The 132029-nt window shown below is 46.3% G+C and overlaps 2 protein-coding genes across 2 annotated transcripts; one reads left to right on the top strand and one right to left on the bottom strand.

Annotated features, from left to right (window-relative positions):
- Positions 1–10829: 10829 nt before the first annotated feature.
- RNF228 (ring finger protein 228) lies at positions 10830–11759 on the bottom strand. Its single transcript, XM_087819370.1, has one exon. The coding sequence runs from the start codon at positions 11757–11759 to the stop codon at positions 10830–10832; it is 930 nt and encodes a 309-aa protein (XP_087675496.1).
- A 38894-nt stretch (positions 11760–50653) lies between these two features.
- Positions 50654–123595, top strand: SGPP2 (sphingosine-1-phosphate phosphatase 2). The gene is made up of 5 exons (XM_087819369.1): positions 50654–50872; positions 84367–84525; positions 105117–105296; positions 107848–107937; positions 122655–123595. The coding sequence occupies exons 1-5, from the start codon at positions 50654–50656 to the stop codon at positions 123204–123206; spliced, it is 1200 nt and encodes a 399-aa protein (XP_087675495.1). The 3' UTR covers positions 123207–123595.
- The last annotated feature ends 8434 nt before the right edge of the window (positions 123596–132029 follow it).

Below are 132029 nucleotides of genomic sequence, written 5' to 3'. Positions count from 1 at the left end.
GCCGTCTCCACCGCGAAGCCGGAACGGCCAAGGGAATTTTCCAAATGCAAATAAATCACCATTTGCGCTCTTCTCTCCGTAATTAAGAAGGGCGTTTGGACTAATCTTTATTAATTACTCAGACCTCCGTGCGGCGTTTGCATCAATCACACCCAAATCGAAAGCACTGGGGCCTAATCCCTTCCCAGAGCGCGTGTGGAGAGGAGGCTGAGGCCGGCGTTTCCCCGACGTGCACCTTTCTGGGGTCGGGTTCCCGTCGCCGCGGGAGGGGACGCGGCTTTCTAGGCCCCGCCCGGAGGCAGTGCCCCAGCCCAGAGCCTGCTGCGCGCCCTCCCACGGCTCCCGGAGCCCCGACTCGCTAGGAAATGGGCCCCAGGGGCGCGGATCCCCCGTCGGGGCGCGCGTCCCTTGTACACACAGGGAAACTCACGCAGACTCGCACGTAACCGCCCCCGCCGCAGGCCTACTTACAACCCCAGCCTCCCCCTTCCTGGGAAGGTCCGACGACAAAAGCGGACCCTGCGAGCCCAAGTCAGTTCTGGGCAGCGAGGCGGGGGTGGGCGGTACTCAGTTTACCCCTGGGGCGAGACGACGGGGTTGTGGGGGAAGACCTTAGGGCCAGACCAGGTGGCCGGCCGAGGGGGCGGGCGGACGCGCGCGCTGTGCGGGTGTGTGTGGGGGAGGTAGGGGCTCCAGTGCTTGTCCCAGAAACCCAGGGAAGCTCGAAGCCCCCAGGTCGCGCGTGGAAAAGCTGTCTGGAGATGGACGTCGCCGAGTCCCAGTTCCTTGGGGCAGCCCCGCAGCGCTCCCGTGCACCGACGCCAGGCAGCGCGGGGGAGGGCCTGGGGCGCGTGACTCCCGTTTGGGCCGCTGGACTCCAGGCCCGCGCCCCTCTCACCCCCACCCTCCGGCGCCGCCCCAGCAGACGCCTGTCCTCTTTGCACCTTGGACCTGGACCGTCGGGGCTGAGGCTCTTCCACTCGAGCCGCCTGAAGAGTTTCTGCCCCATGTGAAAAAGGGAGGGGGAGCGACTGAGGGCACAAACTTAGCCCGGCAGTGATTCCCGAGTGCTCAGCGCGGGAGGTAGGAGCTGCGCACACCAGCCCTGATCGTGGACTCGCGGCGCTGGACGGCAAAATCCAACCCCGGGGACGCTACTCCCAGGTGCCTCTCTTGGTGTTGCAGCCCAGTTATTAATGCTGTGTGAAGCCTGGCGTCGGGCCCTCAGTGGATTCCGCCCTTGGCTCTCCGGCCTTTCGGAGGCCCCCCCGCCCCCTGCAGAAAGTGCCCCTTCCCGGCGGTCAGAGTTCTCGCTTTAGGGAGGTGCCCCGATCTTCGGGCCCCTGGCGCACAGCCCCGGGGATCCGACGGCCTGCGGAGAACCGGGACCTGCTGCGCTGCTTTGGTCCCGAGCAGCTCCACCTGCCTTCCGCGGCTCTAGGCGCAGCGCCCTCTTCACTGCGGCTTCCTTCGGGCCTGCGCCGGGCACCCTGGAGCCCCACATTCTCCCCTTCTGCCCTTCACCTCGGAGACTTGTCATTAAACACGCGGGCTCCTTGCTCACGGGTCGCTTCCAGGCCCTGAGACACCTGCGAAGCTGGCCCTCAAACCGCTCCTAGGGGCAGCTTTGATTATTTAATTCTACCGTCTCCTCCTCCACTGCAGGGTGGGCTGGGCGGGTGCTCAGGCTGTGTCCCCAAAGCAGACCGGTGGCCTTTCATTCATTCCACACATACTTACGGAGCTTCTGCTCCAGGCAGTTCCAAGTGATTGAAACACACCAGAGTTTGCCTCCTGGCGGAGCTGATGTTCCAGAAAATAACCTAAAAGAACAGAAATGCAACCTGTCAGGAGACTGGTTGTGGGATGAAGCTCAGCTCTGAGACGTACTTGGTGGGGGGAAAAGCAGAGAGAGAGCAGCTGTGGGAAGCTGGGGGGTGGCGGGCCATTCTGCTTCAGCCAGGGAAGGCGGGCCGGCCAGCCAGGTGGCTCACAGGAGGGCAGGGAGGGTGGGCCCGAGCATTTGGTGCCGGGAAGAAGGGAGGCTGATGGGAGAGAGTGGAGGCCTGTGCTAGTCACAGCACTTTCGTGAGCAACTGCTGTGCTCTCTGAAGTCTGAGGTCTGGCACTGGGGCTGGGCAGCCAAACTTGCAGAGGAGCTGTGCCTGGAAAGAGGCAGCCCTTAGGGCTTGGCATTCCTTGCACCCCCCCCCCCCCCGCCCCTTTCTGAAGATGCATCCTTGGGGCAGTGGAACAGATAACAGAGGACTGAATCTTCCCGGGAACAGGCAGAGGCTTCCTGGAGTCCACCCTCTCTGGCCTCTGGGAGAAAGGCGGACCTCACTATTGGAGGTCAGGGACTTGGGGGACTTCCCTGTCTCCTCCCTTCCTGTGGTCATGGCTCAAAATTCCAGCAAAGGCTCGGCCCCCATTGTCTGCAAATTGCATTTTTATTTAAAAGAAAATGACCCAGCTCCTTGATGTCAAGCCCCCCCTCCCCCTGTCACCTGGACCCGTCACTCCCAGTCCCCAGAGAGGAGGAAAGGCCTTTCAGGCTGGGTGAGCTGGAAACACCCTGTTCCACGCTGTGGGGGCAGGGGCTCCTGTCTCTCCTGAGCGACACCCGGCAGCTGCCACCAACTCAAGGCAAAGGAAGGACTTTTCCAGAGGAGCCCAAGATCCTAGAGGAGCAGTCGCCATCCCCCAGCTGGTGGCCTTGGAGGACAGATCTAAAGAGACCAGCAGGGCCATTCCGGAGAGAGCCGTGTGGACATAGCCCTGCAGCGGGGCTTGAAGAGAGGCCGTGGCTTCCTCAGGACAGCGAGTGGGAATCCTGCTCAGCCACAGGGAGTGCTTCTTACTTGTCACAAAAACGAGCGATACAGCAAAGCCCCACAGGCACAGGAGCTGCTCAGCAGGGGGAGGAACAGAGACGGTGTAGCTGCAGCAGAGGCGCCGAAGACTTGCGAGGAAGGGAGTCCCCAGGGCACCATCTCCAGACCTAAGTTCCCCATCTCCAACGCGGGTGGAGGGGGCTCCAGAAGGCCCAGGCTGCCCTGACGCAAGGGTCACATGAGTCACCCCTGTAACAGACACGGTGCTCTCCGGTCCCTCAGAAGGAGGCCACATTTCCAATGGGGGCTTGTGCTCTACTCCTCTGATTGGTGATTTAGCCCCAACGTCAGAACACAGTGCGGTTCCCTGGGGGAGGCTGACCCAGGAGGCCAGGAGCCCGACCCTGGGCCTTTCAGGAACAAAGTGGCAGTTCACCCCGGGAGCGAGGAATCAAAGCAGCTTTCCGAGCTCAGAGAGAAGGAAGTATCACCAGAATGGAAGGTTTGAGGGACACACAGAAAAGCTCCAGGAAGGAGAGAGGATTGCTCCAAAACTGAAAAGAGAGGGGGGGGGGGGCGAGAATGGCCTGTTCCTGAGGAAACACTGTGCCTAAGATCTTTCAGATAAAATGAAGCCTAAGGGGTGTCAGTGAAGGGATGTTAAATTCTTGCTAATTTTGAACAACCGGGAGAATTGATTGGCCGGCGTTTCTATGCCGAGAAGACCCGAGACAGCATCAGGCGTCGCCTCCAGTTCGGCTGGACGCGTGGTCGGAGGCCGCGGGGTCCGCACAAGGGCCTGAGCGCCCGCCGCCCGCGCCTCCGCTCCGGGGCTTGGAAGGTGTAGCGCCCGGGCTCCCGACGCCCTCCACGCGGGGCCGCCTCGCGCTCGGCTGCCCTGCGGTGTGCAAGGTCCGGGGCAGGTGGCGGGGCGGCCCCGGCTGCAAGAATCCGAGGAATTTACAGACGGAAATGCCAAGGCCCCGAGGTGTCTCCAAGCCCGCGCCCTTCGGGCTCGCGTCCGCAGTGCGGGGCTTGTCAGGACTCCTCCCGCGCCGTCGGAAGCGGAGGGGGAGCCAGCACCCCGGGCGGGGCGGGGTTTCAGAGACGGGAGGGGGGGGTTTGTGGAGAAGCTGCTGTGGGGCCACAGCCGCGGAGAGATGGGGGACTGAAGCCACGCGTCTCCGCGCCCCGTGCCAGCCGCGGGCCCCCCCTTTCCTTCCGATCCCGCGTGTTCGGGGCGTCTCTGATACTTCTCAGAAGAGGTGCGACGCGGAGCTTCGGGGCGGGCGTTGGGAGGGGCCCCTGGGCGCCCGGGGCTGCGCGGACCCCTTTGGGTCGTGAATAACACACCCCGCAGGCCCCGGAGTGCGGGCGCGGCGTCACGGAGCCGAGGCTGGAGACCTGGATCCCGACAAACCCGAGACGAACCAAACGCGCCGCCCCGAGGTGCCGAGCGCCCGGCACGTGCCCGCGGGTGCCCCCCGCAGCCGGCGGGGAGTGGGCTGTGCCCGCGCCCTCACGGCCTCGCCTCCTCCGCGGCCCGCGCCCGCCCTCGCGGGTCCGGGGGCTGCGACGGCGACAGGTTCCCGTCGTGGCCCGGCCGGGGGGAGGCCAGCCTGTCACCTGGGGAGGCCTCGGGTCCCGCGGGACGCGGGCCAGCCCAGGATGCGGGGCTACCCCCCGCGGGCCCCGGAGCCGCCCCTGGGAACCTGCGCGCGGTCCTGGGGCGTGAGCGGGGCGGCAGCCGCCTCGGGGTCCGCGTCCTGACGCAGAGAAACCGAGGCCGCTCTGCCCGTGTCCACCGCCCCGCGGCGGGCTCGGCGCGGACCCACGGACGCGGGACGGCGAGGGGGGGGTGTCCGCGCGGGGCGGCGGGGCCCGGGGTCTGTGGGGAGAACCGGGGGACTCCCCCGGGGGACCTGGCCTCCCCGCCCCGCGCGCCGCCCCGCGCGCAGCCCCAGCCCGCCCGCGGCCGCAGGCCCCGCGTCAGCTGTCGCCCGCGCTGACACCCGCGGCTGTCCCTGGCGAGCTTTGGTTCACTTAACCTCGAGACTTCCTGGTGATCCACGGAATCCACCCTCAGGTCCCCGCGTTGTCACTGAGTTTTCATGACTCGCGGGACTTGGAAAACACTCGCCTGTTTTTCAGGGGTGAGGGGGAGCCCACAAAACGCCTGTAGAGCGGAGAGGAGAGGCTCAGCCCGCACCCCGCCCGTCAGGAAAGATCGCAGCCCTCCCCACGGGGAGGCGACTATTCCCTGAACTTTCTGGAAATGCAAAGTCACCAGGAGAGAGAGAGAGGACAGGGCGGAGACCAGAACAACGATTAAACAGTTACCCAAATTATGGCCACTTCCAAAATCCAAGCACTGACCCAGGAGCTCCCGGTTCCTAAGAACCTGGCGGCGTTTAGTTCATTAAAGTGAGATCGGGGGGAGCCTCGCGTTTCCGTGAACGCGCCGTGAAATAGAACCGCTCTCGGCCCGCTGCTCCGCGGAGCACCTGCGGCGCCTTCGAAACCACCGCGGCCCCGCCCCTCCCCGGGCAGTTAAATCTGTGTCCCAGGGTCCCAGGGGGCCCCAAGGACGCTTCTGCCTTTTTTTTTTTTTTTTTTAAGCTCTCCAGGTAATTCTAACCTGGGGCCGGCGCTTGGAACCTCCGCTCAGGCTGCCGTCAGGAAATAAATTTGCTGGGTCTGAATTTAGTGAGAAATGGGCTCTAGGGACAAATTGCTGGCCTTGCAGAGCTTGGCCCAAAATTTTCTTCCCCAGCAACACAACTGTCTGCTTCTCATTTGGAATTAATCGGTCCCCAAAACTAAAGTGAGGTGCAACTGCTCCCTACCTGTCAAGGGCGACTAGGAAATATTTTGAAATGCACACACATTGGAACCTAAATCATATAAGTGTGTCCTTTCTACACCGCGGAGAGGACTCGCTGTCATGGTGGTAAGAGGTCGCTGAGCCCACCACGCACTGCCATGGCTGTTAAAATAATAGCTGTTGAAATGAAAGTGTTCCGTCCTTGTGCTGATTAGACACATTCTCGCCTGTTTATTTTGCGGTGTAGTTTTGTAAGAGTAGGAGCTAGGAGAACTTTGTTGCCTATTTCTTCTACCCTCTTTTCCCCCCAGTTCAACACTCTCCCCACTTCCATCCCAGGGAGATGGGTATTTCTAAAACCAGAGAGAATCCACTTTTACATGCAAAGACCGTTTATTTTCTAGAGGAAGGGTGCACATTTTTCCTGAGCTCCTAGGAATAGTTTTCGAAGCTGGCCGTTGACTACTTTTACTTCCTGGAACGCATCTTATCATCAGGAATGATTGTAAATTCATCACAAAAACCTGTTTCTCTTAGGCGTAGTTGGGCTTTGCCTAAAGAGCACGGGAGCCTTAAGTTTTTGATGGACGGATAGAAACAATGCCGATGGTATATATTACAAAGTTTTTAATATGGACAATCAAATGAGATAAAGCAAAAGACAGATGAAATCTCACACAATTTCAAATTGTTATCTGACTGTAGTAATTTCTAACACGTTTCAGAAATAGTGACTGCAGTAAATATATATTTATCAAGTTTACACTCTAACATACAATAAAAACATTGTTTCAAAGGAAGAAATATAAATGCAGTTTGTTGCCTATGATATAAATTTAATCATCTTTGTATCATAGCAGAAATTTAAAATACAAATAGTAGCTAACGGGAAACAAATGATTAAAAAGGATCTGAGCTGAGTCATAGAATAACGGGGGGTCTACTCTGTTATGGAGTTTGTAAATTTAGCAAGTCTGTGAAGGATCATTTATTTAAAATGGCAAAGGTTGAAAAATTAACAATACAGAGGGCAACAAATAATGTGAAATGTAACACATCTTGTTCTCCACATCGTGGGAAGTTTCGCTGCAGTGTAAGTTTGTCCTGACCGTACAGGTGCTGCTAGTTTGGGAGAGGATGGTGCAGACATGCTCATAGAGGCAGGAAGCCAAAAGGAGTCATACCTTGAAATCTCACGATGCAGAACATGATGGGAAATGGTGGCCAAATGTCCTTTAGTCTCTCCAGTGGCTCCTGTCACTGAGTATAATGCAATAAAAGTTTCAGCATGATAGTGCTGACTTTCTCAAAACCCAGGTATATTTTTTCACCTTTCACAAATCCTTATAAAGTAAGGAAAAACAACCAAGTCTCCCAGGGTCTCAGGATTTACTGAGTGGCTGTGTGAGTGAAGGGAGCCAGGTTGCTTAACAGTCAGGCGACAGTTTCCCAATCAGCCAACACAACAGAATATTTATTGACCACTTACTATGTGCTGAGGACTGGCTAAGGCTTTGTGAATACAGTGGTTGAGCAGACAAGGTTCTTTCCGTGTTTTTACATTTTGGTTGCAAGAGGTTGAGATAAAGAATGCAACAGATAAATCAAGACCACTACAGACAGTAATGTTAGGAAGAAAATAAAACTTCAGTAGGTAATCCTTTGGGATAGAGTAGTCTGGGGAGGTGATTATCAGACCCTTGGAGATCTGAATGAAAACAAGGCCATACATAGACCCACATAAGGCTTTAGTTTCCCAAGTATTTCACCCATATACTCTCTCATGTGTAGAAATATTTACACCAACCCCACAAGGTAAGCAGGACTGATACTTTCTGTTCCCATTTTATAGATGAGGGTTTTGAGGCTCAAAAAAAGGAGAGAATCAGTATTCAGACTCACATTTCCTGGCTGCAGTGACTGGTCTTTAGACCCCAAACCCAATGTTCTTTCTGGGGGTGGACACTGTTCACCAGATCATATTGCGTTCAGAGGTCAAGTATTTAATCCATCACCTGCAAGATGAGTTTTTTCACTTGAAATTTAGATCCCATAGAAGCATGATAACTCTAACCGGCAGCCCCAGAACCGAGGCAGAACCTGGGCCACGGGGACCATGACTTCTTGAGCAGGTGTGCAGGCTGAGCAGGTCTGGCTTTTTGCAGTGAAATTTCACGAAAATAGTTTTTTTCTATAAATTCTTATTGTTTTAATTAAGACAATGCAGACATAAATAACAAATGTGTGTGCACACATGTATACATGCTTACTTTACTGGTAGTTCACATTCATGAGCTGGAGATGAGTCCAGGATTAAAACAAGCTCCCCAAGAAGATGAGAATGTCCATGGGAAGGGAGAAAAGCACCTCACTGCCACCAGGAGCCCTCCAGACAACTCACTGATCATTTCAACCATTGCTTCCTAAACACCTGCTTTGCCTAAAGTATTGGTGTGCCAGGACCTCCCATACGATGGAAGCAGAAATGATTAAATCACACCTGCAGAATAGGGGGACACCAGAATATCAGAAAGCCACCAGAAACCAGACAAATGTTTTCCATCACCCCATCCTGCCACTTGATTGCTAAAAAGTCAGACATGAGCAATGAAACAAGGTCAGCCAAGAAAAACAATCTCTCCATGTTTAGGTGCTAGGCTATTCATTGTATCAGTTTGATTTTAAAGTATTCTAACTCAAATTTCTCATTACGAGAAACTTACATGTGCAACCCACGAAAGAAGCAAAATGTGGCTTGCGTGGTGACTAAGGCAATTTAAAGACATCTATCTCATTTATGAGGAATAATTTAGTTTGTGTCCTTGGTGGACCCTCCTCTGTGGAACGTAAACCAACTCTGTAAGAAGCAAGCTGGTCCCCAAATAACTTTAGGTAGACTTCCAGGAGGCCAAACGAAGGAAATGGAATAACAAATATGTGTGCACATGTGTACACATGGTTACATCCACAAAGCCAAGTTCTGTTGCTCATGTATACACATACACACACACATATACATGTGCAGATGCACTTGTACGACTAAACAGTTGTGAATGCAAACAGAATCTCAGCCCCTAGAGGTAAACAAAGAATAAGAGAAAGTGACTATAGAAGTAACACAGGTTACTCATTGGAGGTACAAATTAAAACCAATCCCTGACATGCAATTCTCAGTATTAGGAACCTGAAAATATTTCGCAGAAATTGAGAACAAAATCAGACAAGAGTCTAGTAGATGTTATGGTAATGGATGGGTAAGCCACCTTTCCCTCCAGAATATAACATCTCCCTGGGCCTTCAGGGGTCCTGTCAAAACCCAGAAACAGCCCCATGAAATGCCCACCCTGGTGGTGTGCATTCCACGAGTTCTCCATCAGCCCCGTTTGGAATGTGAAATTAGGATTTGTAGGAGGATATGTATTTCAGGAAGAGAAAGGCCATCAAAATAACTTGGAGCAACTTCCCCATAAAATAAATTTCGTAAAAATAGGTTGTGGGGTTTTTTTTCTATAAATGCTTCTTGCTTTAATTAAGACAACGCAGACATAAAACACATCATATTGCAATTCCCAAATCCCAGCCATACCACTCATCAGTGGCCAGCGAGCGACTGCTCTCTGTATACAAATGTCCACTGAAGTTCAGGGACTAGGACGGTGTCAGATACCATGCAGACAGCTTGCACAAATACACGAGGAACAGCGCCACACCCTCAGCAGCTCCTGCGATGTTTCCGTATGAAAACCTCACCTTATTCCAAATTTCAAAAGATGGCATGAAGAATGTTTTCCCATGAAATACATTTGGAACAGCTAGGTCTTTCTCTTCAAAAGACATTGAACCCACCTACAACACACAGTGCAGTTCATCTGCTTAGTTACAAAATCACATAGATAGGTGTTCTTTTTTATTTAGTGTGACTGGATGGGAACATTTCGGTGATCTCCAGTATCAAATAGCTAAATTCAAAATAATATGTTTCCGTTAAGTGTAATATATGTTTGTAATCAAAGGAAGAAAGGCCTGTCAGTTTACTCTTCGGGCACTATTTTCTATTTTGTCAGAGAGCTGAAAGTCATTAGTAGTTTCTCAGTACAAAGTCTTGAATCAGTTACCAGCACACCTTTTGTTTCCGCTGATTTCGAAATGTATTTGGACTGGAGGTACGGAAGAAATGTTACTGCTCATCAAACATCTTTCTTGGAAATGTATCGCACAAAAATTCTAGATTTATATGTTGTTAAATAAATTAAATGAAATGAAGGAAAAAGGCGAGGAAAGCCTGCAGCTTATATTCGGCGTGAATAGCTTTCAGCATCTTCCAGGTGGGGGCAACAGTCAGTCAGTTTTGAGAAGAGACGGGAGAACAGGCTCCTGAAGTTCCCTGAGTCCAGTTACAGAGGAGGAGATGCCTTCCCGGCCGCCCCGCCGTGAAAACCGCCACAATTCCCAGGAGCCCAGCTTCCAGGACTCTGCGGGCTCTGCGGGGCCGGGGATGGCGAGATGCGCCGCTCGGGGCGCTCCGCCGGACAGCCCGCACCCCGGAGCGCGCACGGTTGCGGGCCGCGGGTGCGCCCGGGCGCCCGCATCCTGCCCGCGCGGTGCCCGCGGGGAGCAAACGGCACTCCCGGCGTCCAGCGCACTCTCCCCGGGCCCCGAGAAAGCGGGGGAACCTGTCTCTCGGGCTCACGTCTCACCCATTCTCCCGCCGGGCAACCGCGTCCACAGCCCCCGCCGCGCGCGCACTTGCAGCCTTAAAGCAACTCCAGTCGCCGCAGCCCGAAAACCGGCGCTCGTGGGGCGGCGGGGGCCTCACTCCCCTTCCCACCTCGCTCTGCAAATCCTCGGGCCCCGGGAGGGAACGCTGAGCGCTCCGGGAGGGTGACGGTGCCGCAGGAAGCGGAGCTGGACCTCCCACAGTCCGGGAGAGACTCCCCACCAGCACCCCCGCCTCCCCCACGCCTCTCCCTGGCCCGGCGCGGAGGGGGGCGTGGAAAGCCCGAGAGGCGGACAACCGAAGCCCCGCAGTGGCCGGGTGGCGAGTGGGTGCGCGTCCGGCGGCCGAGGGGAGAAGCCGGAGGAGCTCTAGCGCACCGAGCAAGAGGCCCCCTCCTCTCGGGCCTCGCAGGGCTGAAGGCGCGTGCGGGCGGGAGACCCCGCAAGGGGCCTCGCTACGTGTCGGTGCCCCGCGCGCCGCCCGCCCGCGTCCTCGGGCCGCCGCCCGCAGCCGAGCCCGCGGCCGCGCCCTCGGGCCGGTACTTGAGCCAGCAGATGAGCCAGGTGATGACCACCGAGAAGAGGGCCAGGATGCTGGCCACCGACAGGCAGATGGGCCCCACGGGCGAGGGCGCCCCGCCGCCGTAGTGGTTGACGAAGATGAGGCCGGTGAAGAGCAGCACCACCATGGAGAGGAAGGAGAAGACGACGCACACGCAGCCGGCGGTGAGCGCGGCGCGCTTGCAGTTCTGGCAGCTCTCGTAGGCGCCCGGGGCGCGCAGGCCGGCGCGAGCGCGTGGCCCGCGGGCGGCGTCCTCCCTGGGCGGCGGCGGGGCCGAGGCCGAGGCCGGGGCGGGGGCCGGGGCGGGCGGCGGGGCCGCGGCGGGCGACGGGCGGCGAGCGGGCAGCGGCGGGAGGCGGTCCTGGGGCAGCGGGTCGTGCGCGGCGCGCAGGGCCAGCGGGAAGGCCTCGGCGAGCTTGGTGTTGTTGGGCAGGCCGTGCACGCGGCTGTCGGGCAGCGGCGTGCGGTGGCGGCACACGGGGCACGCGATGGCGCCGGGCGGGCCGTGCCAGGGCGGCGGGCGCGGCGCGCGCTCGGGCGCGGCGGCGGCGCGGAGCAGCAGCTGGCTCAGGCACTCCTGGCAGAAGGTGTGCAGGCAGGCCAGCAGCTTGGGCGCGCGCCGGTCCGCGTCGAAGTAGTTGTAGCAGATTTTGCACTCGTAGTCCTCGAGCGGAGGGAGCCCGGGCAGCGTCCCCGCGGCGCTGCGGCGCCCCGCGTCCCCGTGGTCCCGGGCTCCGGCCGCGGCGGGCCCGGCTCCCGTCGAGCTCCCGGGGCTGCCGGTCGGGCTCCGCTGGCCGCCGCGGTCTCTCGCCGGCGCCGCCATGGCACGATCCGCCCCTCATCGGGGGCAAGGTGAGGCGCCGTCCTCCCGCCCCGCCGCGCCCGCTCGGGGCGAGGGGGAGGCGCCTGGGCCTCGCGCCCCTGCCCGCGGCCGCCCGGTGGGGGGGGCGCCGGCCGGGGGCGCAGCGGCGACCGCCTCCGCCCCGCTCCCCGGGGACGCGGGTGCCCCGAGCCCGCGCGGCGCCGGGGGCCTCGCTGCCATCCCCCGGGCCCGGCCGGGCAGCTCTCCCCGCTGCCTCGGGTGTCGGTTTCTGCTGGAATCGCGAGCTCAGGGCGGCTGGAGGGCGGGGCGGGGCGGGGAACGGGGTTTGGGGTGCGGCGGCTGAAGGCCGCGGAGCCCGTGCAGCACCCCGCCCCCTCAGAGCCACCCTCGGGCAGCGGTGGGGGCCTTCCGCCTCTGCCCCCCCCGGACCCGGTCACCGCGGCTGAGCCCCTGGGTCACCCCGGCTGAGCCCCTGGGTCCTGGGTGCGCCCCGGCGGCGCCCCGTCTCCCCGCGGCAGCCGGGCTCACCGGGGATGTACCGCGGGCCCGCGCGGGGCGGGGGCGCGGCGGCGGCGGGGGCGAGACCGCGGTGACCTCATCCTGCGTCCGAGGGCGCGGCCGGCCGCCGAGCGCGCTCGCCCTTCCCCGCACAGCCCGCGCCGCCCCGCCGCCTGGGGGAGCGTGGGGCTGGCCCTTTCCGCTCACCAGGGGGAGGAAACTTTGGAGCTTGAACAGTACCTTTTTTTTTTTTTTTCATCCAGAAATACTGCTTCCTGAGACTTCAGGAGGCACAGACTCAGGCAGGTCGTGGCGCAGACCCAGGGGACGGCTACGAGGAAATGCTATTGTCTCAAGTCCAGCCTAAACCTAGCCCCTGGCACCCCCCCCCCCCTTCACTTACAGTTTCAACACAGCTTCAGAGCTGAAAACTCCGTCCCTGACACGGGCAGACCTTCCTGACTTTATTAACACTGGCAGTTCCTCCAGGCGGGTCACAAAGGGCAGCACCTCTTGAAGGAACGCGGGAGAAGACAGGAGTGGCGGGCTGGGGACCCTCCGAGGGGTGCCGTTCGGGTGTTCCTAACCAGAAAGTTCTGCGCCCCTGGTCTCCAGGTTGGGCCTCACCTTATGAGGAGAGACACCCCCTTCCCAGCGAGGGAGGGAGAGAGGGGTGGGTGTCTGGGGCCTCCTGAGTGCGATGTTCTCACTTTCTCTGGGTTCTTTGCAGAAGACAGCAGGACGTCCCGGGGCGTGGGTGGGAGGGGAGAGTGAATGGGGAACAAGCTGACTGAGGGAAAAGAAGGAAACCAAGAAACCACCAATGTACAGGCAAGAGGAGGGATTGCCACAAATAACTATGACGTTTAAAAATACACCTATTTGTTACTCTCGGTGAATAGTGAGTGTGGCAGATGGCTTACGTTTGAGGGACTCTGGGTGAAGCCCGTTAACAACCATGAGCTTTTCATTTCCTAGTTTCAGATTTTATAAATGGAATGTAGGGAAACACGTTTTAATTTTTTTTTATATTTCCTTAAAGGATATCATTTTGTGATGGGGGCTGTTATGAGCAGAAGGCAGGACGATGGGTCATTGGAAGAAGGCCCTAGACTGGCCTTGGAATGTTATGCACAAGCCTGCCTGGAGTGAGGGCCCTTGGGTGCCTGCCCTGCCCTTTCCCTCCTTGATGGTAAACAGCCTGCACCGATTTAATCTGGGCCCTTCTCCTTCAAGCTTGGATTAGCCCTGTGCTGAGGGACTAGTGCGCCTTGAATATTTTGCCTTCCCACCCACCCATTTCCTAGGACCTGTGTAACCTCCGTGCTGAAGGGGACTGAAAAAGAGTTCTGAAGGTCTACATGTCTGCATATGGCATGCATTTGGGCAAATGTTTAAGATTTCCAAGTTTCGCTCTATTATGCATTATCACCATTGAATGGAAGAATTGAACTTGGGGCTATCCTCAGGGTCTCCCAGCCTCAGTACTATTGACATTTTGAGCTGGATAATAAATATTTGTTGTAGGTGCTGTTCTGTGCATTGTCAGATGTTTAGCAACATCCCTGGCCTCTCTCTACCTACTTGATGTTAGCAGCAACTCTCCCCACTGATGACAACCAAAAGTGTCTCCTGGAGACAAAAATCACCCCTGTTGAGAATCACAGGTCTACACCATAGTCACCAATTTGTTTAAAGTGAAACCAAAAGCATCAACACCTCCCAGCTCTTAGCTAGTGCAAGCAAAGAGGGCGTTACCAGATTTAACTACCAGCCTTTCTTCTGTAGCTCCTGGTTCCTTAGATACCACCGCATCATTGTTGAGAGGTCCAGGTACAGTTTTTGTCAATAATACATTCTGCTGACAGGGTCATAAGCAATTTCCAGAATTTCGTTAACGAGGCTGGAATTTACTCTCTGTTGTTTGCATAGTTTGTTTTAGGGGAAACCAGTTATTTTATATCCTAGGACCAGTCACTCATTTTTGAACTCATAAAGGTGTCACGTGGGGTTCCCGTCAGTGTAATGAAGAGCGTAAGTTTGCATAACACAGGCCACGGGCATCTACCCTAATGGATTGGGATGCCCAGTGCTCAGTGTCCCCTGCAGCAGTAAGTAGTGAAGTATTCCTACATGTCACTCATGTAGGAATTAGGTTTTCACTATAGTGAAAGATGTGTTGAAAGAGATCTTAAATCAGAAATAAGGAACTCAGTATTCACATCAGGATTTGACCTGGCTTTGCATGAATCCAGCTCATGCCTTAGATATATTAGATACTCAGTGTTTGCAGATTTTTTTTCTTTTTGAGAACCCAAGTACATGGGAGACAGTGATGGTCTTGGGTCATCTCTCGGATACATTCTCTTCATCCAGCATCTAAAGAGGGAGAATGTTTTAGTTTTAGGGTTGACTGTCCTGAATCCAAATGCTAGGTCTGCTCCTCACCCTCTGTGTAGCATTAGATGTGCTACTTCACTTCTCTGTGCCTCAGTTTTCCAGACTGTAAAATGGGGATGAGTAGTTCCCCCGTAAGTCTGTAATAAGGATTGAACAAGTTGTACACATAACACATCCAGAGAGTCCCGACCCCTGTTAACACTCATTCCTATTTACGTCAGGGGTTTCTATTTCTGATTTCAGTAATCCTCAAAAGGCCCAGAGGGTTCACGTAAACCAGGCAAGGTGAGCCAGCCAGCAGTAACAGCGTGGTGCAGCTCGTCCATTACTTTAGAGACAGAGCTACAGGGAGCCTGTCAGACCAGGAGACCTGACCTATGCATCTAACCGCACACTATTGATCTGCCCGCTGCAATAAAGCCCCGTATAAAATATGAGGACAGAGTGCGATCTCACTGGTAATATTGGAAGAGTAGCTGCGTGGGCTGATCATGCCACTCAGAAGCGAGTAGTAAATGAGTCAGCCAAACAGGTGACATTTTAAATAGTTACAGGCCTGATTCAATTCACCGTTGATTGAGGGCCTGTTTGGAAGGCATTACTGCTGCCCGGTAAGATACCTGGCCTCCAGAAGCCGAGAGTTTAAGAGGGTTTAAAAAACACGTGTGCAAAACTCAGAGGCAGAATGAGGCAAGTTTGTGGTCAGGGATGAGGCCTGGTGGGAGTAAAGAGAGAGAAGTTGTTTGTGCTGCGGGGAGTTTCTGCAGACTCATGGTCAGGGAATTGGGGATTTAGGAAGTTAGAGGGAGACATTCAAGGCCGCAGCAGCAGGGAAGGCAGGTGTGCTGAGGGCATGGCCGGAGACCTGCTTCAGAGAGAGCATGCGGCGTGTAGACGCTGTCCGGGGAAGCCTGGGATGCCACGCTAACTGAGCGGGGCTTCGTTCTGCAGAGGGCCCCAAGCGTCCCACCTCTGTGCATGACTGGAGTGCCCGCAGTGGATAGAGCTTCAGAGTGCTGGGTTGGCTGGAGCTGGGATTGGCTCTCCAGAGGCAGACATATCCATTAAGAGGTTACTTTAGGAGCTAGATCTCATTGCCACGTACTGCAGAGATAAAACTTTTAAAAGGATTAATGTGCTCCATTTATGGCAATAAGTTCTCTCTCGTGCGTGGGCTAGTGGTTCAGAACAAACACTCTGCTTCCAGACCGCCTGTGCCATTTACTAGCTACGCAGAGCTGGACAAGGTCCTTCATCTTTCTGTGCCTTGGTTTTCTCTTCTGTAAAATGGGAGAGTCCTATCTACTTCATAAGGTTGTTGTGTAGTTAAAATGAGCCTCCATATATTAAGCTTCCAACAGTGCCTGGTATATGGTAAGTGCCTTAAAAATATTTAAAAATAATAATAAAACCTACCAAACAAGCCCAAATTGCTTATTCTAGGGAAATTATTTCTTTAATGAAAAATAAAAATAATTCAGAACAAAAACTACCTTGACCAGGTGATCAAAGTTAGCATCAATTGTGACAAGTCAGGTTGATTGCACTTACCCTTGAGAGGATGTGTTGAGAATGGCACTGTCTGTAATATTTCTCTCAAACCCCATAATCCCAGTCTTATCATGGGAAAAACATCAGACAAATTCCAATAGAAGGACGTTCTACAAAATACCCCTCAAAACTTTCAAGGTCATCAAGAAACAGGGAAAGTCTGTGAAACTGTCACAGCCAAGAGGAGCCTAAGGAGACAGGACAACTAGATGTGATGTGAGGTGATAACTGATGGGGTCCTGGAGCAACACCAACCAAAGGACATTAGGTAAAAACTAAGGAAATCGGAAGAGAGAGTTGACTAGTAAATAGCCATATATCAGTATTGGTTCATCAGTCATGATAAATGTGGCTTATGAATGTAAGATGTTCTTAATGGGAAACTGGGTGTAGAGCATATCAGAACTCTGTGCTGTGTTTGCAACTTTTCTGTAAATCTAAAATGATTCTAAAATAAAAAGGTTATTTTTAAAAATGTGGTCAATTTATGGGGAATTGCAATCGCAAAGGCCGCTTAAATTCCTTGGGGTTAAGATGCATCTGCTCACTGTGCATTTGTATCACTTCAAGTGCAATCCATTAAGCAGGTTGTAAAAACCTTTCAAGGAAACATTTGACTTTGCATTAGAGCATCTAATTACAATGTAAGAGAATAGTCATTTTTTTAATTTTACAGAAATAGTGTAACTACCTTAAAGTATATTCAGAAAAGAGAACTTAAAAATTACCCTGTAACCCAGCACTCCAGCATGGCTATTGCCATCACCAATTTATTCTTACGAGCATATGTTTTTAGTTATAATCAGGCATATACCTTGTCGCACTTTAATTTGAATATTCATTGAAATTGCCATTATGGTGACTCCTATCTGCCAGTGTTTTCGAGGTTGACTATATAAAAGACAGTGGACAAAACAGACATTATGCGTGACCTCACGAGCTTGTATGTGTATTTTTGTGTGGTGTAGACAATAAATAAATGAATATGTAACATGATAGCCAGTGGAAGGTGCCCTGAAGCACCTTGTAGTAGACTAGGAGGACAGGAAGCGCTGGGTACCGAAGGGGTAGTTTGCTGTTCTCAATAAGGTGGCCAGGAAGGTCCGTCTGCTAAAGCGACATTTGAACAAAGACCTTTACACTGGAAGGGAAAATTGACTGAATTGTTGGCAGAAATACATTTGTGCTTTTGCTGTTACTCCAGAAGATGGGGCGGGCTCATCAATCAGGAGCATAAAACGCTGCACCTGCCATCAGCGAAAGTCTTGTTTCTCGTTACGTGTTTTCACTGTGATCCACCATTCAGGAGGCACCACGGAAAGAGCCCTAGGGAGCAGCAGGTGAGCCGGATAATCTGGGGAAAGATAACTGTTCAACCAAAACCAACGTATTTTTCCATCTTCAGATGGGTGCGAGCTTGTGCTCACACTCACACACGGTGTTCCTCGGAGCTGCTGCTGTGCTCTTACGGCTCCAAGGAAGCGGGAGGGTGGGTACAACCTTCAAACACAGAAGGCCTGGTGAGCGCAGGTAGGCCAGCCCCATCTGGAAGGGGGCTGTGAGAAGGCAGGCAGGAGAGTAAGGTGTCAGACAGGTGTGTCCTGGCTGCAGACAGGTGAGGTGGGGCCCAAGAACTTGTCCATTAGGCGATATGAAGGAATTCTCGTTGATTTTGCTTGTTATAATAGCAGATTAATCTCTTCCCTCCCTCCCTGCCCTTCCCTCTCAGATTCGTCAGTGTGTCTCATGTTTCTGCGTCTCTGGATCTGTTTGGTTCATAAGTTTATTTTGTTCATTCGATTCTACATGTAGGTGAGATCATGTGATACTTGTCTTTCTCTGACTGGCTTAGCATAATACTCTCCAGGTCATCCATGCTGTCCCAAAGGGCGAGAGGTCCCTCTCTCTCAGCGGCATAGCATTCCATGGTATAAAGGTACCACAGCTTTTAACAAAAGTTTTTACGTTCCATGCAGTCCCATCTGTCTATTTTTGATTTGGTTGCCTATGATTTTGGTGTCATAGTCAGGAAGTCATTGCCAAGTCCAATGTCATGAAGATTTCCTCCTTTATTTTCCTCTAGAAGTTCTGTAGTTTTAGGTCCCATGTCTAAGGCTTTAATCCATTTTGACTTGATTCTTGTATATGGTACAAGGGTCCAGTTTTATTCTATTATACGTATCCAGCTTTCCCAGCACCATTTGTTGAAGGCACTGTCCTTTCCCCATCGAGCAGTCTTGGCACTGTCGGAGATCATGTGATTGTGTACGTGGGACTTATTTCTGGGCTCTGTGTTCTGTTCTGTCGGTCCAGCCATCTGTCTATATGCCAGTGCCACACTGTTTGACTACCGTAGCTTTGTAATATGTTTGGAAATCAGGAAGTGTGTGTTTTTCAACTTTGTTCGTTTCCAAAGTTGTTTTGGCGATTTGGGGTCCCTTCAGATGCCATATGAGCTTTAGGATGAATTTTTCCATTTCTTCAAAAATTTGCATTGGGGTTTTTTTAGGGATTGCATTGATTAGTCGCTGTTCTTTGATAAATGCATTGGGGAATCTAAAATATAGTAGTGAAAGCTACCGAGGCAGCAGGCAGAAGCTTGATAGCTAGAAGCTTGTATACTTTTTCTCAACCTCTTTGTAATATAAAACTATGACAGCAGAACATTGTACAAGTAAATATATTTGTCTTAGTCTGTCTTTTTCTCAGGTCTATACAGATAGTTTAAATGGTCCCTAGTAGAAAGGAATGAGAGAATCTGTTGATTTCTTTGAGCATAGTGGCCTTAATAATAATAGTTATTATCATAGTACCATATAGTTTGTTTAGTTTTTATATATAAAGTGTTTTATATATAAAACACTTACTTTATGTTATCTAATTTTATTTTAGTCCAAAGCAGCATTTATCAAAGTTATGGTTCCTGGAATATTAGTTCCTCAAAAAAGGGTTTTGTGATCAAATACTTTGGAAAACATTACAAACTACATTTTGTATTCTGCACTTGGAGATTCATTAGTAAAAGCTCCAAGAAGTCTTGGTGCAAACATGTAAAGAAACCAGTTCAATGTTGTATAAACCAGTATTTACCAAACTTTTACAGCTGCATTTTTTAAATCTATTTTTTAAACCTCTTTTTAGTAAACCAATATATAACTAAAGGCACTTGGAGCAGAGAATTTAAATGAAAAGTGTTTAAATGTTGCATTGTAAGTACTGAGGTGGTTCAAAGTGGTACAGGAAATAGGATGCATGGGGCAAGGGAGCACATCTATCAACATGGGAATTGATTTCTCCCATAATTACTATTAGGGGCAAGAGCTGGGAGTGAGAGTCGGCATGCATGGAAACCTGGGTGTGTTTTTAATAAAGAAACTGGGCAATTTCTTCCATATGCTGTTTGCATCATCTACATGAAACCGATTTGCAGCAATGCCCTTGCCGAGAAGGAACAAATGGATTCTGAGGTTACCCTGAGCCAAGCCAGGCTGGCTCTGTTAGACGAGGTCTGCTTAATTGCCTCTTCACATGCCGATGATGTTGTAGTATTTACAATAGAGGGAAATAAGAGAGAAGTCACCTTTCACCTAGTATGCTTAATCCTAATTGATTGCTTATATATTAAATGGCCACGATATATTCTGTCTCCTAATTTCTTTTGAAGGATGTTCTTCCAAAACCCTATCAGAGTTCAGAAACCTTTAAATGCTGTATTATTTATCTGTCTGGACACACAGATTCCCTCAGAGTCATTGCTGGCTCATTCCTACAGAGTCGTTAAATCCATCAACAGCAATTCGCTGACTTAATAATATGCAGACTTGGTTTTCAGGAGCCTGAGGCAGCTGGAAAGGGTAGAACCCTGAGGTCTGGTCACATCTACCGGCATGCAGGGATGGGGTGCTCACTTCAAACGGGCAGATCTAGAGGCCTGAAGCTCACAGTTTTGGAGGCCCTTTTTAAGAAAAATAGTTTAAATTATTAGATAGGAAATGAAATACTCATTTAGAATTATAAATCACTATAACAAAACATTCAAAGCTTACAAACTCTGGAAAGATCTCAAAAATCTAGAAAATAATAGTTTTATAATTAGCTAACCAATATACCACTCAATAAAAGTATTGTCCGTATATGTCGGATTGCCTATTCTTGCACCATAATTTGTCCTACTTTCTACTAAGAGATCAGAAGGGTGAATCAGACTTTCCTCTAGTGTAGTGGATCAACTAATGTTTTTTATTATTGATAATGTGGAAAGCTTTCTTTTGTCTTAACAAGTTGTTATTGGTATTGGCTTGTACATTTTTAGGATTGCTATCAATTTTACGAGAACGTCTCTCAAGCGTCTTTAATATATGAGCCATATGAGCTCAAGGCATTTCAGGGGTTGGTTTGTTGCAGGAACTAATCCTGAATACTGTATGAGTTGACACCACACTGACCCCCTTTTGTCAGTGCCCCTAATGCTGTGGCATATGCTGAGGGTCATGTCAGGGCCTGTGCCTTCATTCCACAAGGTGGAATGAGTCAGGATAGTGAGTGGTAGGGTCATTTCTAAAAATTGTTCTTACTCTGGGGCAGCCGGTAGTAACTAAACTACACACGGAAGAGTCTGTGAACCATATAAATAGTCCCGCTAAACCAAACTGTGTGTAACCCCATCAACTTCCTTAGTCATGGTCCCATGATGCCCATGGTTACTTCCATGTCACCCAGCCCAGGGGAAGTATGACTGAGAAGTGGACGTGGAAAGAGACAGTGGTCTCAACCATTTGTGGCTGAAATGTTGTACTCATAAATTTTCCAAGAACATGGATGGCCATGGACTCACTCACATGGTTGAGGATCCTTAGAACTTAACACTTTATGACTTTCATGGTAGATCCACTTCTCAGCTGTCTCCCACCCAAGCTGTTTTCCACCAGAACTCTGCTGCTGCTTTAGGAAGGATGCATGCTTGCTTCTGGAACTTAAGGACCGGACCTGCAGAAAGGGGAATGCAGCACATAGGAGAAATGCACATGGCTGTATTCTGGCCGGCCAATTTGTTCAATTCAGTAGAACAATTTGACATTATGTGGATCATTGACTTTGAAATCTGGCAGTAGGTTAAAAAGTACGCATTCCTTGGCCACACACCTAGAAATTCTGATTCTGTGGACCTAGGGTGAGGCCCAGGAATCCCCAGTCTTCAAGCTTCCTAATTGACTGTGATGTGCTGCCAAGTTAGGGAACCACTGGTGCAGACAAAATTATATTTGTATGAATGCCTATGCCCACTACAGCTCCAGGACAGGATAAAAGGTGAGCTTCCAAAGAGGCTTTTGATGTGGTGTGAGCAGGAGCAGTGACTCCCCCATCAAATCAACTGGACCAGCACTTAGTAGGTTGTGAGAGGATTTATATTAGAGGATTTATATTAGATTTGGGTTTAGGCAGAGAAAGAGGCTTATCGGCTCCTGTGGTTGAAACGTCCATTTCAGGCATGGCTGAATCAACGTTTAAAATAGCCTTACACAGAGCCCTTTCCATGGAGAAAATAACTTTCTATAACTTCCGACAGAAGTCTTGGAGAAGAGTTTTATTGCCTTGGCTGGTTCAAGTGACCGTTTCTGACCCTGTCACTATACTCAGATTGGCTCATTGGCCAGACCTGGGGCACACCACCACCCACCACAGGCACACAGGGATTAGGTGAGCCTCCTTGACCCATGTGACCTGAGAAAGGGAAGGGTGGTTCCCCGAGGGACAATCAGAGTTAAGGCAGAAACAACTCACAAATGGGTGATTAGCCCAGTGACCTCTGGAGCCACTTCCAGCTGATGGTGGACTTGCTTTCTCCTTGCTGAATTTTCTGCCCTGCCCTTCCTCTGGCGTCATGAGTATCACACCCTGCCCCTGACAATTAGGGCCATGGGGGGGGGGAGGGGTGGCTATGGAACCTGTCCAGTGATCTGTTGTTTGGGTGAGGTTCCTGCAAGTGGTGTTGTAACAGTAAAAAATCAGGTTGTAAATTAGATGGGGCTAAGTAGAGAGGTACACTTGAAACTTAAGCAAGGTCAGCCAAAGAACCTGCAAGCCTGGAGAAGGTATTAGAGCCAGATCTATACTAGATAATATCCGCCAATGAAATCGTCTTTACAAGAGAAAAGAAAATCTCAGTGATGTAAGATACTGTGATATAAGATTCTGTACCTGAACTATGACCTTTAGAGTTAAAATCCTATCAGACCAGAAAAACAGAACCTGCCAGTTGCTTTTGTGATGTAGAGCTCAACTCACTCAACAAATGCAACATGGACTTAGGAATGATGCAGTACTGTTTCAGACCAACATTCATACCCAATGGGAGGTGGAGAACTAAGGCCATTATATAGGTAATGAAGACAGGTCTTTCTTTACTGGAGATTTAGAAAACTAGAAAGACAGTCTTTAGACTGGAATGGTTAAAAATGCTCTATGGAGACAAGAGGGTGCACTAAAGGACAGCTACTATGATCTCATGTCATAAGGCCAAGGGAGCCATCGTTTATAGTAGTGTAGAAATGGATATGCAGTGATGCAGTGGTTTATTGGTGATGACAAAGTAATATACTCAAAGCATCAAAATATGTAATAATGACAAACAGTCCAAAGGAAAGTACACATTAAAAATTATACATTGGATTTGCTTTTTAAATCGTGAATTTATGTATGTTTTAGAAGAGTGGCTAATAATTTTTAAATGATACAGCAATTCGAGTTGGAGTTTAGAGATGCTCTTTTAAGCTTTGCAAGTCGGGTACAATTCTGTAGGTTACTCTCAGTAGGAATAAAGATCGCAAATTCAACTCTGCCCTGCTGACAATCTAACTGCTAACAGTACTGGGGCTGATATGAGCATTTTCTGGCAAAATGCAGAGCTCTGAATCAATTGCAAGTGTTTAAAAACTTTAAAGTATTTACAAGAAATGTTAACGATGACAAATATCATCTCCTCGTTTTGCCAAGTCTGTATTTTCAAACCAACTGCTAACTAGTCACAGAGTTTGACTGATTGCTAAAACCTTAGCAAACATTTGTATTAACTAGGTTTATATAACACCAGACTTAAAAGTCTGATTTCACTGAGGAGTGCAAAGTAGTCTATGTAGGGCAGTGGCTAAACCCATGAACTATAGTTAGAGACGCCCTGCAGGAATTCTACCTCCACTGCGACATTGTGCAAATGGCTTCTAAACCAGGAGTGCCGAAATTTCTTCATTCTTGTCCAACAGCAGTACCTATTCTTTAGGTGTTATTAGGATTAAATGAAACAATCAAGTACTTAACAACTGCCTGACCTGTAATATAGAATATTTCAGTTTGTTTAACACTTTCATGGCTGTTATTTCAATATGGCACTAATTTAGTAGATACAGTTTGGGAGCATAAATACAAAGGACTTTAAATAGAACCTACCAAATATCACATAATTAAACATTACATAACAAAATATTACATAAAAATATTACATAATACAGCATCATGATGAAACAGATGGCACAATATGTTACCCTAAGTTCACTTTGCAAATTTCTATCTATGGACGTTTTGGGGAAATAAGTGAGTTCAATGGATTTTTAATCTTCAATAAATGTTCTAACTCCAAGGAGAATGATGCTGAATTTATTCATTTATTGATCAATTTACTTAAGCATAGATTCATTCATGCATTCAATGATCACATTCTCTTTCTCGAATCTGAACTGAGAGGCCCAGAGGGAAATCTGAATCAGTGAGAAGCTAAAAGGTCATTTTTGTTAAGGCTGAGACAGCTAAATTTGGCCAAGTTGGAAACAAAAGCTGGGGGAAGAGGGTCTGAGTGACAGTGAGAGTCGAGGCCAGCGAGAAACAGGCCGAGGCATGGGCAGATGCGGTGAGCAAGGACTGACACGCGGGGAGGAGGCCTTGGGTCAGGACTGTCTGTTCCTAGACACGTACTGTTATGAACCTTAGAATCTGGGAGACTTCCTGATGCCTTCAATTATTTCACCTCTCACCCCATTTTACCCATCCTAGTTTGAATGTCTTAAAAAGCCTGGTACATAGTAGATGCTAAAAAAAATGTTTCCTTTGGATCTAATGACTTGACTGGGCTCTCTGTTGACTCAGGTGAAACCTTCCCTAGAGGCTGGTGGGAGTCAAGGCATCATGCCAGAATCGGTGTCTCTTACTCTTGTGAGTTAGAGGATCCACAGAAATAATAACAAGCAGAATTTTGGGAGGAGGTGCTGGCAAGGGTCTTGATCCTTGGTGTCTTTAGCTCACTGGTGACTTTATTGCCACCATGTTTGCTGGTTGACAAATGGACATGGTGACCACAGCAGCAACATTCAGCTACGCACAGAAGGGAGGAATCAGAAGTAGGAATAGTCTTTATTGACATGTCACTATTTCTCTAAATAACGTGATGACTTAGTGACATGATATCTATTTACGGTTTGAGGGACAAAGGCTCTGAGATGCCAAGTGATGGTCCAGGAAGATTGCATGAGACAATATTCCTATTTTCCGCTTGGCTTTCTTTCTGTATTGTGTCAGTTACATGGTGTCATTTGACCTCTCTACTATGACATACCATGGTTGAGTGCGCTATGTTGAATTAACATAGTCATGCTTCCTTATTTACTATTAATATGACTTTTTCAAAAGTCCTGGACACTGTAAACAGAAACTGCTTTAAGCTAATGCACAGGAATGTCAGCTCAGAACTGCAGGGGTTAGTTAATAGGGGCCGAAATTCCACACGGCTAATGAAGTATGATATTTAAGGGTTGAAGCAAATTCTCTGTGAGGTTTCAGCGCTGAGCTCTAGGAAATAAATATTTTATACATTTACAAGTTATGATTAACCATCCAAATATTATTTATTGCCTTCTAATACTTAGCTCTTTATGTATCCTTCAATAATTACTATTATTTACTAAATATTATTAAGGGGTAAAGTACTATATGTGATAAGTAGTATTATAAAGTCTTTATTTATACATATCATATAGAGCTTTATTATATGGTAAAACAAATATTAACTATGCAAATTTCATATACAGTTTCATTGCATTATAATATATAATTATTTACCCTTATATAATTACTAGTATTTAGTAGTATTAGTATTTTGTACTAGTAGTACTAGCACTTAGTAATCATTTACTAAATAATAATTATTATTTAGGTATAAAGCATGCTACACGTAATAATGTATAAATTAAGTCACTTTATACATATATTATCTAGTACATTATTATAAATAATAGTGTAGCACTGCATTCATCTCTTAATAATAATATCCCTAAATATAGCCCTAATATACTTAAATAAAACTCTAATACATTTATAATAAGAAAGTGCTATATAATAATTATTTCAGAATAGTTGGAAAAAAGAGAAAATGGAAAATAAGTACAAAAATTTCATATTACACAGCTTGCAAAGACATTTTCTTCTATTGCCCTTTACCTTTTTATTCTATACAAAAGTTGTGTTATAGTTGCTGTCATTTTCCTTTGTTGTGATCATAAGCATGTAGATTGCCAGTTGCAGCTCCATCCTCCATAACATTAGATTCTTTTGCTCTAATAATTGACAATCTGAAGTTGAAAAGTTGTCTTGCTTAAGTTGCATTTCCATACTACCAATGGGATGGTGCCTATTTTAAGTGTTCGTTGATGTTTGCATTTTCTTGTCTGTGAATTCTCTGTTTCATATGATGCAGTTATTTTGCTCTAACCTACCATTTGCTTTTCAACGTAATTTATTACATCTCTCTTCAAATAATTTGTAAAAGTAAATATAAAATTTTGTCGTTTAGGAGTTTATTTCAGGTGGAGAGTAAATTATGGCAACAGCATTTATTCAATTAATCATGCATTGCCCTGAATTGAAATGCCAACTTGGCTATATATGAAACCACCATATATCTTTGAATTTGCTCCTGTCATCTCTATTTTATTGCATTGTTCTGTGACATCTCTACTAGAAGTCATAATGTGGGTGTTCTATATTGGAGTAAATAAGTAATAAAGAGATTGTTCTAGCTTGTTGACTATGAATACACGGTTCTTAAATTCTTCCAGTATCACCCCCTAGACACTAAAATATGAAATGTTTTAAGCTAATTAATAGGAGTACCATTTTATCACAGTAACATTGTAAGGAAGTTTAATATTTGACAATGCAAAGTGGTACCCAAGCCCATAGACTCACAATGTTTTACACCATTTGCAACAAAGGAAAATTCATTTTTTACACTGGACAGAATGTAAAAGCAATCTTTATGCCTATGCTTCACTCCCATTTTTCAGGCAGAAATGAATGGCTATTTCTTGAAAATGGCAAAATTGCTGCAAAAATGTAGAATTTTCTATGCAAACAAATAAAAGATGTACTTTAATTGGCTCAGAAGTGAATGTAACAGCAAAGCTGCTATTGTTTAGTGTGAATGAGAGGCTGAAATTGTGAAGTGCTCTTTGGTAAAATGCAAATGTCATCTTTGAGATTCAGTGGGTTCTGTCTTTTGATTTGGCTGACGAGTGATGAAGAACTCCTGTTCACAAACATAGTTCACAAACACAGTTCACAAACGTAGTAATGGAATCAGAGCTTCCCTCGCATGCTTTGCCAGACAAGGGCAGGCTTGAGTCAGGAAACACCAGCTCTGTCCAGGACTCTTTAGAGTTAATCTATGTAGCATCCATTCCGTTCTGAGGTCATTTTTGGCAGAGTCTGCATGCTTGATGTCAGCAAGTTAAGGATCATGAACACACATTTTATTTCAAGATCACTGGAGCAGAAACAATCATCAAAAGAATTCTGCAGGATTCCAGGTGTCTACAGAGTTCTGCCTGCAGGAAACATTTTTTAAAAATTTGCTCTCTACTTCAGCCTAAAGAAACATTTTTTTCTAGCATTGAAGTTAATTTGATTGCCTCCTCCTATCTCCTTTTCCAGGGAAGCAGTGCAGATAGCAGAGAGGCTCAGCAGCTTTCCTAATAGTGCGTGAGTCTTTGAATGGAAAGAATGACCTCATTGATTTGATCAAAAGTACTACCAGTAAGTCAAGCCATGAATAAACTCATCCATGTCCAATTGGCCTAAGTAAATGTTCCTTTACTCTCAACATTTCCTGTCTCTCCCCTCTATTTTTTTTTTTCCTGGAGGTCATTCAGTGTTCAAGACCTGCCTTCGAGAAAGCCAGCAAATTTTTGCCTATAGGAAAAGTACATTATTTTCTACTGCCCTTTCTAGTTTAAAACAAACTTACACCTTGAAAAAGTGATTTGAGGTCCTGAGTCTGATGAAGCTGACAATGTCTTTCATGGAGATGATCAGCAGACTTATCACAGGAAGACTGGCAGCTTCCATCACCATTGATGTTAGCGTAGGTTGAAAGCCATGAAGCACACACATTTCTTCTCCAAACCTGCAAGGATAGCTGTTCTGCCAGGCACCACGGGGCTCCATCCCTACAGAGAATATTAAGGTTGTTCTTCCCATGGAAGTTTTACTTTGGAAATTCCACTCTAACATTATCAGTGCTCTTTGCATGTTCAAAGGGGATAACAAACAGGGATTCTTTGATGATGTCAGTACAACACAAAGAGATCAAACTAAAGGCATAGCTGACAATCCCTCTGGATTTGTCTAATTACTTCATGAAATTTATTTAACTTTTTCACCTATCCCTAGTATTTTCTCCAAACTTAAATTTAGGTGTTAAAGATTTAATAAGATGCAGGTTAAACCTTTTGGTAAAAATAGGAGATGCTTTGAACTTACTGAATTATATCAGGAGGCACCTAATGCCATTTTGTCTCACTATTAGTGATGTTGGTTAAAGTACAGTGGCAGCTGTCAGACATCTGTTATGTAGATTCGTTTTTCCCTTTTCAATTAGCAGTTAATCTGTGGGGTAATACTTTGGTAGCATGAAAATGTCCTATCAACTCTTAAAAACAGCTTTATTGCCATATAATTGCCAGATAATAAATTGCATATGTTTAAAGTGTAATTTAACGTGTTTGGCAAGTTTTGAAATGTGTATGCAACTGTGAAATCATCAGCACAATAAAGGTAATCAACATAGTCATTACCCCCACCCAAATTTCCCCTTGCCCTCCCCTCCCCCATCATTAATAAAAACACAGATCCACTTTCTATCACTGTAGATTAATTTGCATTTTCTAGAATTTCAAATAAATGGAATCCTACAGTATGTACTTTTTTTATCTGGATTCTTTCATTCAGCATAATTATTCTGATATATATCCTTGTTGTACATGTATCAATAGTTTATTCTTTCTTATTGTTGAATAGATTCCATTGTATGGATATTGTACCATTTCTTTGTCCATCCACATTTGATGGACATTTGGGATATTACCAATAAAGCTGTTAGAATATTAATGTACAAGTTTCTGTATGGACATGTGCTTTCATATCTCTTGGATTAATACCCGGCTGGTAGGTATATGATTAACTTTTGAGAAACCACCAAACTGCTGTCCAAAGTGGTTGTACCATTTTATGTTCTTGCCAGCAGTGATGAGAGTTGCAGTTATTCCACATCCTTGTCAGCTCTTGGTATGGTCAATTTTTATTTTTATTTTTATTTTTGCTGTTCCAATTGGTGTGTAGTTGTATCTCCTAATGGTTTCAATTTGCATTTCCCTGATGACTAGTGATGTTGAGTATCTTTCTATGTGCTTATTTGCCACCTGTATATTTTCTTTTTTAAAGTGTCTTCAAATCTTTTGCCCATTTTTTGTTCAAAATTTTTTCTTATTATTGAGTTTTGAGTTCTTTATACATTCTTGTTATAAGACCTTTATCACATATGTGGCTTGCAAATGTTTTCTCCCAGTATGTGGCTTGTCTCTTACTTTTCTTAACAGTGCCTTTCAATAAGCAAAAGTTCTTAATTTTGATTATATGCAATTTGTCAATTTTTAATTTTGTCAATTATGTTTTTATACCTCAGAAGTCTTTGCCTAATTCAATCTCATGAAGTTTTTCTCTTGTTTCTTTTTAGAAATGTTATTGTTTTAGGTTTTACATTTTGACTTGTGATTATTTGGGTTTAATTTTTATATATGGTGTGAGGTATGGATCACAATTGATTTTTTTGCATATGCATATCAAGTTGTTCTGGCATCATTTATTGAAAAGATTATTCTTTCTCAACTAAATTGCCTTTGCATCTTTGTTGAAAATCAATTGACCTTATATGTGTAGGTCTATTTCTGGACTTTCCATTCTGTTCTATTGATCTATTTGTCTATCTTGGTAACAATACCACACTCTTGATTACTGCAGCTTTTAAGTGCTGAAGTTATATAGTGTAAGTCATCCAACTTTGTTCTTTTTTTTTTTTTTTAATTGCTCTTGCTATTCTAGGTCCTTTGCTTTTCCATATGAATTTTAGAATCAACTTGTCAATTTCAACCAAAAAAGCCTACTGGGACTTTGAGATAGCATTGAATCCATAAATCAAGTGGGTATCAGAATTGACATTATAACGATATGTCTTCTGATTCATCAACGCAATATACCTCTCCATTTATTTAGGTCTTCTTCAGTTTCTTTCAGGAATGTTTCATAGTTTTCAATATACAGGTTTTACACATTTTTCTCCTATGTATTCTTAAGTATTTAATATTTTTAATGCTATTGTAAATGATATTGTTTTTTAATTTTAATTTTTGATTATTTCTAGTATATAAGAACGTCAGCTTGTTTTTGCATATTGAACTGGGACCCTACAACCTTGCTTAATTTATTGGTTCTAACTGCTTTTCTATAGATTCTTCAGCATTATCTGTGCAAATGATCACGTTATCTGAGAATAACATCAGTTTTATGTCTTCCTTTCTAATCCGTATATCTTTTATTTCTTTTCTTCTCTATTGCACTATCTGCAACCTCCAGTACAATATTAAATAGAAGCAGTGAGAACTTGTTCCTGGTGGGAAGTGTTCAAGTCTTTTATCATTAAATGTTATGTCAGCTGTTGATTTCCCATAGCTTTGCTTTATCAGGTTGAGAAGGTCCCCCCTTCTCCCAATTTGCTGGTTACTCTTTTTTTGAAACATTGATTTTCAAATGCTAAACCAACTTTGCATTCCTGGGATGAACCTCACTTGGTCGTGATGTATTATCCTTTATATACTGTTGGAGATGATTTAAAGAACCCTTTGAAGGCTCCTCAGAGACTCCCAAAAGGTGCCTGGAATTGTGGTTAGGAATTCGCTTTAGGTGAGGGCTGTTGTTCTCACCTGGCTGAACACTGATATCATCTGGAAGCTCTAAAACAACACTGACACCAAGATCCTGCCTCAAGACATATTAAGTCAGAATGATGTTTAAATCCTCCCAGATGATTCTAAAGTGCAGGTAGGACTGAGAACCACCAGTCTCTTAGCATCTTAATGCATTAGAACAATGCAAGCCTGCACTGAGAATAGAAACACCTAAATTGTGTGATCGCTTCTATTTCCATCTCACTGATGCCAGGGACAGAGAAATAGCCAGGGCACTTCTGTGTCTGAGCCATTGCTGAAAAAACTGGAAGGAAAGTAAAAGTCAGTGTGTGCAAACTGAACTGCTTTTTTGCTTGGAGTAAATCCAGTGACCGAGTCCTCTAAATTATTTACTAAAGAATCAATGAAACTTTATCAGGAAGTATTTGTTTGAGCTGTTGGCCAACTGACAGAGTTAATGCACTGTTTGGATAATTTCAGCATTGCTGTCTCTAATCTTTGTCACCATGTCCCCAGGTTTGCCAACTGCTATCACTGCTGTTTTGAAATAACTTGGAGGTGGAACTCAAGGCAATTGTTTCACTGTCCTTTTATTTTGTTGCACAAAATAATTTTCCAAATCAATCACATCACTGTGGGTCTAGATATAATGGCCTGAAATCTGAAACAACAGAACTGCCACTGTGGTAAGAACTGCTGCTGGAGTGAGAAAGGGCTTTCTCATTTCATTTGGCAGACTTCCAGGGACTCATCTGTTCTCTCAGTCAAGTTGCAGCCAAAGCTTGATATTTCAAAATTCAACTATAATTGACTGAAAATATTTTCTTAAGAGCCTGTTGACTAAAGATGCCCTAGCATGTTTTGTCCTTCCAACTTTTTAATATATAAATTTTCAACCCTGGCCAGCATGGCTCCACTTAGAGTGTCAGCCTGAGCACCAAAGGGTTGTGGGTTCAATTCCAGGTCAAGGGCACATACCTGGGTTGCAGGTTCAATCCCTGGACCCTGTTGGGGCGCTTGTGGGAGGCAACCGATCGCTGGGCCTCTCTCACATTGATGTTTCTCTCTCTCTCTCCCTCCCCCTCCCTTCCTCCCTTTCTCCCTTTCACTCTCTAAAAATCAATGGAAAAATATCCTCAGGTGAAGATTAACAACAACAAAAACATACATATATGTATATATATGTTTTCAAACATACAGAAAAGTTGAAAAAAATGAGCATTTTGCCATGTGTGTTAAGCTTGGTCAAGGCTTCCATAATGAAGCACCACAGACAGGGTGTAGCTTAAACAGTAGAAATTTATTTTCTCACAATTCTGGAAGCTGGAAGTTCAAGATCAAGATGTGTACAGGGTTAGTTTCTTCTGAGGCCTCCCTCCTGTATGCAATAATAATAATAAAGACAGAAAGGAAATTTATAATTATTTACTCCAGTGATCTTTCTTTTTGTTTCTGCTCAAGTTATCTCTACATGATTTCATCTTCTCTTTGCTTCTTGTATTTTTTAGTTTCTTTTTTGTTGAGTATATACTTTTATAGTTAGAAACAAAATAGCAAACAAAGTTAATAAGAACATTTAGAAGTTGAAAAAAGAAAGTATGGTGTCCTTATACACTTTTTTGTATGCATTCTATGTAATATATCAAAATTAGATTGAATTTTATATTGTATTATATAAACCTCCAAAAAGTACACAGAAGTAGCCTTATCCCAAACCCTCCTGAATGCATCACAGGACTTCAGCAGCTACCATCAATTTGCCATGTCTCTCTCTCCCCCCCTCTCTCTTCCATGTTTTTAAAGCAAATTCCAGACATCACGTTAGTTTAGTCCTAAATGCTATAGCATGAATCTCAAAAAAGGAAGGGTACATTTTCTTACCTAACTGCATTTCATGGTCACACATAATAAAACTAACAATAATTCCTAATGCCATCTAAGTAATACTCAGGCCATAATCAATTTTTCCCCATTTGCTAGGAAACATCTTTTAAAAAATTGGCTTGTACATATCAATATCCAAACAAGTTCCAGTCATTGTATTTGACTGTTTATAATCTAATGTCTGTCTTAACTGTTATCTGTCAGTCTCTCCCCACTTCTATTTGTTTTTCTGGGCCATTAACTTCTTGAGAACCCTGGTCAAATGTCCTGTGGGATAGCCCGCATTGTGGATTTGGCTGAACACATATTTTAAAAAAGAAAAAAAAAAAGGCATTGCAATTGTCATCTATCATATTGGCCTGCCTAAACATGGAGCCCCCACCAGTTATCACTATGAGCAAAAACCCAATACTAAGATTTTTTTAGAGAGACATTGATTTAATGAACAACACATTACGTGAATATAATAAATTTCATTCCCTTTGCTGAATAAGTGCTGTTTGGGTTGGCAAAGAAGTTACGTTTATGGAGTATTTAGCCTTTTAAAGAACATTTGAAATAGTGCTTTAAGGATTGTGACTAAGAAAAATATTCCCCACTGTGCTCCTTGTAAGCGAATGCCATTGTATGAATGGAAAACTGGCTATGAGAAGTCGGCAAAGAATAAAAGCAGACTTTGAAATCTGAGAATATGTATTTTTGGACTCTATTTTCATTTATGTTATGTGGTTGGATTGCCAGAAAAAAAAAATACAGGACACCCCAGCTAAATTCAAATTCTGGATAAAGAAAGAATAAGTTTTCTAGTATGAGTACTTCCCTTGCAATATTTGGGACATACTTATACTAAAAAATGACTTGTTATCTGAAGTGCACATGTAACTGGGCGTCCGGTACTTTTACTTGCTAAGTGTGGCAGCCTGCGGACACCTTTGCTACAGTGGGGCAGGAAAGACTCAAGGAGGGGCTGGAACGCTGCAGGAGAGAGTGTCACATGAGGTCGCTGCCTGACACAGTGGGGAAAATGAACGTCACACCTAAAGCTAGAGAAACCATCCTATTTCTCCACAAAAGTGAGTACCATGAACATACGAGTAGCAAGAGGGCATTTTGTTTTTCCAGAAAATACAATTCTGAATCTTCTAACTTTCAAATGAGTAATTTCAAAACCCCCAAATTCTACCCCTTTATGGATGAAAGTCCACGATGACAGTCAGTGACCTGGAAAACTCTAAGCAAAGCTTTCATATGACTCCTCAGTCATCAGATATGAGTTAATCATTTCAAGGCCAATGGAGTTTGCATTTGGGCCGGAAGATTCTGTATCTCTTAAACAGTACAGATTGATACCATTAGTTTGTGAACCATGAAATTGGTAACTCCTCTCTGATATTTTTGATCTAGCATTTAAACCTGACTTCACTCTTTCGATTCAAGCGTGAATACGTCCATGATTAGAAAAAGAGAAAGACACTGGAGGGGGGAAACCACAGGAAGATAAATGCCATTCAGAAAAGTGCATGAAGCCAGTGAAGACCGTGGAGATGAGAGCAGGGTGAGTTGGGGTTCCTTGGAACCCGCACCTGGTCACGAGGCCAAGAGAGTCGTCGGGGCCAAGATCAGAGAGCCACTCCAGCAAACATATGGCTGCAAATTAGATTATCTTTTCAATGCAAAAATAAAATATTCCTGGAGTCAATTAGAGCTGGACCAAGTCCTGACTCTTGTAATTGAATAGGGGAAATGATTTGGGGCTGCAGTTTATGTTGACAAAGAAATAGAACATGGGATGCAGGCTCTTTTACTTAAAATAAAGTTCTTTTGTATTTCATTCAAATACATACACAAATTTTTAGTCTTGATGTAGCAGGTCCTCCTAAGGCCAGGAAATGACAAAAATGACCCTTTAAGAATAAATTTTTTTCCCAGTTAAAACTTAAGGAACATCCATTTTCATATTACTGCCTACACGATTATATCCAGTGCTTAAACGTAGATTATTTTCTAGACCACTAAAAGTGAGGTAGGATATTCTGTCAAATCGTCTGATTACTGACAAATCATTGATGTTGAAAAGGCTTTGATATAACTGACAAGTATTCATGAAAACATGTGGGCGCCTAGGTACTCTCTCTACCTTCCTACCATAGAAGCCCATTCCTTATGTCCCAGGTAGGGCATTTACTTATCTGAGGGCATCTATTTATGTCCAGTAGAGAGCTTTAGAAATTGCCTCAGTCCTTCCTGGCCAAAGGCCTAGCCTGCTGGGGATAGACCCCATTTCCAGAAGTTACTTTTGGTTTTGGGATGCCCTTCTGCTCCAGGCTTTTTGTACCAAGCAGACCACCATACTGCTAGGAGGTGTCACTTGACTCCCCTCTACTTGTCATGCTCCTAAGCAGAGCTCTTACAAACACAAGCCAGAGTTTCTTTGTTGGAAATGACCTTCTGTTAGAGCCGGGACTGTGTCAACGGTAACCTTGATACCAGGAACTTTGCAGAAGCCAGTGTGGAGACTGGGAGAGGGAGGAAGATAGAACCCCAACCAAATACAGAAGGGTGCAAAATGTCTGGAGAATTTAGAGAGAAACAGGATAAAAGCAGAAGTAATTGAAAGTGAAGCATTTACCAATAAGAAATAATCCAAGTTAAGCACCACTCTGGAAAGCAGCCTTCCAAGGACCAGGATCCTGCCTTCCAGTCCTAACTAACCAATGCTCTCCCTGTGCTCTGCAGCAACTTCCTGTATCATCTGTTTCTACAAATTTTCTATCATTGCCTCAACTTTATGCAAGCAATAAAAAAGGGGAGACAAAGAAAAGCAAATTAGTAAGGTGAGCTTGGAAAAGCAAAAGGTAGTAGCTAGGTGACATATAAAACACTGGCCTAAGTTCTTCTTTGAATTGTGCAGTTAAGATCACAGAAGAATATGGGAAATGAGCTATTTACAATGGACAATAAAATTAGCGTTATTGCCTGGCTGGTGTGGCTCAGTGGCTGAGCATCAGCCTATCATCCAAAAGATCCTGGTTCGAGTCCGGTCAGGGCACAGGCCCGGGTTGCGGGCTTGATCCCCAGTCGGGGGCCTGCAGGAGGCAGCTGATCAATGACTCATTACTGTTTCTCCCTCTCCCTCTCCCTGTCCCTTCCTCTCTCTGAAATCAATAAAGACATTAAAAATAATAATAAAAATAAAATCATTTTAAAAGATCAGTATGCTTTCCTATCACAGAGCAGTTAAGTAGCATATTCCAAAAGTTTCTTTGGGAGGATTTGGCTTTATTTTTCCTCTGATGAGAAGCAGATCTGTAGTTCCTACCAGTCTGAGATAATTAGGTTTATTTATGTCCATTTGTATTATAAACATGAGTCACTTCAAACTGATTCAGCATCTTTTATTTAGGTTGGCTTTTGAGGTCCTTAATAATAACTAAAAGAGAGCCAACTGATACGGGCTCCAGCTGCCAAAAATTATATTTAAAAGTACAGTTTCCTTGCTTGCTTCTCTGTGACAGGACTTGGGGACGTCTCTTTCTGCAGAACATTTTCCAGGAGTCATTTGAAAGCTATGTTAAGATCATCCAGCCCAAGTCAGACCTGAAAGTGTACAAGGCTTCTTCTCAGTTTACTTGGTCTTAGGGTCAGCTTCACAGAACTTCAGGGAGGGTTCATTCTTACAAGTAAGGCTCATATCCTACCCAGTCAAACTAAAGAATGCAGGAGACCAGCACCCCATTGACACCTGAAAAGTATGTGCTCTTTTAATTAAATAAATGAATAAAGAAATATTTTGCTTAGCAAATAAAAGAATATTAACTAGACAGCTTTTTATATTTTTGTAAACACATTGAACTATGGAGAAATAAATAAAAGGGTTTTAAATAAGGCAAAATATATTTTATTACTATATTATTGAAACTGAGAAAATTGGTTTGCAGACTTTATAATATAAAATGTAGTATATTTATCTTAGTTAAAGCTGGAAAGTTGTATAAATACAACTAAAAAGTTGTATTTATAGCTTGTTTTCATTTTTTAAAACACTGTTACAACTTGGATATTTCCCTGGTGTTCTGGAAAGTGACTCTGCCCTCTGGGATCACTGCCCTGCACGCAGGGTCATCCTTCCTTTTCCGTGAAGGGTAATATATATGTTTGTAGCTTAGGAGTTTCCTGCCTGTAGAATTTGAGGAGTGTGACAGCCTTTCACGTTGTCCCCTCTCTGTCCCTTTCACTTCACATTGGCAGTGTTTCTGATGCTGTAACATTTTCATGCACATTGCACGTCTCTTTCATTTGTCGCAAAGATTCATTTAGTTAGACAAGAGGTCCTTCCACACATCCTTCCTGGATAATCCAAAATCGATCCCTGGCTCTGCAGAGCCAGTCCTGTAACCACCAAGTGGATGCCCACCGTCCCTCCCATTTTCTAATGCTTCTGACATCACCACGTCACTGGGTATGGCAGGGTCTCCCGGCCTCGGCAGTATTGACATTTTGGGCTATAGGATTCCTGGTAGTGGGGGCCATTCTGTGTGTTGTAGGATGTTTAGGAGGAGCCCTCTGCCAGTTGTGATGTGATAACCAAAATTATCTCCAGACGTCCTGTCGGGGAGGAAGAAACTTTACCCTCTAAGTTCTTTTGTCTGGTCTAATTATTAAATCTACATAAAGACAGATTCCGTTAATAAGAGAAAATAACCAGATTTAATTACATACACACAGATAGCTGGGGTAGAAAATCAGTAAGTGTTAGGACCATCCAATGCTTATGCTCAGCTATTTTAATAAAAAGTTCTTTTTTTTTTTTACAAAATTCTTTACAAAGCATCTTAGTAGAAACACACACTAGCATTAATCTTCTACTTCATCTCTAGCAATCACAGAGGCTTGGAAACTCAGGTTAATTATGCTGGTGTGAAACTGATTGTCATGCTTCAAGTCCAGTTTATATCAGAACAATTAATTACTGAATTAATTTCTCTAATATGAATAAGCTCAAGTGTCATATTCCATATCATCAGATTATAGTTTGGAAAAAAATTATTGTTTTTATAAAGACATTTCACAAGAATGAAGCTGGTGAACAAAAGACTAAATATTTGAAGATGATATATAAGTATCCAAAGTACTTTAAAATAGATGCAGCACATTAAAGTGGGTGAAGCTCCTGAGAATCTTGTGTAAGTTATATTAAATCATAGTGTTACCATTTCCACGAAATAAAAAAAGATTGCAACACTCATTTGGAAACTATTACACATCTGTTTTCATCACTTCTGCATTTTAAATGAGAGCTACTCTCTTGCCCAGATTTAGTTCAAGGTATCGATCAATACTTACTTCAGTAGTTCTTAGAAGTTTCCTCTGAATATATTTTCTACCAATTAAAACATTTTCTCCCTTTTAAAAGCACAAATCAATATATACTTTTTTAGGATCTGTTATTTCTGTTTTTGTGGTTCACTTAATGCATTTATGGAAAGGAGTACATTATGTTTTTTTAAAAAAAAGATAGAGCCCTGGCCGGTGTGTCTCGGTGGTTAGGGCTTCAGTCCTCAAACTGAAGGGCCATGGGTTTGATTCCTGGCCAAGGGCACGTACCTGAGTTGCAGGTTGGATCCCCGGCTCTGGTCAGGGCCCATGCACGAGACAACCAATCGATGTGTCTCTCTCACATTGATGTGTGTCTCTCTTTCTCTCCCCAGCTCTCCTCCCCTCCCTTCCCCTCTCTCTAGAAATCGATGGAAAAATTATCCTCGGGTTAGGTTTAACAAAAAATAGAACAAAAAAGGTAGAGACTTTTCATTTCGTCGTTAAAGCAATTCTCACTGTAATTATTATTTGCATGCCTGTGTCCCTTTCCCTTCCAACCCTCTTCATCATCATCCTCCTCCTTGTAAACCTTGGGCCATGCCTTAATAGGTACTCAATAAATATTTGTTGAATTAAAGATACAATGCCCTTTCCAACTGTGAGGCACCATCTGTTGCCTGCTCAACATCCATTCTTGCCTCCAACACTCCTGTGAGGACAACCTTGATTTGTTCAGGTGGTGACAAGGATCTCTACCCCAAAGCCAGGGAGTGATGGTGATCTCATCCCCCGTGGCCAGTATTGCTCCAAGGGTGGCCACATAATCCAGTTCTGGCCATGGAGATGTGAGTGAGTCCTCTGAGTAGGGCTTTCCGAAAATATTATGCTTTCCCAACACAAAAGATCTGCCTCAGCTGGCAGAACTCTTTGGCCATCCCTTTTTCCCCACGAGAGAGCATGGGCTGCCTGGAGGTGCAGCAGTTGCCATGCAATCATGACACATGGGGACTATAAGACAGCAAATGACAATAATCTCAGCAAAATGGCAGAGATTCAGACAGAAGAGATGTATGCCTGCGTTCGGAACAGCCACACTAGCTCTGAGAAAAACTGCTTGTGCTGCTCGATACTCAGTAGTAGCTGAGTATCCACTACTTGCAGCCAAAAGCACTCCTTACCAACACCACCTTTAAATATATATAATTAAAGGAAATATAAGTACTTTGCTATAAGGAAAGGAATTTCTGGCTTTCCCTACTCTCTCATTTTCTATATTCCACTAGTTGCTGACTTTGTTGACTTTCCCTTCCTAATATGTCTTACTCAGTTTCCTTTCTGTATTAGTTTTCTATTACTGCAGAAAAATTAGCACTAACTTAGCACAAAACAGCATTAATTTGTTGTCTCACAGCTCCCGTGGGTCAGGAGTCTGGGCGCGGCCGAGCTAAGTTCTCTGCTTAGGGTTTCCCAAGGTGGAAATGAAGATGTCAGCTGAGCTGCATTCCTTCCAGGCCCTCCGGGTCCTCTTTTAAGCTCCCGTGGCTGTAGCAGAATTCAGTGCCTTGTACTCGTAGGGCTGAGAAGCCGTTTGCAGGTTGGTCAACAGCCAGGGGCTACTTTCAGCTCCCAGGGGCCACCCACATTCCTCGTCTCCCTCATCTTCAAGTCAGCTTTGGAGAACTTCTCACACATCAGATCCCTCTCCTCCAAATACCCGATTTCCTCTGTCTCTCTCCTCTAGACCCTGAATTAAAGGGTCATGTGCTTAGTTTAGCGACTGTGCTAGTGCTGAATAACTATAACTATAACCGTGTGTGTGTGTGTGTGTGTGTGTGTATTATTGTAATTAATACTTAGGAAAATTTTTATCAGTCTGCCTTCATAGTTAAATTTACTAGTCAGAAGAATCTTTGGCCTTGTGTGGAATAAAATGACTTGCTATCTCCATTTCATCCCCGTGCACCCCGCTGCTGGCCTCCTCTGAGGACCCCTTGGGGGCACTTTGTTACCCCTCCCCTCCCCTTCCCTCCATGTGCCTTCACGTCACTCCCGGACCTCGCCCACAGTGGGTGCCGTTCTATGTTTCTTTGTGCTTAGTCCTCCATCTCTTGTCTGGTATATTCTCCCCTGTCTCTGCTGGTCAGGGTCTTTCCCACCACCGCTGGACCACCTCAAATCCCACCTCCTCCGTAATGTTTCCTTTGATCCCCAGCTGTAAACAGTTTCTACCTCCCTTACTCCCAGTGCCGAGCTTAGGTTACAGTTTGGCTATTACCAGATCCACCTGTATCTCCCCCCACACAATTCATGGGGGACAAGGCCTATGTCCATTTCTCTTTTCGACTTTCTACCCTTAAAGCGTTAAAACAGAGCTTTTCCTTCAGCCAGTGCTAAACCATTCAGCATTAAATCAAATCCCATTGTTTTTTTTTTCTTTATCTGCTCTGACCAACAGGGATCAGAATTATATCATAGAGTTTCTGTAGATCTTGGAGTTGGAATGGCCTTAGAGCAACACTGGGAGAATGAGTTGATGAGTACTTGGGAAATGTTGTTTTTAGACCAAGAATCACTAAATGAGCAGAGCCCCACATCCTGGAGGGAGCTGGAAACCAGCTGGGGAAGTGAGCAGACCACAACCTGATCTTTCTACAGAATGGACTAGTTCAATCCCACATTCCTCACTCTGTGCTCAAAGTTATCTACCAGCCCAGCCGGTGTGGCTCAGCGGTTGAGCATTGGCCTATGATCCAGGAGATCCCAGTTTGGTTCCCTGTCAGGGCACATGGCCAGGTTGGGGGCTCAATCCTCCATTCAGGGCATGCAGGAGGCAGCCGATCGATGATGACTCTCATCATTGATGTTCCAACTCTCTCCCTCTCCCTTCCTCTCTCTGAAATCAATAAAGGTATATTTAAAAAAATAAAATAATAAAAATAAATAAAAGTTATCTACCAGTCCAGCACAAAATGTTGGCCTTTCCAATAATTTCATAGGTGACTGCTGGGTAAGGGGATTAAATGGGACTTCTCCCCAACAGCAGTTTAATGGGAGAAAAACTATATTTTGTCCTAAAGTACATGATTGATCAATAGTTATACTACTAGTGAGTTCACAATGCTAGTTAATAATGGATTAAAGTTATGTTTTATAGCAAGCGATTTAACCTTTGCAAATCTCAGTTTTCTCAGCTGTCAAATAGGGCAATAGTAACTTGTCCAAATGACCCAGTTGCTGTGACCATTAGAGATAATGTTCATAAAGTGCCAACTCATACCATCTGCTCTCCTGGGCCTGAGGCCATCGGACTGGCTGGGTCTCCAGTTTGCTGACTCACTGTATAGATTTTGGAACTTGCCAGGCTCCATAATCACATGAGCCAATTTCTGTAATAAGTCTTGTGACATATATGGGTTTTGAAGATCCCTGGGAGATGTATGTGCAGATGTAGATGTAGATTCTACCATTGGTTCTGTTTCCATGGAGAACCCTGACTCTCAGTATTATTTGAAGTAGGAAGAGACAGAGATCAGAAGCTCATTACCGCTTGAAAAGCATGGGAGTCATAGTGAGGAAATCCAGCAGTGGCACTTAGGTAATCAGGAAATGAAGGAATGACAGGATCCTGTGCTGAGTCATAAGAAGCAGGTGAGTCACAGCAGGCTGCCCAGAGCTGCCGGCCAGACCTCAGGTCAGCCTCTCCGGGAGCATCCACCATAAGCTGCCGGTGCTGGCAGGGCAACGTGGCTTCTGCTTTGCTCACAGTTTCAAACCCACACCAGCATCTCTCATGGGAGGAATCTACCCTGATCTCTACCAGTAAGAGTGAGTTTGGGAAATACAGTCATTAGGCCTCCAGACCCTGCAATAAAGGGAGAGCTTAGAAGTATTATTTTTTAAAATCAGAGAAAAGAAATGAATCTAATCTATGAGGAAAAGTCCTGTTGATTTGAACAACAATAGCAACAAAATTGTCCACCTTCTTCCGACCAGCCAAGGCCCTCACGTTGAGCTGTGATGGGCCCTGGCAAGTGATGTGGGGACTCCTGCCTGTTGACTCTCTGAAGTGTCCAGCACTTTGAAAACCCAGCACTTCCATTCAGTGGCACTACTACTTCCTCCCAAAAATCCCTAAGTCGTGGGTGACATTTACTAATCCTGGATCAGTGGCACTGAGCCAGATGCAGCCATGCTATTCCCTGACTCTACCCACCAAAGTGAATGCTAACCAAGCCTAGAAAAAGAAATTGAAGATGTAAGCCAGGCCAGAGAGGAGATTTTGCATTCAGTAAAGCAAGGGGACACATTCCCAGCTCTTAGGAATTCAAAGCTCACTCGTGTGAAAGTAATCTGCAAAATCACTAACGTAACTCTAGCACTCTTTCTAGTGTGCAGCAAATCCATAGGCACAATTACCTCATTCATACAAATGGTGCTTATCATGGTTAATAAACTCAGTTCATGACTAGAATGTGGATTTATAAACTCCACAAGTATTTATTTACCAAATAACACACTGATATTTTAATGGGGCATACTATCAACATAAAAAAAAAATAGGCATGGTAAAAGCTGTAGTAATTAGGACTCCAGAACTTCGAGGTAACATAGGAAGTTCAGAGTCAAAGCATTTGACTGTCTGTCCTCTTTGCCTCTCTTGTCACTTGAGCTGATTGTCGAGAAAGTTATCCCCACTGCTCACTGACCACATTGTCAGCAGTAAGCTGAGTTTGATGGTATTCAAACAAAGCTTTTTCTTTTTTAAATCTCACCTCACAGAGCGAATGAGCCAAATGGTGTTGGTTAAGCTATGTTGACAATAATGAAGATATGAAAAAAAACAGGGAGAACTGGAGGAAATTCTATTACGGTTAAAGTAAGGGAGAAACAAGCATCTCCTTGACTTCATGAAATGACCCTTCAAGAAAAGTACGCTATGGAATGATATTCCAGTTCCACAGGTGGCTAACCTTGGCCACAGAGAAGAGAATTGCTCAAGGACTAAGAGACCTAGGTTTGAACCTGACTTTGAAACCCAGGTGACCGGCTCCTGGGAAAGGGCATTGTCAGCAATGAGGAAGACTGTTGGCGATGGGAAAGCATCGCGAGCTAAATTACAAATTAGCATTCTGTGCATTATTCTGGGGAAGTTGGCGTTTGCTATTTACACAAGACGCATATTGCCAGTGTGTAAACATATCCTCGAGAGGACTGCTGTGAACGCCAAGGTGGGTGAAACTTAAATGCCTTCCAGGAAATTCAAACACAGGGTCATTTATGGACAGTCACTATGTTAAGGAGGGTTTGGAGGCCAGTTCAGGACTGGATTTACTGGACAGGTGGCTGTCCTGTCTCCTCCCCTGCATCCTAATTCCATAAGGCCAGAGACCATTTCTTCTTGTATCCAACTAACCTAGGGAGGTGGGATTCCGGTGGACAACACTGCTGCTGCTCAGCATTGGCCTTCCTTGCTTTAAATGCAGTGAATGTAAAGCCAAATGCTTCAGGGGCTAAGCTGGTGATGAAATGTGCCATCGAGGGAAGGATGTAAAATAACACAGAATGAGGAGAGCTGTGGAAACTCCAGAATGATGTCGTCTAGAGAGAGCAGCAGATAGTTAGCTCTTCTGTTGCCACCATTAATCTTGGCCTGGTGATATCAGAATTCCCAGTTGTTCTTTTTTGTTTTTGTTTTGTTTTTTAAATATATCTTTATTGATTTCAGAGAGAAGAAAGGAGAGGGAGAGAGAAATAGAAACATCAATGATGAGAGAGTCATTGATTGAGCCCACAACCCGGGCATGTGCCCTGACTGGGAATTGAACCCCGATCGCCTGGATCCTAGGTCGACGCTCACCCGCTGAGCCACGCCCGGCCGGGCCCCAGTGTTTTAAGAGAGGCTAGAAATTTATATTTTACATAATAATGTCATCTGATATTTAAAGGTTGGCAACGAATTCCATTTTTAAGATCAAGGTGCGGGCCAGACTCTGAGGCCCATGCTCTCTACCTGTTGGATCCAGTACGTCGATGGCTCTGACTCGTGTCTGCAGACGTTCAGGGGCCCCTCTGGGCTTCAGAAACACTGATGGCTGAAGCCAGGGCATAGAGCTGCTCCTGAGAACCTGTATCCGCAGGCGGGTGGGCAGGGCTTCTGTGTAGGGTGGGCTCTGCAGTCCTAGGTGCTCAAGCTGGTTACAGACTGGCCTCTGGCCGTTCTGGGCAGCAGGCATTCATTCTCACAGACCTTTCACAGCTGAAAGGACTTCAGGCCCCTGCCCTCCGCAGGGAGGAACCCTGAGATCGATGGGTTCCACTCCTGGCCACACTGCACCCTTCGCCGCCCACAGCCCTCTCACCACAGCAAGACGACTTACTAGGCCGCCGAACTGGAAACTCAAAACCCTTGGGCCTCGTGTTTTAAAAAAGCGTTACTGTCTATCAGGTGAGTTTGGCGGGGTATTGTTAACTGCGCAAGGAAGACAGGTATTACCTGGTGGCCCACACTATCTCTAGACGTCATTACTCACAGTGATCTCGTTTATATAAATAGCTTAAAAGACTGCATCTCTCCTTGACCAAGTCTGACCAGCTAAAAGAGTTCTAAAAAAATAAATCTTTTTAAGTAGCCCCCTGGGTGAGCTCATGCGGTTAATCTCTGTTGCCCACCAGGTATTCTGTATTGTTTTGAGTTAAACACCTGTATAAGGTTACAGAGCTAATACACATCTGAAAACTTTAAACAGAAGTCAAGAGCACAGAGGAAAACCTGGAAGTGCCTGTTAGCTCCTATCCCAGACCAGGAGTTAGCTGCTAACAAATGGGTATTTTCCCCCCCTGTTCTTTTGCGTGTGCACAAGCACACACACGCGTGTATTTTACTTATTCATTTTATGTTTCTAGCAGTTTTATTGAGATTTAACTATCATACAATAAACACATTTAAAGTATATAACTTGATATGTTTGATAAGATTTTGTAATTTGATAAGACGTAAGTATATACACATGAAATGACAACCACAGGCAAGATAACGTATTCATCACCTCCAAAAGATTCTTTGTGCTCTTGGTTGTTTTTAAAAAATAATTTTTTAATTTTTAATTACAGTTGATATATAATACTTTACTAGTTCCAGGTGTCCAACATAGTGATTAGACATTCATATAACCCACAAAGTGATACCCCGATAAATCTAGTGCCCACCTGGCACCATGCATAGTTATTACAATATTATTGACTATATTCCCTATGCTGTACTTTATGTCCTCATGACTGTTTCGGGACTTCTAATTTGTACTTCTTAATCCCTTCACCTTTTCACCGCTGCCCCTAACCCCCCACCTGGCAACCATCAAAATGTTTTCTGTGTTTATGAGTTGTTTCTGTTTTATTTATTTTGTTTTTTAGATTCCACATATAAGTAAAATCATATGGTATTTCTTTCTCTGCCTGATTTATTTCACTTAGCATAATAGCGTCGAAGTCCTAAGTCCATCCATGTGGCTGCACATGGCAAGTTTCATTCTTTCTTATGGCTGAGTAATATTCCATTGTGAATAGGCACCCCTTCTTCTTTATCCGCTCGTCCATGGATGGGCACTTAGGGTGCTTCCATATCTTGGCTAGTGCAAATAATCCTGCAATGAACATATGCATGCATATATCTTTTCCAGTTAGTGTTTTTGGGCTTCTTCAAATAAATACCCAGACCTGGAATTGCTGGGTCCTTGTCTCTTGTCATTGTTCTAAAGTCTATTTTGTCTGGTATAAGAGTACTGCTACCTCCGCTTGTTTTATTTCAATTTTCATAAAATATCTTTTTCCATTCCTTTATTTTCATTCTATGTGTATCTTTTCGATCTGAAGTGAGTCTCTTGTAGGCAGCATATGTAAGGGTCTTGTTGGCTTATCTGTTTAGCCACCCCACGTCTTTTGATTGGATCATTGAATCCATTTACATTTAAAGTAACTGTTGATAGATATGTAGTTATTGCCATTTTATTATTTATATTTTTTATCTTTCTTTTTCTTCTTTTTAAAGAAGTCCCTTTAACATTTCTTGTAATATTGGCTTGGTTGTGATTAACTCTTTTAGCTTTTTCTTTTCTGAGAGACACATGTATTTTAACATCTTAAACATAAATAGCAACATGCTATACTGATTACCCCATAGTATTCTGGAACTTTTTTGTTTATTAGACAATGCATGTTAGAGGTGAGTATCTATGAAGTTTTCCAACTAACTTGTAGCTTATAGATTATTTATGAAATTGAATATATGCATGAAGCTTAACTAAAAATGCTTCATTTAGATTTGGAAGCTTGTCCAGAGGTAGATGAGGCTATATTTTATTATTTTAAAAAAGATTTTATTATTACTATTTTTTAGAGAGAGGGAAAGGAGAGAGAGAGAGAGAGAGAGAGAGAAACGTTGACAGCTGCCTCCTGCACACCCCCTACCTGGGATCAAGCCTGAAAACCAGCGACCTTTCAGTGCATGGGATGATGCCCATCCAACTGAGCCAGACTGGGCCAGGGCACATGAGGGTTTACAATCTTGATAACTAAGTGGTACAGCCCTACCCAGATCTATATAATGAATACAGTCTTGGAAAGTATTATGTTACCTGAATTTGAAAATTGGTCACATTGTAAAAGTGTCCAGGAAACTGATTATTGGAAAGGACTTAACAGTGAGTGATATTAATAGAGAATATTCTTTAGTAATAAAAGCGATCATTCCTAATAGACCACTTGTGAACAAATACATTTTCTTGTCTTCAGCTGAGGCACTCAGTACATGAGCTTGACCAACCCCAATGCAAGCCTGATGTGGATGGACGAAATGTTCCCTTTTCTTTATTAGATGTCTTGATGTTTTATCAGAGCATAAGCCAAAGAAAGAGGGCTTACTTTTGAAAGTTGGCTGGCATGAGAGAGCTGTCCCCTCCCCCATGCTCTTTTGTTAAGTACAGCTTGCTAAACTCTAAATTTTCCTCACAAAATGGTCAAAGGCCATCAAAAGGCCCTGGAGAAAACTATTTGGTCTCAGATGATTTGATTCAATTGGCTTCAAACCAAGAGGTCCTGGCAGAAAGCAAACTCTTAACCAATACTCATGGTTGGGAGAGCATGCAAACTGGGCCATTCCTTGAAAGCTTGCTGCAGGCAAAACCCCAAACTCCTCTTCCTTCTCACTGTTTTCCCTCTTTCTGTTTCCGTTGACAGGAACATCATCTGCAACTGTTTTATTTTAAATCAAGGTTTTGAGCTAAAATTGTTCTCAGCCTGAAAGGTGGTTTTTGTTGTTGTTTTTTGTCCCCTAAGAATAAAATTTTACTATGTTTCATGATTTATTGAAAATGTCCAGAAAGAAAAAGTGTTTTTCATTAGTTAGAGAACAGAATGGGACCACCTGAACAACACAAGGTGAGTTCTGTACTTAACATTTCAAAGTTTTTGGTAAACTGGGTAGTCCATGGATCCTAGGGTTCTGATCAATTTATCAACAAGTGATACGCCTCTACTCTGCTAAAGCTATTAATCCTCAGGCACTTTACATGCAGAGACGTAAATTAGCATTAATTAAAAAACTGCCAGTAACCAAATTCATATATAGTACTTTGGTGTACAGGATGATGCTCCAACCAACTGAGCCTTACAGGCCAGGGCAAAATTTTAAAAAAATTAAAAATGAATGATTTTTTTTTTTTTTTTTTTTTTTTAGAGAGAGAAGAAGGAAGGGAGAGGGAGAGAGAAACATTGATGTCAGAGTGAAACATGGATGGGCTGCCTCCTGCAGACCCCCTACTAGGGATCGAGCCTGTAACCCGGGGCATGTGTCCTGACCAGGAATGGAACCAGCAACCTTTCCGTGCACAGGACAGTGCCCAACCAACTGAGCCACATTGGCCAGGACTACATGTGAAAAGGTTTAAATGAGTCATTAACTCTAAGAACATTTAAAAATGTAAGATTTTACTTAGTCTGGAACAACATGCACTGATACGGTATTTATTGAGTACTTACTACATGCTGGGAATAACTTTTAATACAAAAGACAGGAGTAAAGAGAAATTCTGGGAATAGAATGTATTTTAGTAATAAAGAGAACAGATATTGGAGCCAGACAGACCTGGGTTAAATCATCCTTCTCCCAGCTATCAGTTGTGTGGCTTTGGGCAAGTTTCCTATCTGTGAGCCTCAGTTTTCTCATCTGTAATATGGGAGTATTTCTTTCTGTTACAGCCTATATGGCCCTATTTGATCTAGCCTCTGCCCACCTCTCCCAAGTCAGTCCCTGCCCTAATCTCTCTAGCCACTCTGGCCTCCACCATGCCTACCTTGGGCCTGACTCAAGGCTCTACACCTGCAGTTGCCTCTGTCTGGAATGCTCTTTCTCCTGATCTTGATAAGGTGAGCTCCTTCTCTTCCTCAGGTCTCTGCACAATATCCCCTTTTCAGAGTAACCTTGTTACCTAAACATGTCACCCCCCTACACCACCTGCCATGCTCTTCTCTCTCCAGAGCACTCCTCACTCCCTGCAAGTACACATTGATTTGATTTCCTATTATCTGTCTCCCTACTAAAATATAAGTTCCATAATTAAGGGGCTTTGTGTGTTTTTTTAACTGAAGTATCCCCAGGCCCTAGAATGGGACCGATACTGTACCTATTGTCGAATACATGGATGGTGAGTGACTACTTCATAGGCCGCTGGGAGGACAGAAGGTGATTTAATTAGTCACGGAGTGAAAGCACTGCGCACACACCTAGCACAGACTGAGTACCTGTGCTGGGCTGAACAGTGTTCCCCCCAAACTCCCGTCCACCCCGAACCTGTGAATGTGGCCTCATTTGGAAGTAAAGTTTTTGCAGATGTTATCCCATTAAGATGAGGTCAGACCCTAATCCAAAGATTGGTATCCTTATAAGAAAAGGGAGATTTGGACAGAGTCACACAAGGAGACCATGGGACAACAGAGGAAGAGCTTGGAGTGATACAGACATGAGCCAAGGACCTCGACACACAACAGCCTTATAAGAAAGGTAAGAAGTGAGGATTGTTGTTTTATCACAGGAAGAAACTGAGGCAACAGTGACTGGGAGCTAGATGTGCCTGCTCCTCCAAGCAGATAAAATGCGTTGTCTGAATATTACAGTTCATCGGCCTTGTGCTGCATGTACCATGTTTTGCTTTGCCTCGTTCCTAGTTGGGAGAAAGGAAAATTGAAGATCAAATTTGGGAGACACATTATTCAAGTGTCTTCATGGGAGAACATGTTTCTTTCCTTTTTTTTTTCTTTAATTCTCACTGAAGGATACAATGTAAGAGAGAGACACTAGAGACACTTAACGCACCCTGACCAGGGCCAGGGATTGAGCTTGCAACCGAGGTAGGTGCCCTTGGCCAGAACTGAACCAGTGACCCTTACTTAGCCCGAAGGCCGAGGCTCTAACCACTGAGAAACCGCCCAGGTTGAGACCACCTTTCTATAACACGGATAAAGAGCAGGTCCTGACCTAGGACAACTCCAGCTTTTAAAAGGAAACCACAGGGTTTGGCCCCAGGGGCTGTAAATGACAGCGACCGTGTGTGGAGGAGCCTTCTGCTTCCAGGACTGGGCATGTGTGTGTGACACAGCCCGATTGTGACGGGGGGCGCTTCTTCTGTAAATTAAATAGGAAATGGTCTCTGCTGAGGGTTCCCTGGCTCCCTCCGCCCCTTGATCTCGCTCTCCAGACGGCTTTGGGAAGGAGAGCGGCGCCCAAGGCCTCAGCAGGCCCTTGAAGCTGCACTCCCCAGGCTCGCTGGACTGCAAGGCCGCCGAGTGATCCAGGCGGTGGCAGGGCTTCGCGGTCCCTCGTCCGTGTAACCGGACGCTGGGGAGGCTTCGGACGGGCCGCAGGAGCCGCGAGGCCTGCAGCGGCCAGCGGGGCCGGAGGGATGGACCTGCGCTTCGGTTGCCGGCCCACCAGCTGCGCCCCACTTGACTGCTGCCTCCCGCTCCCGGTGGGAAAGCGCAGAGGCCCCTTCAGGGGATCCCAGCGCCCTGGAAGGAGGTTCAGGAGGAGAGAACCGCCGTGGCCCCCAGGTCGTTCCCCTCGCTGTCCCGCAGAGACCCCTAAAGCAGGTGGAGGGGAGCTGCGGCGAGATGTCACCCCCCTCGGGGCTAAGGGCCGGTACATAGAGGCGGGGGGGGCGGGGGGCGGGGGGCAAGCGTCCTCTTTCTCAAAGCGGAAAACCGAGAAATAATCGCGTTTTCTCCCTACGTCTAAAAGGGTTTTCCCAGTTGCCAAATCACCCGGCGGGGGCGGGGGCGGGGGCAGGGCGGGGTGACTCAGGGCCCCCGACTCCCCTGGGCTCCTGAGCAGGGTGGAGGAAGGCGGGCGTCGGGCGAGGTGCCGCAGCTCGCGGCGCGCGGGGCGTGCCCGGGGGCTGCGTGGAGGAAGCGGTCAAGGCGCGAGCGCAGGGCGGGCCGCGGGGGGCTGGAGGGGAGACCCTACCCCACCTTGGGCGCAACAGGGAGAGGAAGATGACGCCGGGGTCAGCGGGCCCGCGGCAGGACGGGCTCCCGCATTTCCGCGAGTGCCCAGCCGCGCGCCTGGAGGTGGCACCTCTGCGCCGGTCGGGAGGGGTGCGGGCGCGGCCGTGGGAAGGGGTTGGTGTGGACACCTGTGCTCCCCCGCCCGGGCCCGAGCTGGCAGCCGCTGGGAGCGCCCGAGCCCGCGGGGAAGGGCAGGCGGGCGGACGTGCCCGGCGAGGGGTGGAGGCGGGCACCTGGGCTTCCGTGCGCGGGGCGGGCGCTAGGACCCGAGCGGCGCACCTGTTGGCGGGCGCCCAGCCCCGCCCGCCCTCCGCCCGGGGAGCCCGGCGGCGGTGCCCGGGCGGGGGCCGCGCTCGCAGAGGGCCCGGCGCGGCGGCGGCGGTGGCGGTGGCGGCGCGGCCCGGGCGCACCATGGCCGAGCTGCTGCGGAGCCTGCAGGACGCCCAGCTCGTCGCCCGCTTCCAGCGCCGCTGCGGGCTCTTCCCGGCGCCCGAGGAAGGTCCCGGAGAGAACAGCGCGGGCCCCGCGGAGGGCGCGGCGCCGGCGCCCGGGGTCGCTCACCGCTCGGCCGCCAACGGCAAGGGCGGCGGGGGACCCGCCAACGGGCTGCTCAGAGTCGGGGTCCCGCAGGTAACCGTGGGCAGGTGTGCCTGGGTGTGGCGGGCACGGGGCTGCCCGTGGCCGTGGCCCGGGCGTGCGCCGCGCCCGCGGGCTGAGAGCGCGCCCGCCCCGGGCCACCCGGCCGCGCGCGGCGGCGGGAGGAGGGGCGTCCGGGCGCCGGGATGCGGCCGCCGCAGACTTCAGATGCTGGGGCCCTAAATGCGCTCGGCGGAGACTTTCCTCCCAAATGTGCAAGTTACAGGACTGAAGGACGGAGAGGAGGCGTCCTTGGCGTTTTCACTGGGGCGCCCCTGGGGAGCAACTCTGAGCGCTGCCCCAGGACTCCTGGGCTTGGGGCCGTTCCCCTCCCGGAGCCGCACTGACGGGGTGCGGACGGCTCGCTGTGCTCTGCACCTTCCTGCGCCGCCAGCTCAAGGACAGAACTTGGGGTGTAAATATTGCTCCCGGAGAGATTTACAACCCCCCCCGCCCCCCCCGCCAGAGAGGAGGTCCTACCAGCGCTCTGCCCCCCCCAGCTTCGGGGCCCCCTGCCTTCTGGGCCTTGTGTTACCTGGCACCGTGACTCTGGGTAGATGCCGCGGGGAGGAAGCGCCCCCCGCTCCCCTCTAGGTGCCCCGATCGTGGTTACACAACCCGCTGCGGCTTTGGGACGCCGGCTGCGCTGCCGCAGTGCACCGGGGACCCGACGGGCCCAGACGCCAGGGTGCCAGGGCTGCCCCTGGGAGGGAGGCTGTGCGCCGCACTGAGGTGCCAGCTGGCTTCCCCTGGGGGAGGTCATGGCACGGAGGGCAGAAGCATGTATGTGGGGGGGGGGAGTGGGGGGGGTGGAAGAAGCTGCATTTATTTCTTCCTAGAAGTTTTGGTGACAGGAAGGTGACATTTAATTTTGTGTCCATTTCTAGTAGCTGAGGGCTTCTGGAGGACCTGGCTTCTATGTGGAGTGGAATATTGTGGGAGTTGAGTTACAGAATTTGAAATGGTGTGTGTGTGGGGGGGGGTCCACCCTAGACAAATCAGAAGCTTTTAGATAAGTTTGGGGTGCCCCTTCCCCATCTTCTTGCCTCTTAAAAATGGGGCAGAATGAGGGGGTAAGGACCGGTGGCATTTCATTCCTGAAACGTGGCAGGGCATTTTCTGTGCTCCCACTGTTGACTCCCACAGGTAGATGCCCATTGTTTACACCCACAGGTAGATGCCCACTGTTTACTCCCACAGATAGATGCCCACTGTTTACTCCCACAGATAGATGCCCACTGTTTACACCCACAGGTAGATGCCCACTGTTTACTCCCACAGATAGATGCCCACTGTTTACTCCCGCAGATAGACGCTCAGGCTGGTTGCTTTGCGCTCTCCTCAAGCTTCTACTCTGTGTCCCTAATTCAGGAAGCCGAAAGAGAGTGCGTTTTTCCACCAGTGCTTTTCAAACTGTTTTAAGCATCGCCCCTGGTGATGTATTCTGGAAAAGATCCTATTGCCCTTTCAAAGCCTGATCAGCAGGTGCCTTGCAGAGAGCAGAGTCGTCTTGTTGCTTGAAGAGCCTGGTGGTTCAGTGAACCAAAGGCAAGGAGGTCCTCACTTCCCGTGCCACACAGAACTCACTCACTGTAGAGCAGGAAAGGGTACGAGTGGGCTAAAAGGTCACGATAAGAGATCGCCGTAGTGATGCGTGATGGGGAAAAAACACGAGAGCATTGGATAAATGAGAGGCTCATGAATATTTTTAAAGGTGTGTTGGTTTCAAGTGACTTGGGAAGATTTATTTCCAAATACAGGTGGGGTTCCCAGAAGCAAATGATTGCATAACTACCCCAGAGACTTGGGAGGAGCCTGATGGGACAGCTGGGGGAACTCTTCCGACGGGCACCCGTCTCCTTGGCCTCTGGCCTTTGCCCAGCCGGGCCGGCCTGAGCTGCCGGTCCTTTCTCTCCACCACCCCTCATCCTTCAGCTTCAAGGGTCAGTTCGAACTCTCGAGAGACGCCTTCGCTCACCTTCCAGTCTCACCCTGCTTTTATAGGTTCTCTTTGCTGCTTGAGATTCTTGATTACAGCACTTAGCACACTAAGTACACCTTTGTGTGGAGATCTGATTACTGCCGGCCTCCTGCGGACGGTGAGGTCCCAGGATGCGACAAACTTGTCTGATATGCTCATTACTGCCCCCACACACCCGCGGCCCAGCACGTGGGAGTTTGGTGGCGTTTGTGAGTAAATGAGTGCAGATTGCAGTATAAATAAGCCCTTCGAAAGCAAGATAAGGACCCTGGCAGGTGTTGCTCAGTGGTGAAAGCATCAGCCTATGCTCCGAAGGGTTGCAGGTTCCATCCGGCCGGGGGGCGAGTGCGGGAGGCAGCCAGTCAACATGTCTCTCGCACATCGATGTTTCTCTCTCTCCCCCCCCTCCACTGTCCCTTCCACTCACTCTAAAAATCAAAGGAAAAATATCCTTGGGTGAGGATTAACAATAAATAAATAGATAAATAAATAAATAATAAATGATAGATAAGTAAAAGCAAGGTAAGGATTTCTGGCAGAGAGGCGTTTTCTTGTTGCTCAGAGCTCCTGGGTCTTCAGTGAGCCATGTGGTAGGGGTTTCCTCCTTTGTGTCCAACCCACGGCTGTTCTCACTATGGAGCAGCACAAAGGAAGGGAGGGCTAAATATTCAAGACAAAAAAATTGCAGATATTTTAAAATTTAAGAGTAAATATTGAAAATCAAATTTTTCCTCATAGCCTAGAATTCAGACAGCACTAGGACATTGATCTAAGACCTTTCACACAGTAGAGAAGTTGTTTTCTTCATTTGGGTGACTTTAGATTGTAACAAATCTAATTTTATCACCTCCCACACTTTTTTAAAAAACATGTTTTTATTGATTTCAGAGAGAGGAAAGGAGAGGGGGAGAGAGAGAGAGAGAGAAACATCAATGATGAGAGAGTCATTGATCGGCTGCCTCCTGCACGCCCCCGACTGGGGATGGAGCCCACAACCTGGGTATGTGCCCTGACCGGGAATCTAACCCTCATCTCCTAGTTCATGGGTTGACACTCAACCACTGAGCTACGCCAGCTGGGCACCTCCCACATTTTCTATATTTAATTCTTAGAACAAGGCAGGTAGGGAAATGGTTGAATAAGGACTTTCCTTTACAAATTCTCTTTACACGCTGCTAGCTTAAAGACAAACGACATCTTTTACAAACCAGGGCAGGGCTTGGCTTGCACAAAGCCGTCACTCATAAGTCAGACTGGGCTTCGGGTATGTCCCAGTGGTCATGAATTCCACAGAGGTCTGAGTCCCAGAGGGTTAAATGCTTTGTTGAGGACTTGCCAAATACCCACACAGCTGGGTCTTTTGACTCTCAGGTGTAAACTTCTGCTGTGTGCCCTCCAGAGAGAAATTTGAAGGCTTCACTGACTGTGTCTCATTGAGAACATGTGAAGTGTTGGGGCTTGGTTGGCAGCAGAGTGGAGATTGGGTAGAAAGAGAAGCTGCTTTTGGCGTGCAAGGGCAGCTGGTTTGCAAGGGTAACTGTTGGAGGACATTCTTGGCAGTAGCCAAGAGCTGGAGACAGGGATCCTGGGACCGAGCTAGGAGGGCCAAGGCCCAATTAGAATTTTGTTTATTTGTTCTGGGGCAGAGCCACCCTCGGATATAATGGTATTTTGATTTTTATCATCTTTGCTTACTCAACACAGTTGTATTAAGTTAGACTTTGCAGTGCCTGTTCCCATCATTATATTAAACTAGAGATAATCTTTCCAAATTACACTGTGCTCAATGAATACTCTTTGATAACTATTTGCTGAGACATTGTTGTAAAGTTGGGTTCGGAAGGGGATCAAAGATAGGTTGTTTATAGACATCTTTGCTCTCTTTTCCTCATGAAACATTTGGGACCTTCCAAGTCTGTCAGTCTTCAGAACCCCACCCTGGGCTTTATTGACTTGTTAAAGTGCAAAGGACCATCGCAGGAATCAGAGACCAGGACCTGGCTCTGCCTCTCTGTCATTTTGAACTCCTCTGGGCCTAAGTTGTCCTATATGCAAAATGAGCAGAGTGGAATAGAACCATGGATTTCCAAATGTAGCTATAAATTATAGTCAGTTAAAGGAGTTTTAAAAACTAAATAAAAAAACAATGTCCAGAATCCAGGTCAGAAGTGGGGCCCAGAAAATTTGTTAAACAGGTGGGAGCTATGAATTCTCTTATCCTGGGACCCACCACCCTTAGTGTGTTCAGGACGAAGGTAGTGATGGCTGGAGGCGTCTGCCATGGCACCTGTGATATTTTTGCTTGATTATAACTAAAATGGCCAACAGGTTAAACTTCAAGTTTTATGTTTAGATGAATGTTCAGTTTTGACATGGTTAAATAAGGCACTTAGAAAAGGTATATTTGTTTACTATTTCTAATTATAGAGATTATTCAGACTAGAAAATTTGGAAAAATACAAAGAAAAAGTTAGATCCATGACTGTTGTTCTACTACCAAAGAAAATTACTCAGTAAATACTAAACCTGATCTTTTTATTTTATTTTATAAATATGTTTTTATTGATTTTTTAGAGAGAGGAAGGGAGAGGGATAGAGAGCTGGAAACATCGATGAGAGAGAAACATCTATTGGCTGCCTCCCACACACCGCCTACCAGGGAATGAGCCCACAAACAGGCATATGCCCCTATCAGGTATCAAACCAGGGACCTCTTGGTTCATGGGTTGTTGCTCAATCACTGAGCCAAGCCAGCCAGGCTAAACCTGATCTTAAATGACTATATGTTATCCATAGCATGGATATACCAAAATTTAATTGGCCTGTTGCTGGGCCTTGGTTTCTAGTTTTTGCATTAAAAATAACTTTGTTCAAGTATCTTTCTGTATATCTTGATTGTCTTTAAATTAACATGTAATCGACATACTAATTTCAAGTGTACAACATAGTGATTTGATATTAGATCTGTCTTAGCAACTTTCAAATATACAATGCAGTATTGTTGACTGTAGTCACCATGCTGTATGTTAATTACATCCCCATGACTTATTTATTCTATAACTTGAAGTTGGTATCTTTTGATCACCTTTACCCATTTCATCCCACCCCTGCCAACCACCAATCTGTTCTCTCTATCTGAGTTCAGTTTTGTTTGTTGCTGTTGTTTTATATTCCACCTGTAAGTGAGATCAGACCGTGTTTTTCTTCCTCTTCCTGACATATGTCACTTAGCATAGTCCCCTCAAGGCCCATCCCCAAGCTGTCGCACATGGCAAGATGTCCTTCTTTTTCATGGCTGAGTAATATTCCATGGGGGGCACGTTTTCCTTATCCATCCACCCACCAATGGACCCTTGGGTTGTTTCTGTGTCTTGGCTCTTGTAAACAATGCTACAGTGAGCATTGGGACTGCATAGATCTTTTCAAGTTTAATCTTGAAGTTCCATTTTTAATTTTTTGAGAAATTTCCATGCTGTTTCCATAGGGGCTGCACCAATTTGCATTCCTGCCAGCAGTGCGTAAGGGTTCCCTTTTTTCCAAATCCTCACCAACACTTGTTATTTTTTTGCCTTTTTTGTAATAGCCATTCAAACAGGTATGAAGTGATAGGTATCTTGTGGTTTTGATTTGCATTTCTGTGATGATTATTAGTGAGGCTGAGCATCTTCTCATGTGCTTGTTGGTGTTCTGTATGTCTTTAGAAAAACGTCTGTTGAGATCCTCTGCCCATTCTTTGTGTGTTTTTTTGTTTTTGTTGTTTTGTTTTTGCTATTGAGTTGTATGCATTGTTTATGTTTTGGAAATTAACTCCTTATCAGATGACTAACAAATATTTTCTCCCTTCACTAGGTGCCTTTTCATTTCTTTGGTTTTCTTGGCTGTGCAGAAGCTATTTAGTTTGATGTAGTCCTACTTGCTTAATTTGGCATTTGTTGCCTTTACTTTTTGTGTCAAATTCAGAAAATCATTGCCAAGACCGAGTCAGTCTTTGAATCTCTTCTTACTTTAAATTTCCATACTTGGAATTGCTGGTAGAAATATACATATAGTATGGCTTATAATAGGCATTAGCAATTTGCCCTGCAGAAAGGGTGTGCTGGGGCCCAAAGCTATGAGTGCAGGTTTCCCACACCCTCGCCAGTATTAGGTATTAAAACTTCTTTAAGCTTTGGAAAAAATAGTCCACTTCGGCTTCTATCTCACTTTTCTTCCTTTATTTCCAACATTTATTGATCAGCAACTGTGTTTCTGTGGCAGTCCTCAGCCTTAAAGATACAAAGGTAGAGAAGACTCAGTTCCTGCCTTGGGAAAGCCACAAAGAAAATGATGCAATGCGCAGAGTACGAGACCGGGAGGATAAGTGCGTGGCTGGGGAGATAATAGCAGGAGTAACTTGCCATCCCTGGAGGAGCCCAGGAAGCCTTGAGTCAGGGTTTAATCAGTGAGGAGGAGTCACACAGAAAGGAATGGGAGGATCTGTTTCCTCTGCCTGGGAATTCCATGTAAGAAAACATAAAGACACACTTTCATGTTTGGTGAAGAGTGACAAGTTCGGCTTCGGTATAGTAAGAGTCCCAGCAGGAATTAGATGGCCTACTGAAAAAGGGTAACAAAAGCCCTTAAAGTGGTTAAAATGGCAAATTTTATGTTATGTGTATTTTACCTCAATTAAAAAAAAAAAAAAAAAATCTCAGCCTGGCCGGTGTGGCTCAGTTGGTTGGGCATCAACCCATGCACCAAAAGGTCGCAGGTTTGATTCCCGGTGGGGGCACATGCCCGGGTTGTGGGCTTGATCCCCAGTAGGGGGCGTGCAGGAGGCAGCCAGTTGATGTTGATGTTTCTCTCTCCATGTTTCTCTCTCTCCCTTTCCCTCTCCCTCCCTCTCTCTCTAAAAAAAATATCAATAAAAACATTTTTAAAAACTCACATAGGCTCTACCCCACCTTCTGGTGGAGGGAAAATAACTTTCCCCTCCTTAAGTGTGGGCTGCACGGGGAGACTTCCTTCTAAAGAGGACAGGATGGGAAGAGGGAGGAAAAACAGTAACTTTATAGCATAGAAACCTGGCAGACGCTGCCTCAGCCAGGTGGTCGAGGTTAACGCCAACAGTGAGAAGGCATGTTGACAGCGTGTTGCCTATCGAAATCATACGCTTCGACACGTGCTGAGAAAGGCGCTGCACTTCTGTGGCTTCCTCCCCAAGCCCATACACCCCGAGTCTCAGCATGAGAAGGACATCGGACAAATCTCAGTTGAGGCTTTAAAACACCTGACCTGTATTCGTCAAAACTGTCAAGGTCATCAAAAACAAGGGAAGTCGGAAAAAACTGTCATAGCCATGAGGAGCCTCAGGGTCGTGACAGCTACGAGTTATTGTGGTTCCCTGGATGGGCCACTGGAACAGAATAAAAAGGACATTAGGTAAAAACTAAAGCAATCTGGCCCAGCTGGCGTGGCTCAGTGGTTGAGCATCTCGGCCTATGATTTAGGAGATGGCGGTTCGATTCCCGGTCAGAGCACATGCCCGGGCTGGGGGCTCGATCCCCAATGGGGGGCATGCAGGAGGCAGCCGATCAATGACTGATGTTTCTGTCTCTCTCTCTCCCTCTCCTTTCCTCTCCCTGAAATCAATAAAGACATACTTTAAAGAAAACCAAAAAACTAAAGAAGTCTAAGTAAAGTATGGACTTAAGTTAATAATAATGCATCAGTATTAAAACAAATATATCATACTAATAATATATTAACGATAGGGGAAACTGGCTGCAGATTGTATGGGGAAGGATGTGGAGTAAATGCCAACTCTTTGTACTGTGTTCTGAATTTCTCTATAAATTGAAACTGTTCAAAAAAATGTCTATTTTTTTTATTAAAAGGGGACAGGTAATTGAAGGGAGTTTAAAGATGGGCTCATTTACAAAGGTGTAGGCAGGGTTGGAGAAACCAGCATGGTCTTGGAGCAGGTAACTTTAGCCTTAAAAAAGCAAGGGAAGGGGATAGGGTTCTGGTAACCCCAGCGCCAAGGAGAGCTTAGATGTCAGAGGGAGGCCCTTGCCAGGAGGTGAGGCCTGCAATAGAGAAACCTCCAGGCAGACGTAGTGGGGGAAATATATCTCAGACCCATTCTTCATATGCCCTCTCATATCCTGCCAGGGCCTCCCTTTGGCCAGATTTAACCAGAAGCCAGGGAGCTTGGGAGCCCGGCGGGTGCAGTCCATAAAGGTCACCTCCCTCGGGAGAGGTGGAGAGGACAATGGAGCATATCCAAGCACAGGCTGAGTGAAGAAACTGGCGTGGTAATTGAATACTGGCTGGAATTCTGGGCTAGAGCCAGAGTTTTAGGCTTGAGCCTTAATGTGGCTTCCTGCAGAATTTGGATTTCATCCTATCGACAGGGGGATGGCAAATCAATTTCACCCCATGTGCCAACTCAGAACCGGCAACTGGGTCACTGCGATAAGAAGGGTTCTCGGTGTGTCATGTGCTTAATGGAAAGAATGTGGGGTTGAATGGCCATGCCTGAGTGAGCATTCGCGGCTCCTGGTGCTGAATGAAGCATTTGAGAAATGGTGATGTTATATTCAAAGAGCAGCAAATATGGGACACACATGAAATCAAGCCTTAATATCTGTTTTGGGTTCTTCATGATCCCCTTGAGTATCTCCCTCACCCACAAACACCTTAGGAGGAAAGAGACCACAAAGGGTATCTTAAGACATTGGTTGCCATGTTTTGAATCATGGGGCTCCTCATTACGGAAATTAGCTGATCGGATGGGGGTCAGTCCTTGAGTCAAAGGCAGCCTTCTGCAGAGGCTGGTCCGCATCTTATGAAATGGCCTGGCGTGAGAACTTCATCCAGCTGGGATACTGCATGCCAATCAGATTGCTCCGTAGGGAGTCTGAATGCAAGACTCAGACATAGGGACATAAATGGAAGAGTGGTGATGAGCTTCGGAGAGAAAGAGAAAGACCGGAGGCAGAGAAAGCAGTAGGACAGCAGGCCCCTTAGAGGGAGAGGAGGGCAGAGTCCTCCCCAGCAATGGTGAAAGCACATGGAAGGACTCTGAGTGGAGGAGAGGGGTGAGCTTTGGGTACGGTGGACTCCACTGAGAGCAGGTGCCAGAGGGACCGTTGATGTCCTCACTGCTTGAGGAATCCGCTAACAAACTGCTGTCACTGGAGAGAACCTGGGTGGGTCTCCCCGTGCAGCCAGAATGTGCTGGTCCCTCCTGCTCTGGAGACTTGCTCATAATTGCTCTTAGACGATTACTTCTACCATGTTTGTGTAGTTGGGGGGGGGGGCTCCCAGGGGCCAGGTCCCTCTTTCTCAGCTGTGCATCTCCAAGACCTAACATGTCCCTGGGACATGGCAGGTACTTAATATTACCTGTTGAATGAAGCATGGAGAGTGTGCTCAACTCAACCTTTTCTTGGCAGAAATGTGGTCACCTGCTCTCTCCAGTCACATCTGCAGTCACTTTATCCCTGACCACTGTCCCTGACTGTGTCTTCTTTTACCTTAATTTGTTGTCGTTGTTATTGTTGTTGGCCCCTTTCTTTTTATCCAGGAAATGGTGGAAGGTTTTGATTAATGCATAACTCCTGCTTTGCTTTCTTCCGTGGGACTCCGTGGGGGGAGCTGAGGCACCACTGAAAGCTGGTGAAGGTGAAACACCTGTTGACTTAAACAACGTGACTTAAACGACGTGATTAAATCACGTTTTTAGGAAGGCTGATTAGTGAGACACCTCTGATCCTAACTTACTTGACTTAGAATTGAAATGTCAACACTTGAATTTTAAAAAGCCCTTCACTTCTGCTCTTACACTTTGTGTTAATGATTAAATCTTCTCGTCCTGATAAGAACTGCCTTGACGAAGGCCTTCTGGCCTGTTATCTAGCTCAGGTTTCCTGGGAGAAAGTCCTGTCCGGTTTCCTGGCAGCACCTTTGCAGTGCTCCTGCCTGTGTTAGGAATCGAAGAAAGTGCTAAAATTGGGGGCATCCACTGCTCTTTAATCTTCTGCTCGCCTGGGGAGATACAGTGCACATACTGAGGAAATGAGATACTGAAAAACTCCAGCCAGACCATGATTCCCATTTCTTCTCCCCACACTCCTGCTTCAAACATGGTGGTCTAGTTAGCAAAGGGCTTTAGATACAACAAATCCTTGGGCGTGGGCTGGGTGGGCGGAGGGGGAGGGCTAGCCACCCGAGGCCTTGGCAATCTGGGGAAGGAAGCAGTGGTGCTCTTGAATTTATCTCCAGCTCCCCAAGTGCTCCCTGGCAGTTTCCAGCCCCTTAGTTGAATGAAACAGAACACTGCCTTCATTCTTGTTTTTGTTAATCCCCATTTATTTTGCTATCACACCTGGCAAAGAAATGTCCCCTCTGCCTTCTCTGGGTCTGTTCTGAGTTTTCCGAGAGGCAAAAACTTTGTTTCCGTGGAATTTTATGGGAGCCAGCCCATCAGAGCAGGGCTCCTGTGGGGAGGGGAAGAGGGTCACGGTGAACCCGAGGCTCCTGGGGGTGCTTCTCGAGCTGGCCGCGCTGCTGTTTCCAGAGCCACGGGCTGGATCGGAAACCTGCTCGCCGGCCCCGGCTACTTGCCCAGGGAAATCACAGAGAAACGTTCGAGGGTCAGAAAAGCACATTTGCCCTTGACTTCAATTCCACTGACTCGCTTTACAGCTGCAGGGGTTTTTCCCATTAAAATAGGTTTTTTGGTTGGATCTTGTTTTGTTAATGCACTTGAGGTTGGTGTTGCAAGTACGCCACGTCTCAGGCCGCCCTCAGTTGTCGTTGTCTCCCAGTCTACAAACAAGCCTGATATCTTCACACATACCCCCACCTACCAGCTACTCTCAGCCCTGGAGCCCCTCGAATCTGACTTTCTTGCTCCCTGAGATTTGCACTCCCGTGTAAATCTTTATCACTCACGTTTTTTCCTGCGGTAGAGCATGAGCTACAATGAAATAAAACCACGAGAGTATTTAGCGTAAGATAGCGTGTTTGATGGTTACTTTGCCCATGTGTAATGTCATGGAGGATAGTGGATTAATTTAAAATTTAAAATTATAAAAGAGATCATTGTCTCTGACGTACATAAAAAGTAAAGTAGATTCCTCTTTATTTCAACTGTGCTCTAAATGCCAGTGGCTGAGGCTATGGCAGGGATGCTCAAACTCACAATTTAATGGCTGCTTTTTCTAGGGTTAAGGCCAACAATATATCCATCCCCCAAGGGGTAGACCCATTTACCTGTTTATTAAATTTTTTGTTCATCTCCCACAGGTAGTTTCGAAACCATTACCATATTTAATTATCAAATATCTAATTGTAAAAGGTTTTTCCCTACTGTATTCTACAAAGGGAAAATCTGAACCACAATATCCAAAGGCTATCTTGAAAGTAATTAAAATTCCATCTGGTTCTAGACATGGAAACACATCCATGATATGTTCAACCTAAAACAGCAAATTTAAAAAATGATATTTGTAATATGACCCAGTTTTTAAAATTGTATAAGCATGTATTGGAACATATTTTTTTAAAAGGTTTGGAATGATGAACCGTTATCAGTGGTTCTCTGGACATTTAAAAACTTTTCTTATTCATGCTTGTCCATATTTTTTTACAATAGAAGGTAGTAGTTTTATGTTTAGAGAAAATTAAACCATTTTTATTTTATAGGTAAAATTCTCTTATGAGGATCTTTTGAGGAATATTATATAATTACTAAGATTAGTACCATTGTTCCGCATAAGAATTTTCTACAACCATTGATATCTTTGTTACAAAGTCCCAAATATCAGCTGTATTGGTTATGATCCCTACCTGAGAAGATATTTATTAAACCTTCTTAAACGAAGAAAAATGGCTCCCTCCACGTCTCTGCGTAAAAACCCCATTGTGAAATGACAAAACACCTGCTCTGTCCAAACAACCACATGAAACACCAGATGCTTAAAATGCATAAAGTCCTTTTGCACTAATGGGAATATCTTAATGCATGGAGCGATTTCAACCTCGAAATGATCTCTTTTCTCAGCCAAAAGTATGTTATTAGAGAGCTTAGAAAAGTCTTAAGAAAGGCAGATGTTGAGTGTTATCACCCCCATCCTTCAGTCAATTTTTGGCCAGTATCTTTTGTTCTTTTGTTGTTTCTTTAAAAGTTGTTTCAGAAGATCTCACTTTATTGTTGCAGGCCCAAACAATTTTAAGGGGTTTTAGCTCTTTAGCGACCTGCTGGCAATGTTTTGGGAATGTTTTGTGTTGGATCTTGGTTCCTCTTAATCTGATAGTAGTGGTTGAAGTAAACAGATCCTAAAGTAGGTTCAATTTAGGGGCATTACAACTACCATTGCCAAGTGTTTGATGTGGTTCTTTTTTTTTTTTTTTTTTTTTCTTAATAAGAGAAAGTTTATTTAGAAAGTCACGAGGTAAGGAAAGTAAGCCAGTTGGAAGTGTGCCAGCTGGGTGTGAACTCAGGAAACAAGTACAGAGGCAAAAGATGGGCCCTTGGAGCTTAGGGGAGAGAGAGGGGTAAAGGTAACCTGAGGGGTGGGGGGGTGGGGGGGCTCCAGGGAGGGAGCCACCTGATGTGGTTCTTAATTGAATGATACAGGAATTTATCAATTTTTATTTTAAAATAAAACATAATTACTAATTTCAAAAACTAGATGAATGGGTGTTTTTTAAAAAAAATGAATATTCTAAGACTATGACTTTCTTCACTTACCTAAAGAAATGTGAAACAATTTGTAGATTATATTAATTTAATGTGATTTTAATTGGAGTTGCATTAAATCTCAGGGTTAACTTGGGGGTAATGGACACCCTTATGATATATCTATGGGTGTGTCTGAATGCAGTTGAGTTTGTGTGTTGATTTGGCAACCTTGCCACACTTTGCTTAATTCTAGCAAATTGTCTCCTTTGTGTTTGCTATGAAAACAATGAAAAACAGACTTTATTTCTTCCTTTTCAATTCTTATACCTTTCTTTAATTTATATTTTTCTGCCGCACTGCACAGACAAGGCCATGTCTAGTATTAGGTTGAAGACGCATGGTGATAGTAGACATTCTTGTCCTTGGTTTTAAAGGGATGGTCTTAACATTTCACCATAGAGTATTATGTTCCATGTAGTTTCCCCTCCCTTTTAGAGCTTGTTTGCCAGGAGGTGTTCTCATGAATTATGACTGCAGTGTATTGAATTCTTTTTCTGTATCTAACGAGAGGGTCATATGTGGTGTACTTTTTTTTTTAATCTTTAATCTTATAAAAGGGTTAGTTAAAAGAAATTTTCTTTGTTGAACCAACCTTTCATTATGGCAGATATTCAGTCTTTGTCATGATGTAATAAAAAAATATCAGCAGGTGTTATGAAAATGTTATCAAATAGACTTTTCACACTAGTGTATTTTAAAGTATTTTCCAACTGCTGCCTTCCCCAGCCTTTTGGCTCGGTTGGGTGATGTTTCTCACAAGCACAGAAAAACATTGGAAAGCTTGATTGTGCAGTTCATGCTCTCATGTCCATGAATATTAGATACCAGTGTCATAAAATGTGCTTAATTACATAAATATCCTTGAACATATAAAATATCCAATTCCTACGGTGCTTAAATTCGTTTCTTTTGGCTAAACATTGCAACTATTTTGAAAACCAGTAGTTTCTTTTTGCACTGTGTTTCTGTGCTCATATGTGCCTAGCAGTTGACGAACTTGCTCTAATAAAATAGAGTAGCATTGGGAGACTTGGCGCAGGGGCCCTCACCTTCCCCCCGTGAGAGAGGCACTGTTTACAGCCTTGGGCCACAAGCCCAGCAAGAATCGGCAGATCAGCCAGAGCGGGGCCTGGCGAGCACCCCGAGATCACAGTGACTAAACGCTGAGCCACAGCGTTGGGCTAGGAGGCGGGCGGCACATTTGCACGCAGTGACCTTTATAAAACGCCCACACTTCAAAGGGAAGACATTTTAGTAGTTTCTCCTCTAACAATTGTCATCATATTAAAAGTGAAAATATCTCGCCAGAGTGGCAATTGTCTAATGAAGCAGAAGTACTACATCTGGAAATGAAAGTTTACCTGGCTGTACCTTATGAATCCTTTTTTTGAAAAAGCTCTCAGCCAAGCCCTGGCCGGTGTGGCTCAGTAGTTGGAGCATTGACCCTTGAACGGAAGGGTCACAGGTTCAATTCCTGGTCAAGGTCTCTCCTATGGCTCCTCCCAGTGGCCTCGGGAGAGCAGAGTGATGCCAGGAGCAGGTAGGGTCAGGTGTGTTTAGGGGTCTTCATGTTTTGGACCCAGTGGTTTGGGGTCACTGACAGAGCTGATGTGGGTGGTGGAGCCCTGCGAGGCCGCACTGCCCTGCAGGTCTGTGTCCCACGGGCTGTACTTCGGAGGAGGCAGCTGAGTGATGGGCTGAGATGGCGCTTTGCTCCTTAGGCTCCCAAACCCCGTTCCCTTGGGCATATCCCATAAACTCTCTCGCCTTGGTTTCCTTACCTGTGAAATGGGCACATAACCACACATACCTCCTAGAGTTCTGAGGCGCAGGTGGTCGTCAGGAGCTGTGCTGGACACATCGTGTGGGGCGTCAAGTGAGCCCTCCGACGCTAACTTCCACTGTCGTGTCTGCCGGCTCGTCACCAGAGCTGCCACTCCGGCTCCTGCTCCTGCCACCGCTGAAGCCCCTGCTGCTGTCTTGAGGCAGCAGGTCTCTTCTGGAGTGAATTGCGGCCTGGGTGGAGGGGAGGAGTGTCGGACTATACAGGCAGTGCAAATTGACTTTCTATGCCACTTCAGCGTGGCTTCTGCCCTAAAATGTGGGCCAATTTTATGCTTTACATCATTGCATATTAAATTTTGCATTCCTTCCTTCTGATAGTTTGTGGCATCCAGTCATTTGCCGCAGAAAAATGCCTTCCCAGGTTCTGCCCCCCGTCATCTGAGCTTACTGAGTCATGGAAAGTGTATTTTAGAGTGTTTCCTGCTCTGAGATAACACTGTTAATGTTCAGCCATGTATATGAGGCTCCTGACAAGGTGCCAGACCCTGGCTTGGACTCTGAGCGCTCAACAGTGGACATGGCTGCCGCCCCATGCTCTTGAAGAGCCCTCAGCCTACCAGGGCAGCAGGTAAACACATGAACATAACATAGGTGGGAAGGGACAAGTTCTCAAAGACTATCAAGGTTCAACTGAACAAGATCTTCCTTTCTCAGATTCCTTCATTCCCAATAAGAAAACTCTAAGTGAACATTTTGAAAGAAGCTTATTTGAATTTTTATGCTTAGCTTTCTGATGGGACCATTAAGAGGGTTTGAAACTTAATATAGAATGAGGAAAGCTGACGTTCTTATATTTTAGACAACAATAAATGTGGACATCATATGGGGGGGAAAATCCTTGGGGATTTTTTTATTACAGCCCATGACATACAGATTTCATGCTTAAGGCTAGAACATTGTAAGCTAAGAGGATTTAGAAATGGGAAAAGAAGTTGTGTGCATGAGTAATAAGAGAAAGCTTTGAGCATGTGGGTATCGGGGCTCCTGTCAGTCCCTGACCAAACCCCAACCCAGGAGAGCCTTAACTCCTCAGTGACCAGGAAAAGGAGACCTCCAGTGATCTTTTCCCTTGACTACATGCAGAGTTCTGAGAAGAATGTGACCCCTATAAGGCATCCATGTGGGGTGAAGATGGGCACTAACTGCCACAGCTGGGACCCAGCCTTGCCTGGGTGATGGTCCTCCTTTAACCACAAAACACGGGTCCCAAACCAGGGCCTGGTGGCCCTAATGTTGGCCCTACACATGCTTTGCTCCCACATGGTTTTACTAGTGAGACCTTTCTAGATTTTCTGGCTTACTTTTTTTTTTTTAAGAAAATGGGACCTGCAGCAGCCTTGGCTTGCATTCTGTTCAACCATAAGAGGCTGGCTTCCAGTGGCAATTATCCCCTTGAACCAGAGCAGGCTCCCTCTGTCCCCACCAACCCCTCTTGTCTCACACCTGCAATGGCTTTGCCCATTTACATCACTTGCCTCACCCATGTAGGCATTTGAATGTGCTGCTCCTGGTCTAGAAAATTCCAGAGAAAAGGAGAAGAGCCAGTGTTCCCAGGGTAGAAACCCTCAGGACACCCTCAGAAGTTGTAGGCACAGCTTCTCTCGGATGCTGCCACCAACTATCAGAAGGAATGCAAAGTTGGATATGCCTCAATGCAGCCATTTAAAGCATAAGATCGGCCCAAAGTTTGGGGTAGAAGCCATTCTGAAGTGGCATAGAAAGTAAATCTGCACACCCTGATGCTGTGCTTTGAAAAACTGAGTTCCTGGGATTTTCAGGAGGTCTTGCTCTGGGCAGCAGGGAACCCTGGTATCCAGGCCAAGGTTGCAGAGTAGAAGATAGAGTGACCGTTGCATAACTATAGAGGGAACCAAGGTTAATAAATCAGACAGATAAACAACAGATTATTCAGTTTCAAAGAGAAAACTATGAGAACTGGGCAGAACTAATCTTTATTGCATTTTACATGGGCCTTTTTATTTAATTCTCCTAATGGTAACTTAGTCATTTCCAAATATTAATGAATGCCTACCATGTGCAGAGCTAGGCACTAGGATATGGTGGTGAGGAAAACAGACAGAGCCCCTTTGCTATTGAGCTTACAGGCTGCTGAAGGAGGCCAGACAATGACAATGGTTAGAAATAAGTGCCATGAGGAAACACAGGGGCACAAGGGGAGAGATGGTGAGCAAGGGGGACAGATGTGCCTCCCACATCCCCAGGAAGCAGCATCTGTCATCACCACTCTACTGCTGGGGACACGGAGCCAGGCAGGTGGTATGTGGTGGGACCTGGCCTCTAAGCCGTCTCTGTCTATGAGAATTCAAGCTTGGTGGCGTCAAGCTTTTTGAATTTTTAGGCTTTAGAGTTCCTTTGTGCTACGTCTGGAGCACAGCACCTGATTGTCACCATGATGACTAGATCTCCACTGGCCAAGCGTGGTTGTTGAAACCAAGGGACTATATTCCAGGCAGCAAGCTGCCTGGACTCACCAGCACGAGGTTGATACGGAGAATGGAGGGGTGGCTGAGGGATCACAGGCCCTGGACTCCAGCTGCTTGGGTTTGAACACCTCACTGGTGTATAAATTTGGGAACGTGAGCTCTGTGCGGCTCAGTTTCCTCACCTGCAAAGCAAAAAAAATCCTAACACCTACATCAGTGCCTTGAAAATTGCATCTGAGATTAATGCCGGTAATGGGAACACAAGAAATGCTTAATCAGTGCTCACTCTGTGTATTGCTTCTCTCGGTCGCCTTTGGAGAACCTTTGCATTGTTGGATGCTATGCTCATGTGCCAGAGCTAGCCTCAGAGAAACACATCCCCACCCCACCCCCGGCCCCGCAGAAAACTCCCATTTCCAAGCTTCTAACTGGGAACAGCCTAGTGGCATGGCAAGGGATCCCCTGATGGCACATTTCTGAAGCACAGCATGCTCAAAGTTTTATCTCCCTATTTGACATGCTTTTGCAGACGGCACAATATGGAACCGGTCAGACTCCTAATTATGACAGTGGTCCAGAGCCAGAATCCAATCATCCAGTTGACAAAGAACTTGGTACGGAGAACGGTGACCAGCTGTTCCCCATCTCCAGTGAGCGGAGAGTAAGAGGAAATGGGTTTAAGCTGCGTGAAGGATTTGGGTTATTTAGGGTAGGATTTCCTGACAGTGAAGGTTGCTGAACATTAGGACTGGATTAGAGAGAGGGCTTGTAGAATTTCCGTCCGTGGGGATTTTGCCAACGTGGTCCTGTTTGTGCGATGACTACAGGGGCCGCCTTCCAACTGCGCCCTCCGCTTGCCTCTCCCCCTTTCTACCCATATGGTGCCCTCACCAAGTGAGCCTTCCCTGGAAGACGAGGGGTGGAGGCTGGTGTGGCGAGAGGGAAGCTGGCTCCCAGTCAACCCGTCCCGCTTTCTGACACGTTGACTGCAGGCTTTGACACTCTGGGTGAGGACTTATGAGCCATGACCTGGTTTACTTAACCTTGGACCGGAAAGCTCCCCTGGGCCAGGGAAAAGGCAACTGTGGTCATGCTTAGGGCTTGGAACACGGTGGAGGACTCGTGCCTCATCCTGAAGAAGGCCTCCCTTCCTAGAAGGAGCTGACTCTTGCCACAAGGCCTGTGGGAACGCACACTGTTACCAGTCTTTGATTCTCAAAAGGGGGATGTAATCTGGGGAGTCTGAAAATTCTGGCAACAATTTAGTAAGAAGTAGTAAATGAATAAAAACCCATACTAAATAGAAGGAGGTGGGGTGGAGCTGGAATCAGAGACTCAACAGAACAAAACTCCCCACTGAAACAACTTTGCAGAATTAGTTTTCAGAGTACCCATGAAATCAACCATCTGGGGACTGTTTTGAAGAAAGAAACGTGCCCTATTAAATGATTAGTGTATTTTCTTTGGGTGACCTAAAAAAAAAAGATCTACTCCTCACCCCATGGATGGTGAATACTTTGAAAGTCATATTAATATTTAGAAAACACCTGTGACCATGCATGGTATTATCCAGCTACCTGTTTAGTTTAATAAGTGTGTAAAATTTTATTTTGATGGGCCCAAAAGCCTCTGAGCCCTCTGTGTAACCTGTGGCTGACTTAGAAATTGTGGAACAGACATCTGAGGGGCTGAGGGGCTGCACCTTGGGCTGTCCCATGACCCACAGCCACCTTTAGATACAGTTGTTTCTCCTTTTATCTGAGGGGAAGGATCCAATGCTTGCTGCTTTCCCACTGACTGCAGTTTCTTAGCAGCTTTGTACTTCTGGTTTTCAATTGATGGCATTATAAGAGCACTAAAAGTAGAAGAAGATAAATATAAAATTCTTTTAAGTAAATAAAGGAAGGGAAGGACAAGAATAATGAGACTGAGACATATTTAAGAATATATTCTCATGTCCACTGAGCGTGGTGGCAGGGACACATGGAGACTCATTGCCTAGCGGTTGGTGCTTAGTGCCTGATAGGGTGGAATAAGCATTATTATTATCATCAACAACTTCCACTCAGCATTTTCTCTGTTCTAAACGCCTCATGTTCACTGACACCTTTATTTTTCACAGCTCTGTAAGGTGAGTATTTTATTTTCTGTAGTTGAGGAAACAAGCACAGAGCCAGGGCCACACAGCTAGTGGGAAGCAGAGCAAGGATTGAAACCCAAGTCTTAACCATGAGGATGTCTTGCCTCTTTTGATTAGGGCGCCAGAGGCTATTTGGTTATGTCCAAAGAGTGCCTGCATTTAGCGATCATTTTCTTTAACACTTAGCTTTCATGCTCCTCTGTAATGAGAAGGTCCCTTTGGGATCCAGAAATGAGACCTCTGCTACTTGGCATCTTGTTTGCCAATGAAAACCAGGAAAATTCCTCTCTAACCTGCCAGTAATCTCAAGATAAAGAGAAGAACTGGTGGTTTTTATCTTTCTCGAAGAGACAAGGGAAAGTACACCCCAGGTAGCTCAGGATGGATCGATCTCATTGGTAGCCCATTCATTGTTCAATAACATGCTGTTTAGCCTCCATGTGTTTGAATATTTTTGAGGTGTTTTATAGTGGTTGATTTCTAGTTTCATGCCATTATGATCCGGGAAGATGCTTGATATGATTTCAATCTTCTTGAACTTGTAGAGACTTGCTTTGTGCCCTAACATGTGGTCTGTTTTTGAGAATGGATCTCTTGTAGACAGCATATATATGGGTCCTGTTTTCTTATCCATTCAGCTACCCTATGTCTTTTGATTGGAGCATTTATTCCATTTACATTTAAGGTTATTGATATATAATTATTTAGTACCATTTTCCCCCTTTATACCAATATACCTTTCTCTATTTCTTCTTTTTCTTAGAGCAGTACTTTTAGCATTTCTTGCAGTGCTGGTTTGGTGGTACTGAAGTCCTTTAGCCCTCTTTTGTCTGGGAAGCTCTTTATTCCACCTTCAATTTTAAATGATAGCCTTGCGGGATAAAGCAATCTTGGTTGTGTGTTCTTGCTTTTCATCACTTTGAGAACTTCATGCCGCTCACTTCTGGCCTGAAGAGTTTCTGTTGAGAAATCAGCTGTCAGCCTTATGGGGGTTCCCTTGTAGGTCACTGCTTGCCTCTCTCTTGCAGCCCTTAATATTCTCTCTTTGTCCTTAACATTTGTCATTTTAATTATGTCTTGGAGTGGGTCTCTTTGGGTCCCTCTTGTTTGGAACCCTCTGTGCTTCCTGAACTGGTGTGTCTTTCTCCTTCTCCAGCATAGAGAAATTTTCTGTCATTATTTCCTCCACCAGGTTCTCTATCCCTAGCTCACTTTCCTCCCCCTCTGGTACCCGTATGATGTGAATGTTGTTTCACTTTACATTGTCTCAAAGTTCCCTTAAACTGTCCTCATGCTTTTTAAGTGTTTTTTTTCTTTTTGTTGCTCTGGTTTTTTCTACCTTATCTTCCAAGTCACTTATTCTATCCTATGTTTCATTGAGCCTACTTTTAATTCCTTCCAACGTATTCTCGATATCAGATACAGTATTCTTCATTTCTGCCTGGTTTTATTTATCATATCTAGCTCTTCTTTTCATGCTTTCACTAAGTTCCTGGAGTAAAGACAGTCTCTTCAATAAATGGTTTTGGGCCCGGCTGGGCATGGCTCAGCAGTTGAGCATTGACCTAGGATCCAGGAGATTGTGGTTCGATTCCCGGTCAGGGCACATGCCTGGGTTGCAGGCTCAATCCCCAGTCAGGGGCGTGCAGGAGGCAGCCGATCAATGACAACTTTCTCATCATTGATGTTTCTATCTCTCTCTCTCCCTCTCCCTTCCTCTCTCTGAAATCAATAAAGATATATTTTTAAAATAAATAAATAAATAAATGGTGTTGGGAAAATTGGACAGGTACATGCAAAAAAAAAAAGAAACTAGATCACCAATGTACTCCATACACAAGAATAAATTAAAAATGGATAAAAGACTTAAATGTAAGTCATGAAACCATAAAAATTCTGGAAGAAAACATAGGCAGTAAAGTCACAGACATCTCACATAGTGGAATTTTCACCAACACATTTCCTAGGGCAAGAGAAACAAAAGAAAAAATAAATGAGACTACATCAAACTAAAGAACTTGTGCACAGCAAAAGAAATCAGCCTCAAAATACAAAGGAACCCCATGTATGGGAGAACATATTTGCCAAGGATGCACCTGATAAGGGACTAATTTCCAAAGTGTACAAAGAACTCATACAACTCAACAAGAGGAAGACAATCCAATTAAAAAATGGGCAAAGGACCTGAATAGACACTTCTCCAAAGAGGACATACAGATGGCCAAGAGACACATGAGAAAATGCTCAACATCGATAATCATCAGAGAGATGCAAATTAAAACCACAATGAGCTATTACTTCACACCTGTCAGAATGGCTACAATCAACAAATCAACAAATGACACATGCTGGTGAGGATGTGGAGAAGGGAACCCTGGTACACTGCTGGTGGGAATGCAGACTGATGCAGCCACTATGGAAAACAGTTTGGAGGTTCCTCAAAAAGTTAAAAATGGAGCTGCCATTTGACCCAGTGATCCCACTTCTAGGAATATACGCTAAGAATCCTGAAACACTAATCAGAATATATGCACCCCTATGTTCATAGCAGCACAATTTACAATAGCTAAGATCTGGAAACATCCCAAGTGCCAGTCAGTAGATGAGTGGATAAAAAAGTTGTGAGACATATGCACCATGGAGTTCTACACAGCTGTAAAGAAGAAGGATCTTATACCCTTTGGGACAGTATGGATGGACCTAGAGAATATTATTCTAAGCGAAATAAGCCAGGCAGAGAAAGACAAACATGACATGATCTCACTTATATGTGGAACCTAAAGAACTTAATAGACTGATGAACAAAATAGAATCAGTGACATGGAAGCATAGATCTGACTGACGAATCTCAGAGGGAAGGTGGGGGTAGGTGGGGAAAGATTAACCAAAGAATTTATTTGCATATATACATAACCCATGGACACAGACAATAGTGTGGTGAAGGCCTGGGGAGGGGAGTGGGTGCAGGGTAGAAGGGGTCAATGGGGAAAAAAGGGGACATCTGTAATATTTGGAACTATATTTAAAAAGTAATAAAAATAAATTGATTTTTAAAAAGTGTCCAGTGGCTTTCTTTTTTTTCTTAAGGATTTGCTTTTCCATTCTTCAGGAGAAGAGTAGCCCAGAGGAACCTTAAATGTTATTCATGTAAAGTATGCAGTCCCTTTATTCATTAGGCTTTATTTCCTGGTGTTTCCTTTTTTTCTCCCCCTTCCATGTTTTGCAAATATGAGGCATATGATAGCAAACACATTTCAGATGCTTCTTATCCTAAAACTTTCTGTACTATTTGGGAGCAAAAATAAATCCTTAGTATTTATTAGGTATGAAGTTATGAAAAGACGAGATGGCCTCTGCTACATAATCGATATTTACCTATAAAATACAACATGCTAGGGAGAAGACCAAAAATATTCACTGAGCCTGGATGGCGTGGCTCAGTGGTTGAGTGTTGACCTATGAACCAAGAGATCACGGTTCGATTCCTAGTCAGGGCACATGCCTGGGTTGCAGGTTCAATCCCCAGTAGGGGGCGTGCAGGAGGCAGCTGATCAGCGACTCTCTCTCATCATTGATGTTTCTCTCTCTCTCTCCCTCTCCCTTCCTCTCTCTGAAATCAATAAAAACATATTTAAAAAAAAGTCACTCAGTGCTCGACAGACTTAGAAATAAAAATAATTGATCTCTAAAACTGCAGGGTTTAGGGCAAGTGCACAAATGGAGACAGAGATCCCATAGGGAAAGGTATTTTAAAGTTATTTATTAAGCTAACAAAGCATTAAATACAGTTCGTTTTGACCTTTTGCCTTGACATAGATACATTATGTGACCCGGAAAGCTAGGTTCAGATTTAGAATTCTTAGATTCCCCAGAGTCCAGCTGGAAGGTAGCAAAGTTGGGGGACCAGCCTGTCACCTGTCCAGGACTACACGATGGGCTCCCCTGTGCCTGGGCCAGCCCTGGGGTGTGGGGGGTGCACACTGGTGCTGTCATTCACACTAAGGTGGACAGACCTGGGAAGAGACCTGTGTGAGGCCTGGATGCAGGCTGGGGGATTTGGACAGGGACTCTGGGGTCCCAGGTATGGTGCCTGGAGAATGTTCTAGAAGACTGGGCACCTTCCCTTGCCTTGTGTGGAAGGACACAGCTGGAGGAGATCAGAATGGGGTGTCTAAATCATGGAGTCAGCGCACAGACCCTAATGGTCCAGGTCTAAGGGCAGCACTGAATCGTTTATGTTTTAAGACCAGTGACCGTGTCAGTGTTTCTGTGTTGAAAGAAACTCTGCTCCCTCACATGCCCCTTAAACCTCATCAAGTTGGGACAAGAGAACAGCCACCTAGTGGAGTGACCCTTCAAGATCTGGTTCTGTCGGTGGCCTCCTTTGCAGTCAGAAATCAGGAGTTATCAGTTTGGTGTTTCCAAGGCTCCTGAGTGCTTTTATTTACATTTTTAAGTTTTATTGAGATATAATTCATGTACCACGCAATTCACCTATTTCATTGGTTTTTAGTATATGTCCTTCGGTAGAGCAACCGTGGTCCCTGTTTAGAGAGGAGGCATCAGAACCGTGGGGCCCTCGGTCGCAGAGCTTAGCTGAGACCCAGAGCCTGGGGCTTCGTTCAGGGTGGGCCCCTGCATAGCCTGTGGCATTTGGTCGAAGTCTGTGCTTGACTCACTTTCTCTGGGTTTCATCAAATTGTTTTTGTTTCTGTGGTTTCTTGCTAAGTGACTGTATCATCAGATCCCACATGACACAGTCAAGACTAGAAACAGAAAGCACGCCCGCTTCGTCTGCCCCGATGGGCCACAGGGACTCAGCGTCCAGCTTCTATTTCGGATTTGGAGTGGAGCACAGCGGGCTCGTGTCGGTCTGCCGCTGGCAGAGGCCAAGTGTGGGTAAAACCCTCTGGGAGCACAGCGTGAGAGGTTGTTTCCTGGGCGTGTTGAAGCCTGTCTCTGACCTCTCCTTGGACACACCTGAATCTGAAAAAGATGGGAAATCACTGAGAAGGGACAGCACAGTGGGGCCATTTAGACCACACCTCTGATCATGTCGCTTCCTGGTCCAGTACTCTCAATGGCTCCCCATTACCCACAGGTTAAAGCCAGCCTCCTTATTATGGCCTTCAGGACTCCTCTCTCTGGCTCTGGTCTCTCTTCTAGCCTTGCTACGTCCAACTCCCTTTATAAATACCTTATGCTCAGGCTATGGACTGTGTACTGTTCCAGGAACACGCGCCTTGCTGCTTCCATCCTTCTCATGCTGTTCCTTTCAGCATAGTGTCTCTCTTCCCTTCCTCTTTCTGTCAGTTCCAGCCATACTTAAAAATGTAAGATTTTGCTGAAACACAGGCCAGCACACACACTCTCACGCACAGGAATAAGACCAGTGGAGATATTCAAAGGGGTTGAGTCTCGGGTGGGGTCACGGGGAAGTTTTGCTTTGTTTGCCCATAGTTTTTAGAACTCCTGAATGTTTGCAAGTAAAATGTGTGAATCAGAAAAAAACAAACACTAGTATTAATCAGATAATCAGAAAAAACAAGTAACATAAAAAGCCCACACGTTTAATGTAAAAAATAAAAAATGACAAAAAGAACAACCCGAAACCCCAACATTCACAGGCACAGGGAAATCCGAGTGTGCCAGGGACAGGCTGGGTGGGGAGGACCATTGTTCTGGCCCAGCCTGGCTCTCTTCTTCATGTCCTTTTGTGTGTGTACTCACAATTTCAAAGCTTTTCCGACGTTTATTTTTGTGACCAGTGGCTTTAAACTTCCCCAGAGCTGGCCTTCCAGAGGAAACTGGTTTGAAAATGTGACGGAAATTGATGACGCTTTGCAAAGCTTAGGAGGAGTGTCGGGGGAGTGAGACCCTCTGAGCAAAAGGTCCTCCCCTTTCCATCTGTCCCAGCCATCCCTGTTTTGCTCTGTCCCTGGGGGGATAAGGGGTTGCCTATCAAGAAAGGAAGATCATTCCCAAGTGCTCTCTTTCCCGTCCTGGATTTCCTGAGAGCTCCGAGGAGTGGAGAGCTGGATTTGAGAAGTGGGGAGGGGTAGCAGGAAGGTTCCTTTTTGCTTCACCTTTGCTCTCCAGGTACACACACCCCTACCAACATGATAGTCTTGGATAAAGAAACTACAAGTGAAAAAAATCCGTGCCCATTTCACCCAAATAAACCCAAAAGATGGACGTAGGAAAGCCTTTGGGTAAAATCTTCTTGAGTTCAGTGGCAAACTAGCCAGACTTGAGTTTTGTTTTTGTCTGATTTCAGTGTTTGTTTTTCAATCTTTGTACATAAAAATCATCAAGGATAAAACCTTATACGTGTCTGAATAGCTTTCTTACATTTTAGTGGAGCCTTTTTAAAAAGTGTAAATTTTTTTTGTTGAGCTATAATCGACGTAACATCATATTAGTTTCAAGTGTACAACATACTGATCCGGTATTGGTATATATTACAGAAAGATCACGATAAGTCTAGTTAACTTGCATCACCCCTACGTAGTTATAGAATTTTTCTTCTTGTGTTGAGAACTTTTATGTTTTACTCTTAGCAACTTTCAAATATGCAAAACAGCGTTAAGTACGGTCCCCGTGCTGTACGTTACCTCCCGTGACTGACTGAGTTTATAACTCGAAGTTGGTACCTTTTGACCCTCTTCACCCATTCATTGGTGGCGCCTTCTAAAGTTTTAGAAAAGGGTGTTTGTTTTGTTTCAAGGGATTTAGGAATTGATGACTTCATGCTGCCTGGTTAGAGCAGAACTGAACCAAACCTTCCAAGTTCTGAATCCTGAGTGTGTGCATGGGGGCAGGGGGTGGAATTCCTGGGCTAAAACTAATGAATGCAAATTTAAAAGACTCCTTCTTGAGCATCCTCTGGCTCTTCCAAATGTCATTTTGATAAGTTAATATAAATGAATCAGAAACATCTGCAGCAAAAGTCCCCCTGAACACACAAGGGCTTAACAATTAAATGGAAGAATGTTTCGCACAATATGTTTCAGGTTTTAGTGGATCCAAATGTTTTGAAAAACAGTTAAGTTCTTAAGACATTTTGAGAATTTAAAGGGCAGCTGGTCCTCCCACCCCCTTTACAAAGGGGAATGGTTTTTTCTGTGCTGTGTGTCGACTCCTGCTGCTCTTGTCTGTGGAGGAGATTCTTCTAGCAAGGCCCATACCTCCACTTTCTGTAAACCACTGTCCTATGGCCCCCTGCCCATTCCCAGAGTTGCTTCCTAATCAGGTATCGTGAGTTTCGGGCACGGCGTTCTCCATCTCAGGACGAGGCAGTGCTTTGTCCAGTTGTAAGACCTGCTTCTAGGTTCAAGTAGAGCTTCGTTGCCACCGTGGATCACTGTCGCAATTTCAAGAATCTCACAATTCTTAGTACCGGCTGGCTCACCCTTTCTGATGGTGCCAATGCAAGAGTTGGCTCTTGAGGAAAAAAAAAAAGAAGATAGACATGGCCAGTGTAGCTCAGTGGTTAGAGTGTTGGCCTGCATACCAAAGGGTCACAGGTTTGATCCCTGGTCAAGGGCACAAACCTGGGTTGTGGGTTCGCCCCCCACCCCACAGCGTGGGAGTACATGCAGGAGGCAATCAGTCAATGTGTCTCTCTCACACCGTCCCCCCCCCCCCCCCGCTCCCTTTCTCTTTCCCCCTCTCCCCACTTCCTCTCTCTCTGAAAAACAATGGAAAAAAATCCTCATGTGAGGGTTAACAAAAAAAAGAAATTTAAGAAAAAGAAGATCTCATATGTTGTGAGGATGAGCTGAAATCTGATGGATTGTCCAGAGGAAAACAAAGCTGCCATGTGGAAAAGCCTACAGCAAAACAAATGCAATGAAAGCCGCCCTGGGTGCAGTCCCCTCCAGCCTCCGTCTTATTCTTGGGCATAGGCTGAGGGATCCCGACAGATGTCAGCTAAGCAGATGAAAGTGATTAATGTGAAGTTCCCTTCAAGCTCGTTTATTCCAAGAACTTATTCTTTTATTCTATTGACTTTCAGTCTCGCCATCCTGAAATTTTAATCACCCGGCGCTGAGCAGACATCAGTGAGCTCACCCAGCCTGTAATTCTATCTGGACTTGAAGATGAAAGAAGAAACCCGTGCAGTCAGTCTCCTTCCTTGCGTTTCCCCTTCAAGGGACACTGTCAATCTTTCTTAGGCTTTCTAAGTGATCATCATTTATTTTATAGGTTGGAAAGTCTTGATTTCCTAAACTTAAAAAAAAAAATAAGAGTAGCCCTGGCTGGTGTGGCTCAGCCGGTTGAGCGTCTTCTGGTGCACCAAGAGGCCACCACTTTGATTCCTGGTTGGGGCACATGCCCAGATTGAAGGCTCAGTTGATGTTTCTCTCTCTTCCTCTCCCTCTCCCTTCCTCTCTCTCTAAAATCAATTAAAAAAAATTTTTTTTTAAATAAGAGTAATTAAGAGTGATGGGAGCATATTAGTAAATAATATCCTACTGCTAAAGTGTAGCAATGGATGAAGGGTCTACAAAGACATGGCCCCTAAGATTTGCCATTTTCAATTTTTAAAAAAAGTGTGGCCATTGCTTGGGTTGTACTTGGTGTGTTAACATGCTAGTTGGTGTCTTATACAACAGCTTGCAAAGTGTTTATTTTACAAATATTCCATCTGTGCGGTTTGTGCCAAAGCCTAGTCTTTCAGAGAGAGGTAGCAGGACCAAAACCTCTGTCGGTTCTATTTATTGGAAGAGGCGTCAAGTTCCTTAGCGGTGCCCTTCCCAGTCTCCAGGCCCCAGATTAGAAATTCTGGCAGATAAACGCAGAGCATGAGAAGCAGAGAGCGAGGCAATGCCGAGTTGCAGGCCTGAATCCTGTGGATTTGGGGATATTCCCTCAACCACAGATGGTATTTTTTCTGGGGAGACCCTGGTCTCCATAAATGACTGTCACTCTGGAGCCCATTGGCTAATACCCTTTCCTCCACAATCCCAAGTACATGTCGATGTTGCCTCCCCTGAAAAATGACCCTGGGCAAGCGAGTGACAATGCGACAACTCTGGGGAGTTGATCGAATTCTCTAACTCTCTCAAATTCCCATCAAGGCTTCCTCCAGCACTGAGGACCAAATCGGAGAGCCTCACTTTTGTGTTTAAAAACTGTTCCCTGGGGCATCCTTGACCCTTGCTGTACTCACGGTGCGGCGCGTGGGCTGGAAACGGCAGCATCGGCATCAGCGGGGAACTCGCCCTGCCAGCCCCGCCAGCCGGACTGCATCAGAGTCTGCGTGTTAACAAGAGCCAGGTGACTCCAGTGCACGCTGGACTCGAGAAGCACATTCTGGAAGCCCTCATTGCTGCCCTTACTAGGCGTGGCCAGCAGCTAGGTCTCACTGAGAAGTTTCTCCTCCAGGCTCTGAGCTTTGCACCCAGTCAACAGGATCTGATTTAAGCTTCCCGACCTTCCTATGTGGTATGTACTAGTGTCATTTACATTTGCAGGGGGTGGAAACTGAGGCTCTGGGAGCTTAAAGCATTGCTGAGATCATTCAGGTAGCAAGTGGCGGGGCAGCCTGGATTGGGCCTGAGACGTGCCGTGTCCCGCGTCCGAGTCCCCAACCTCCCCCTCCTGGCCTCTTCTGCTCGCAGGGTCAGTTCACCCTGTATTCACTGGCTCCTTCCCCTCCCGTCTCTAAAACTTCTCTGAAGCAACGCCGTTGGTGTGTCCTACTAAAGAGCTTTGGGCCTTAGGATTCTTTTTCAGTAAGACTCTTCGTGTATGTAGTTGGACCTATAGAACTGGATCTCTCTCAGCCCAAGAGGATGAGCTCTCTCTCCTGTCTCCAGCTGGAGAGAACTGCTTAGAGCTGCAGATGGCCTCCCGGACGTGAACTCCTCTCAGCTCTGTTGAGATTCAGGGGTGTCTCAAACTTGACCTTTGGAAAAATACTTATGTTTACAGCTCTAACCTGAACAAAAAGAGATGAGTAATAAGACCTTGCAATGACTTTTGGTCCAGAGTTTAAGGCTGGAATATCCATAGCCTGTGTACTTGGGGCCAAGGGAAAGTTCTAGGGAGGTGGTGGGTGGGTGAGGTCTGGCAGAGACGAAGGTAGGAGGTTTCCAAACTGATGACTGACCTGCTCTGAGGGGCTGTTCCAGAGAAGGACAGTGGTGGGGATGGGGGCAGGGGGCCTGGAGGGGGCCTGCCTGAAATAGGAACTCCCAGTGACCTCCTCACTTTCGACCAATTAGGACAGACTTTCAGTCTTATTTTATATAATAGGTCCTGGGGTGCCATTTTATTTAAGGGGACTTTCCCTACTTTAAAACATTTTGTGTATTAAAAAGCCACTGAACTAGTGCTAGAAGGGCGAATTGACTTCCCCCAGGTCACACATTGTTCTTGTTTTCCTCATTAGAAAGCTCGCTCTGCTGTCTGGGTCAGCCCTGAGCATGTCCGTGGCTCTGACCTGGCCATCTTCCCCTTGCCTTTGGGACTCCTCGGTGTGTGTTTGGAAAACAAAACCCTGTTCAGGTGTTCAGAGCAGAGCTGAGGCAAGAGGCATTATACTTATACTCTGTGTTCTTTCTCTTTCCGAGCAATGAGTCTGTACGGCTCCCTCCCTCTCCTGATCTGTTTATGCATGGAAGGCAGCCTTGCAGAGAACATGGAACACCCTAGTAACAGCAAAACGGAGCAGCTTTTCTCTGACCCACAGGTTCAGTTACTAAAAACCCCACTTGAAAAATGGGCGTTTGAGAAACGTATAACCAAAAAGGCAGGATGGCATTGGGAGACTGCAGTCACACTTCTATTCACCTGTGAAAACACTTCTTTTAACTTTCAGGAAAATTAGCCAATAAATAAAGTACACAAGTGAGAATATCGGTGACATTTTGCAGTTAATTCTAATGGCTATGTGGGTAATTTCCATCTTATCACCCCTTGTTTACTAGAAACTTCTTCATTTGGCTTTGCAACAGATGACAGTCATACTAAGAAGCATCTGATTTCTAAAACTATCTCTCCACCACCACCCCTAAATGTTCAGTGCCTTCCTTATCTTTTGTCTAAAAAGTTAGCTACTAATCCCTGCCCCTCAAGTCTGTGCCCAGAGACACTACCCTGCAGGCTGGTGCACAGAAGTATAGCGTAAGGAGACTCCTGGGCCTTGGTTTCCCTCCTCTTAGCTCGCTCTTTCTGCCATTCACCTTACCTACCACCTCAGTTTCTAACCCCTTTCTTCTCTAGTTCCCAATGGGACCAACACAGACACTGGAACTGAAATTCTTGTTATTTCCAAAGATATGTTGAAGTCGCACACACTGAGATTTCCTACAAGGGAAACCTAGATTCTTGTTCTAAAAAAAAGTGAGTACTTCTTTATTTAGGTAGCATATAACCCCCAAGAATTTAGAGGCAAAGAATAGCTCTCAATCTATTTAGTCACATATATAGAGATATTCTCTAAAAAATCCTTCGGGTGTCCCATATAAAGGCTGATATTTAAAATTTTACCTTTGCTTCTGTTCCTGAAAGATTGAGAGAATATTTAGCTCTCCCTTCAAGAAAAAAAAAAAAAAAAAAAAAAAGAATTCCTGAGCAGTTGTAAAAAGCATGCCTAAAGATATTAGTAATATGGGACACTAGAGCAGTTTGCTGTCATCCCTGAAGGTCTTTTCAGTTATTTACTAGGATTAAGATAGATATCGAACTTGGCCTCCGGTAAATCTCTAGGGTAGGGAAATGGCTGTCGCTGAGTATTTATAATGTCAATAGCACTTGGGAACCGTGAAATGACACAAGGGAGGGGTTTGACCCTTGTCAGTTTGGCAAAGGTTCTTGTAAAGCTTCAGTGCAGGTTACCAAGTGTACCTGGTAGCTGGCAGGTTAAAGTAATCTTTATGCTAAAAGGGGCTCTTGACAGGGTTTGCCTGAAGGTCAGGCCTATTGGAGGTACATTTATAAAATGGAACTTGCAGAGATTAGTTCTCAGATAATAGAGGGAGGGGAGTTTGTCGCTTAGTTGTTTGTTCTCTGTCCCTTGACCTCCTTTTGCAAATCCAGTCATAATATCTTGGCAGAGAAATGACCCTGCACACTTCCGTATTCATTTTGAGCACTGTTATCGCTCCTGTTTAGGGTCGATCTATTGCCATTCTCTCCCATTTTAATTCGCTTAGATGACTGATGAACTTGTGGCTTGCAGCTTGGGCTCACCCCTGCCTAGTCACTTTCTCCACGGTAGTGCCATGCATTGCTTGGCCTGAGGCTGAATTCTTGAACATCCAGTGACTGGTTGAGAAGAACCCAGATATACCTCTGGAGCTGAGGGCAGTGTCAGCTTCCCCCTGAGTCTCAGGTCTAGGGGGTGGCGGGGGGAGGAAGAGATGCTGGAATAAAATCAAGAACCTCTCAGAGAAAGAAAGGAATGCATACTTGGTAGGCAGCCAACAGCGTCAATACAGTTATATTCTTGCAGTTTCCAAGGTCATCTATTTTTTTTTTATTCTTTAAGTATAACATACTCTCAGCCTTTTTTAAGGCCCTCAAACACAATATTGGTCCTTTAAAAATTCATTGCCCCAAATTGTTATACAGTAAAACCTCAATATAACAGACTAATTTGGGTAAGGGAGTGTCCATTAAAGCTGGAGGTCCATTATATAATAAAATAGGTTTTCCAAATACTTGTTAAAAAATTGACAAATTATCTTACCTGTTTTTACTTACGTAGACACATCTGTGTAATTAAAATCAGGTATGTATGAAAAGTTTAATGTCACAGAAAAGTTTTCTATGTGTATTACTGTAATTTTAAATTCATACTGAATAGGTCTAGTAAATTCATGCATTCACCAGTCCTGATGAGTAAAGAAATGCACATGGCTGGGGTGTGGTTTAACGCACGTGGGAACATCAGCCTGCACGCATGAAAACTGCTGCAGAAACTCTGCCACGTGGCAACTGAACAAATGGCCACGTGTGATACAGTGTGATCACGTGCTAATCATTCGCCAAACATTGTTTACAAGCAGTGACGCTTGGATTATAAATATCTACACTATAGTTGTAGATACATAATATCTATGTCAGTGAAATTACTGCAGTGTTTTTTCCAACATGGCCTATCTGCCAAAATTTATTAAAAGTGTATTAATAACAAAAAATAACCTGTTAATTTCATTGTAAGCAAATCTTGGTTAAAAGCATTTTAAAATTAACAGGGTGTTAATTTTCACATATGATATACAGATTGGAAATTTGGTCCATTAAATATCCAAGGTCCACAAAATCGAGGGTTTACTGTACTCTTTAGCTCCCTCCCCCTCTCCCTACCAGAAAAGAGCCCCTTGAACCCAAGTGTCATGCTTGACTCATCTGCATCTTGCCACCCAGCACAGGTTCTGGCCATTGTAGGCACAGAATGAGTATGTGTAGAATAAATACATAGAACTTATTCTCTGAATTCCCCCACGATTCAAGGACCTCCGAATTTATATAAAACAGAACATCTAGACCTATGAAGGCTGCCTCTCTTCCTTCCCATTTTTAGCACTGGCATTTTACTTTGATTTTATAAAGTCTATGACTACCATAAATAGCATGTTTTACTTCTTAACTAATCACTAATATGTCATAATTTAAAACTCCTGTTTTAACCCCCTTAAGTCTTTTTTTTTTTTTCTCCTACCTACTTCAGGCTAAGAGGGGGAAAGGGATAGAAAATGGGAGTGTACATTAGCAGGCCCTGCATGTATTTACTGGTTTCCTTGCACCATCATTGTAGTGGGTTGACCTTTGTTCCATTTAAAAGGTAAACTATTTTTTTTATTTTTATTATTTTTTTTTATTTTTAAAATTTATCTTTATTGTAAAAGGTAAACTATTTTAACAGGAATTGCGTTGACTGTATAGATTGCTTTGGGTAGTATGCACATTCTAATGATGTTAATTTTTCCAATCCATGAACATGGTATATTCTTCCAGTTGTTTGTATCTTCCTGTTTCGTTTATTTCAACTTATCTTTATTGCTGAAAGTATTATAGATGTTTCCCTCCCCCCCCCATTTATCCCTTCCATCCTGCCCCTATTTCTTTTTTCAATGTCCTGTCTTCTCTGATATTTCTGTCTTAGATGTTACTTAGTTAATTTTATGAAGAACTAACTTCTTCTGGGATTATGTGGACAAATTGGGTTGATGGATGTTCAACAACAATGTACATCGGTGGTAATGAAGCCATAATGAGAGGGGAGGCAATACCGTGGCAACTGAGACCCAAGAGTTTTAGAGAGAGGTTTCACAATTTGCCCTCCAGTGACATGTTCAATGAACTCACAGTCTTTTAACTTTTACTTTTTAGGCTTATGTGCAGAAGTACGTTGTGAAGAATTATTTCTACTATTACCTATTCCGATTTTCAGCTGCTTTGGGTCAAGAAGTGTTCTACATCACATTTCTTCCGTTCACTCAGTGGAATATTGATCCTTACTTATCCAGAAGACTGATCATCATATGGGTCGTAAGTGTTACTATTACTTATGGGTCACTATTTCTTCTACAGCAACTACCTGCTTTGCTACTCAAGTGCTTTGCACATATGTTCTTTTTTTAAGCACTTAGAGATGAATTTTTGCCTGGCTTACTTTGGAAAAATAACAGTAAAAATTAAAACGCTTTGAATACAACTTGTTTTGTTTGCAAAACCCAGTAAACCTGTAAATTCCGTGTACTTTGGTGTCCACATCCCTATGGGTGAGGAACACTAGACGAGGGGAGAAGTGATGTGCAGGGAAGACGGCCTTTGTGAGAACCCATAAAGGGCCATGAAGTGCATCCTCCTAAGAGGCCCAGTTTAGTAAAATTGGATCAAAATCTGACACCAGAAGCTAATGACTAATAACTCCAAGAGGTATTAAGCGATACTCTAGAAACAGCAGAGAGACAAAAACATAAGGCAGGCACCTTTCTGAGGAACCCAGTGACAATTCCAGGCCAAGAGGTAGAGCCCCTTTCTGACGTTTTACTCGGGACCTATTGTTTAACATTTTTCAGGACCAAATAAGTTCTGTTGTTGTTATTGGAGATGGTGGGTATTTGCAAGGCAGCAAGGCCTGCTGCCAGTATGCGGGCGGTGGGGTCAGAAGGGCCTGGGTCCAAGGGCAGCTCAGCCACTGCACTCGCCTGGGTGCCCTTGTCCTCAGCCTTACCTTTCTCATCAGTACAGTGGTGTTAACACCTTGCTGACCGGTTACGAGTATGCACATTTCTGTGTCCTAACGTTGCTGACGGGTCACGAGATAACTCGTGTCTGCACTTAGGTTAATTTAAGTAATTTTAAACACCTTGCTGACCAAAGTAGCTGGCTGCATGGGCGAGTTCTGGCTTGAAACAGCCAGCGTTAATACTGCACACCTCCCAGAATCACCACCAAGGTGTCCAGAGTGTGCACAGAGCTCGGGCCAGCCCGTAGAGGACGCTGCACGTCACCATTTGAAAACATGGTACTTCATCGCGACTAGTTCCTGAAGGCACAGGGGTCTCCAAGACCAACGAATTCTAAGGTCATAGGTGATTCAGCGGGAGAGGGAGCTTCAGGGACAGGGATGCCAGCATGGCTGGTTTCCTAACTCGGGAATCTGCAGACAGCTCCACGGTGCTTGGTTGTGTGTGACAGTCGGGGTTCTCCTGCGGGGGCCCTGCCCTGAGAAGCGCTGTGATCCTAAGCCAGCTGCTGTCCCGCCCCACTCTGGGCTTCGTTGTTTTTCATTTGTAGAACAAGTTAGAATGACCTTGAGCGGGAGCCGTAAACTCGGAGGTCCTCAGAGGCAAGGGAGAGAAGTAAAACAATGAAGTCCTGGGTGGAGAGACACGGTGTGCGTGCGGGTATTTGTAAGTCACAGTGTGACCACCCCACGCCCTGGAGAGCAGCCATCCCTCTGCCCTTCCTGTCACTGCCATGAAGAAAAATAGGCCAGAGCGGCCAGATCTGTTTTCTTCTTGCAATCTCTCACTCTTTAAACGTAGGCTTACATTTATTTTTAAAACATTATATGCCAATGGAACACGGAACACTTGGAGTCCAGACACATGAGACCTGGGTTGAAGCCTCTAGCCTAACCACGGAGGCCCTAGGCTCCCTGTTAGGATTATTTGGCCCCAAATTCTTCCTTTTTTTTCCTTTCTCTGTTGTCTCCTGGCCAGCCCTCTTCTTAAATCCAGCTTCTGCCTAAAAGTAGGATCCCTTTAGATAGAATATGCACCTTTGTGTAAGGTGAGTGTTAGGGCGATTGTCCCCCTCCCTGTCTGAATCCAGCCTCTGTACCTGCAGAGCAGTGACAGCCACTGCAGGAGTTGGGGGGAGGGCATTCCTTTTGTTCTTAATATCTGAAAATGCTTGAAAGACCCACCATGCTTGAGTTTCTTTCCGGTATTTTGAGATACCAAAATTTATTTTTGAGATACAAAAAAATAAATTAGAATTAAAAAAATCCAATTTCTATGGTGCTTGAGTGGGGCAAATGACATTAATTACTTATAATAACCTGGGAATATCTTGTAATGTGTATGGTCAGCCCAAGGCCAGTTATCTCCCCCACTGAGGGTGGAAACTTTTCCTGAGGACCCAGATGATGGGAGGCAGTGGTCAAAGGCTCTCTGATTGTCATCATTGGTTGTTATTTTCCGCTTTGGAGCCCTCATTTCAAAGTGAGCAAAGGATTTCCTGTTTGAGATAGAATTACCAGTCTTTTGTCAGAGGGTGAGCAAATAAAATCTTTGCCGGAGAAAGGAAAGCACAACCTTTGAGTATGCAGTTTGTCTCCTGAGCTTTGGCGACTTGTGACTTGCCCTTAAAAATGGGTGCGTGGCCAGGCCCACCAGGCACCGGGCTGAGAGTTACATGTTCTGTGTGGTCAGCTGCATTGGTAAGGCAGTGGTGTGGTCCTGGCAGTTCCTGGGTGAGAGAACGGAGGCCATGGGGTGTATGGAGGGGTGGGGGGACGAGAGAGGGCAGGAGAGGGAAAGAGGGGAGAGGGAGGGAGGTTGACTGATAGGAAGGGAGTGTGCTCTGTGCTACAGAGACAATGATGAGAGATGCTTGGCTTGGCCCCAGTGTTGAAGGTGGACAAGGGGAGGGAAATTCCTGGGGATGTTGGGGGGTGGTGAGGAAGGAGGGGTGGAACAGGGGGAGGCTCCTCTCAGTTTCCTACCCGGAGGCAGCCCCTCTCCTGGAAGGGCTGTCCCCGAGTGAGCTGTCCCTGCCTCCTCGAGGGCTGCGAACTAAGCAGTGTTGGTTACACGGGCAGGCCTTGGAATCATAACTGGAAACCTCTACTCACACCCAGCAGTCTTTGGAAGGCAGCTGCATCCAGGAGCGCCAAACCTCCTGTCAACTTTTATATTAATTTTACAGTTGTCATTGGATGAAGTCCCAACACGTTTCATTGCCTTTAAAAATCACTTGTTGCATTCGGGGTGACTCACGCGGCCTGAAGTAGCTTAGCAGAATTTATGGCTCGCCACAATCCTAACTGTTTCTCCTCTCTGTGGTACACTTTTATTGCTTTCATTGGCGTCTCTGTTCATTGTCTTTTTTTCATTACCGTATTTGATCTTCATAACAGTGGGTTAGTATCATTTTCATCATTTTATAGATTGGGACAGTACTACTACTACAACTAATAATAAGCCATGTCGTATGCTGAGCCCTTAGTATATATGCCTTCCGCTGTAATTTTTCACTCAGATTTCAAGACACTGTGGCCCGGCTCCTTGTGTGGCATGATGCGGTCCACCTCCACCCAGTGTATGTTGTGGCTGCGCCTGGTCCAAACAGCTGTGCTGGGGGTGGGGATAGACAATTAAATAGGGCTCAGAGCCGTGGGCCAGGGCAGAACATCAGGAGACTTAGACTACAATCCTAGTAGTGAAGGCTCGCTCAAGGCACTTGAGATGTATATCCAATCCATTGCTCAATAAATGTCAGATTGCTTGCTGTTTTGTACTCAACACAACTGGAGGGACATGTTAAAAGAAAATGCTTAATTGCTTGGTGAATATAAATATTTTAGCACAATCAGAATGCTGGCGATAAAAAAGCCATAAGAGCAGAAGATTCCTTCTGGCAGGTCCTTCTGTTCCCACTCTTCCAAGTCCAAGGAACCCATGTTGGGGAGCTCAAGTTGAAAATGATGGATTTCACACCTCTCACATTCTGATTGTTGAAAGCTAGCTAGCTGACACCTGCAACACAAAGCGGACCTAAAATTCACATTTAACTTGTGCCTACCATCCAGATAGCGTCTATCTGCAGCAGATTCTAGGGTATTAGTTTATACAACAGTCTTCTAAATTGGTTCAGAGGCGAACTTTGTGATAACATGTCAAAATGCAGTGGCGTCTCTGGATGTGGGCTGGCTGCCATCTGGCTGTGTTACAAGGAGTCTGAGACAGGCGGAGGGAAGGGAGCAAGACAGCTTGCCTGGTCCCTGCAATTCACAGCCCCCAGACTGGGGTCAGTTTTAGTGCCAAAAGAGGACTTGAAATGTGATTATCTCCTAATCCTCTGTTTAAACCACTACCACCGTTCACTTCAAAAGATTGCCCGGCTTGTTAAGTTGGTTCTTGCTTGAGATTAATGAGTCTTGAACAGTATTCGACAATGGCCAGATTGTAACCCTCGCTGACTCGCGCTGAGTGGAACAGAATTAGGCGTCAGAGATTCTGCCCAGCGCCTCTGAAGTAGAATCTTGTAATTTAGCCTTAGTTAAATATTAAGTAAATGTCTCTAGGGGGTTTATTATGCAAACTGTATTGGTTTTGAAGCACAATAAGGAAATCTTTTGGTTTTAGTGTAGTGTTTTTTGTGGTGGTGTTTTTTTTTTTTTTTAAGCCTTTTAAACTGGGCTCCTGCAGTGGGATAGTTTGGATCTCTCTAATTATCACCATCATTACCTGAGAAATGATTCCCTACCCTCTCATTTATGATGACTGGAGAAAGTGCCCACACTTCCCTAACTCTCCTGCCCTTCCCCCCACTCCCACCTACTATCTCTACTCCTAACCCCCTAAGACTGATTGGGTTTGGTTTTGGTTGTATTTTGTTTTGATTGAGCAGAATTGTAATCCTCCCAGATAGAGACCAGTACCTCTCCTCTCCTTCACCTCCAGCATCTCTTCTAAATGTTTCACTTAATGTATGTCATAGAGGTGCGATTACTCTAAAGATTAGCCAGGTATACAATTGTTTGAAACACCAGGGCCCTGGAGGCAGGATGTCTTTAAGGATGAAATTATATTGGACCTGCTAAAATGATGCAAAAAAACTAAACACCTCTTACAGTTAGCCTCCTCCCTTCCCTTTGACTGTAGTGGAGCTTTTAATGCCTTATCAAGCATTTGCCAGGTCATATCGAGACCCCAAACCAAGGAGCATCTCTTGCAGGGCACAGCCTGGGGACTTCAGTTTCTTTCTGAATTCAGCTGGAGCGTGGCCTGAGGCTGCTCTCTGCCCACTGCCTACAGGCAAGTCAGTCCCTAGGGGCCTTCACCCTCTGGACTGGACTGTGTCCCAGATTCTCTCCCCTTCCTTAGTGAAACAAAAGGAAAGAGAATGAGCTAATCAATAGGCTATAGGGACCTTTCTTTCAGACGAAATTTTCTAATAAAATTGTAACAGGCTTTTTTTAAACCAGTCAATTCCTTTTGCAGCCCAGGCTGCGTTCTTGAATGGCTGTGGTTCCCCAGCAGCTGCTGGCTGAGCCTCCTCTACAAGCCAGGACCTTTACATACGAGAACCCCATTTCACAGATGGGAAAGCTGAAACCCATAGAGGCGAAGCGACCTTCACAAGGGTACACGCCCAGTAAGGGGAACAGGTGGTCTCCACTCCTGGTTCTGCCTGCCAACCCATCTTTCTTTCCACGGTGCCATCTTGCCTCAGATGGCTAACCTCTATTGCTCCCACCCACCAATTCAATTTTTCAGAATTGTGCTTGGCCTCTTTGGTTGAAAAAGCTCCATATATCATCACTGTAAACAACTAAAAACTCAATGAGTGGAATCCGAGAGCTGATGTCTTTAGTTAGGCCATAACAGAAGGGTCAGTCAAAGAAAGAGATGAAACTCTGGATTTAACTCGAAATCGCTAGCACACCTGTATTAGGGCTGCCAGTGGGATGACCACACCCCTAGGCCAGCTGCTTAAACCCGGCCTATGTGAAATAAAGGCTGAGCGATTTTCAGTGTTGGCCTTCATAATTAGGGAAAATATTTAGCAGGAGAGAATGGATGCAGGGGAATGGACTGATAAGCCTCCATCTTTCTCTAGCCAACCAAGACCACACCATGCCTGTTTAATTAGAATTCCTTAAAAAGTGAAAAGAAGATGGTGGCTCACTCGGGTAAGCATGCCAAACAAACTGAGTGTTCTTTGAGGCTTTGCCTGTTGCCTGGGTTCAGAAATTTAAACAAATTTGTACTGTAGCCCGGCCGGGCGTGGCTCAGCGGTTGAGCGTCAACCTAGGATCCAGGCGATCAGGGTTCTGTTCCCGGCCAGGGCACATGCCCTGGTTGCGGGCTGCAGACAATCAGTGACTCTCTCATCATTGATGTTTCTAGCTCTCTCTCCCTCTCCTTTCCTCTCTCTGAAATCAATAAAGATATATATATATAATATATATACATAATATATATAATATATTTTTTAAAATTTGTACTGTAGAAAGCTTTTAGAAAGCACAAGACTGGGTTTTGTGCCTATTAAAAAAAAAAAAAAGGCTACTGATCTACAAAGCATGTTTGAAAATTTGCCCTAGGGGGCAATCAAAAGGGTGTATCTTTTAACATTGAAAGGATTAAAGCATTAAAACTTAAGAGGCTGACTTTTAGAAAACCCAGGTGCCTATCTTTAATGTTATAGCTGCCTCAGGATGGTTAAAGGTGTGCTAATCTGTTATCTAGCTCTCTTAAGGGTATTAATTTTGCATAACCTTATACATTTGTAAGGAATATATTTTAAGGAAAATTTACAAAAGATATAAAACCACCTAGAGCCTTTTTAGAGTGTCACTTTTAAGATGAAAATATAAAGAGCCATGCATGGAATGGGCCCCAGTTCAGCAAAAATGCCCGGTAAGTAGAACAGAGGTTTTGTGATGGAAATTCACCTAGGAAACCCTAGGTGAATGGATACCCAAATAAAAACACAGGTGATGTTAAATATTTTTTCGAGGTCCCCTGGATGTTTTTTACCTGAAATTCTGAGATGATGTGCATTTAAACACTAAATGTTGACATAAGCCAGAAGGCAAGCTTAGTCATCTTTTGAAGGCGTCTCCTAAAACACCTTCTGAATCTCATGTTCTTGCAGACACATCAAGCTAGGTCTCCACTGTATTGTTTGGGGGTCTTGTAACCACAAACATAGTTCATTGTTGTTATTACCAACGCCTCGTTCCTACGCTAAGTCTAGATGCACCATAGCACAATCTGAAAGAAAAGAGTAAAACATTCTTGCCTCTTAGGGTGATGAGATTGTACTCAGATGTAATTGGTCTCCTGTCAGCTCTTCACCTCCACTGTGAAAACAGCTGGACATAAGCAAACGCTATAGAAATAGGTTCTGTAGCATTTTTGTATTTAACATATGATGTCGGGAGCATGTAAGTAGGAAAGATGATTTCCATGAGTCGGGTATTGGTCCTAAAATTAAGGTTTTGTTAGGTATTGTTTCTTAAAGTATCCAACTCCACAGATAACATAGTACTTCCAAATGTATTCTTATCTCCTTAATTTTGTAAGCTATTAATTCCTGCATTACATATGAAATTAAGGAAGAGATATTAACAACACCCAGACCTTATTCTCAGTCCAGCCCTCTTTCTAATTCATGGTACTGCGTCAGGCTTAAAAGAAAGAGTCTCTTTGGAGCAAATGAGTCTTTGGAAAGGACCCCACAGACTAGACTGTAGGGGAAAGATGTAGAAAAAATATGCATAGATGGGAAAATGCACCCCTAATGCAAGTTCAAAGATGTTGACCTTAAAAATAAAAGTTATTTTATCAGCAAAAATGTGTTTATTCAGGAATAGCAGAGAATTCAATTCAGGACATGCAAGTTATGGCAAAACCATAGGGCAGTCTGGAGAACAAAGGAGAGGACTGTCCTTTCATAGAGAAGAGGAATTTGGGAGGAGCTGTGATAACCATAGAGCCTGTTGGAGGAGACTGGGAATTCGAAAATATGGCTTTTCATTGGTTGGGTCATTGCCAGGGGAAGGAAAAATAGTATTAGAGCAGAAAACATCTGTCTGTTGGAGGCACAAGGTAGGAATTTTCCTGTTTGGGGCATGAGTGGTAGACCATGAAAGCCCCTTCCAGGCCCTCCCGACTCCAATCTTGGCTTAAGTCTCCTTTATTAATTTTCACAGAGAAATAGGCACTATAAGATATACTGGGTAAATGTGAACAGGATTTAAAGATGTTAAAACATTTGGTAAAGGCCAGCATTTTTGGCTTTTTCTTTTAGAGAAAAGTTTGCCCCATTTCTCTCAGTGCTGGAAATTCTGGCTTTGCCTAGTGTCAGTGTCTCAGAAAGCGCCTGGCAGCTTGTCTTCAGCTTGTCCTTAACCTCAGCAATGCTGATGGTTTGAGAGTCTGGAGGGGTTTACTAATGTCAGAGCTGATCTTGAAGTACTTTCCCCAAAGCCCTTTCTAAATCTCCATTTCCTCCTACAAATCAGAACCTGATTAGATAAAGCGCTCAATGTGCTCTTGGCTTAAACATAAAAGAAAGGACGGAAGATGATCCTTTTTTTAATAACCATGTAACTTTAAATTTTTATTGTTAAAAGAGTTGTAGACATTCAAAATTATGTCACAGTTGAGAAAACAATTCTTCATAAAAGACAAGATTGAAAGAAAGTATGTTCAGAGATAGGAAACTATAAAAAGTAATTTACCACATTAAAAGAATTCTTTTAAAATGAAAAATTACAAAAGCTGAAATAAAAAATTTAATGGAGGGGATTGCAGAGTAGGTTTTACATAGCTGAAGAGTCAGATGACTGAAAAACAGGTCAGAAGAAATTTTCCTAGATACTTTTATAACTCCTATGTTTCCCCATCACAGCCCTTAACCTGTTTCATTTGAATTATCTCAGACACTCTCCCCCCCTTACCCCAAAATGCTCCATAAAGGTGTAGAACAGGTCAGCTCCAAGCACACAGTAGATATTCAGTAATTATATGTTTAAGGAATGAATGATTGAATATACATCTTTATATATTTGTTCAATAATGACCTAAAGCGAACTGTTAAATAACATGACATATTTCTAGGGCTTTTTACCTGAGCCCTGTACTCCTGAGAAACAGAAACCCTCAAGGTTCCACCCTTTTGCCATCCGGGAAGTGACTTACTACAAGGAACCACCGTTCCCTGTATGATTTAGACAAAACTCACAGATTGTCCCCTCTCCCCCGCTTACCTGTGACAAGGCCAAACACCTACCCTCTAATTCCCATTCTTTGTCATATAAATGACTAAGTAAACTTGGCCCCCACTGGCCCATCTGGACAAAATACCTCTACCTTGACTTGAGCAAACTTTAGGTAAGCTGCTCTCTCTCCCTGGCCCCTGACCTTTGGCCCACCCTCACCCCAGCCAGCACACAGCCCTACCTGCGGCCCCCCTGAGAGTAAGCTGGTTTGGGGGAACGTGCCCTGACCTCCTGTCCTGCCCACCTCCCACGCTCGGGGAGCATCTCTCTGGCCTCCGCTCCTCCCTATGAAGAAAAGCCTTTCTGCTTGACCGGTGCAGACCTCATGGTCAGGGGGGTCTCCCTACTGCAGCAGCCCTTCTGGCCCCTGGCGACGACCCTTTCAAACAGTCTCTCCTTGCCCGAGGCCGGATTTGTGTTTTATTTGACAAAGGAGCACAGAGAACTCGACCCCAGAGAGCCTCTCTGCACGGCTGCCCCTTGGGCCTCACTCTCCAGCCTCATGTTGTGGCAAAATTTACTTTGCGTTTGCCCCCCAATGCAACACAGCCTTTTGTCCTGCAGAATCCCTCAGGAAGGCGCTTGGATCCTTCCTCTAACCAGAGCAGCCTACAGAGAGCAAGAGAGGAAGGAGCTGTTCCGTTGAGGCTGATGTTAGCGTACACCTGGGAAAGGCGGCTCACACAGCCACTCCCTACCTTTCTATATGCCGAAGCCCACGCATGGATGTAACTAGATCCAAATGCAACACGGAAGCACCTTCCGCGGCCAAGTGTGAAATGTATTTTCTCTCACTTTATATGTTTTAGAGCTGGCTTTCCCAGAATTGATGAGAACCGCTGAGAGTTTGCTGTGTAGTAACCACTTTCTCAGCTGTGCCTAGATAGTCACCTTGTGATGTTATTGTTTCTAATGCATGGTTTGCACAGAATATGGGTGCTAAGGAGTGCTATAGCATTTTATTTTTTAAATGTTTTTAAGTGTCAAAGGTAGACACTTGTCCATTCTGTTTTTTTTAAAAAAAATATTATTGATTTCAGAGAAAGGAAGGGAGAGGGGAGGAGAGAGAGAAACATCAATGATGAGAGTCATCGATCTGCTGACTCCCGCAAGCCCCCAACTGGGGATCCCCTTACCACAATCTCCTGGATCATAGGTCGTTGCTCAACCTCTGAGCCATGCTGGCTGGGCAGTGCTATAGTATTTTAAAATAATAGTTGGAAAATTCCTCTTAATTCTATTAGGACACCTAGGCTACTGATTAAATCCATCAAATATGGGTTTATATACCAATTAATTCAGGGACATTAATGTAACCAGTAATAGTGAGTCATACAATGTTCTTTTCACCCTGTAGTATATCTTAGAAGTTATATACTAGATGTTATAGCTATTGAAGGAGCTGCATCATATTTTACATTAGATTCTTAATTATCTCTGAGAGTCCTGGCCACAGCTGTAAATCTGAAGTTATTTACCAATATAAGTGAGTTGTTTACTCTTATTTCTTCATGAGCTTGGTAGATCCAAAAAGCAGGACTTTTAAACTAAAACATCTAAATGATCTCCCTTAACACGGGGTGTGAAGCAGAAAAGCTACAAAATGAATACAACCAACAAACACCACCAAAAACAGTCCATGTCCATTAGGCCCTCGCCTCTCAGATTGCTGTTTTCTGAAGCAGTGAGCAGTCTAGTTCTCCAGGGAGCCACGGTTTGCGCATCGATTCACTTAGTGTACAGATTTTTATTCTATAATGGGCACCAGTAGTTTTGTATTTCCAACATTTTCGGAAACACTGCCTCAGTTCAAGCCTACACCATCTCTCTCACTCACTCTAACCTTCTAACCGGCCTCCTTCCAGCTATGCTTAACCACCTTCACGTGCTTCCTCCGCACAGCATGTAGAGTGACCTATGCAAATGCAAAGGTGGCCGGGAACCACTCTGAAGCACATGAATGTCCAAGCACCTTAAGCTTATCTTCCACAGTCGGCCCTCTGCCTGACTCTACCTTCCTCCTTCCTCCTGCCCGCTCTCTTCCCTGGAGCCCCAGAACCTCCTGATGGAGTGTCCCACCCCCAGTCCCTCCCCAGTCCCTGCGTTTTAGACACACCATGCTCCTTCCCAGGGTCCCACCACCTTGCGTGGTCTCACCTGCTCCTGGCTGCTAGGTCTCAGCACAGACGTTATATCTAGACAAGCCACCCTGAATCTGTATTTGCCTTCCCTGCTGGGTGGTTCTGCATTGTTACTTGAACCCGGCACCTGGTGGCAATTCAATGAATAATTATTGAGTAAAATAAATACAGGCTGTTTCGGGGAGAAGGGGCGTAGACGGAGGGGGAGAGGGTATAGGGGTATAAATAGTGATAAAAAAATAAAGGCGGTTTCTACAAAGATGACTTAAGAGCTGCCCCCCTCCCCCCTGTTGGGGACAGACCTGTAAGGAAGTAATTACAGTTCAGGGTGCTAAAGGTACACTAGAAAAATCTACAAACTACTAAGGTAGTTCCTAGAGGTCTTTTAAAGATGGAATTGTTCCCCAGCGGCCCCGATAGGACACAAATTTGGTCAAGAGTCTGTCAGGTGTTTTTTTTTTCCTTCACGAAAGTAATAATTCTATACATTTCTCAACTACTGAGGAATCTTTGAACCAGAAACCAGATTTTATTTGCTTTTTAAAAAGAGCATCAGGTCTCTTTCTTACCTTGTGATTGATGAGTAACAACTTTTTAGTCATTCAACAAACACCTGGCAAGGGCCTTTTACGAAATACTACGCTAAGTGCTGAGGATCACGCGGTAAATAAGACAGACTTCATCCTGCTCTCCTGGGGTTTAGTTGTAGGCAAGACAGACAGTAATGAGTAAATCAGCACAGTAATTAAAGCTGGTATGATTATTGTTCAGGCCACAGTCAGGGTGAGAGCAGAGACCTACTTTAAGGAAGGTGGCCAGGAAAGAGCCCCTTGTGTCAGTTTCATTTTACTTACGGCTCGAAGAATGGAAGGAGCCAGCCAGGTGAGGTGCTGGGGGTGGGAGTTCCCAGCTGACCCAGCCAGACACAGTTCCAGACTCTGGGTCTTGAACAAGACAGAACACCCACTTGGGGTGTGCTTGGGGCCAATAAAATAAATTTATAGTCTAAATGCAGGCAGGGCAAAGTTGGATGAAGAAAAATAAAAGCAGGTACGAGAGAGTGGTGACAGGCAGCTGTGTTAGGTAAGGTCCTTGGTCGGGAAGACCTTCCAAGGAGGTGGCATTTGGGCAGAGGGCTGACTTGACTTATTGTTTACTTATGACTCACGTTTAAATTGTTATAGCAAATCTAGAATGTTTGAAATCTAGCAACAGTCTAATTTCTGTATTCATTTGGAAACCAATGTGCTCAAGAAGTCTAAATGGCCCAGCAAGCCTTTTAAGAAGAAAACTAGACTTGGAAAGTATGAGGCCATGTTTGTGTTGGTTTTCTCCATCTTTAAAAGAAAGCATTTGCCGTGGTTCAAATCTGGTAAGACACTTCATCCAACAGTGGTTTTGTGAAAATGCTTTCACTGTCCACCATCCCGTGGGCCGCAGCCTTGGAGTGGGCTGTGGAGTCTGCAGAGAGAAGAGCGTGGAGGCTGCCTGCTGGCCGGGAAGGCAGGCTCCAGTCAAGCCTCGCTCATGACAAAGGGTCACGAGGAGGTTATAGCCCCTCAGTCCTGCTGGGGAGGTTCTGACTGTGATCGACAGCCCCTCCTAATAGCGTTCGAGTTAATCACTCACTGGCCAACTGGAACATTGGTGGCGCCCTGCTCTCCCCTCCACTTTGCCCATGCTGGCCAACCTCCTTCCTTTGCTCCCTGCAGTGAGCAGGCGTCAGGCAGGGGACCCATGGGGACGCCTGTCCCTTTCTACTCAAAGACTGACTCTTCAGAGGAGACTCGTAATCCCAGGGTAGGGGAGGACCAGTTCCTGTCTGCCTGGCAGAAACCTGGCGATGAAGCCCTCCTGCCCCTGACAAGGAGGAAGCAGCAAAGGCGGGACAAGGGAAAAAAGACTGTCTTCCGGAGGAAAGTCATGACTGCAGCCAAAATAACAAGGAAACTTGACTTTTGGAGTTGACGGGCTAGATATTTTCATGTCTACAGCCCTTGTCAACTGCAGTGTAATCTTAGTTCTTAGACTGTTTCACCTTAAGAGGGGACATTTTTTTGGTTGAGCTCTAAAAGTTGGTGTTATTTATCCCCACACAGGCCCTTCCACAGGGTTTATTAGACCAGAGCCTGAGGAGTGAGGGCCTGACCACGAGTGTGTCTGCACCCTTTGGAAGGCAGAAGGATGTTACCAGCAGGCAGAATTGACCCCAGGGTCAAGGGGCCTATTCATGCAGTCATTCTCGCTGAGAAGTTTTCTTCCTGAGATATGGGTCCTGCCCCGCACTTCAGGGCTTTGGGTTCTCTCTCAGTAAGGAAGAGACTGTCACAAGGTTTAGACATTTCCCGGGAGAGAGGTTAAATCTCAGACCAGGGCCAGTTTCTTTCACAGGTGAGATGTGAAGTTTCGGTTTCTGGTGATGGTGATGGTGGCAGAGGGGAGCAGTGATGTAATGACAGTGTGGATCCTAACTTTCGCCTGAAGGTCCTGTGTTTTTTTTTGGTTTTTTAAAAATATCTTTATTGATTTCATAGAGAGTGAAGGGAGAGGGAGAGAGAAACATCAATGATGAGATTCATCATTGATCAGTTGCCTCTTGCACGCCCCCAACTGGGGATCGAGCCCGCAACCTGGGCATGTGCCCTGACAGGGAATTGAACCGCGATCTCCTGGATCCTCGGTCAATGCTCAACCATTGAGCCTGCCTGGCCAGGCTGAAGGTCCTGTTTTCAATTCGGAAAGAAGAGAAGTGATGACCAGGAAAGTTGGGGGGAGGCACACAGTGAGGAATAAATAGGAGTGTTGATAAACACATCTGATTGAGGGTGTTGTGGAGATAACATATTGAGTCTTTAGACTTTGCACTGATTTGGACACACAGACTTGGTAGCCACCCTTGTTTGTGGTCATCTTGTTGACAGTTGTTTGAAATGAGTATTGGCTCTGCCCAGCATTGATAGCTCAGCCCGTGACATCAGACTGAGAACGGATAATAGATGTTGTATATAGAAATAGGAGAGTCCACTTGGCTGTTCCCCACAGTAGTTGAGTAGCTGTGTATCCAGGGTGCCCTCACCAAAGACTCACATCATCTGCGTTGTCATAAGTGAATTTTCCTCCCTACATCCTGTGATTATGGCTCCCATAATTTTGTTAGCCTGCATATTGAGTTTTTCTCCATATGCGTTTCCTTAGCTCTCCATTTCCACCCAGCCTCTTAACTGCTAACTTAATTTGCTCATGGACTGCCACCCGAGGAAATGCAGCCAGCAGCACCATAGTTAGAGACCGAGAACACTTAGACCTGAGGGTCTGGGAATAACCCTTTACTGTTCTTATCACCAGTTAGTTCAACAGTAAACTATTTGCGAACTAAGAGAAGTGGGAAGGTTTGGGCACGTCCACGTGTGAAGGAAACCTAATCCAGAAAGACAGAAGGCCCCTAACCTTTGAACTTTCTCAAACAAGGACCCTTAGGTCAAGTGCTTTTGAAGCACCGTCTTCATGATTAGAAGTGGTTCTCATCCCTGCAGGTTACGGCACCGGTTGCCGGCACCACAGAACCAGTTTCTTACTGTGCGGTACAGCTGGCGGGTCATGCACCAGGCAAGCCCCTGAGCCGCCGTTGACCGTGACTCACCTGGCGTGGATGATGTAGCATGGCTTCACTCCATGGAGTCTTTAATCCTTCCAGAAACAAATCTTTCGTATATTTGTTTTCTGACCACCGTGCAGGTCTTTTCCGAATTCTCTAGATTGCAGGCTGAATCACCGCGGAGGCAACCTTCAGCTCCTTAAACCTGAAACCTGAAAAGCTGTCTCTCTCCAGCATGAAAGGATCCGGCTCTGACCACATGCACTAGGAGAGTCCGTGGTGGCTTGAAAAGCTAGGTGTTCATTGGTACTGACCTTTGGCCTCAACCAGGCTCGTGATCGATCCATCAGCACGATGGTCCCACCCCGACCTCCCCACGTGGAAAGACAGGAGGGGGCAGGTGTGGGCACGTCTTCTCTTCTCAGGGTGATTCCAGCCTAGACACTCTCTGAGGCTAAATATATTTCAGGGTGTACTGAGCCTGAACCCCATTTTAATGATATCTGTGCATTAAGGTAGATATTCATTCTCGTGTATTATTTGTCAGATGCTAGATGGTGGAATATGGAGAAAAGCCCAAGTCCAGCTCCTCTATACCAATGGCATTATCTTTGGAGAGACAGTCACCCTCTGCAATCGTCCATGTCCTCATTGTAAAACAGGAATGACGTGAACATTAAATAACGTCTATGAAAATACACTTAAAAAAAAATCACCGCACAAGTATAATGTATTATTTAACCCAGCTCCGTCTTAATGAAAAGGCTCAACTAGTTTGAAGCAACTTTCCTACAACTATGCTACACCCATGACTTAACTACTGATCTTTGTACCTTTAGTGTTTATCTTCAAAAATTTCAGAAGCAGGTATGAGCTTGAAAAAGTGGAGAGTTAAAGCAAGCAAATGTAACTTATTTTGTTTCTCACCTGCCATTTGTTGCTTTAGTTAACGTATTTTTTACAGAACTTGGCATATGTGAAGATGAGTTTTCTAATAGTCTTCTGTGATTTATAATGTTTGTTCTGTGATTTCTTTGTTTTGGTGCTTCAGGCATGGAATGAAATTTTATTAGTTTGAAATCACAATTGCTTCTCTCAGTGATTCATGCCCCCCCACACCCTGTCCCCACAAACCCATGCAAACCCACGTGATATACACAGTAAAAGAGCCCTGACTCTTAAAAAGTAAATAAAAATAGAGCCACAAGCATGAGAGAATATTCAATTGAAAACAACTTTTCACACTGGATGGTAAGCAGTAGTCTCTAGAATATTTCCAAATAACCATAACAAAGAAATGCTTTTAATCCAGTCCCTGGAGGCAGCTCGGGGCCTACAGAGCAGTGTGTATTCATTCCAGGGACGAAAAAACACTGAACCCTGGGTCCACACAACAGGGCTAGTGTAGTTGGTCTCCTTTTTTTGTAAAATCACTGATCTTAAAAGCCTCTATAGCTAAAAGTTGCTCTTAAAATGAATTCCGTGCTCGTGGTTTGAGTAGACGGAGTTTCCCCAGCTTTCTCTGTGACATGTGTGGTCACCTCCTCAGTGCCCTGTGGAAATGGGGTTCAGGGCCAGAGCTGGGCAGGACATTTGAAGACAAGAATATTAATAGGCCCCGTTGCTACTTCTGTTAGATCAATATTTGCAGACATTGTCAATAACATTTGGAACAAAGGACTTCAAGGACACAAAGAAGAGGTATTTCAGGACCCATCTTGATGGCTAGTTTCATCAATGGTGACATAATTTACATGTAATATTTACCTTTTCAAAGAGTATAATTCAGTGGCTTTTAGTATTTTCACAGTTAAGCAACTGTCACCACTATTTAACTCCAGAACATTTTATCTCCCCAACTGGAAACCTCGCATCCATTGGCACTCACTTTCCCACCCCGCTCCCGCAGCCCCAGACACCCACTGACCCGCTCTCTGTCGCCCTGGATTTGCCTGTTCTGAACACTCCGTATAAACGGAATCCCACAGCATTTGCCCTTCCACGCCTGGCTGCTTTCACTCGGCACCCCGTGGTCAAGGGCCACCCGTGCCGTGGCGTGATTCAGCCCCTCAGTGCTTTTCACGGTCAGGTAACAGTGGGTGTGGTAAAGCTCCACCGCATTGAGTTGATCCACGCATCCGCTGACGGGCCTTTAGGTGGTTTAAACTGGCTGGCCAGCCATTGTAAGGCCTGCTGCCGGGGACAGTCATGCACAAGCTCCTGTGGGGACCTACGTCTCCATTTCTCTCGGGTGTGCGCCTAGGAGGAGAGCGGCTGGGTGTCTGGTCTCACGTTCTCCAAACGGTCACATTAGGAAGCTGAGCAAAAGGGGAGTGAGCTTCAAACGGGACAGGGGCGTATTGGTGCAGAAGCTGTGGTCTTTGGGTGCTTCTCTACTCTCCAGGAAAGATGATATAAATAATTCCTGACTTACTGAGAATAAGTTCATGGATAGACTGTAATTTCCACGAGACCTGAGAGGTGTCATGCCCTCCTGTTAGTGAGTCTCTTGAGCCACAATTCCCCCGTGGTGGAGGGAGCCGGGGGTGTAGCCAGAGGAAGAAAGATGTTAGAGTTGATCAGGATTTGTGCGTGGCTGAAGGGCGTGGGGCGTGTAATCTGAAAAGAGCCTCTGAGTGTCTCTCCACCCACAGTGGACTTAGCTTTCATTGTAGTAACAGTGGTTGCTTTGTGGGGCGGGGGACCAGTGGGGGCAGCCAGCAACCTCAGTGTATGAAATACGAACACGTGGCTTTGTTTGTGAAAGTCTGTGGCTGCTTTACTAGCAGTGATGTTACTCTGATGACCTATTTCCTGAACTGTTTAGGTTTTATTTATGCTATTGTGAAGAGGAACGTCCTGTGATTCAGAGATGTCTTTGGCACAGCAAACTTTGTCATTTTGGGTTGTAATAACTGGAAAGGGCCACCACACTAAGAGGAAATGAGCTGTTGTCTCTGAGGGCCTGGAGGAGCCCAGCCGTCAGGAACAGACCCCAGTTGGAAGCTCTTCCGTGCTGTGAGGACGGCCTGCGTCCAGTTGACAGATGGGTTCACTGGAAAAGCTTTTTTCTGCTTGGGATCAGCAGTGGACTATCCAAAGAAATGGATCCCCCCCCCCCAACCTATGTGATTCCTTTATCCTGTAATCATGGCAGAAGTAAGAAAATCGGCTAATTCCTCATCGGGAAATGCTACTCTCCCCCTCCCCCTCCCCATCAGCCACCACCACGCAGGGGACCCGGCAGGTCAGCTGAGGTGTCAGTGCTGTGTAATTGCCTTGTCTCCTCAGGGAGTTTTCCTTCGCATTTAGGCCTTTGGGGCCTGAGCCCAGAAGAATGTGATAGATGTTGGAACTTAATTTGCTCTCTTTACGTACAGAGCCAAGTCCTCCATTTAGGGTGAGCCCTATTGAGTTAATCATTAGACTCTCTAACTGCAAAATGAATGGCGAAATAGTTCTCTTCTGCCATGGGACTCTTTATAAGAGGCTTTATTTTTTAGAGCAGTTTAGGTTCACAGCGTGACTCAGCGGTTGAGCATTGACATAGGATCCAGGAGATGGCGGTTCGATTCCTGGTCAGGGCACATGCCCGGGTTGCGGGCTCCATCCCCAGTAGGAGGTGTGCAGGAGGCAGCCCATCAGTGACTTATCATTGATGTTTCTCCCTCTCCCTTCCTTTCTCTGAAATCAATAAAGACATATTTTAAAAAATAAAAATAAAATGAAATGACCAACTGCCCCAGTTCTTAAAAACATCCTTCAAACATAGAAGGCAAAATATCAGTGAAGTCAGAGGATCTCATGAACGTCAGGGAAATGAAATTTTATCTGGAGGGTCGCCCAGTCTGTCTTCACGCTGTGTATGATCTTAAGGTTTCCTGTCTCCAAGGGGTTTAAAGTATCTTGGAGCAACTGGAGTCAGTCATGATGCCTATAAATTGTTTCTGTTGGCGAGCGGGGGCGGGGCAGGGTTGACCACCTCCAGCAGCCCCTGAGAAATCCTGGGCAGTCGGAACATCTGCAGGCTTCTCAACTCCCCGGATGGTAGTTGGTTTTTACAGGTTCGAGGGAGGGAGGCGGAAACATAAAAGAGCGAGCTGGTTTCCAGGACAGTGGATCCTGGTAATAAGGGGCCGGTAAAGAGGTTAAGTTTCAAAGTCCGATTAGAGGGCTCAGCCGTGGAATCCGGAGTGACTGTCACTGCGGCTCTAAAGCCTGCCGATCCAGCCTGCTGTGCAGACAGTGGCTCTCGGTTTTTAACCAGGAGCAAGTGGCTGCAGAGCACAAAAGCATACGCAGCCTTCTGGGGCTACGGACTGTGCTGGGATCGAGCTCCGAATTAACCAGCAGCAGACCGAGCTAAAAGAAAGCGCCAGGATGTGGGCAACCCTGAGGCGAGCTGGCTGACTAATCGCGATTATTTCGAAATAGTCTTCCCATAGTGGGATTTGTTCCAGAGCAAGGTAACCCATCCATCGCGAGCCAAATAAAGCCTTAGTAAGATCAATCTGGTCACGGTAAGATGAGAAAGTTTCTGATGAAAGCCCATGACAAAGTGACCTGTGCAAGAATACCAGGGCTTCTCAAGTTCTCCTGTGCGATCGACCCACCTAGGAGTCTTGTGGGAATGGGGCCCCAATTTAGTAGGTTGGGCTGGGGATCTGCATTTTAAAGTAGAGCCTGTGGCCCTGGCCAGTGTGGCTCAGTTGGTTGAGCATCACCCCAGGCGCAGAGAGGTCGCTGGTTCAATTCCAGGTCAGGGCACATGGCCAGGTTTCCAGCTCTGATCCCCAGTAGGGGGTGTGCAGGAGGCAGCCCATCACTTTTTCTCTCTCATTGATGTTTCTCTCTCTCCCTCTCCCTTCCTCTCTCCCTAAGAAATCAATAAAAACATTTTTTTATCAAATAAAATAGCACCTGTGTGGTGCAGATGCCTCAAATGCAGAGACTTAAGCAAATGGTTTTCTTTTTTCTTTTTTTATAACCATTATGAAATGGTTCTCTTGTAACCTCTCTGAAAAAGTAGTAAGTCTCTTGTTAACAGTCCTGTTCATTTCTGCAGGGTATAAAAATCAAATTCTGATTTCTTTCTTCTGCTTTCAGAAAAAAATGAAAGGGAGTGGAAATTTCTTCATCAATGGCATCATGAAAAAGTCATTTGAAAAAACTCCAGGTTGAGGTGTCTTTATGTTGGGCTGAAAATTCCGTAGCATTTATTTTACTGATGCTTCTGATTGTTGAGTGAAGTTAAATTAAATCCAGTATGTCACCTACATATGACAGGAGTAACACTAGCACTCAAATTTTTAGCTACAAGTTCCATAGAACAGTCACTCTTCTGGTTAAAGTTTGAAAACAATGGCTATCTGATTTGAGTATCAATGGTTTTTAGTCCAGGGCCATCCTGTGTTTGGATGGGAACTATCACGTGGTCGTTTAAGGCAAAGATGTTGAAGCCAAAATCTCTAGATTCAAATCCAGCGAGTCTCACCATTTACTGACTGTATACGGTGGTTCACTCATCTGTAAAATGGGTCTGCACTCTACTAATATTACTGGATAAACCTTAAGTTAACATTCATAAAGCTCTTAGAACACCGCCTGGCACACATCTGTGCTATATAAATGCTTGTGAACTATGTGACTGAAATAAAGTGAGTTCATGCTGTGTCTCAGTTGCCCTGTGGAATCCAGAGGCCTGTTTCTCTTTTTATCAATTAAATATCACTCTGGAAGCCTTCCCCAATAGGCAGCTGGCTCTGAAAGAAAGGGCATTTCAGCCAACAGACAGGGAAACTCAAATTTGTGAAGCGTGGGGGGTCAGTGATTTTCCTTACCTGGTTAGACTCACCTCGGTCCCTCGGTTTTACAGCTGGTGATGTACATTGGCCAGGTGGCCAAGGATATCCTGAAGTGGCCTCGCCCCGCCACCCCTCCGGTGGTGAAGCTGGAGAAGAGAGTGATCGCTGAGTATGGGATGCCGTCCACCCATGCCATGGCGGCCACCGCCATCTCCTTCACCCTCCTCATCTCTACCGTGGACAGGTACCAGGTGAGGCCCTGCTGCGGGAGGCTCTCGGGCCACGAGAGCTTCAGAATCTTCTTCGAAAGCTGCTTTGGGCACTTTGAGGCTCATGAAATGAAGCCTCAGGGGAACTGAGACCTATTAAGCCATCGGTGACAATTTCTTCATAAAGTGACACTACAGTTTAGCACCTAAGCCAGGTTGTGCCTGAGAACGACAGTGAACACCATCAGTAACCCCACCAGCATAACGGGGACTGTCCTGGAACCGGGGTGTGTGGTCTCCCCCCCTTCGGAAAGCATTTTCCCCCTGAACTGCCTGACGAGACAGCACTTGAGTCGGGGCTTCCATCCTGTTCTCAACAGACACGAGGCATTTATGATCCTAGTAAATGACCCCCCGGGGCTGAGATGCTTCCACCAAATCCTCCTGCTAGACTTCCCAGGGCCAGGGGCGAACAGTCCGTGCCCCAAATGACTCCCCGGGGGGCCTCTGTCCCTTGTTTGGGTTCAACTATTACAAGTAATGGCTCCATGTTTTCTAGAAAACTGTCTGAATTACAGGAGATTAATAAATGCCAGAAACAGGAGAATTTCACTTAATGAAATTCCAATTTCTGCTAACATGCCAATTATTGTCAGACCTTTTTAAAAGTTAGATTATTACTGCAATCAAGTTTTGTTTTATCCGTCTTAGAACTCTTGCTCTAGTTTTGTTTCATTTCATAATTTTACCTTTGATCTATTAGAAAACTTAGATTTCATTAAATCCAGCAGTCCCATCCATAAACGACAGTATTGTTTCGCCCTGTCCCCCATACCCAAGAAACCCAGGGACACTCTGCGTGCCAGACTTTACTGAAATGGGGAGGGTGTCAGCCTAATGGGGTTGGACAAGAACAAGATTAGCGTTAAGTCCTGGCTCTCCCCTGGCTGTCATCTACCTGGTCATGACCACCGGGGTTAGACCTCGGTTTCCTAAATGGGAAAGGGAGGGCTGAGGAATGTCTCCAACCAGGTATAATCTTGTGTTGGTACTTGCTTCAGTGTCATGCCAGGGTCAAAAATGTCCGAGCGCCCCAGTACCGTCTGAATTAATATAATGCAGGCTTCTGAGCTATGCCGTGCCCGTGAGTGACATCTACCCCAGGAGGAATAGCGGGCCCGGCCTCAGCCCTCATCCGGCTGCTCTCAGCGTCCAGAGAGGCCTGTGAACATGCTGATGTTACCTTGGGAAAAAACAGCGATTGAGGCTGACGACAGGGAAGCCACCACCACCATTTATACGCATATTTTAAGGCTACCTGGGCCTATTTTAAAAATTCTTTTCAGATCACACAATGCAGTGGTTTTCATAAGGCTTGACTTGTTAAGATCTTCTTTCCTATTTAATTTTAATGATAAATATGTTTAGCTATCTGAGTTACTGCCCCTAAATAGCACTAAATATGGGATTTGTTCACATAAATATGTGTTGAGCCTAATTTCAAACTCTAATTTCAGAATTCACTAACGCATTAATTTTTAGCACTTTTTTGATTAAAGTCTGGCACCCAGTTAACAATAAACCTTAAGAAGAGACACCCAGCCACTTGCCACTGTACTCACGTGTTCCATAGGAAAGACTATGCTGGACTTGCGTTCAGAAGGTGTGGCTTCTGGTTCTGACTCTGTCACATCTGACTGTGTGACCTTGGGAAAGTCACTTTGCTTCTCTGAGCCCTGGCTCCTGTTTTGAGGATCGGATGTGATGATTGATGGGGAAGCATCTTCATGCTAACGTTTAGTACTAATGTAACTTGTGACTTAGGTTCTATCGTTAGCCACGTTCTACAAATGAGGAAACTCTATCTCATAGGTTAGGTGAAGGTTAAATGAGATTCTGAATATCAAGTGCTTCGCACAACACAGGCAGTTCTTTATTCTTCTCTGGGAAAGACCAGACACGAGTCCTGGCGGATTATATCTCCATGTCTAGTTCATAAGCAGGCTATTCGTACGTTCCTCATATGATTCGGCACTAGCCCCGTTCCTCGGTCTGCTGTCCCACCAGCAAACGTTGAGATTTAGTAAAGTCTGGGTTCTGCCTTGACATCTAGACATAAACATGCCCATTCTTAGCGTGGGCCAGTTGCTGCCGAGCTTTGTCACCGCAGCTCGTGTCAGTAGGTGACCGGACTTCCCCACCCCAGTGCTGTCCGTCTAGCTGGCCCTTGCTCAGCACCGCACACTTCACAGGTCTCACCCTAAGAACAGGTGGAGAAAAATAACTAGCTCCTCCATCGCAGCAGCCGGCACAATAGCCGTGGACGCAGGTCTTAAGGCCACGCTCGGCTGTGTCTTGTGTTGTGAAACTTCCCCCCAGCACTATATTCCGGGCACCCTCCCCTTTCTTCCCTCAGGTCTCCCAGGTTGCTGGCCTAGGGCGGTTACTGGATCGGGAGTCCTGGCCTCTTCTAAGGCATCGAGAGAGAGAGAGAGAGAGAGAGAGAGAGAGAGAGAGAGAGAGAGAGAGAACACACACACACACACACACACACACACACACGCTGACGTCCCGTTTCCTTTCTTCCCTGCAGTATCCCTTCGCTCTGGGGCTGCTGATGGCCGTGGTGTTCTCCACGCTGGTGTGTCTCAGCAGACTCTACACGGGGATGCACACGGTCCTGGTAAGACTCTGCGGTTGGATCTTGGGGTGACCGTCTGGGTAGTATTTTGGCTGCTGTGCCAGTGTGTTCTTCACACGGTATTTTTATAAAGCGATTTGCATGTGTAATTACATTTTCCATTAGGCCAGTGAGTTAAGTAATTATTATTTTATGGCACATATGTAATAATGGTAATGACTTATTAAGATAATATCAAGGAGGCTGAGTTGGGCTAGATCCTTGTGACTTTGAAGATTGACTGGAACAGTGACAGAGACTTGCGTCATTTGTTTTCATGCTGGCTGACTGCTGCTGAAGCAAGCAGTGCAGGGAACACGCCCAGGGTCAGGGGTGCGATGAGTGGGCGCAGTTCCTCACCTGGTCCTCAGAGAGAGGCCTGAATTTCGGGGCCTCAGCTGCCGGTGCAGGCAAGGGCCCTGCCAGGTCAGAAGAGCCCGGAATCATGGGCTCGCTTCCTCGCGTACGGCCCTAGGCCGGAGGTGCCCAGTGCATCTGGCAGCTTCTAAGACAAGGTGGGGGAGAGCGCTCTCAATTTGCTGCCCCACTGCTCCCCTTTACGAAGCAGTTCCCTCCGACGACGCCCACAGACTCAACCGTGGAGCAAAGCAGAGCTTTCTCGGGTGTTTTGGGTACTTCTTTTATCTGCACCTACCTCTTAATTTCCATGGGCTTTAATAAGAAATGATCTTGGGGCCCGGCCGGGCATGGCTCAGTGGTTAAGCATCGACCTAGGATCCAGGCGATCAGGGTTCGATTCCTGGTCAGGGCACATGCCCGGGTTGCGGGCTGCAGCCGATCAATGACTCTCTCATCATTGATGTTTCTCTCTCTCTCCCTCTCCTTTCCTCTCTCTGAAATCAATAAAGATATATTTAAAAAAAAAAAAATGATCTTGGGAACTGAGGCTAACATGAAATCCAAAGCAGCCCTGGCCGGTTTTGCTCAGTGGTTAGAGCGTCAGCCTGCGGCCTGGAGGGTCCACGTTAGGTTCCGGCCAAGGGCACAGCCCCCGTCAGGGCACATGCGGGAGGCGACCAATGCCGTGTCTCTCTCTCATCGATGTTTCTGTCTCCCTTTATTTCTCTCTCCCCCCTTCCACTCTCTCTGAAAAGCAGTGGAAAAAATATCCTCAGGTGAGGGTTTAAAAACACCAACAAAGGAAATACATGGATGTGGAGTTGCAGATGGGAATGGAGTACAGAAAACCCCCCTCAGTAAAAATACAGCAGCGTGACTTTCTCTGCCTTTTAAAGTGGGTTATGGGGATGGGGAAGCAGAGATTTGGGGGGAAGATCATTTAGGCGTTTCATTCAGATGAAAGGGAGGGGTGTACAGCCACTCTTTTTGGAGCATCTGACCTAGAAGAAACCAGAGCAAGGGGCCATAGCAGCTGGTCCTCCCACCACCATCCTGTCACACGTGTGATTTTATTTCATAAAGATCTTAGGCCCTGACTCGGGCCCAGGCCCCACTCAGGGCCAGAGGCATGGCTCAGGGTTCAGTGGTACCTGATTTCTAGTAGCAGAAGGGAGCAGTTGGTTTTAATAGTAGGATAGAGTTAAATGGTGGGTTGGTAGCCTTCTTTAGTCACCAATAACTTAAAAGTTCCTGCCAATTGGCAGGCTTGGGCTACATCTGGGAGCTATTGAGGAAACAAAACCTACCCTACCCTCCTGAGCCTTCAGGTTTGTTGATGGAGACAGATGTTTACGGTCTGATTACTGTATAAGACAAGTACTCTAAACGTAGTGGCTGGATTGGGCCTACTGAAGGAACACGCCTCTCCCGGCCCCCTCAGTCTTGGGGGACTGCTCTGCACTAGTGGTTCTCAACCTTGTCTGCATATTCAGACCCTAAGGGAAACTTTAAAAAGTATCTGGAACTCTTTGGACACTCATGTTCGTAGTGCAGTATTATTCACAGTAGTCAAAAAGTGGAAGCAACCCAGGCGTCCATTGACAGGTGACTGGGTGAAGAACATGTGGTACGTCCATACAATGGAATATTATTCAGCCTTGAAAAGGAGGGAAATTCTGACACATGCTACAACATGGACGAGCCTTGAAGGCATAATGCTAAGTGAGCTAACTGGTCACAAAAGGACAGATATTGTATGATCCCATTTACATGAGATCCTTAGACAAAAGCATAGAGACAGAAAGAGAATGGTGGTTGCCCAGGGTGGAGGGAGGGGGCAGTGGGGAGTTATTTAATGGGTATAGAGTTTTAGTTTTGGAAATGGATGGTGGTGATGCTTGCACACCAGTGTGAGTGCACTAATGCCGCTGCACTGTATGCTTAAAAATGGTTATGATGGTCAATTTTATGTTATGTGTTTTTTACCACAGCCGTATATATATGAGTGCCCTGGGCACTGGTGTTTTTCCAAAGCTCCTCGGTTGGTTTTAATGGGCAGCCAGGGCTGAGAGCCATTGATTAGGCTAATTACCCTTTAAAGTGGGACGTGGGTGTGTTCCTGAACAAAACCCGAGTGGGAAGGTGGAGGAAGGGAGAGACGGCCGCTGCCCCTCCTGTCCACATCAACTGTGCTAACCCCGCACAGCTAGGGTGCCACAGCGTGTCCCCAGGCGTGCCTGTTTTATATACACGGTTCTCTGTGCACGGAGGGGAAGGGCAGGTCACGGAGAGCTTAGCTCAGCCATTAAATCACCCCTTGTCAGGGGCTAAAGGCTTGCTGTGATGTCAGGGCTTTGGACAGGCTCCAGTCAGCTCCTGGCTGTTCCCAGTGCAGCGTGGGGACCCTTCGAACCTGCTCGCACTGTCACCATCCTGCCAAACCAGTCCTGGCCTTGCCTCTACCTACCAAGACGCCTAATAAGGAACTTGGGCATCCCCCTGGCTCCTCCCTTCCCACACTCCACCAGCCAGGAAGTCACCAAGCCGGATTAATTCTGGCTCTTAAAGATGTCTTAGAGCTGTTCTCACACCACTGCCAGGATATTATTTCCAATCTGATTATGCTGGTCCCTGCGTGGAGAAGTTTCTCCATCACCTGCTGGGTAGGAATCATGGCACAGATAGTCCCAACTGTGAGCAGCAGCCATCTGGGGCCCCCAGGGGAACCTACCCTTGAGAGAAGTCAGCACTGTTCGTGGCAAACACGGAGATAAAACATGGGGGCCTTGATGACACTCTTGAGCTGCTGTATCTACCGCACCTGCAGCCGCCCTTCCCTAGGCTCACTGTTCAAGGTCAAAGTTCCTTATAGCTCAAGCTGATTTTTATTGGAGTCTTATATTTCTCATAGTGAAAGGCATCCTAACCGATTTACAGAAATGATTTTTCGGTGTATAATCTCATGTTCTCTTGGTTTGAAGAGTAAACCAATTGCAGCCAGCTGTGAGGGAGGGGACAGGGTAGAATATCTTGGAAAGACTGGGTAGCTCCTGGAATCCAACATAGATGGGGCCAAACAACTGAGCCTCAGGAAGGGCTTTTCTCCATGTGATGGATCCACGCTTTGGAGCTGCCTTCTCTCCGAGACTAGACCCAGGGAGGTCTGGCCTTAAATTCTTTGTTTCACTCCTGAAAGGATTCCAATGGGATGAATTTCAGGGAAGGTACTTAGTTGTCCTGACCTGGGCTAGGAGCCCATTGCTGCACCCAGCGCTCTCCAAGGGGTGCCGGGGACTGTGACTGGACCTTGGGTCAGGAGCCAGCCTGCGTAAGCCAGGGTTAGGGTTAGCGTGAGATGGTATGTGGGAGGCGCAATGCAGTTCTCCAAAGTAAATCGGGTCTGTCATCAGAAGGAGAGGGCAGGCAGAGCCCCAGTGGTATCCTTTCTACGTTGACATCATTGCATTTTCCTACTCTGTAGAAGACTCCGAACTTGCACAGCTTCAGTTTTGTCATTTTTGCCTCCAGCCATGTTTCAAGCTTAATTTGCTCTAGTACACCCAAGTAACAACCACCCAGGTTACTGTAAACACAGCTCTACCAGCGCCTCAGAAGACCCCTCCTGCCCGCTGCTCTGCATTCCCCCCAAGGCACCCACTCCCCAGGTCCCTGGCACCATTCCTAGTTGGGCTGGACATTCATGGGATCACACAGTATGCGTTCTTCTGCATTTGGCTTCCTTTCCTTACTGTTTCGTTTGTGATGGTCACCATGTGGTTGTATATAGTTTTCACTCATTTCTATTCTTGTATAGTGTTAAATTATATGACCGTATCATACTTTATTAACTCCTATTACTGACAGATGTTTGGGTGGTTTCCAGTTGGAGGCTTATAAATGATGCTTCCCCCGAACTTTCTTTTATGTGCCTTTTAGAGCAGATATGTACGTGTTACTGTTGAGTGTGAATGTGGAAGTGAAATTGCTGGGTCATAAGCACCATTCACCTTTAAGGATATACCGTTGTGTTTTCTGAAGAATTGTACCAATTTACGCTCCTACCAGTAGGACATGAGATTCCCAGTTCTCCACATCCTTGCAGCCCTGGCCAGTGTCCATCACTGTCATTTTAGCTATTCTAGCGGGTATATCGCAATATCTCCTTGTGCTTTTACATTGATTTCTCTGATGAATGTCAGCCCCTTTTCATATGTTTATTGGCCACTTATATATCTTTTTAGTGGGGTGCCTGTTTGTCTTTTGGCAATTTTTTATTGGACTGCTTGTGTTTTCTTGATTGGTTTGTTGGTGAGTCACTGGTCAGATATATGTATTTCGAATTTCTTTTCCCATTTTGTGACTTGCCTTATTACTCTTCCAGTGGTCTCTTCAGGTGAACAGAAGTTCTTAATTTTAACATAATCCAATTATCATTTTTTACCTATGTTTGCAACTTTTGGTGTCCTGTTTAAGATACTTTTGCCTACCACAACGTCATGATGATATTCTCTCATGTTTGAGAAGCTGTATAATTTTGCTTTTCTTATTTAGATCTACAATTTACTTGGAATTGATTTTGCGACTCATTTTTGTTGTATAGGAGTACCCAATGTACTCGGCCCTGTTTGTTAGAAGGACGATCCTCTTTGCATTTATGGAAGCATCAACTTATCATAAACCAAGTGACTATTTATACTCTCCCTATATATACACTCTCTGCTCTTTCCCATTAGTTTATTAGTCTGTCTGCATGCCAGCACCCATCTCTTATTTACTGGAGCTTTGTAAGTCTTGGTGTCAGGTGGTGAAAGTTCTCCAATTTTGTTCTTCAAATGTCTTTGCTGTCATATCTATCCATTATATGTGTGTGTGTGTGTGTGTGTATATATATATATATGACTATCCAGATTTTGTTTTCTCCTTTATCAGTATAAGTTGTGTTTTTCTAGGAATTTGTCCATCTTATCTCAGTTGTCAAATCAGTTGCCATAATGTTGTTTACAATAGTCTATTATCTTTGTAGGGTCTGGAACAATCTCTCTTCATTCCTGAGTCTGCCTCTGTTTTTGATCAGTTTTATAGGGGTTTATCAATATTACTTGTCTTTTCACAGAGCCAGGTTTTGATTTTGTGAATTTTCTCTACTGCACATGTATTAATTTTTGTCCTTTGTTGTTCTACTTCTTTCAGAATTAGTTTGCTGTTATCTTGCCAATGTATTTGAAGTAGATTCTTAACCACTGATTTATAACCCTTCTTTCCAATATATCACTCAAGGCTCTGCATCTCCCCCTAAAAATATGTTTAGTTGCATCCTACAAGTGTTAGTAAGTTGTCTTTCACTGGCATTCAGTTTTTATTATTTTAATGTGTTTCAAAAACGCACCCGGGAAGCTCAAACCCGCCACGTTCAGCATGAAGAGCCTGAGTTGGCTCTGCAGTTCAGCGATGGGAGATGGTCTTTGCCATTCCCGACGGAGTCCCCTGACCAAAGCCTCAGTGTCACCTGGGAGCTGGTTAGACATGCAGACTCTCAGGCCCCCTGGGACCTGCTGAATCGAAACCTGCATTTCAACAAGCTTCCTGCAGATTCTAGTGCCAGGTTCAGTTTTCAGAGCATGGGGACCATCTGCACCCATTCGCATCCCAGCGGATACAGGACAAGGCCTGTTAAACTTCAGCCTGCACGGGCCTGTTCCACAACCACAGCCCATCGAACATGACCCTCCTCTCCTCTCTGGTTGCGCAAAGGCCTGATTGCCCACCCAGACCTGAGAAAAATCGCTGAAATGTCTGACGGTGCCTGTTGTGTCTCCTCGCAGATTGCCCTTCCCTCTGCTTGTCATTCCTGCAGGCTGCTTAGCAGGTGTCACAGAGGATGTTGTAACCTGCCTGGCAGCTTGTTTGAGCTGATGCCACAATCCCCGGGGCCTGCCGAGCCCTGAGATTCGTCATAGCTAGAGCTGTCCGTGTTACTGTGAAGCGTGGGTGGGGAATTTCGTCTGTTTCACGAAGCTCTGCTGTTTGAACTTGTAAGGTTTCTGTGAAGCCAAGGTGAGCAAGTGATTATTTCCTAAATCAGGCTGTATATGGAGTAGAGTTTAGAAATATACAGCATAGCTGAATATCTTTCTAGTTGATACTATAAAAGCATGGGATAATACCTTATTACATCATCACATTAAGAAGCATGCCCGGCCGGGCGTGGCTCAGCGGTTGAGCGTCCACCTAGGATCCAGGCGATCGGGGTTCGATTCCTGGTCAGGGCACATGCCCGGGTTGCGGGCTCGATCAGTGACTCTCTCATCATTGATGTTTCTCTCTCTCCCTCTCCTTTCCTCTCTCTGAAATCAATAAAGATATATTTAAAAAAACACACACACAACAAAACATAACTACCTGCTTTATTTACTTTTTTAGCACACCAGTCCCATTAGAATATACAAAAGAAAAGATAAAAATGGTAATTATTATATGGAATATGATTCAGTCATTCAAGATAGTCATATGAATGAACATTGAAATGATTACCTACTTGCTAGAGTATAATCTTTAAGTGGTAAATCAGAAAATCAGAACTCTTGCCCAAATGTAACATGAATAGGTGTCAGAGATTTTACTCATTAATTAGTGGAGGAACCAATGAGACGTTAAGAAGAACTAAATATTTACAGACAATTTAATGAATAAATATTACATTAAGATTGCTGGGTTATATACAAAACTGTCCTATAAAGTGTAACCTTTGGGGTTATCATTTCCACTGAACAGAAGTTATGTGCATCTCTACCAAACAAAAACCTACCAGCTCTCACTTCACTGCGTCTGAGACCGTCAGTCGTAAACAGTGAGTGGAACAAAGTGCTTTCCCTCCTGTGATCCTTGGGTGGCCTTTGCCCCCATATGACATTGAAATTGTTTTTTGCCTTATATCCGAGTTTCATATAATTTGTCTTAACACACTTGTAGAAAACCTAATTTTTAAAAATCCTCACCTGAGGGTATATTTTTTAAATGATTTTTAGAGAGAGAGGAAGGGGGAGAGAAACATTGACGTGAGAGACAAACATCGATCGGTTGCCTCCCCGTAGGCCCCCGACCGGGGATCCAACCCACAACCTAGGTATGTGCCCTGCCCAGGAATCGAACCCACAACCTTTTGGTGTATGGGATGGTGCTCCAACCACCTGAGCCTTTGGGCCAGGGCACATCACCATAATTTTTAACGAAGGCTTAAATATGCTCAGGTTCCAGGCAGTCATTTATTCTCAAATTGCAGGTGGATGCTGGCGTATTTTTTTCTGATTCATATAGTTACTCTGGAGCTTCAGTGAGTTTTCAAAAAGTCTTTTTCAAAGCTGCCTCGTTACCACTATAGGATGCCGTGCCCAGGGATCCTGAGCCCTAGATTTGTGCTCAGATATCTGAGGTGACTCAGAAGGGAGGGGCATCAGGGTCCGAGCCCCCCCCATAGCCACGAATATCAAGAGACGCGACTGCTCGTGCTCCCCTCAGTGACAAGGTAGATGTGCTTCCTGCCTCTGACTGGTGCCTGTGGACACCACTGCGTTTCAATAGGAAATTAATATTTCTGGACAGGGGCATTCACTCTTCCTCCCCCATACATATGCTAATCACATGACGCGTAGGTTTCTCTCTGCAATCATTCATATTTATGAACAATGCGCCCCCCTTGCCATTTGGCTTCTATTGAACCTCATCTGCATTACTCAGAAATTCAATTAATTGCGAGCTGGCATGGAAAAGAGATCCGAGTGTGTGAGCTCGGAAACGCTGGTCTGTAACTTCACATTATTTCCTAGAGTAATCATAGTGTTTTGGGGGCAGTGTTTTTTTTTATTGATTTAATGGCAGGGTCTGCTCGCATTCAGAGCTTTCTCTGCATCTACAAAGAAGTGGGTCTTGTCTTTTACTCCGCTCCTGGCTTCAGCTGGCTCTGTAAAGGCAGCCAAGGGCAGTGAGGGCCGTCACGTTCTCAGCAGGGGACCCAGCCGAGGGGAAGGTGCCAGAATCATAGAGTTTTCAGCATAAATAGTTCCAGGATCTGAATGCATTCTTTCCTAACAATTGAATGAATGGGCTGGTTCGGACCCTTCTTTCTAGTTAGCTAATCTTGTGTTGGTCTGGCTCAAAAGCATTCTTCAGGGAAGATGTTTGAAGACAGAATGTAAATTTGTCGCTGTAAACTGCATATGGGAATGTGATGTAGGGTCAGAATTCACAAAGGCCGGAGTTCTCAGGGTTAGGGCCTGCTGTCGAGATATCTAGAGATGTTTACCAAAAGCAATGTTTCTGTTTGGCAAGAATAAGACGACTCTTGCATGTGTTTATATATATTTGTTCTGACGCTTGGGATGGCTCTGTTAACATTCCTTCCTGAACACCTTTGTCTATATAGTTGTTTTCTGTAATGAGATATAACAAAGCCCAAGCTTGTATCTGAATACTAAGTTTTAAAACTGAAACTACAGGAGGTACAAAAGTCAAAGGGATATAGATCTTTGTGCATTTATCTTTAGAAAATATTAGTTTCGGGCAATGATTTTCTTTTCAAATAATTTAAAAGTCTTTGTTTAAACCTTGGATGGTAAATTGAATTAAAGATTGACTATATTTCAAACAGTGTGATCTGTAGGGAATGCTGGCAATGTATCCTACGTGCTTGTGTTTTTGTCTCTCTTGAAACATTCTGACTTGAGCATCCTGATTTCTTTTCTTGATTACATTTTTATTATAATAAAACCTGTAGGTGTTGGCTGTAGAAAACTGAGGGAATACTGCAAAGCGTGGACTAACCTGTAACATCCAAGCAGAAAAAAGTACTCAACATTTTAGCTTGTTTCCTTTTGATATCTCACCCATGCATGCAACCAAGTACCATAACTGTATTCTTTATGTAAAGTTTGAATTCTCCATATCTCATTTATGGTTGGTTACTTCAAAACAAACAAACAAAAAAACCCCAAGCTTGCAGAAATGTATCTTTTCAAATGGAAAATATTCCTGCTACATCAGGAGATAAGAAAGCAGCATGTATTTTTATCTAATTTTTGGTGCACTGTGCCAAACACGTGACCGGCGTGCAGTTCCAGAGATAGCTCCTGATTTCAGATCTGCCAGAAACCAGACAGCAGACCTGAGTTGGAGATTTGTGAGTTTTTATAGTTTCTGTGAAATTAGTAGCTTGAAAAAAAATTCATGTAAAAAGTTGTTCGAGAAGCTTCAAGCACGCCAGTTGTTATTTTTAGAAGCCTTTTAGCATAGTCTGTTATTAGAAACGTAGAGCCCCAAATTAGAAGTCTCATGCGCGATGGTTCAAGTATTTTCCTTACAAAAATACCTAAATGTCGTTTTACCGCCTTTTATGGCTAAAAGTCCAACCGTGTGGCTAGAAGAAAAGCCCTACACCAGCAGCCACGTTGACCACAATTACTTTTGCCTCAAGTGCTGGGCCTATGGACCAAAATAGTCTCGCCTCCTGGCGCACTGACGAACAGAATCCGTAGGAAAGAATATTCCAGCCAGGCGCCTGGGCATTTGATACCTGCAGTTACAAAGGAAGACAGGGAAGGAGGCAGGTTTTCTTCCGTGTGTGGAAACAGTGCGTGTTAAACACTCTGGGTATGCGGGGTGAGAGGCGTTAGACTCTCCAGTCGCCGGGACTGGATGTCTGTCCCCCGCTGGGCCCTGGGCAGGGCACTGGGGGAGCTGTGCAGACCTGCAGGAGAACTGGCCGCACTGCTGGAGCCTCAGAATCCCCTCGGGAAGGCCTGGGCGTGGGCCCTGCACAGGCCCCGAGTGGCACTGAGCGGGTGCCCTCGCGTTCAGCTCAGGGAGCGGCTGTTGCAGCCGCCGTGATTCCTGAGGCTGCTGGAAAGGAAGGAGAGTGGAGCTGAGCCTCGGGGGACTGGCGAGGCCCCGACAGGCGGCGGGCGAGCTGCGCGCACACGCACCGGGCACGTTTAGGCAAAGCGGGCAGACCCACGTGGCTGGAGGGGAGAGTTCAAGTTGGAAGGTGGTGAGAGAGCACCCTGGAATGACGGCTTCGTTCAGCCCACGGCGGCCGGGCTCTGACCCTTGCTCCCCAGGCTGTTCCTTGGCGTTTCCCGTTGAGACTCGCTGCATCAGCGTTGCCCCGGGGTGTTAGAATGCAGACTCCTGGGCCGCACTGCAGATCCGAATGGAGGGCACTGCCCGGGAAGCTGCACTTTCAGCCCTTCCTCGGTGATTCCAGTGCCCAGTCAAGCAAGCGTGGGAATGTTTGCTATGGAAACGGCCAGCGGGAAGGCAGCCAGGGGCGCCCGGGGCAGGAGAATGGCGGGCAGGAGGCGTAATGAAGATTTGAACTCTGATGGCAGGAGCGGAGCATGTGAATGAAGGAGGAGTCTGGAGCATACTGGCGGGTACTGGTGCGGAGAGGAGGGGCCAGTCGGATATGGGCACCAGGACTCCCAGCTTCTGTGACCAGGGAGCCTGGGGTGCCCCCACAGGAACATGTACCGTGGTAGAATTCCCCTGAGCGCCTGAGGACCACTCGGAACCTCTAGCCAGCGGCGAAACTGTTTTACCCCCATTCCCAGTAGAAACGCCCCCACAAGATTTTTCTGGAGTTTTCCAAGGGAGTCTCATGTGACCCCGTCCGAGCCCCTAGAGCCAGTGCTACTCTGTCCCACGCCCCGTGTCAGGATGGCTTCGCTGGCTCCCTTGCTCTCACCCAGACTGTGACCCTGGGCACCTGGGTCTTACCCACCTCCCTGCGGGCCCAGCAGCTCCCTGACCTGGGCAGTGACTGCCCCACCCTCTGGTCTAGGAGAGGCTGCCGCGGCTCTTGGTACTATGGTCCCGCCGGGCGACAGCCCCCTTTCCCACTGTCCTGCACGTCGCTAGCATCTCCCCAGGTGTCCTGCCAGGCGGGACAGATCTGTGCCCGTGACTGATTCAAGGGCCATAGTGGGTGATACACGTGCTCTGCCCGTGTCCCGCCAAGTAGTATCGGAAAGCGCCCCCGTGGGTACTGTGGCCTAGGGTTCGAGAAAGAATGGGTTCTTCCCTTTGGAGGGCCCTTTGCCAGCGTGGTTTCAAAGCAGCATTCTCTAGCTCTGTGTTACCCAGATGGAGGCTTCCTTAGGACTCACATGTGAGGCCCAGTGAGGCTGCCAGGAGGCGACCTGAGGGGCAGAGAGAGGACAGGCTGTTTGGGGTGTTGAGCTCAGGGTGCCTGGTTTTGTCCCTTCCCTCAAAATGCATATTTCTTTAAAACGCACAGACAAGATGCCTTAGGTCCTTAGCAGGTGATGTGTCGGTAGGCCCTCCTCACATTTATCATTTCCAGCTACCCGCAGAGGGCACTGCTGGGCTCCCGGGGATCCCCAGTCTCCTGGGAATTCAGAGGCAGGTCCTATTTGCAGAAGGAGAGACTGACTGAATTTTATCTCACTGAGCACTTCACAGAGGCAACCTGTTTACATGACGTGAAATTCAAAGGGCACATCACGGTGGCCTAAGAAAAGCCTCCGTCCCAGCCCTGGGCCCCGCGTGGGGTAGAATGTATCTACTGCCCACCCCCACCGCCTTACACGGAGCGGGCGATGCGCTGTGTGCGTCTGCTTCCTGAGTGTCCGCAGCTTCCCGCGGGGCTCCCTCGTGCGAGCGCCGCGGGCGGACGGAAGGGGTCCCGCAGGTGGAACGGTGCGTGTTCCCGGCCTCCTGCCGTTACCAGCAAACTGGAGCGCACAGCTTGTAAATGCCCCGTTCCAGACGTGGGCAGGCGTGGCTCTGGGGTCGGGCCCAGAGTGAGATTGAGGGTCCGAGGTTAGATGAACTTGTAATTTTTAAAAATATCACCAAATTCCTCCCCATATAGGTTGTGCCATTTTGCGTTCATATGATTAATAGACAGAGTCCCTTTCCCCCCTTCCTGTTGCATCAACAGAACGTTGTCACACTTCCAGATTATGGTTAATGCATGGTGGGGGGGGGCATGTTGGGGACCTCGGGGTCCAGCACACTTTACACCCAGCAGCAGACGCTCAGCAGTGTTACTCAGTGGCAAAGATGGAGCCCACTGGCTCTGTAATTTTTGTTTAAAATGTAATTTTTAAATTAACAGAATTGGCTTTGGGGTGTATAGTTCTATGGATTTTAACACACATAGATTCGGGTAGTCACCCCCATAATACAGAACAGTTTCATCACCCCAAAAAAACTCCCCCATGCTATCCCTTTGCAGTCCACACTCCCCCCACCCCTAGACCCTGGCCATCACTGTAGTTACATCTTCTGGAGAATTTCACATAAATTCAGCCGTACAGCATGTAGCCCTGGAGATTGGCGTTTCCCACTCGGCCTGATTCTCTGGAGATCTCAAGCTGTTGCTCGCAGCAGTAGTTGGTTGCCTTTTATTGCTGAGAAATATCCCCGTGTGACCAGCAGTTCACCCAGCCAGCCCGACACTGTGGGCGTTCCCAGGGGTTGGTGATTACTAATAGACCTGCTTAAACATCCATGTCCGATTTTTGTGTGAAGAGACGTTTTGATTTCTCCTCACTTCCCATGCGTGAGTTGAGGTGCGTTTCCGTGCGTTCAGGGGCCTTCGCAGTTCCTGTTCCATACACGGCTCAGCTCCTCCGCTCACCGTTCGGTTTGGTGGTTGGAGGAAGTCTCCTCGCCCTGGTGCCCAGTGACGCGCTTCAGTGGCTTCGCTTGGCTCCCAGGTGTCGCCCTCATGAAGTGGGCTGGGTTCTAGGACCTTGTCGGCGGGGTCCCTGCCTGTTTGCTCGCTCCTCCAGCCGCAGAGGACCACCAGGGTCCACACCTCGCCTGGTTCCCTCTTACAGACAGAACTGCCTGTCTCTCCGCCGGGCTGTAGGCTCGGCCTAGGCACAGGTCGTGCGTTTCCCTCACCCTGGACCCTCCAGCGCTGTGTCCAGCGTGGGGTGGGCACTCGCGCCCTCTCGTCCGGACGGACGGATGGACGGATGGGCGGATGCCGCTCATCTTGAGCTGTGCTGTAGCCTCAGTGATTTTTCTCCAAGGTCTAATTCTCACACGTGTTTGAGATGTCATTGTATTGGAAACAAGCAAGAGAAATATATGAAGTTATTAAAGCAAAAGACTAAGCCTGGAGAATTCTTTTATATGTATGAAAAGAGTGGAAGGCAGCATGCCAGATACAGACAGGGTTGACTCTGGGTAGTGGAAACAAGGATCCTCGCTTTTTCTTATACTTTTCAGTGTTTTCCAGATTATAATCACTGCACTGGGGGAAGTGTTTCTTGTTTCTGTTTTTTTATCTTTATTGCTGAAAGTATTACAGATGTCACTTTTGGCGGCGGGGGGGGCGGCGGTCGGTTTAAAAATTTCAACCATTGCCTTGCCGGGCGTGGCTCAGCTGTTGAGCGTCGACCTAGGATCCAGGCGATCGGGGTTCGATTCCCGGTCAGGGCACATGCCCGGGTTGCGGGCTCGATCAGTGACTCTCTCATCGTTGATGTTTCTGTCTCTCTCTCTCCCTCTCCTTTCCTCTCTCTGAAATCAATAAAGATATATTTAAAAATAAAAAAATAAAAATTTCAACCATAAACTTTCACAATAATCCACGTGCAACTTTGTAACAGAGCCACAGCAAGCTCCTCATTCTGACTTAGACGTATTGCACCATTAGTGACCGTGACTTCATCTTCTGATAAATTTTGCAGTGGGAATGCTAAGGGAAAAGTGGCTGATAGTAAGGAGCTAAAGCTGTTTTAAACAGACATTTAAGGAAGAAAGGCAAGGAGAGGAAGAGGGAGGAAGGAAGAAAACCATCGAAAACGCTCTAGGGGGACTAAGTCAGGCGTGGTAGAGCCACTCGGTGCGCCCGGGGCCTGGCAGAGCTTTGGCCCCACCGCACCCCAAACGTCTTCTCCAGCCACCCAGCCGGGCGAGCGTGGGGGCTGCTGTGACTGCGGCTCCCCTGGAATCCCGTGCCCCCTCCCCGGCCTGCAGGAAGGATGGGGCCACCTCTGTGAAGATCCTGGCCATACTTGCCATAGAAAATCAAATAAAAATAATAGGCGATTGAAGGAACAATGGGATCATAGCTATGCACTGAGAAAACAAATACAGAGTTTCTTCCAAAAAACAGAAAAACTGGAAGAAAATACGTAACTCGAGTAGCGCGACGATTGTTCTTCCCTGTTTTCAAAGTTTTACCACTTTACATTTTTCAAACATGTATTAAAAAATAAAACAATGTAAAAACTGTATTTTAAATGTCAACTCAGCCGTATTTGACTCGAAATCTTACCTGCCCAGAGGGAGCTCCCACTGGCTCACGCGCTCTTTTCTCTCCCCCGCAGGACGTGCTGGGCGGCGTCCTGATCACCGCGGTCCTCATCGTGGTCACCTACCCCGCCTGGACGCTCATCGACCGCCTGGACTCGGCCAGCCCCCTCTTCCCCGTGTGCGCCCTCGTGGTGCCATTCCTCCTGTGCTACAATTACCCCGTGTCTGACTACTACAGCCCCACCCGAGCGGACACCACCACCATTCTGGCCGCCGGGGCCGGCGTCACCATAGGTTTCTGGATCAACAGTTTCTTCCAGCTCGTGTCCAGGCCCACGGAGTCCCCGCCTGGGATTGAGCACATCTGGCCGCTCACCCCGGACATGCTGGTCTTGGGTCTGACCAAGTTTACGGTGGGGATCCTGCTGATCCTTGTGGTCCGCCAGCTTGTGCAGAACCTCTCACTGCAGGTGCTGTTCTCCTGGTTCAAGGTGGTCACCAGGAACAAGGAGGCCAGGCGGAGACTGGAGATCGAAGTGCCTTACAAGTTCGTCACCTACACGTCGGTTGGCATCTGTGCCACCACCGTTGTGCCCATGCTGCACAGGCTGCTGGGGTTGCTCTGAGCCCCAGGCACTTGGAAACTGGCCCGTTGGGCAAGAGCCAAGACACGGGGAAGTGGTTGGGTGGGCAAGTCTTGACAACACATTTTATTTTGCAAATGTTCTTTAAGTCACACGTCTGTTTTGCTGATGCCTATGATAAACGCCCGGTGCTGTGTGGAAGGAAAAGTCATCTCGTAGGAGCTTCGAGTCCAGAGGGGTCATGCAGCCAGTGAAGCCAGGCTGAAACCGTCACCCTGTCTGCTAACTCGGGCTCCAGACCAAGTCCCCGGCTGGCAGGGACAGCAGGTGGTTCGGGAAGGACCACACGCCCCCTGGGCTCTGGAGAGAGGGGGCGGCATCCAGGAGGCTGGAGACGGAGCATTTTTTCAGTGATGACCTGGCCCGGCACTGAGTCTCATTTCCCAAACTGGATCTTTGGTCCGGGAGGAAGGGTGGCACCCTGTGAAACTGCATTCCTTAGACAAGGCGACTTTCTTGTCATGATCCGATGAGGCTGCCCGCTTGGGTGGTGAGCGCGCTGCAGACCCCACTGTGATGCCGTGGGAGGCGGGGACAGAGCTGTGAGGTCCCAGGCAGGAGCCCACTGCCCTCGCGCACCCCAGCCTCTGGGGGGGTGAGTATTGAAACGGGTCTGCTGCGGCTTGTTTGCGATTTTGAGGGATTCCAGGTGCCACTCCTCTGATCCGAGGAGCCGCTGGCTGCTCCCACCGCACCGGGCAGGAGGGTTCAGCCTCCACCAGAAGCGGCTGCCTCTGGGCTGCTCTCAGTGTCCTGCTCTCTCCCGCTTCCCAGTGACTTGGGGCGGCCCCCTGCCCATCTCAGCTGCTGCTTTTTTTTTTTTTTGCTTCCATTATCAACTGTCGTCTGCATATGAAAGTGGGTCAGTAGAGGAACAGAACTTCTCCTGGGACGTTGCCTGACCCTGACATGGCTCCTCCATTTCTGTTACGTTCTGTAAATCAGCCCCCCCCACCTCCCAATCTCTGGGCAGTTTTAAGGGTAAATAACTCAAGAATAACGTCAGCCTCTTTGGGAAAACAAGCCAACCAAACACAAGAGCCTTTATACCGAGCGAGCGTGTGTCCTCGGGAGGCCTAGGAAGGGGACGGTTACGCAGACACCAGAGGGGGTCTCGCAGGGCTCCTCTTCAGTTATTAAGGGCAAGGGACAAGTAGCCACAGCTTTCTCAAAAATGACACTGGCTTTGGCAGCCCAGTGCCCGAGCCACGGGAGCGGTGATGGGTGACCCTAACAGGCACCGCCCCGCCCCGCCCCGCCGGGCCCCTGGGAAGGCGGGCTCCTTGCTGCCTCCCGGCTGAAAGCGGAAACCTCATTCCTTCCCATCTGCACCCTGCCTGTCCCCTGGCCTCGCTGCTGGGATGATCTGTGGCCAACTTGCTGCTCCACTTTCCTGAGACTAATGTTTAGTAAAACATCCTTTGAGGTCTTCTCATGTCTTTGGCGGTTGGAGGGCAAGGATGGAAATGCCCGCCGTGTGTCCCATTTTCCAGCACACTGCCTGGTGGCCGCTGCACCGTGACTGGGCTGTACTTGGGGGGAGCCCCGCTGGCAGGCACTCCCACCCCACCCCCCCCCGCAGGGGAGCGGGGGCAGCAGGCGAGGCACCTTCCTGTAACGCCTTCCCCCTCCCAGACCACTGGACAATTATGCAGAATGATTCCAGCTGATTTTTCCAAAGCTATTGGACAGAAGGACCAGCCTTTGCCACTTGTATCATTTGTCGTCACAGCAGCAGGCGTTGGCGATTTGTTGGTGGTGTGCGTGTGAAATTGTTACCTCTCTTCTGTGTTAAGTGCCAACAGTAGGAAAGACCACCGGCTCTACCAGTGACTTAAGGCTGCGTTTGCACGATTTGGATCGAGCCACGGCACATTCAGGAGTGGCCCAAGGATTGGTCAGGGCTGGTGACCTTTTCAAGTATCTTATCACAGCAGCTGGAGAGTAGAGAGCATGCGGATGAGGCCAGTCTTCGTTTTTGAGCTGCTCTGCCAGCCCCTCCTATTTCTCACACTATGAAAGTCTCGCACCCTCTGGGTCTTTCCCTTCAGAGTTTGCCGTTAGGACATTGAGACTTTCTCTCTGGGGAAAGACTGCTCCCTGCTGGTGGACCCTCAGTGTTGAGCCAAAGCCCCTCTCTTGATCTGGAGTCTTGAAGATTAAGAACTTGAAAAATGATTTTAAAAAAATTACTTCAGAAAAATCAACAGGATGCAGAAATTTAAAAAATGCAGCTATCATCCAAATAAAAATTTTAAGAATGAACTTTAAAATCAAGCTTACAGTGATGAATCCAATATAAGCTGAAGATCCGGGGTGTGGCCAGCCCTGCATTTGGAGCCTGTGACACCAAAGCCCTCCGGATCACTGGCCTCTCCAGAAGCCAGGTGGGACGACATGCCTCTCACACCTGCCCTCATCCCCCAGCCCACCGCCCAGGGCGTCCATTCTGTAGCCATCACTCTAATGGTCATGTCATGCCATTTTTCTCAGACCACCATAACAGAACACTCAGAAGAAAGACACAGAAGAGTCCTGAACTAAAACCCTTGGTGAGCGGTCGAACTCACTCCACAACACGCCTGGTGGTCGCACTGTAACGTGGGATTTTCTCGCCCAAATAGGTAGTGGATGCCTCCCGGTGACGTCGAAGCCTGTGGTGTTTCAGGGCCGCGTGCTCTGCTTTCTGTTTCAGAAGCTTTCAGCTGTCTTCTTTATGTACCGTTATGTAAGTTTATTCTTTAAAAAAATAAAATATTTGTTAAGCCAGTTTCTGCTTCCTTAGATTTTTTTCTGAGGGTTCATTTGACCCGAGTTGAAGGAGGGGACAGAAATACACAGCAGACTATATAAGTCTCTGTCGCAGTCTAGTTGAACCACAGGCGAGTGTTGCTGAGAGCCTCGGCGGTCAGAGTGATTGACAGGAAGTGGTGTGCTAACCACTCGATACTAAAGAGCATCCTTTACCGTATTTATAGGTGGGTTTCACTGTTGAAAGGTAAATGTTATAGGTGTTGGTAGGTGAGGTAACTAAAGGGTTTTCACAGATGAGTATACTATTTGCTGAACCAAATGGACACGATCCTATTTCACATTATTACAATGATGTGCTCTGCCTTCAAGCATCACAAATGTGCTATTTGAAATGGTACAGAAAGCCGACCTCCTCGTTTGCAAGGCCAAGGCTAGGATCCGAGTTGTACTTTGAAGAGTATGTATGTATTCACACGATATGGCAGCAGGGTGAGACCCCATCTGACCTGTGTTCACTCAGGAGGGGGGACACGGGCACAGAGAATCACAATTCAAGATCCAATGTGTTAAGACTGCCAGGGGAAAATACCCATGCTGTGGGGATTGAGAGGGGTGGTTAATTCCAGCTTGGGGGCTGCAGCAGCTCTAGGGAGGCTCACGGGAGGAGTGGGTGAGCCCGTGAGGTTTGCACAGGGATGTGATGGGAAACGGGCACAAGATGACATCCATGGAGAGCACAGCACATCAGAGGCCCTTTCCCAGACACCTGCATCCAGTGCTCACAAGGAGAATCTCACCAAACCCGTGCTGGCGATCGTGCATAAAAATAACAGTGGGTCAGGATCAGCAGGGGGCCTGGATGTTGCAGAACCAGGTCTAAGAGCATGGAGGAAGCCTCAGCCCATTTCCTGCGTCCACGTGGGGCCGTGCCAGAGGAGGTGACATCTGGCGGTGATTTCAGTCTCCTTTAATGGATAGCTGTCTGCTGTGCGCACCTACCCTTTCCGCTGGCTCTGACCCTCAGACACAGCTTCAATCCCGTGTCCTTTTGGCTCTAAGCAGAGGTAACGGCAGCCAGGGACTCGGTCCATGTCCCCAGTGCTGCCTGCCTTCCTCTCTCTGCTCAGTTTCCTGAACTAGTCCTGTGGAATTTCATTTAAAAGATATTTTGCCATGAGCCTGGCTCTTTGAGGGACCATTAAAGGCTTCATGTCCCTTTAATGATACTGACTGAAGGCCCAGTTCCCTAGTAAGAGGCTGACCAGGACCACATGGAATAGGGGTGTAGGCGTATCTTGTAGAGAATAGATGTTTTCTTAAGAGCTGCCTGTGGGTGGATTTTTTAAACTTGAATTTTAACTGCACCAAGGGATTTGCTGTTTAAAAATCATACGGCAATCCGTCGTTTCTGAAAACATAAGCTCTGTAATGAATTACTGTGGCTGCGCCTTGCGTCCACTGCTTCCCCGAAGCGGGGCCCACCTGCGGCGCAGACTTGACTTTACCGGGTGTATATGAGGAGTGAGCATCGACGGTGAACCATGAGCTGAATGTTACATTCCGAAAACTGCAGCCACATGCGGCAAGGGAGCTCTGTGAAGCCCAGAACCCGTTGTCCTTTCCACGCCTGCCTGGATGGCATGCAGCAGCACACAAGGAGAGCAGGGATGTGGTGGGGCCTCCGGCGGGAAGGCTGCTTTCATGCCACTCGAACATCTGCTGGCCTGCTCTTTGCTGCTGTGAGGCCGGGCTCCCCTTGGCTGGAGCACAAGCCAGATTCTTCCCCAAAGGAAAGGGGCAAAGAATGTCAGTGCCTCTTGACAAGGCGAGCCTCAAGTTGTTGGGGGTGGGGCGGGGTGACACGCCATCCACCGGCATCTGAGAGTCTGAGGGCTCTGCAGTGTCCCTCGGTCACGTGGAAACCCGACGGGTGGCGCTGGGGTAGGAGCAAGTTATGCACAAGGCACACCAAACAGAGCAGTTCAGCTGTCTTAATCGGGCACTGGTAAAACATGTGGCTAGAAAGCCATATTTGTTGTGGGAAAGAAAAACACAGCTTAAAGTGAATTTTTCAAGAAATCGATTCTCTTAAGTAGGTATTAGTATTTTTATCAGCTTATTTTCTTCCTTTTTCTCTCTCACATCAGTTTTCTTCTCCAGGAATTCCAAACACCTCTTCCATGTCTCACCTTGTTCGGCCTTTCCTGGCTTCCTGAACATCTGGAATAGTTATAATATCCTCACCTATGGACTTTATTATCGACGCTGTTTTTGAGTTAGAGAGTTTTAGTCATAAGGACTGTATTTCCTGGCTTCATTGCTCACTTAATTTTTTAAAATTATTGAGAGAAACATCGATTTGTTGTCCCATTATTTACGCATCATTGGTTGGTTCCTGTATGTGCCCTGACCAGGGATCGAACCTGCAACCTTCGCATATTCTCACGATGTTCTAACCAAGCTACCCGGCCAGGGCTTGCCGAGTGATTTTTTATTGGATGCCAGTTCCTGTGAATTATACCTCGTTGGGTGCTGGGTATGTCTGCATCACTATACATGTCCTGAAGGTTGCTTCTGGGCTGCAGTTCATGACTTGGAACTGGCGTGATTCTTCCGGGTCTTGTTCTCGAGCTTTATGAGGCAGAACCCGAGTGACGTTTAGTCTAAAGCCGGTTTTCCCAGCACTGAGGCAAATCCTTCTGAGGACTCTCCACATTGCCCCAGTGGGTGAGGGTCTCTAGCTCTGGCCTGTGTGAGCTCTGCTCCAGCTGTGTTCCGTCTTTGTGGATGGTTACAGGTCACCTGTGACGGGAGCACCCACACATGCACATGCTGACCAGTACATGACTTTGGGCTGAGTGAGGCCTCTGCAGAGCTCCCTGCAGCTTCCATCCTTCCTGCCAGTTCTAGCTGCCAGGGCCTCTGTGGCCTCCCAGCCCCTCAACTCCTGGAGACCTCCACTCTGCCCGAATCCCACCCCCACACCCACTGGAAGCTGTCTGTGCAGCACACGTGGCAATCACAGGGCTCGCCTTGTTTTCTGTGTCTCAGGGATCCCGGCCCCTTCACTGCTGATGCCCAATGTTTTGCTTCACATGTTTCATCTGGATGTCTAGGTGGGTGTGCAAAGTAGGCAAAGAGAAGAAAGGCGTATGGGTCAGCCAGCTGCTTACCTGCCGTGACGATCACAGAGGAAGTCGGGTTCACTGTGCCCCAGGACACGCCAGTCCAGGGCCTCCCGGGACAGGTGTCGTGCCCATTGTTTTCCGTTAGCTCCCCCACACCATCTCCCTGCCCCCTACAGCACGGTTTGCTTTGGGGCACCCTCTACCTGGCTTATCTGACTTCGTCCACCTGGGGATAACCCCAAGTGCTCCTTGTTTGAAAGTTCTCCCCAACAGAGCTAGGAAGTCTCGCGGGAACCCCACCCTCCTTGACTGGTCTTTTACCCGGTATGTATCCAATACAATGTGCTTGTCTGCCCAGCTGTGCATCCTTGACAATTGGTTTCTTGCTGGCCCTAAACAGTTGCTTATTGGGGGGCAGGCATATTTTCATGCCCTATGATAGAAAGTTGTGACTTGTAGAAGGTAGGAAATCTCCTTTGCTACAAGCTTTGGTCTCAAGCAGGCACATACCCTCGTTTCACTTTTGTCTTCAAGGATGGGTTTGCTTCGTATGTCTGGCCCGTCCCACGCTAACTCGAGTGCTGCAGTGGTTCTCTCTGCAAGTGCCTCCTGTGCCTGGGGACTTTTCAGTGTTCCTAACACACAGTCACATCACATCCCTGGTTCCCTTCAATAGCAATAATCAAGGCCAAACCTTACAAATGAGTGGTGAGAAACTCGAGTGTGGGCCTTGAGCATATTCTCACCACACTGCTTGGTCACGGGGAGAACAAACATCTGGGGCTTTAGCCAGTCATAACTCAATTAAACCCTTTGCTGGAGATATTTGTTCAGTCCAGTCTCGCTGCAGTGTTTACAGGCATCCCTTCTGTTTACTGGAAAGTCCAAGGAGTGGAATACCTGGAAATAAACGGGCGGTAGTGGAAACTAGGATTGCTGTGGTCAGCTTCCCCCTTCCTGTGGCCTGGTTGTCGAGCACCAGCCTTAGGGGGCTGCTCACAGACTGTCACAGCCATGTGCTGTTGCCTTGAATTTTATTACATATGGCAGCCTCTATTTCTTTTTCCAGTAATATAAAGTGATTCTAATTCCTTATTAACGTAATAAACCATAACTTTGGAAGAAATCCGGTGTGTCCAAAGCTTTTGTCATTCAGAGGGCAGATTTTGCTGAAGGCAGTTGTGTCCTTTTAAGGCCACCAGTCTGTTTTTGATAAAATGGACAAAAGAGCCAAGTCAAGACTCGAGCATTGGGGTTAATGGTATTTATAGAAAACAACCAGCAGAGGCAAAGACTGAGATGCAAGACTGTGAGCAGTGCCCGTACCAACCCCAGGGGCCATCACCGCTGAAGGCTGAGCAGCAGTCAGGCTCACTGGCTCTTAGGTAGGCTGCTTCAGGGTAGTCACCTAACATCCCCTACATGGCTAGGAATCTAACCTCCTGGGATAATGTACTGCTCAAGCACCAGTCACAACTAAGAACTATCTAACCCCACGCATCTGTGAACGTGACCGCCAGACAGCAAACATGGATATTTATACAGTCTTGCAGTCTTTAGGACTGGTTTCTGGGGTCCCTAAGCCAGTGCTACTTAGGGGGAGCTATATGCAAGTCCATTGGAACAGTTTGTACCTGCAGAGTTGGAAACAACAGAATGTCCATCAACAGAGGGACAGCTGAACAAATTATAGACATCTGTACAACAGAAGATTGCATCATTTCAAAGAATGAGGTAGGTCTGTATGTACTGAGCTAGAAAAAATGGGACATGTTAAGGGAAACGTCATGAGATATAGTAGGTAAACTAAAAATCAAAACTTGTTGCAAACCAGGAAGCAGAGTTTGACCACAAACTGAGCATGTTTGTGGCTGACTGTCCAAACAAGGGAAAATGTCAGAAACAATGCAAGCTAAATTGTTAACAGGGGTCACTTACTTGAGGACACTGGGAGGAAAGGACATTAGCTTGGGAAGGCCTTACTTAGTACAATTTTTTAAAGTACTGGAGTTAAGATTTTTTACATTTTGTCTCCCAGTATTTTTTTATATTAAAAAACACACATCTCAGCATTTTGGCTAAGTAGGTAAATGACAAAAAATACTGAGTGATCCTGAACTCCAAGTCACTCTTACGGGGTGTCTCAATCCTACTTAATAGCCATGTAACTTTTGGGCACATCATTAATCTCTCTGAAGGTCGATTGTTCTATAAACCAGGGAGAATTCCTATTCTAACTACTTCCTATGACTAAGAAACAAACATTAAAATGTTGAGATTAGCCTGGCGGACGTGGCTCAGCGGTTGAGCATGGACATATGATCCAGAAGATTGGTGTTCGATTCCGTCAGTGCACATGCCTGGGCTGCGGGCTCGATCCCCAGCAGGGAGTGTGCAAGAGGCAGCCAAACAATGACTCTCACTCTCCCTTCCTCTCTCTGAAATCAAAAATATTTTTTAAAATGTTGAGATAAGATCACATGAAAAATACTTTAAAGAGTCATGCAGGGATGTCAGGTTATCTGTAAGTGAGAGCAAGCATCAATCATGTCTACTTTCCCCTTATTACTAGTGCTCCCCGTTTTTCTTAAGGTGTGTATCTTCCCCAGTAGAGGCCTCTCGCAGTGCCCACAGACTGCTCCGGCTCCAGGTCAGATGCCTCACCCAGGCCGAGTGTAAGGTGATCTGGTTGGGAGCCTGGACTCAGAGCTGAAGGCTCATTTCTTCTTCTGAGGCACCGATACTGTTTTTCTTCCTCCTGTGGCCTGCTTCAGAGGGCAGGAACATCCACATGATGGATGGCACTGGTCTTTCCCCTTTCATGCTGGGATACACAATTAAGTATCAGTCGGTTTTTTATTACCAGTAGTTTCTGACCATCCGAAAGATCCCAGGTGGCTGGCTGCTAACAGAACAAATAGCT

Source organism: Miniopterus natalensis, chromosome 8 (assembly GCF_054644295.1).
Source record: "Miniopterus natalensis isolate mMinNat1 chromosome 8, mMinNat1.hap1, whole genome shotgun sequence".
NCBI classification, from domain to species: Eukaryota; Metazoa; Chordata; class Mammalia; order Chiroptera; family Miniopteridae; genus Miniopterus; species Miniopterus natalensis.
This window is presented reverse-complemented; position numbering and strand designations above follow the sequence as displayed.

What these genes read in the sequence shown, in the direction of transcription:
- RNF228 (XM_087819370.1), bottom strand. Translation starts at nt 11,759, where the DNA reads ATGGCGGCGCCGGCGAGAGACCGCGGCGGCCAGCGGAGCCCGACCGGC.
- SGPP2 (XM_087819369.1), top strand. Translation starts at nt 50,654, where the DNA reads ATGGCCGAGCTGCTGCGGAGCCTGCAGGACGCCCAGCTCGTCGCCCGC. An exon ending in CTACCGTGGACAGGTACCAG is followed by an intron (nt 105,297 to 107,847) that starts GTGAGGCCCTGC and finishes TCTTCCCTGCAG; the next exon opens with TATCCCTTCGCTCTGGGGCT. An exon ending in CGGGGATGCACACGGTCCTG is followed by an intron (nt 107,938 to 122,654) that starts GTAAGACTCTGC and finishes TCTCCCCCGCAG; the next exon opens with GACGTGCTGGGCGGCGTCCT.